This window comes from Salvelinus fontinalis, chromosome 13, assembly GCF_029448725.1.
Source record: "Salvelinus fontinalis isolate EN_2023a chromosome 13, ASM2944872v1, whole genome shotgun sequence".
Classification (NCBI taxonomy): domain Eukaryota; kingdom Metazoa; phylum Chordata; class Actinopteri; order Salmoniformes; family Salmonidae; genus Salvelinus; species Salvelinus fontinalis.
In genome coordinates, this window is record NC_074677.1 from 44307434 (window position 1) to 44451612 (window position 144179).

At 42.7% G+C, this 144179-nt stretch overlaps 3 protein-coding genes and 1 long non-coding RNA gene across 8 annotated transcripts in view; 2 read left to right on the forward strand and 2 right to left on the reverse strand.

Annotated features, from left to right (window-relative positions):
• Window positions 1–14966: 14966 nt before the first annotated feature.
• Window positions 14967–35036, reverse strand: LOC129868767 (transmembrane protein 272-like). The gene is made up of 5 exons (XM_055942985.1): window positions 34785–35036; window positions 21145–21228; window positions 20660–20710; window positions 20326–20535; window positions 14967–16169 (listed from the first exon to the last, which is right to left on the reverse strand). The coding sequence occupies exons 2-5, from the start codon at window positions 21206–21208 to the stop codon at window positions 15961–15963; spliced, it is 534 nt and encodes a 177-aa protein (XP_055798960.1). The 5' UTR covers window positions 21209–21228; window positions 34785–35036; the 3' UTR covers window positions 14967–15960.
• A 787-nt stretch (window positions 35037–35823) lies between these two features.
• LOC129868770 (uncharacterized) lies at window positions 35824–39543 on the forward strand. The gene is made up of 2 exons (XR_008761813.1): window positions 35824–38369; window positions 38596–39543. It is a non-coding gene; the product is annotated as an uncharacterized LOC129868770 (long non-coding RNA).
• A 7613-nt stretch (window positions 39544–47156) lies between these two features.
• Window positions 47157–94585, reverse strand: LOC129868768 (transcription initiation factor TFIID subunit 6-like). Of its 4 annotated transcripts, none has more exons than XM_055942988.1 (16): window positions 94378–94585; window positions 87890–88721; window positions 80705–80865; window positions 80415–80501; window positions 76791–76944; window positions 76473–76529; window positions 74695–74811; window positions 71948–72069; window positions 69052–69129; window positions 54895–54996; window positions 54429–54611; window positions 54180–54254; window positions 52123–52248; window positions 51643–51816; window positions 51183–51374; window positions 47157–49463 (listed from the first exon to the last, which is right to left on the reverse strand). In XM_055942988.1, the coding sequence occupies exons 3-16, from the start codon at window positions 80858–80860 to the stop codon at window positions 49188–49190; spliced, it is 1899 nt and encodes a 632-aa protein (XP_055798963.1). In that variant the 5' UTR covers window positions 80861–80865; window positions 87890–88721; window positions 94378–94585; the 3' UTR covers window positions 47157–49187. The 4 variants fall into 4 exon arrangements, 3 of the variants coding, with proteins under 3 accessions (XP_055798963.1, XP_055798962.1, XP_055798961.1); XR_008761812.1 differs by lacking the exon at window positions 87890–88721 and adding an exon at window positions 49809–50026 and having other exon boundaries at window positions 49376–49463; window positions 80705–80914; XM_055942987.1 differs by lacking the exon at window positions 87890–88721.
• Window positions 94586–117861: 23276 nt separating this feature from the next.
• Window positions 117862–144179, forward strand: part of LOC129868771 (segment polarity protein dishevelled homolog DVL-2-like) — a 38150-nt gene continuing 11832 nt past the window's right edge. Inside the window, exons 1-11 of one of the 2 annotated variants that reach the window (XM_055942990.1) lie at window positions 117862–118431; window positions 133059–133128; window positions 133427–133572; window positions 133883–133992; window positions 134734–134860; window positions 135145–135235; window positions 137208–137277; window positions 137485–137624; window positions 137709–137785; window positions 143517–143584; window positions 143824–144015. In XM_055942990.1, coding sequence (XP_055798965.1) covers window positions 118271–118431; window positions 133059–133128; window positions 133427–133572; window positions 133883–133992; window positions 134734–134860; window positions 135145–135235; window positions 137208–137277; window positions 137485–137624; window positions 137709–137785; window positions 143517–143584; window positions 143824–144015 — 1252 coding nt within the window. In that variant the 5' untranslated portion in view covers window positions 117862–118270. The remainder of the gene's footprint in view (window positions 118432–133058; window positions 133129–133426; window positions 133573–133882; window positions 133993–134733; window positions 134861–135144; window positions 135236–137207; window positions 137278–137484; window positions 137625–137708; window positions 137786–143516; window positions 143585–143823; window positions 144016–144179) is intronic. The other variant, XM_055942991.1, reaches the window with a different exon arrangement.

Genomic DNA, 144179 nt, shown 5'->3' on the forward strand with positions numbered 1-144179 from the left:
ACTTGAGCGTGCATAACAATTCGCCTACCACAAAGTCAATACTTTGTAGAGTCACCTTTTGCAGCAATTACAGCTGCAAGTCTCTTGGGGTATGTCTCTATAAACTTGGCACATCTAGCCACTGGGATTTTTGCCCATTCTTCAAGGCAAAACTGCTCCAGCTCCTTCAAGTTGGATGAGTTCCGCTGGTGTACAGCAATCTTTAAGTCATACCACAGATTCTCAATTGGATTGAGGTCTGAGCTTTGACTAGGTCATTCCAAGACATTTAAATGTTTACCCTTATACCACTCGAGTGTTGCTTTAGCAGTATGCTTCGGGTCATTGTCCAGCTGGAAGGTGAACCTCCATCCCATTCTCAAATCTCTGGAAGACTGAAACAGGTTTCCCTCAAGAATTTCCCTGTATTTAGCGCCATCCATCATTCCCTCAATTCTGACCAGTTTCCCAGTCCCTGTCGATGAAAAACATCCCCACAGCATGATGCTGCCACCACCATGCTTCACTGTGGGGATGGTATTCTTGGGGTGATGAGTGGTGTTGGATTTGCGCCAGACATAGCGCTTTCCTTGATTACCAAAAAGCTAAATTTTAGCCTCATCTGACCAGAGTACCTTCTTCCATATGTTTGGGGAGTCTCCCACATGCCTTTTGGCGAACATAAAACATGTTTGCTTATTTCTTTCTTTAACCTCTACTTCCTCACAAACCCGGATCCGGGAGCACCCCCCCATCAGTAAAAAAGCTGACTAGCATAGCATCACAAGTAAACACCAGCATCTAAATATCATTAAATCACAAGTCCAAGACACCAGATGAAAGATACACATCTTGTGAATCCAGCCATCATTTCTGATTTTTTAAATGTTTTACAGGGAAGACACAATATGTAAATCTATTAGCTAACCACGATAGCAAAAGACACAACTTTTTTTTCTTCACCATTTTTTTCCTGCATAGGTAGCTAACAATTTCGACCAAATAAAGATATAAATAGCCACTAACCAAGAAACAACTTCATCAGATGACAGTCTGATAACATATTTATTGTATAGCATATGTTTTGTTAGAAAAATGTGCATATTTCAGGTATAAATCATAGTTTACCATTGCAGTCACCATCACAACTCTCACCAAAGCAACTAGAATAACTACAGAGACCATCGTGTATTACCTAAATACTCATCATAAAACATTTCTGAAAAATACACAGCGTACAGCAAATGAAAGACAAAGATCTTGTGAATCCAGCCAATATTTCAGATTTTTTAAGTGTTTTACAGCGAAAACACAATATAGCATTATATTAGCTTACTACAATAGCCAACCACACAGCAGCATTGATTCATGCACGTTAGCGATAGCGAATAAACCAGCAAAAGATATTACATTTTTGACTAACCTTCTCAAAACTTCATCAGATGACAGTCCTATAACATCATATTACACAATACATATAGAGTTTGTTCGAAAATGTGCATATTTAGCGGCACAAATCGTGGTTATACAATGAGAAAAGTAGCCAGGCTGCCAACAATATGTCGGGAGAAATCTTGGGAGAGGCACCTAGTCTAATCAGTAACTAATCATAAACTTGACTAAAAAATACAGGTTGGACAGCAAATGAAGGATACATTAGTTCTTAATGCAATCGCTGTTAGATTTTTTAAATTAACGTTACTACAACATACAGCGTGCGTTAAAGCGAGACCGCACCTAGATTGTGTAGGGTGCCGTCTTTCGGATGGGACGTTAAACGGGTCCTGACTCTCTGAGGTCATTAAAGATCCCATGGCACTTATCGTAAGAGTAGGGGTGTTAACCCCGGTGTCCTGGCTAAATTCCCAATCTGACCCTCAAACCATCATGGTCACCTAATAATCCCCAGTTTGCAATTGGCTCATTCATCCCCCTCCTCTCCCCTGTAACTATTCCCCAGGTCGTTGCTGCAAATGAGAACGTGTTCTCAGTCAACTTACCTGGTAAAATAACGGTAAATAAATAAATAAATAAATGGCAGAATATGAGTTATTTTTCAACAGAACAACGAATTAACATCATATATAGTTCTTACTTTTTGATGAACTCCCATCAGAATCTTGGGCAAGGTGTCCTTAGTCCAAAAGAATCGTTGCTTGGTTGTAGATTGTCCTCTTCAACGTTCGAATTAGCAGTAAACATTAGCCATGTGGCAAAGACGTGTCCAACTCACTAAAACGCAGGACAAATAAATATACGAAAATCGCAATATACCGATATAAACTGATATAACTCGGTTTAATTTAACAACATTATGATGTCTTTAACACCTATATCTAATAAAAACAGAGCCGGATATATCTAAGGGCTATAACGGGAGCATTCTAGAACGACAGCCAGAGATCCTTTCTGCGTCAGAGCGAAGTGAACAAAGGACGGACCCTACGTTGCCAGACCATTTATAAGCTCTCAGATCTGCCTAGAAACACCATTTCAATTCTCACTATTCGCTGACATCCAGGGGAAGGCGTATGCAGTGCATCTCAACCAATAGAAGACAGGCAGATTTATAAACGGATCTCAGAACAGCCGGCAGATTTCAGCATTCTCACATCCTCATAGGAAAATTGCTCTAGCTTCAGTTCTGTTTTACTCACAGATATAATTCAAACGGTTTTAGAAACTAGAGAGTGTTTTCTATCCAATAGTAATAATAATATGCATATTGTACGAGCAAGAATTGAGTACGAGGCAGTTTAATTTGGGAACGAAATTATTACAAAGTGCAAACAGCACCCCCTATTGAGAAGAAGTTTTAAGCAATGGATTTTTTTCTGGCCACTCTTCCATAAAGCTCAGCTTTGTGGAGTGTACAGCTTAAACTGGTCCTTTGGACAGATACTCCAATCTCTGCTGTGGAGCTTAGCTGGTCCTTCAGGGTTATCTTTGGTTTCTTTGTTGCCTCTCTGTGTCACATCTGCTCCTGCTATGCCCTCTGGTGTTCATGCAGTGTCTTCTTGACCTGCAGTTACTTCCCCTGTACACTCTCGCTCTCTCCCTCTCCCTCTCTGTGTCATTGTGTGGTTGGAGACAGGTGTGCTGGAGTCAGAGCAGATCCCTACCAGCTGAAACTCGTTCCATAATCAAGACCTCTACAAATACTCAGTCCCGCCGCTTCCACTCTGCCAGCTCGTAATCTCTGCTCAGTCAGTTCATGATTCTAGCCATTTATGACTATTCAAGATCATGTTACTCTGCTGTGCCTGTTTCCCTGCCTCACACCGTTTATCATCTCATTGCAGTTACCGCTCTGTCTCTGGCTCCTGTCTCCTGTTCCACATCTCACCACCCAACTACCTTGCTCTAGATTATACGCACCACCACTACCTTGGATTCCCCTCAGGACATGTTACCCTGTTCAACTCAGCTAACTCCAACCTCAGTCTCCACATCTGGTTTTTCTGCAAATCATCCGAGCTTCCCCGGATCTGCACTCCATATCTCCCTGTGTAACAATAAATATTTTGCAGACTCCACTACTCTTCACCAAATTCTTGTTGGTCAAGGAGCCCTTCTTGAGCAACATGACCAAGCCCTGAAAGCCCTGCTGGAGAACATCAAGGAGTTTTCACGGAGCCTGTCTGACCTACAGGTCCGAACCTCCCCTCAGAGTTCACAACCAGTCTCAAGTCCCTCTTCTCCGCCCTGGGAGCCTTTTGTTAACCGACTCCTGAGCGTTATGATGGTAATCTTGGCACTTGCAGAGCCTTTCTTGTGCAATGTTCACTAGTATTTGAGCAACAGCCCTACTCTTATGCTAGTGAACGAGCCAAGATTTATTTTTTGATTGGCTGCCTTCGTGGAGCAGCGCTTTCCTGGGCCACTGCGGTGTGGGTGAGACAGTCACTTATCTGCTTCTGAGGAAGGTCTTCGACCACCCGGTCTGTGGAAAGGATTCCGCTAAACGACTTCGGTCCCTTCGTCAAGGCTCCCAGAGTGTGGCTGAAATGGCATGTGAGTTCCGCACCCTCGCCGCAGAGAGCGGCTGGAATGACGAGGCCCTTCAGGGAGCATTCCGGAACGCACTCACTGAGACCTTCAAAGACGAGTTGGTGTCCAGAGAGGAGCCTGATGGACTTGACGGACTCATTTCTCTCACTATCCGCATTGACAACCGTCTCCGTGAGCGTTGGAGGGAGAGGGGAGGTAGGGTTGCATGTCCCATAACATCTACTTCAGTGCCTTGCTCTCCTTCTCCGACTGCATCACATCTCCAGGCAGGTTCTAATCCTAAACCCATGCAGCTCGGCCGGACCCGTCTATCTCCAGAGGAGAGGCAGCGGCATATCAGTACTAAGAGCTGTCTATGTTGTGGCCAGGTTGGTCACTTGGTCTCCACTTGTTCCCTGTGTCCAGCAAAAGAAGTTGTAGGGGATATACTGTTGAGCCAAATCACCTGCCCATCATCTCCCAGACCCCTGCTTGAGGCCAACCTGGTGTGGCAGAGCCAGGCTTTTCCTCTGCCTGCTCTCATCGATTCAGGCGCCGATGAGAGCTTTCTGGACCGAGGGGTCGTTAATCAGTTGGGTCTAGACACTGTTTCACTTGATTCACCTCTGGATGCCAACGCTCTCAATGGAAAACTACTCTTCCGTGTTTTGGAGAGAACTGTTCCTGTTATCCTGCATCTCTCTGGAAATCACCAGGAAAAGATCAGTTTCCACATAATCGACTGTTCTCACTCACCTCTGGTTCTGGGTCATCCATGGTTAAAGCTATACAACCCACAGATTGACTGGACCACCGGAAGGGTAACTACTTGGAGTACATTTTGTCATTCTAATTGTCTACATTCTGCCCTTCCTCCTGCCCTGTCTGCACCCCAGTCCATTCTAGAACCCCCCGACCTGTCTTCTGTTCCTCCAGAATATTACAGTCTAGCTCCTGTATTCAGTAAGCACCACACGCCATCTCTGCCGCCTCATCGGCCGTATGACTGTGCTACAGAGCTTCAGCCTGGAGCTCCTCTCCCTAGTAGCAGGTTGTATAACCTCTCTCGCCCCGAGCAAGAGGCCATGGAAGAATACATCCAGAACTCCCTGGCTGCAGGACATGTCAGGCCTTCTTCCTCTCCGGCAGGAGCTGGTATTTTCTTTGTAAAGAAAAAGGATGGGTCACTGAGGCCGTGCATAGACTTCCGTGGAATGAATAATATCACTGTGAAGAACAAGTATCACTTGCCACTCATCAGTTCTGCTTTTGCCCCCCTCCATTGTGCCACGGTGTTCACTAAACTCAACCTCCGGAATGCCTACCACCTTGTCCGCATGAGAGAGGGAGAAGAGTGGAAAACGACGTTCAACACACCACTTGGACACTTTGAGTATTTGGTCATGCCTTTTGGTCTCACTAACGCTCCTGCTGTTGTCCAGAGCCTGGTTAATGACTTTCTGAGTGATGTGATTGGACGCTTCGTTTTGTGTATGTAGAAGACATTCACATTTTTTCTAAGGACCCTGAGGCTCACCAGCAACACATTCGTCAAGTTCTCCAAAGGCTGTTGGAGAATAAGCTTTTTGTTAACCTGTTTGGGCTGCAGGGGCAGTATTGAGTAGCCAGATAAAAGGTGCCCATTTCAAACGGCCTCGTACTCAATTCTTGCTCGTACAATATGCATATTATTATTGGATAGAAAACACTCTCTAGTTTCTAAAACCGTTTGAATTATATCTGTGAGTCAAACAGAACTCATTTGGCACAAACTTCCTGACCAGGAAGTGGAAAGTCTGAAATCGAGGCTCTGTTCTACTTCCTGCCTATAAATGGGCCTGATACGTATTAGTATACATGCACTTCATAGACCTTCCCCTGGATGTCAAGAGGCGGTGAGAGAAGAAATTTTGTGTTTATCTTGGTCTGAAGTGGAATACAAGCTCTTTGTATGACGTGTCCCCCATTTCTGGTTTTCTGGAGAGCGCGAGGTGGTACCTGGATTTGCCTTCTGTTTAGCTGCCGTTATAGGCGACTACTATCTCCGGCTTTGATTTTATTTGATACATGTGACCATATCATCGTAAAGTATGTTTTTTCAATATAGTTTAATCAGATTATTGAAATTTTTTCGGGAGTTTTGCCGTGTTCCGTTCTCTGACTTTGTGACGATGGAGAGATTCGTGCCACTTGGCTAGTGTGCTTGCTAAATTGAGAGGGAAAGTGGCCGTTCTAAATCCAAACAACGATTGTTCCCGACAAAGGACCCCTTGTCCAACATTCTGATGAAAGATCAGCAAAAGTAAGAAACATTTTATGATGCTATTTCATATATCTGTCGTACATGTGAATTAGTCGTCGGCGCCCAACTTTTGGGTACTCTAGCTATACCGAAGCTGGATGTCGTAATGAAGTTATTTTTTAGAATTCTAACACTGCGATTTCTTTAAGAACTAATGGATCTATCATTTCATATACAACATGTATTTTTTAGTTATGTTTATGAATAGCTATTTGGTCAGAATATGTGTGTCAGAAAAAGTGTCAGAAAAATATCCGGACGTTGTGGGAAATAGTAGCTACGTTAGCACAATGTGTAACCACTGATTTCAGCTCTAAATATGCACATTTTCGAACAAAACATAAGTGTATGTATAACCTGATGTTATAGGACTGTCATCTGATGAAGAATATCAAGGTTAGTCAAAAATTATATATATTTTACTGGTTTGTCACGATCGCTAACTTTTACTACTGGGGAAGGGCTTGTGTTTCTGGCTATTGTGGTAAGCTAATATAACGCTATATTGTGTTTTCGCTGTAAAACACTTAATAAATCGGAAATATTGGCTGGAATCACAAGATGCCTGTCTTTCATTTGCTGTACACTATGTATTTTTCAGAAATGTTTTATGATGAGTAATTAGGTATTTGACGTTGGTGTCTGTAATTATTCTGGCTGCTTTCGGGGCAATTTCTGATTGTAGCTGCAATGTAAACTATGATTTATACCTGAAATATGCACATTTTTCGAACAAAACATAGATTTATTGAATAACATGTTATAAGACTGTCATCTGATGAAGTTGTTTGTTGGTTAGTTTGGTTGGTTCTTGGTTAGTTAGGTTGGCTTTGTGCATGCTACCTGTGCTGTGAAAAATGTCTGTCCTTTTTTGTATTTGGTGGTGAGCTAACATAAATATACGTGGTGTTTTCGCTGTAAAACATTTTAAAAATCGGACATGTTGGCTGGATTCACAAGATGTGTACCTTTCATATGCTGTATTGGACTTGTTAATGTGTGAAAGTTAAATATTTAAAAAAAATATCTTTTGAATTTCGCGCCCTGCACTTGAGCTGGCTGTTGTCATAAGTGTACCGACGCCGGGCTGCAGCCATAAGAAGTTAAAGCTGAGAAATGTGAGTTTCATGCTTCCTCTGTGTCCTTCCCGGATGGACCCTTGGCAGGTTTAATAATGTATTATTACACAGGGACAGTTACGGATGGACCCTGCCAAGGTCAGGGCAGTCACAGAGTGGCATGCGCCCTCGAATGCACCCTTTCCTGGAGTTTGCCATTTTCTACAGATGTTTCCTCCATAACTACAGCCATTTGGCAGCACTTCTCACCACTCTCACCTCCACCTCCACTCCGTTCCACTGGACCCCTGAGGCAGAGGTAGCGTTCTGGGAACTCAAGCACCGCTTCACTTCCGCTCCGATCGTCACCCAGCCAGACCCAGAACTCCAGTTCATTGTCGAGGTGGACGCCTCCAACACCGGGGTAGGTGATGTTCAGTCTCAACGTTCCCCCTCTGATCAAAGGGGGAACCTATGTGCATTCTTTTCTCGCACGCTCTAACCTGCAGAAAGACATTTTGGCATCGGTAACCGGGAACTCCTGGCAGTGAAGATACCTTGAGGAATGTCGTCACTGGCTGGAGGGCTCGGTTCTCCCCTTCATTGTGTGGACGGATCACAAAACCTGTCCTACATCCAGATTGACAAACGTCTGAACTCCCAGCAAGCCAGGTGGGCATTGCTCTTTGGGAGATTCAACTATACACTCACTTTTCGCCCCGGATCTAGGAATATCAAGCCTGACGCCCTCTCCCGTCAATTCACCGCCGACAACACAAGTTCCGAGCCAGAGAGCATTGTGCCATCCATCTGCATCGTTGCCACCGTTTCCTGGGAGATCGAGTCCTGTTTTTGCCAGGCTCAGCAGAACCAACATGACCCAGGTAACGGTCCTAGAAAGGCTCTGTTTGTTCCAGATTCTATTCACTCTGAAGTTCTTCAGTGGGCCCATTCTACTCACCTCACCTGTCACCCTGACTCTCACCTTCCTGCGTCAGCGCTCTTGGTGGCCCACTATGGAGAGAGATGTCCGGCAGTTTGTCTCAGCCTGTTCGGTTTGTGCCTGGAACAAAACCTCCACTAAACGCACTTCCGGTCTGCTTCACCCTCCTCCCATACCCAGTCGCCTCTGGTCACATGTAGCTCTGGACTTCGTCACTGTCCTTCCCCCATCTAATGGTAACTCATACTCACCATTATCGACAGATTCTCCAAAGCGGCTCACTTCATTCCCCTCTACAAGCGTCCGTCCTCCAGGGAGACTGCAGACCTGCTGGTATCACATGTGTTTTGGATGCATGACATTCCCACTGACAACGTTTCTGACAGGGGACACCATTTTACATCCCAGGTATGGGGATCCTTCTGTTCAGCTCTTGGTATCGATGTTGTCAGTCTTTCTTCTGGATATCACCGCCAGACCAACGGCCAGACCGAACGGGCCAACCAGGAGATGGAGACTGCCCTACGCTCTGTGACTTCGGCTAACCGTTCCTCTTGGAGTGCTCAGCTACCCTGGATGGAATATTCCCACAAAACCCTCACCAACGCCTCGTCAGGTATGTCACCCTTCGAGTGTGCTCTGGGTTATCAACCCCTCTTGTTCCCCACCCAAGAGGTCGAGGTGGCGGTTCTCTCAGTCCATGAACACACGCCAAGACCCAGTCTCAAGCCAACCGTTGCCGTGCCTCAGCTCCAGTCTACACTCCGGGCCAAAAGGTATGGCTCTCGTCGAAGTACTTGCCTTTGAGGTGGCTTCCAGGAAACTTTCCCCCCGATTCATTGGTCCCTTTGAGATTGATCGTGTCATTAACCCCTCTGCTGTGCACCTGAAACTCCCAGTCGCTCTCAAGATCCACCCTACCTTACATGTATCCCTTATTAGCCTATCTTGGGTAGGGGACAGTATTTTCAATTCCTGGTGAAAAGCGTGCCCAAAGTAAACTGCCTGTTACTCAGGCCCAGAAGCTAAGATATGCATATAATTTATAGATTTGGATGGACAATCTAAAGCTTCTAAAATTGTTAAAATTATGTCTGTGAGTATAACAGAACAGGCGAAATCCCGAGGACAAACCATCCCCCCCAAAACAATTCGGCATTCCACTGTTTTCAATGGCTGTCACTTTTATTGTAAGGTGAAATCCTCCCATTTTGCAGTTCCTAGGGCTTCCACTAGATGTCACCAGTCTTTAGAAAGAGTTTCATGCTGGTTTTTGGAAAAATGAGGCAGAAATTTTAGTTTTTCTAGGTGGCTCCCATTTTGGCTGTAGTGTTTCCAAGCGCGTGGAAGAGAGCATATTCTTTGGTATTTCTCTCCGGTAAAGACAATAACGATTCTCCGTCTTGAATTGAATCATTTATTTACGTATTAGGGTACCTAAGGTTTGATTATAAATGTTGTTTGACTTGTTTGGAAAAGTTTATTAGTAACGTTTGGGATTCATTTTGTATGCATTTTGATGGAGGGAAACTGGGTGGATTATTGAATGAAGCGCGCCAGCTAAACTGAGTTTTATGGATATAAAGAAGGACATTATCGAACAAAAGGACCATTTGTGATGTATCTGGGACCTTTTGGAGTGCCAACAGAAGATCATCAAAGGTAAGGCATTTATTATATCGAAATTTCTGACTTTTGTGGTGCACCTGCCTGGTAGAAATATATGTTTCATGCTTTTGTGTGCGGGGCGCTGTCCACAGATAATCGCATGGTGTGTTTTCGCCGTAAAGCCATTTTGAAATCTGAAACAGCGGCTGGATTAACAAGAAGTTAAGCTTTATTTTGATGTTTATAATTCTGTATTTTGAATTTCGCGCTCTGCAATTTCACCGGATGTTGACCACCTCCCATAAGAAGTTTTAAACCTGTCAGCTCCAGTCCCCTGTCTCCTCCTGCAGCAGCTCCTCCACCCCCTTGGATCATCGATGACCATCCTGCCTATACTGTCTGGCGTCTTCTGGACGTGCGCCGTTGGGGTCGCGGCTGGACTAGAAAGGATACAGGCTTGAGAAGCGCTGCTGGGTGCTGGGTGACAGGTGGTGTACTGTTACATCCCTCTACTGCCATGCCCTCTACTGCTCATCCTGTGTCTCCTTGACCTGTCACCACTCCCCCAATGCTCTCTTCCTCTGTGTGTGTGTGTGTGTGTGTGTGTGTGTGTGTGTGTGTGTGTGTGTGTGTGTGTGTGTGTGTGTGTGTGTGTGTGTGTGTGTGTGTGTGTGTGTGTGTGTGTGTGGAGAGACAGGTGTGATGGAGTCAGAGCAGATCCCCACCAGCTGCAACCTGTTCCATAATCAAGACCAACAAATACTCAGCCCGGCCCAGCCCTGTCTCCACTCCCACGTCTCGTCAGTCCTGCTACTTTGTCCTGGATCCCCCACTCTACTGCTCCCTTGGATTCCCCTTCGGACCTGCTTACCCTGTCCCAACACCTCTCGCTCCAGCCTCAGCCTCCGCACCTGCTTCTCTGCAACCCGCCCGAGCTTCCGCTGAGCTGCACTCCATCTTTCCCCTGTGTTTCAATAAATACCTTGGTTACCTCATCCCAGTCTCTTCGTCTGAGTCTGCTCTTGGGTTCACCTGTTCCGCTCCTTGTAACACCGTAAGGCAATCAAACAGGCAAAACGTCAGTATAGAGAAAAAGTGGAGTCGCAATTCAACGGCTCAGACACGATACGTATGTGGCAGGGTCTACAGACAATCACGGACTGCAAAAGGAAAACCAGCCACATCATGGACATCGACGTCTTGCTTCCGGACAAGCTAAACACCTTTTTCGCCCGCTTTGAGGATAACACAGTGCCACCGACGCGGCCCGCTACCAAGGACTGTGGGCTCTCCTTCTTCGTAGCTGAAGTGAGTAAGACATAAGTGTGTTAACCTTTCTCGCCCAGGGGTTCCGCTGGCGGAACACCCACAACATTCCGCTGAAAAGGCAGCGCGCGAAATTCAAAAATATTTTGGGGAAATATTTAACTTTCACACATTAACAAGTCCAATACAGCAAATGAAAGATAAACATCTCGTGAATCCAGCCAACGTGTCCGATTTTTTAAATGTTTTACAGCGAAAACACAACATATATTTATGTTAGCTCACCACCAAATCCAAAAAAGCACAGAAATTTTTTCACAGCAAAGATAGCTTTCACAAAACCCACAAATAGAGATAAAATTAATCACTAACCTTTGAACATCTTCATCAGATGAGTCATGTGACATCATGTTACACAATACATTTATGTTTTGTTCGATAATGTGCATATATATATATATATATATATATATTTAAAAAAATCTCAGTTTACATTGGCGCGTTACGTGCAGTAATGTTTTGATTCCAAAACATCCGGTGATTTTGCAGAAATACTCATAATAAACATTGATAAAAGATGCAAGTGTCATTCACAAAATTAAAGATAAACTTATCCTCTATGCAACCGCTGTGTCAGATTTCAAAATAAACTTTACGGAAAAAGAATAATCTGAGAACGGTGCTCAGAGCAAAATCCAGCCAAAGAAATAGTCGCCATTTTGGCGTCAACAGAAGCTACAAAAACACTATAAATATGCACTTACCTTCGAATAACTTCATCAGAAGGCACTCCCAGGATTCCCAGTTCGACAATAAATGACTGAAAAGTTCCATAAAGCCCATCATTTAGCCACTTGTTGTTAGCATGTTCAGCCCACGAATCCATTTTCATGACACACGAGCAATCCCTCCAGACAAAAACTCAAAAAGTTCCGTTACAGGTCGTAGAAACAAGTCAAATGATGTATGCAATCCATATTTAGGATGTGTTTAACATTAATCATCTGTGGCAAACCTCTTCAAGGTTATGAGCGTTTGTCACAAATTATGTTGGAAACTGTCACCAAATTACCCCAGAATGAGAGTTCTTTCGAACAGGACAGTACCTGTGTGTTTGTTTCTCCGTCATGGTCCACCCAGGTCGTAGGCAAGGTCAAGGATAGCAGGGTTCGGTACACAAATCGGGTTCTCGGTATGTCCAGGTCCAAACGCCAAGTCCAAAACAGTCCAGCTCATACACGGTAAATCCAGCCAATATCTATTGTCTCTTTCTCTACGGTTCATAGATCCTTCCACCCCTCAATCCCTCTTCCTGGTTTTTCTTGACCCTTTATCTGTGTGTCGGCTCCACCTTCTGAGGGTTCCCCTTGCTTCTGGGACTTGTAGTTTTGGCAGTCGGACATTTTGTGATCTGTAGTTCTGATCGGGGTGGCCATTTTAGTGATCGGGCAGAGCCCGTTTATTAGTTCTGCTCTCACATATCTGCCATTTATCACTCAACCCCCTTCTTTGCCACACATCATAAGGATCCAACCGGAGAATTTCATTGTCTGAAGAAAGAGCATTGGAACGAGAGCACTCTCTCTCGCTTGCGCGCAAAATGAGACTGAGAATTTCTGAAGACCATTCAGTAAAATAGCTCCTATGAGCCCCTCCTTTATAGTAGAATCATATAACAAAATCTAAAGACGGTGACATCTAGTGGAAGCCCTAGGAAATGTTTGCTTATCCATAACTATATAGGGTCTCATTTGGCACTGTTTTGAAAATCGAGTTCTCACTTCCTGTTTGGAAGTCTTCTCAGGTTTTTGTCTGCCAAATGAGTTATGTTATACTTACAGACATAATTCAAACAGTTTTAGAAACATCAGAGTGTTTTCTATACAATAGTAATAATAACATGCATGTATTACCTTCTGGGGCAGAGTAGGAGGAAATTCCGTTTGGGTACGCAATTCGTTCAAAGTGGAAATGCTGCCCCCTGTCCATAACTGGTTTTAAGCAGCCCAGATGGCATCCCTAGCCGTGTCCTCAGAGCATCCGCAGACCAGCTGGCTGGTGTGTTTACGGACATATTCAATATCTCCCTATCCCAGTCTGCTGTCCCCGCATGCTTCAAGATGGCCACCGTTGTTCCTGTACCCAAGAAAGCAAAGGTAACTGAACTAAATGACTATCGCCCTGTAGCACTCACTTATGTCATCATGAAGTGCTTTGAGAGACTAGTCAACGATCATATCACCTCTACCTTACCTGACACCCTAGACCCATTTCAATTTGCTTACCGCCCCAATAGATCTACAGACGATGCCATCGCACTGCACACTGCCCTATCCCATCTGGACAAGAGGAATACTTATGTAAGAATGCTGTTCATTGAATATAGTTCAGCATTCAACACCATAGTACTCTCCAAGCTCATCATTAAGCTTGAGGCCCTGGGTCTGTACAACTGGGTCCTGGACTTCCTGATGGGCCGCCCCCAGGTGGTGAAGGTAGGAAACAACACCTCCACTTCGCTGATCCTCAACACTGGGGCCCCACAAGGGTGTATGCTCAGCCCCCTCCTGTACTCCTTGCTCACCCATGACTGGGTGGCCACGTACGCCTCCAACTCAATCATCAAGTTTTCAGATGACACAACAGTAGTAGGCCTGATTACCAACATTGACGAGACAGCCTACAGGGTGAGGGCTCTGGGAGTGTGGTGCCAGGAAAATAACCTCTCACTCAACATCAACAAAGCAGATGATTGTTGACTTCAGGAAACAGCAGAGGGAGCATCCCCCTATCCACATCGACGAGACCGCAGTGGAGGTGGAAAGCTTCAAGTTCCTCGGCGTATACATCACTGACAAAACTGAAATGGTCAACCCACATGGTGAAGAAGGCGCAACAGCTCATCTTCAACCTCAGGAGGCTGAAGAAATTTGGCTTGGCACCTAAAACCCTCACAAACTTTTACAGATGCACAATTAAGAGCATCCTGTTCGGGCTATATCACCGCCTGGTATGGCAACTGCACCGCCCACATACGCAGGGTTCTCCAACGCATCACTGAGGCCAAACTAACTACCCACCCGAACCACTGCCTGTTCTTCCCGCTATCATCCAGAAGGCAAGGTCAGTACAGGTGCATCAAAGCTAGGGAAGAAAAACAGTTTAATCCGACTGTTAAATAGCCATCACTAAATAGCCATCACTACCTCTCACATTAGAGGCGGCTGCCTATATACGTAGACTTGAAATCACTGGCCACTTTAATAAGTGGAACACTAGTCACTTTAATAATGTTTACATATTTTGCATTACTAATCTCATATGTATATACTGTGTTCTATTCTACTGTATCTTAGTCTATGCCGCTCCGACATTGCTCGTTCATATATTTATATATTCTTAATTCCATTCCTTTACTTAGATTTGTGTGTGTATTGTTGTGAAATGGTTAGATATAACTTCTTAGATATTGCTGCACTGTTGGAGCTAGAAACACAAGCATTTGGCTACATCCGTAATAATATCTGCTAAACACGTGCGTGTGACCAATAAAATGTGATTTGAAGAGTGTGCAAAGCTGTCATCAAGGCAAAGGGTGGTTACTTTGAAGAATTTCATATCTATTTTGATTTGTTTAACAGTTTTTTGGTTACTACATGATTCCATATGTGATATTTCATAGTTTTGATGTCTTCCCTATTATTCTACAATGTAGAAAATAGTAAAAATAAAGATAAACCCTTGGATGAGTAGGTGTGTCCAATCTTTTGACTGGTACTATACATCTAATATGCTAAAGTAAGCTGTGTATGACCGGCAATTACTAGAGAGGTTGAATATGTTTATTTGCTAAAAGTGTGATTTTGTATTGTTGAACAAATGACATGCATGACATATTAAATCTACTACTCAGTCAACGACTGTTAATCAACACACAAAAATCATTACGTTACACAGGAAAACAACTTGCATCACAAACATTTCTTTCAAATAGACTATTTTTCCTCCGAATGAAAAGGCAGAGGCACATCCAGACACATCTTATTTTAGCACACTGAGAAAGACAACTGGCACTTTATTCTCAGTACATTATGCCTACGGGGTGAAATTCTCATCTAGACAGTCATATTCATGTGGAGGCGCCATTACATATGGATTACATTTATTTATGCTGGAATATACAGAGTAAAGAATAGACCAGAAAGAGATTACAGACAGATGAGTGTTTAACAATGTACATTTGGAAATAGAAAGCTGATTATTTGGCACACATACAGACAGGTTGTGAGTACAAAAGGTTAGAAGGCATGGTAATATGGATAATCATTTTTCACAATGCTAATGCAATGTGCTGTGTGTGTTGAACCCTCCTTGGACCTGGATAGGACCACACCCCTCCCACACTCCCCACCCAACAGAGGTGTATTCAGTGACATTTAAAATGTTCAAAACAGTGCATATAGAATTTTAAGGAATAAAACAAACGATTCCGTGTCAAACATGACACACAAGCCAACTGTCTCCGTTCTACAAAACATATCTGAATATTCTGCAACACAACTTCCTCCTGAACAGAGCCCTGATCCCCATGCCCTCCCCACCCAATAGACCTGGGTTCAAATATGACGTGTTTCTTCAAATACTTTTCAGTGTTTGATTTAGCCTGACTGGAGTGACAGATGGGTAGGGGTTGTACTTTTGGGACCATGCCATTGGTTCCAATTTGTCAGGCAAGCTCAATTAAGCGCAGCTAAAGCATTTGCAAGGGGGAAAAAATCACATTTGAACCCAGATAAGCACCCTTCGCCTCCCCCTCAGACGTCGGCACTGTTCGAGCCCATCCCCCTTCCACCACACAGACACATGCAGACAAGCACACAGCAGCCCCCAACCATGAGCACGCCCAGGAAGATGTATACCAGAGTGGTGGTCCAGAAGGCAAACAGATACAGGGTTTTGTTGCAGTGGAGAGGGTCTCCTTCATTATAGTTTGCAGGGAATATAGAGTAGATCCACACGTTGCCTGGAGATGGAGAGATAGAAGGGAGGGTGAAGAAATAGAAGGGAAGGCTGATAACCCTTTTGAAGACATTACGGGCTGGTTTTGTGGGTTCCTGGGCACAAATAAAGTTAAGTCCTTGACTAAAAAAACATACTTAAAAAGAGAGTCTTCATTGAGAGTGCTTCTTAATCCAGGGAGGAGACTGGCCCTATATGTTCAGATTTTGTCAAACAACAACATACTCCGATCTCTGCTAGTTTAATCCTCCCAAAATCTTGATGTACCTGTCACAGGTGTGACGAATACCCTTAATTACTGTGCATGCTTCTACCCATGTGCTATTGCTTGAATCATTGCGTAATGCGATTAGCTCCCCATTTGTCCCTGCTCCCTGCCTTTATAACATTTGTTTGGGGTGCGGCTGCCCTGGGGAAGGCGCAGGTGAGAGGGAAGTTACGTTTGTTTGGAGGCTGTGGCAGAGCTCCTTTGAATCCTTGGCTAAGATAAGTATTACTTGGAGGAGATTATGATTTACATTAAGGATACGAATAAAGTTCATGTGCTTTCCTTGCACTGAAACCTGTTTTTGTTTGATTTAATTATTTGATTGTGTGACTTATGTTATATCCTCCATTTTGTTTGCTAAGCAAAAGATAACTTGGTTAATGGAAGCCGAAATTGGAAGATAAATTAACTTGTGAACCGATCCCGGCTTCTGATTTTCCTGTCTTGTATTTCCACATTTGTGTGTATTAGGTAGTTGTTGTGGAGTTGTTAGATTACATGTTAGATATTGCTGCACTATTGGAACTAGAAGCACAATCATTTTGCTATACTCGCAATAACATATGCTAACCATGTATATGTGACCAATAATTTTTTGGGGGGAGTATTAGTGAGGTTGGTCACTGATGTGCAACGCGACGAGGCCTGGCTCGCAGTCAGCATTCCAAATGTGTTCGATGGGGTTGAGGTCAGGGCTCTGTGTAGGCCATACAAGTTTGTCCACACTGATCTCGACAAACCCTTTCTGTATTGACGCCGCTTTGTGCATGGGGGCATTGTCATGCTGAAACTGTTGCCACAAAGTTGGAAGCACAGATTTGTGAAAAACAGCCCCAGACCATTATTCCTCCTCCACCAAACTTTACAATTGGCACTGCATTCGGGCCTGTAGCGTTCTCCTGGCATCTGCCAAACCCAGATTCGTCCGTCGGACTGCCATCACTCCAGAGAACGGATTTCAACTTCTCTAGAGTCCAATGGCGGCGAGTTTTTCACCACTCCAGCTGACGCTTGGCATTGCGCATGGTGATCTTAAGCTTGTGTGCGGCTGCTCGGCCATGGAAACCCATTTCATTGAGCTCCTGACAAAGTTATTGTGCTGACATTGCTTCCAGAGGTAGTTTGGAACTCGGTAGTGAGTGTTGCAACTGAGGACAGACAATCTTTACGTGCTTTAGCACTCGGCGGTCCCGTTCTGTGAGCTTGTGGGCATAGCACTTTGCGGTTGTGCCATTGTTGCTCCTAGACGTTTCCACTTCACAATAACAACACTTACAGTTGACCGAGGCAGCTCTAGCAGGGCAGAATTTTGACAAACTGACTTGTTGGAAAAGTGGCATCCTATGATGGTGCCAAGTTGAAAGTCACTGAGCTCTTCAGTAAGATCATTCAACTGTCTTTTTATGGAGATTGCATGGTTGTGTGCTTCGATTTTATACACCTGTCGGCAACGGGTGTGGCTGAAATAGCCCAATCCACTCATTTGAAGGGGTGTCCACATACTTTGTATATATAGTGTATATAATAAAAGACATGTAGGCTAATTAAATCATTATGGAGCAGAGCACAGACTAAGCCGTAAAAGTTTGAACCCGTCGCATGCCGCAATACTTGGCTGTCATCACAGTTCCATAGTTAGTGCAGGCAATAGACAAGGGTTGAGTCTACTATCGTACACTATTCTTCCTATTATAATTCTATGTACACTAATCTTCCAACATTACCATGGGTTAAAGAACTAAACGTGGCAATTTTCATTCATGTGTAAAGGCTCTCAACCTGTTTTATTATTCATAAATACATTCCTAACTCTAAATAATGACAAGATCAGAGTATTTTTAACTCTACCAGGTGGTGTTAAAACGGAGACCAATATGCATATATTTAGATGGCTTTCTTTCATTGATCCCTAATATTCTGAACCCGTTCTCTCGATATATTCTATTGAGTCTGTCGACAAAATAGGGAGGGGGAGGGTGGCCAATTCTAATGAAAGGTACACTGTATTTAAAGGGATGGCTTAAGATAAATGTACCGAAAATGAAAACTCCACCAGAAAATATGTTGGCCAGCAAGTGGGAGGGTTTTCAGCAGTTGAATGAAATGTATTCAGAGTGAGCAAGGTAGCCACACATGCAGAGTGCGTTACGTGACTAAATAAGGTAAGACCACCTAAAGCGAGATCGATTCAAGACCAAGAACGGAGCAAATCGAGTCAAGACCAGAGAGGGGGGCGAGACCAAGTCAACTGTACAAAGCCACCCTTTGCCTTGATGATGGATATTTGAAGAATCTAAAATCTATTTTGATTTAACACTTTTTTTGTTTACTACATGATTCCATATGTGTTGCTTCATAGTTTTGAGGTCTTCACTATTATTCCACAATGTAGAAAATAGTAAAAATAAAGGAAAACCTTTGAATGAGTCTGTGTTCTAAAACTTTGGACCGGTAGAGTATGTCCGAGTGAATGGACTGCTTTTCCTTTAACATTACGCTGTGTGTGGCTGCTGTCTTTCCATCGGCCCTATGCAGTTGTGTAGTGGTGCATACTAAAAGTTTGCCAAAAAAATCCCAAACGGCCTGCCCAGCGACGGAAAGGCCCCATGGGTGAAAATTCAATGTTTTACCATGGTTTTTATTCGTTTTCCACACTTTCTTTATAGAAAAACAAACATGTGATGTTTTAAGTCCACAACAATGCTTAAAACATATTAGGAGCCCATTAAGGAGGTCTGAGATATATAAATGAATATATTTTTGGGGGGAGATGGGGTACTGTGGACTATTTTTGTAGTAATATATTTTTCTGTTTTTGCTCAATCTGATTGGGTGAGTCTGGCTCCCTAGTGGGTGGGCTTGTCCACACAGGCCCACCCATGCCTACGCCCCTAATGCAAACAGGGCATGATGACTGAATTGCGGATAAAAAAGAGCCTACTAACCAAGACTTTCAGATCAAACTTTTTCAATACCTGGTTTGCATACCCATTGTTGCCTTAGTTCGCATTTACTGGTAGATATCATACGTCGAAACGTTTTTCCTACCGACCGGCTACCAATGTCCTTCTGTGAGCTGCTCCATGCCAAAACCAGTTGAGAGCTGCGCACTCTTGCTGCCTGCATTTGATATTCCGCTGCAACTAGGTTGTGTGCAGCGCACATGTGAATATATTTCACGTTCTTTGCGATTTTGTAGGCTACATCCAACCTGACAGCTTGAGAGGATCTGTAGAGAAAAATGGGGGAAACTCCCCAAATACAGGTGTGCACTTCAACAAAGTACTGAGTAAAAGGTCTGAATATTTATGTAAATGTGATATTCCAGTTTTTCTTAATCTGTTTTTGCTTTGGAAAGGAAAGGGCTTATCTCAAATGGACAGATTTTAGGCGGAGTAATCCCACCTCAAACCACACCCCGAAACCAACTCTTGTTTGAATTCAGTCAGAGAGGAAGAGGCAAAGCGAGAGGATTTACTCCGCCTAAAATCTGTCTGTGAGATGAGACCTTTTTTTTGTATGGAGGTCTAGTGTCAAATTACGTCAGGCTTATTTGATCAGATAGAAGTTTCATAATGTTTAGACTGTTACCAATGTACTGATATAAGTGGATGCACCTAGCATCCCGGGCAACTATCTGCCCCCTCATTGGCTAGAATGGTCCCACCTGATCTCGCCTGCCTTCAATCATTGAGGACATGTATTTTCATTGTTAGAGCGGTCACTCTGCTCTCTTGTCAATATAATAGTTCCTTTTTTTTTACTCAGTCATGGCTGCTAGCATTTCTTAATTAACCAAATCTAAAACAACGCCAAATCAGTAACTGCAATAGCCCTTTTTACTTCTCACTGTTTTTCACACCGTTTACAACCACTCATTATCTTTCCTCACCTGCTATGAACCAGCAGAAGAGGAATAGTGACACTAGAGAGTTCCAGGTGGTACAAAGGGTGCTGAGAGGGCTCTGCTGCTCCCCCTCTTCCTGCTCTCTGGTGCAGGGTAGGCAGGACAGGACAGCCAGTGCCAGGGCAAACACCCCCGTCACAACCAGGTAGATGGGGATATAGCGCTGCTGGGGGCAGTTCTCCAGGAACATACCACCTAGTAGGGAGAAGGTGTATGGGTGTCAGAAAGTAGGCTAAACAAAGGTAATTAACATTACATCTGCGTGTGTGTATGCGTGGGATTATAAAAATACTTTTAATTAGTAGTATATGATACATACCTATTGCGATCTGGGCGACTGGCAAGGCAGTCATGATGAGTTTGGATATGACTGAAGGCACAGAGGAACAAGGCAAACAATCGCAACAGTTATCTTTCGATGTTTCTGCATTCATAATGTGGCAATTAGCTTTTTGAAAGTCCTATATCTTAAACTTGAATCCTGACATGCAAAACATTTTGGAACTGTATCTACTGTCGATTTAATGAAAAAAAAAATTTCCAAAACGATCGTTTTTTTGTGTATTATTCCTTTCAGTGGTGTACAGTGGCTAGCCACTTATCAACAAGCTGCCTGAAAACACCAGGCAGAGAAAATAAGACTACAGTTGCATCAGATAAAACATGTGGTTACATATAATGGCACATAGCAGTTTTTTTTCATAGTCCCTAACACCCACACACATACACGCATACATTCACACATAAGACAACACAAAAACACAGTTTAAAAACACAGCTTAAACTGTATGTAGGGTAGCATACCAAGCACAGGAGTACTTGGTTTGGGCGCTTGGCGCATGTTCTGCAGTAGAGTCCCGTCCTCCATTTCTGCTGATACTCACTGATCTGCAGAGTGAGGCACACAGTGAGCTGTTAGTCTAGAGTTCATCATAATCATCATCATTTAACTGTGCAACTGTGGATGGATACATGTCAACCGGGTTGTGTTCATTAGGCACCAAACAGAAGAAAACTGAATGAAACCCAGGGGTGTATTCATTAGTTGGATAGTGTTGGAAAAACGTTTTGCAACAAATGATTTACTCCAGACGCTCTTCAACATGACGTTAAAAGCTGCTGGGTTCACAAACAGAAGTTGTAGTGTATTTTAATTTTATGGTTTCCACGCGTTGCCATTCCAATCTGAATAGTATGCTAAGTATTTGACATGAGCTGCACATCTATGAATGACAAATTCTTCCATGCTCTAAAGTGGAGTGAAGTCCACATGGTTCCTTCCAACTTCTTGCAGACACTATTTTTTTAAAGAGTCATGACTGAACTACATCTTCCATTTAAGAACAAAATGGAACTCAACAACGTTTGGAGCAGTGGAGTCTGCTGAGGGGAAGAAGGCTCATAATAATGGCTGGAACGGAGCAAATGGAATGCCATCAAAAACCTGGAAACCATGTGTTTAATGTATTTGATACCATTCCACCTATTCCGTTCCAGCCATTACCTCAAACCCGTCCACCCAAATTAAGGTGCCACCAACCTCCTTTGGTTTGGAGTAAAAGGTTTCATTTGCAAAACGTTTTGCAACAGAATCCGACTAAATACACCCCTGGACTCATTCAAAAAGAAACACTTGTTTTCGTTTCCATTGCAAAACATTTTGTTACGGCGTGCCCTAATGAACAAGACCTAGGTCACCAAACAAGTAAACCTCAGGTGCAGTTCAGAAATTACAGAAAGTAGCATACAAAAGCTTAAATTTAATGAACATGAAATGTATTCCAATATCATTGAAATGTATAGGTCTATTAAGCCTATACTGTATTTATCTTTTAATAGGCTTTAAAGTGTGACCAATTTGGTCGCATATACTGACCAAATATTTTGCCATGTGACTTGCAGTTTATTTTGGGAGGACGATATGAACCCCCCAAAAAAATCCTGTAAAAATGTCAATGTGTTACAATATTTCGCCGCAACACTCTTCTCTACACTGCTCAAACAAGACAGGCTGCAGCCCCGCTGCCAGTCACTCAACAGGCAAGCAGCAGACAGACAGTGCTTCCACACTGTGCATGTTTCTCTCAGCATGCACTCAATAGATTTTTCCAAAACAACGATACTGCTCTCCACGTTGCTTTGAAATATGAATCCACATGTTTTCTCTATAATATTAGTTTGTATCGTACTCAAAAAAAAATGTGTAAAATGGCATGTGCCTAATCGCTAATGCTAATTGCTAACTAGCTAGCTGGCGAGCTAAATTCCCTTTAGCTAAATGCACTAGGGCAAAGAACATTAGCTCTAATACAGGTTGCTACCATTGGTGGTGTATATCAGCATGTTGTTTGTGCAACGGCAAGTTCTGAATCTGATAGCCTGTTCTAAAATCTTTGTCTAAATGTAACATCTATGCATCTATTCAAATGCTATTAGGGTCCCCTGAGAAACACTGACCAGCACTTTGGTTCCTAACCTGTCAATGTTTTTAATTTGATGTTTTTGATTTTTGTTATACTCTTGTGAATTCTATGGTTTTTACTAGATTACTTGTAGTTGTTCATGTTGTTTGTCTGTAATTTTTGCAATATCTTGGCCAGGACGCTCTTGAAAAAGAGATTTTAAATCTCAGTGAGCCCTTCCTGGTTAAATAAATGAAATCTCCGCGTTGATCCCAAAAAACATTTATATTAATGTTGCACTTGAAAACGCTCGTAATCTAACACCTGCCTTAGACCACTCATAGAACAGCTAAGTGTGTCGTTAGATGCTTTTTGTACCCTTACGCGTCACTTTATACACTCTGCTAAACTTAGAATCACATGGTTTATCTGTCTCTAGCGGCGGATTGGTCATCTGGCAATTCTGGAAAATGCCAGATGGGCTGGACCATTTTTTAGTTTGGTGTGCTGGTCGAAATTGACACCCAAAAATATTTGTTTATATACAAATCGGTCTGTTAAGTTTCTCATTTTAGATTTTTGTGCAATTTCTCTGATATACTAATCTATAATGATTATTTGGCTGATTTTTGATAGGCTAAGGTGAGATCATGTAAACTCACATTCAAATGCGGCATCCGCAAAGATTCCTGCTTCGACTCATCAATTACAGCCAAGTTCATGGATCGTACATTTTTTTTTAAATGTGCCTATAAATGTAGAAAGAGTACATTCTACATTGTCACCTCACTTAAAACGTGCAATTTTTTTGGCGGCTAAAACCCCGATTTGGTCAAACAGTAAAGTGCATTAACTTCATGATTCCTGTAACAAGTGTCTGCCCTGCCCCGTGACTGTTTCACTGGGGCCGGATGCTGTAATAGGCAAGCCCCCCCTAATTTTTGTAAGAAAATTGGAGATAAAATGTAAGATTAATCTCTTGTGAAGTTTAATGACTTTACTTACAAATGTTTTTTTATAAGATAGATAAATATTGGATCAAATATGTGAAAAGTCCAGACTGCACTTAATGGTTACTAAATTAGCCTACCTCTTAAAAATATTTATTTGTATTCATTTTCAAATGTTCATAACTTACAAATTGACATTTCTTATGTAAAATTGGAACAGTGATTTATGGTGAAAGACAGAATAGCATAGTCTTCTCATACAATATTTGGAAACCAATGGTCAGGAAATATACATATACTGTACACTATAGACTATAATATTATGCAAAGTTAGTATTGATAATAATTGAACAATATTTATTTATTGCCATTTGCATTCTGTATAGATATGGCACAGGGTTTCACATGTGTTAAAATCCATTTAATCAGTTTCATTTAAAAATTATTTAGTAAGTAATACTTAAAAGCTAAGTCTACCTGTCTAATTTTAATAATGATTTAAATAAAATATGGGGGGGAGTGGTGTTGCACATGTCAGCATTAATATCCGCACTATGAAGAGATTTGATGTAAAGTCCCTCTTTTTAACTCACCTGCACATCTATTTTTTTTCTGTATTTGTTGTTCCTTTCCCATATGTAACAGTTTAACTTTAGACTGTCCCCTCACCCCGACCCGGGCGCGAACCAGGGACCCTCTGCACACATCAACAACAGTCGCCCACGAAGCATCGCTACCCAACCACTACTTCTAGGTTTCAGAGCAAGTGACGTAACCGACTGAAAGGCTGCTAGCGCGCACCACCGCTAACTAGCTAGCCATTTCACATCGGTTACACATACGTACAAGATGTTTTTAATTCATTAAAAAAAATATATAATATTGGAGTGGAATATAAATAACATTGGAATATAACAAATGAACTAACTCAGTGTAACATTGATGCGGCAACTCTCTCTGCTATTGCACAATTCTAATTTGTACCTGTAAATCCCAAATCTAGCGATCCCCAGTAAAATTGGAGCACAACTAATGAGCCCACCTCCTGCACTGCTCACACCTAATCCAGTCCCCACCTGTGACTAAAAACAGGGGGAGAGATGCCAATTGAAAATAACTCTTTAAAAACGTAGATATCTAGCTATATAACATAAAATGCTGTGTAAAATAGCTAAAAGACTATAAAGTTACATTAACTGTAAAGATATCAGTCATCAGTGGAAACATTTACAACTGAAATTAAGTTATCTTTTTAAAAGTATTTTACCTCAGACGATCCTGTATTAAGGTTGCTAGCTAGTACACCTAGCAGCTTAATCTAACTAACTAGCTGACTAGCATTTACTGCTAGTGAAGTTACTAGCTAGCAAGTTAGCATGAAGTAGCACTAACTGGGCTAGTCATTGTCTAAATGACAGGTAGAAATAAATTCATAACTATAAAGGGGTAACTAGCCCCCAGGGGCCAGTTACCCCCTAGTAGGGGGAGGGGCGAGTTGCCCCCAACACACTCATCCAACATAATACTACTTTATTAAAAACATTATCAAAATGTTTCTCTTTAAACAAGTGGGTTATTTATCATAAGGCTTTCCTACTTGTATATTTTAAAAATATATATAGATCTAACTTCATTGGAATATATCTACAACTTTTTCCAAATGTAAAAAAATGTGATCAAGTTACCACAATCGTTTTGTTGAAATATCTCAGTTGTGATGACACAGAGGACATTTATTGTTACCCCAGGGGTGTAGTTACCCCCTACTACCCTAATTAACACTTGGGGTAGTTGTTGATTCAAAAGAACAAATATGACAGGCACTAATTTGCAATATAACCTAAATTGTTAGTTTGGCTTTTATAATCTATAAGGCTTAAGCATACAGACAGACAGAACAAGAAGAAGCACAGAGTAACAGCAGAGAAGATGCAGAGACAGACAGCATAACAGGGAGACAAACACAATGGCTAGAGTAGAGGCACAGTTATAGTGGTGAGTTTAATCTGCAGTGGTATTTTTACACATTGTATTTGTTTTAAGCATGACCTGGTAAAAAAAAGAAGAGGAGGACCATGTCTCACCAGTACAGGGACAAAAATGGTTGAGAAATGATGTACTGTACTGCAAATGTTGTGTCAACAGTATTGCCTGCGTCTTAGTAGTGTGTGTGTGTGTGGAAATGGGGTGTGTGTATGTTTGGGGGATGCCGATAACTTCAGAACAAAGTTGCCAATGTCTTTGCAGTTGATTAAAAACAAACCGAGATGACTGAATTAAAATATAAACAGTAGGCTATAGGCCAATTTCAATCAAGTTAGTTATATTTTGCTACTGTCTGTAATTTGTCTCAATGTTCACTGAACAAAAATATAAACGCAAAAATGTCAAAGATTTAACTGAGTTACAGTTCATAAAAGGAAATCAGTCAATTTTAAATAAATACATTTGGCCATAATCTATGAATTTCACGACTGGGAATACAGATATGCATATGTTGGACACAGATACCTTTAAAAATAAAGGTAGGGGCGTGGATCAGAACCAGTCAGTATCTGGTGTGACCACCATTTGCCTCAAGCAGCGCGACACATCTCCTTCGCATAGAGTTGATTAGGCTGTTGATTGTGGTCTGTGGAATGTTGTCCCACTCTTAATTTCTTTTAATTTCACCTTACCAGGTAGGCTAGTTGAGAACAAGTTCTCATTTGCAACTGCGACCTGGCCAAAATAAAGCATAGCAATTCGACACATACAACAACACAGAGTTACACATGGAATAAACAAAACATAGTCAAATTTATAGTAGAACAAAATGTCTATACAGTGAGTGCAAACGAGGTAAGGGAGTTAAAGCAATAAATAGGCCATGGTGGCGAAGTAACTACAATATAGCAATTACACACTGGAATGATAGATGTGCAGAAGATGAATGTGCAAGTAGAGATACTGGGGTGCAAAGGAGCAAGATAAATAAATAGAGTATGGGGATGAGGTAGGTAGATAGCCCATCTATGTGCAGTGATCTGTGAGCTGCTCTGACAGCTGGCACTTAAAGCTAGTGAGGGAGATATGAGTCTCCAGCTTCAGAGATTTTTGCAGTTCGTTCCAGTCATTGGCAGCAGAGAACTGGAAGGAAAGACGACCAAAGGATGAATTGGCTTTGGGGATGACCAGTGAGATATACCTGCTGGAGCGCGTGCGACGAGTGGGTGCTGCTATGGTAACGAGTGAGCTGAGATAAGGCGGGGCTTTACCTAGCAGAGACTTATAGATAACCTGTAGCCAGTGGGTTTGGCGACGAGTATGAAGCAAGGGCCAACCAACGAGAGCGTACAGGTTGCAATGGTGGGTAGTGTATGGGGCTTTGGTGACAAAACGGATGGCACTGTGATAAACTGCATCCAGTTTGTTGAGTAGAGTGTTGGAGGCTATAGATGACATCACCGTAGTCGAGGATCGGTAGAATGGTCAGTTTCACGAAGGTATGTTTGGCAGCATGAGTGAAGGATGCTTTGTTGCGATATAGGAAGCCGATTTATAGATTTCAATTTGGATTGGAGATGCTTAATGTGAGTCTGGAAGGAGAGTTTAGTCTAACCAGACACTTAGGTATTTGTAGTTGTCCACGTATTCTAAGTCCGAGCCATCCAGAGTAGTGATGCTGGACAGGTGAGCAGGTGCAGGCAGTGATCGATTGAATAGCATGCATTTAGTTTTACTTGCATTTTAAGAGCAGTTGGAGGACACGGAAGGAGAGTTGTATATTCATTGAAGCTCGTCTGGAGGTTAGTTAACAGTGTCCAAAGAGGGGCCAGAAGTATACAGAATGATGTCGTCTGCGTAGAGGTGTATCAGAGAATCACCAGCAGCAAGAGCAACATCATTGATGTATCCAGAGAAGAGAGTCGGCCCAAGGATTGAACCCTGTGGCACCCCCAGAGACTGTCAGAGGTTCGGACAACAGGCCCTCCGATTTGACACACTGAACTCTGTCTGAGAAGTAGTTGGTAAAGCAGGCGAGGCAATCATTTGAGAAACCAAGGCTGTCGAGTCTGCCAATAAGAATGTGGTGATTGACAGAGTCGAAAGCCTTGGCCAGGTCGATGAATACGGCTGCGCAGTAATGTCTCTTATCGATGGCAGTTATGATGTCGTTTAGAACCTTGAGTGTGGCTGAGGTGCACCCATGACCAGCTCTGAAACCAGATTGCATAGCGGAGAAGGTACGGTGGGATTCGAAATGGTCGGTAATCTGTTTGTTAACTTGGCTTTCGAAGACCTTAGAAAGACAGGGTAGGATAGATATAGGTCTGTAGCAGGTTGGGTCTAGAGTGTCACCCCCTTTGAAGAGGGGGATGACCGCGGCAGCTTTCCAATCTTTGGGAATCTCAGACGATACGAAAGAGAGGTTGAACAGGCTAGTAATGGGAGTTGCAACAATTTCGGCAGATAATTTTAAAAAGAGAGGGTCCAGATTGTCTAGCCCGGCTGAATTGTAGGGGTCCAGATTTTGCAGCTCTTTCAGAACATCAGCTATCTGGATTTGGGTGAAGGAGAAATGGTGGGGGCTTTGACAGATTGCTATGGAGGGTGCCAGGCAGTTGACCGGGGTAGGGGTAGCCAGGTGGAAAGCATGGTCAGCCGTAAAGAAATGCTTATTGAAATTCTCAATTATAGTGGATTTATCAGTGGTGACAGTGCTTCCTAGCCTCAGAGCAGTGGACAGCTGGGAGGAGGTGCTCTTATTCTCCATGGAGTTGCATATCACTGGGGCTATTCGATGCTAATGCAGAACGCCACAGGATGTTTTTGTGCTGGTCAAGGGGAGACAGGTCTGGAGTGAACCAAGGACTATATCTATTCCTAGTTCCATTTTTTTTTTATGGGGCCTGCTTATTTAAGATGGTGAGGAAGGCACTTTTAAACAATAGCCAGGCATCATCTACTGACGGGATGAGGTCAATGTCATTCCAGGATATCCCGGCCAGGTCGATTAGAAAGGCCTGCTCGCAGAAGTGTTTTAGGGAGAGTTTGACAGTGATGAGGGGTGGTCGTTTGGTCGCAGACCCATTACGGATGCAGGCAATGAGGCAGTGATCGCTGAGATCTTGATTGAAAACATCAGAGGTGTATTTGGAGGGCAAGTTAGTTAGGATGACATCTATGAGGGTGCCCGTGTTTACGGATTTGGAGTTGTACCTGGTAGGTTAATTGATAATTTGTGTGAGATTGAGGGCATCAAGCTTGGATTGTAGGACGGCCGGGGTGTGAAGCATGTCCAAGTTTAGGTCACCTAGTAGCACGAGCTCAGAAGATAGATGGGGGGCAATTCACATATGGTATCGAGGGCACAGCTGACTTCAATGGCTGTGCGAAGTTCCTTGATATTGGTGGGAACTGGAACACGCTGTTGTACACGTCAATCCAGAGCATCCCTAACCTGCTCAATGGGTGACATGTCTGGTGAGTATGCAGGCCATGGAAGAACTGGGACATTTTCAGTTTGCGACATGGGGCCGTGCATTATCATGCTGAAACATGAGGTGATGGCAGCGAATGAATGGCATGACAATGGGCCTCAGGATCTCATCATGGTATCTCTGTGCATTCAAATTGCAATCGATAAAATACAATTGTGTTAGTTGTCTGTAGCCTATGCCTGCCCATACCATAACCCCACCATGGGGCACTCTGTTTTACAATATTGACATCAGCAAACTGCTAGCCCACATGACACCATACACGCTACGCTGTCTGCCATCTGCTCGGTACAGTTGAAACTGGGATTCATCTGCGAAGAGCACACTTATCCAGCATGCCAGTGGCCATCGAAGGTGATTATTTTCCCACTGAAGTCGGCTACGACAGCGAACTGCAGTTAGGTTAAGATCCTGGTGAGGATGACGAGCATGCAGATGAGCTTCCCTGAGATGGTTTCTGACAGTTTGTGCAGAAATTCTTTGATTGTGCAAACCCACAGTTTCATCAGCTGTCCGGGTGCCTAGTCTCAGACGATCCCGCAGGTGAAGAAGCCGGATGTGGAGGTCCTGGGCTGGCGTGGTTACACGAGGTATGCGGTTGTGTGGCCGTACTGCCAAGTTTTCTAAAACAACGTTGGAGGCGGCTTATGGTAGAGAAAATAACATTATCTGCCAAAAGCTCTGGTGGACATTCCTGCAGTCAACATGCCAATTGCACGCTCCCTCAACTTGAGGAGAATTGTGTTTGACAAAACTGCACATTTCAGAGTGGGATTTTATTGCCCCCAGCACAAGGTGCAGTTTAATAAACTTCTTGATATACTATACCCGTCAGATGGCTGTATTATCTTAGCAAAGGAGAAATGCTCACTAACAGGGATGTAAGCAAATTTGTGCACAACATTATAGAGAAATAAGCTTTTTGTGCATATGGAACATTTTTGGGATCTTTTATTTGAGCTCATGAAATATGGGAACAACGCTTTACATTTTGGGTTTATATTTTTGTTCAGAATATAGTACCAGTCAAAATGTCAGATACACCTGTTCATTCATGGGTTTTTCTTTATTTGGACTATTTTCTACATTTTAAAATAAGACATCAAAAATATGAAATAACACATATGGAATCATGTAGTAACCAACAAAGTGTTAAACAAATATTTCAGATTCTTCAAAGTAGCCACCCTTTGCTTTGATGACAGCTTTGCACACTCTTGGCATTCTCTCAACCAGCTTCATGAGGTAGTCGCCTGGGATGTATTTCAATTAACAGGTGTGCCTTATTAAAAGTTCATTTGTGGAATTTCTTTCCTTCATAATGCATTTGAGCCACTCAGTTGTGTTGTGACAAGGTAGGGGTGGTATACAGAAGTCAGTCCTATTTGGTAAAAGACCAAGTCCATATTATGGCAAGAACAGCTCAAATAAGCACAGGGGAATGGTAGTCCATCATTACTTTAAGACATGAAGGTCAGCCAATCCGGAAAATTTCAAGAACTTTGAAAGTTTCTTCTAGTGCAGTCGCAAAATCCAAGCGCTATGATGAATCTGGCTCTCATGAGGACCGCACCAGGAAAGGAAGACCCAGAGCTACCTCTGCTGCAGAGGATAAGTTCATTAGTTACCAACCTCAGAAATTGCAGCCCAAATAAATGCTTCACAGTGTTCAAGTAACAAACGCATCTCAACATCAACTGTTGAGAGGAGACTGCGTGAATCTGGCCATCATTGTTGAATTGCTGCAAAGAAACCACTACTAAAGGTCACCAATAAGAACAAGCAATGGACATTAGACCAGTGTAAATCTGTCCTTTGGTCTGATGAGTCCAAATGTGAGATTTAAAAAAATAAAATTGGTTCAAATCGTACGTGAACGGATGTTCTCCGCATGTGTGGTTCCCACCGTGAAGCATGGAGGAGGAGGTGTGATGGTGTAGGGTGCTTTGCTGGTGAAACTGTCAGTGATTTATTTAAAATTCAAGGCACACTTAACCAGCATGGCTACCACAGCATTCTGCAGCGATACGCTATCCCATCTGGTTTGCGCTTAGTGGGACAATCGTTTGTTTTTCAACAGGACAATGACCCAACACACCTCCAGGCTGTGTAAGGGCTATTTGACCAAGAAGGAGAGTGATGGAGTACTGCATCAGATGACCTGGCCTCCACAATCACCCGACCTCAACCCAATTGAGATGGTTTGGGATGAGTTGGACCGCAGAGGGACGGAAAAGCAGCCAACAAGGGCTCAGCATATGTGGAAATGCCTTCAAGACTTTTGGTTGAGAGAATGCCAAGAGTGTGCACAGCTGTCATCAAGGCGAAGGGTAGTGTAAATGTATTATCTTTAAGTGCAAAATTGAAGAAAATCATGTGACAATGAAGTGTAAAAATGATTACTGTAACCAGAGAGACGATAAGACAAGAGCAAATGATGAAAGAAGTGATTAATACGAGTTTAAGTGTTGTAACTACTAAGATCATTCTTCTTTGAAGAATCTCTAATATAAAATATATCTTTACCCTGTTTTCTCCCCAATTTCGTGGTATCCAATTGGTAGTTACAGTCTTGTCTCATTGCTGCAACTCCCGTACGGACTCAGGGGAGGTGAAGGTCGAGAGCTGTGTGTCCTTCGAGACACAACCCAACCAAGCCAAGCCGCACTGCTTCTTGACACAATGCCCACTTAACCCAAAAGCCAGCCGCACCAATGTGTCGGAGGAAACACCGTGCACCTGGCGACGACCGTGTCAGCATTCACTGCGCCTGGCCCGCTACAGGAGTCACTAGTGCGCAATGGGAGGTGAGATGGGACAAGAACATCCCTGCCGGCCAAACTCTCCCCTAACTCGGACAACGCTAGGCCAATTGTGCGCCGCCCCATGGGTCTCCCGGCTACCGCCGGCTGCGACAGAGCCTGGACTCGAACCCAGAGTCTCTAGTGGCATAGCTAGCACTGCGATGCAGTGCCTTAGACCACTGCGCCACTCGGGAGGCCATTTAAAATATATTTTGATTTGTTTAACACTTTTTTGCTTACTACATGATTCCATATGTGTTATTTCATAGTTTTGTCATCCTCCAATGTAGAAAATAGTCAAAATAAAGAAAACCCCTTGAATGAGCAGGTGTGTCCAATCTTTTGATTGGTACTGCATTTCATGATGTGTAGCCTGATACGAAAGCAGCTCTCCCTTACTTTCGATCCTATCAGAATCAGCAACGCAATTAGCAACCGTTCTCTCTGCTTGGTGTATTGTTACATCTTCGAATGTTGTAGGTAAGATGCATCGTTAACTCTTGTAAGCATTAATTCCATCACTATCGGGAAACAGGTGTGGTGATACTGATGATTTGTCGGCACAGATGGTTTGTTTAGGATACATAACAGGTGAGGATAATTAACTTGGCAGGTTAGTAGAACTAACGCAGCATGCTAGGTGAATTAATGGAGCAGGTTAGGAGAATGTGGTTAAGGTTAGGGTTTAGCTAAAAGATATTTCCTGCTTGATTCGAAAATGTTGTCGGAGGCGACACGTGGATGGTGCGACGCAATTGCGTAGTCAAATTGAGTTCTGTACTACAACGCTGTGCACCTCCTCAAATTTTGAAACAATGCAGAGGGCTCCGTAAAGCTTTTAAATTTTTTTTAAAACCTTTATTCAACTAGGCAAGTCAGTTATTAAGAACACATTCTTATTTATGATTGGTTGACGGTAGGTGAGGGTGGGGGGTCCTGTATAAACTCGCTTCCTTCGCAACAGCTCTCTGATGCACCGCAAAGTATGTATGCCCTGACTTCTGCAAAGGCCATATCACCATTAATGCTGCACGGCCATGGCAGACATTGGCTTGACCATGCAGCGCCTTTTAGCTTCAATGCTACAGTTGTCAACAACTGTTGTCCCCGACGCAACCACTATATGTAACTGTAGACCTACTCCATCTAGCCAGAGTGGCAGAAACTTAAGCAAAGCATCTGGGGTGACAAATCATCGGTATCATAACACCGGGCCCTGTTCTGTTTGACCACAAGGGAAAACTCTGGGAACAAATGGCCTAACACATGCTGCATGGACAGAACCCCTGGTAACCCAGAGTAACCCAATTACCTAGTAAATCTGAACAGGCATGACTCCACATCTGAGGCTAACAATGCAGCAGTCAGCCTCATAGTAAAAGCCAAGGATATCTGGTTTAAGCCTTCACGAGTTCAGTGGCTGAGCCTTGTGCTGCTCTAAGAGGGTAAGAATGTCTCTGAGTAAAGAGCAGTAGAATAAGTACTAGAACAGGGTAGTATAACATAATTAATTTGATTTATTTCACTAGGCAAGTCTTATTTACAATGACGGCCTAGGAACAGTGGGTTAGCTGCCTTGTTCAGGGGCAGAACGACAGATTTTTACCTTGTCAGCTCGGGGATTCGATCTACCAACCTTTCAGGTTACTTGCCCAACGCTCTAACCACTATACTACTTGCCGCCCCAAAGAGGAGAATGTATGGAGAAACTTCTTAGAATGGCCCTGAAATTATAATTTTCTGACGAAGGCTTCAGTTTAAGATTTCAACCACATTCCATAATCCAACATTATGTTACCTACTACACCCTGAGCCTCCAAGGCCATAGTCCAATGGTCATTGCTTACAGTATTCTCTGCATGGGCCTCTTTCCATTGTGTACAGAATTGTCCAGGTAAAAATGTGTTTATATATATATATTTCAGCTGGTGTGTGAGATAATATCATAGCTGTGGTTGGTTGATTCTCCAAACGAAGCTACAAGTAGTGTTAACTCCAGATCAAGCTCTGGATCAACTATTACACAGAACCCAGATCTGCTGTGAAATTGGCTCTCCTCCAGCAGAGGATTACAATCTCACATCACCAATCACATGCTTTCTGCATTTCCTTTGGTCTTGTGAAATAGAGCAACCACTCACTCACCATTTGACTAATATTTTGTAGTTATGGCTACAGAATTATGGATATGGTGATGGCCTAAATTGGCCATGTATTTGTTAAGCATTGATATTATTTACAAGATTTATCAAATCTCGTTAATTGTCGGTAAACTATCCGTGAACAATATAACACATTTCTCACTTGCTTTTACAACATTAGCCCCCTACGAACCATCCTGATATCGCAAGCTTACATTCTGTTTCGCTACAGGAATGTGTAGCGAAACAGAAACAGTAAACTCGCGAGAACAGGGTGGTTCCTACGAGGCTAACAGGTGAGGTACACCTGGAAAAAAACTGTATTTATCGGGTGTTAAGAATGGGGACTTTCGATGTATTTTACAAACGCTATATTGTTGCTTGACATTCCAAGCAAATAAAGTTGCGCTTTTCTGCAGCAATTATTAAACAGAGTAGGCCTACCAGTTGCTGACCATAATATGGGGTGTATTCATTCTGAGAAACCGTTGCAAAACTTTTTGCAACTAAAACAAATACGTTTATATTAGACAAATGCATGTAGGTACTCCCCGTTCCGTTCGCTTCCATTTAAGAACCGTTTTGGAACAGAATTGGCGGAATGAATACACCCATCGTATCTTAGTTCGCAAAGAGTTTACAGTATCCGAAAATAATATTTTACCTGTCGGTCGTAGTTGTGACAGTGTACAAATCACCAGTTACTGCGATGGCGTCATAAAAGTAGAGACGGATGAATGTAGATTAGAGGCTAAATGAAAGTATAGACACAAAGTAGACTGAAGATTCAGCAAATTCAATTCTGTAAACTTTCTCCCTCTTTCTCCGTTGCTCCGGTGGGGTGGAGTGACGGAGGGAGGGAGGGACCATCCTAGCAGATCACGCTGTTGCTGAACATCCCGAAACCCCGCACAGTGATATGAACAAGCTAGAGGATCAAAACAGCAATGTATCATGGGCAAATTGTGACCAACTGATCTATAAATATTAATGAGTAATTATTTATTATGAAAGATGATTTGTAGATCAGTCAGTTGGCTATTCCCTGCAGTCGTTTTGATGTTCTCGAACACGGCCAACGGGCGTGTTTGAGTGGTAAACCGAAAGTTGTTAACTGTAGACGGAAGTCGAAGGGAGAGGTAGGTCTACACGAACAGCAAGTCTGACAACTTCTGCTGTTTCGAGGAAATGTGAAAGTAGCTAGGTTTTCATCCAATTGGCGACTGATTTTCATGCAAATATTCTAAAATACTCATAAAGAAAATATGCGCATTTTACCACCAGTGGTGTGTTTCTACCAGACGGACCAAAACGGAGTTTTCATGGCCTAACGAATACAAATCTAAAGTCCAATGTGTTTCCATATAATTTTCATAGTAGTAGTAGTTTTGTCACAAAAACTGTTGCATTAAATAGCAAATGTGTCTACTCTAGCCAACAGCTCACAGATACAAGGCTAGTTAAAGATTAGATAAATAGTTTTAAGTCGAGGTTAAATAAAATAGTCTACATTGAGTATATTATGGATAAGAGCAATAACACTTTTATTTGTCAAATGGCATCGATCATGTCACCAGAATAAGACCCTCAATATTTATTGAAAGGAGCATCAAGCTCATCAACTTGCATTGCTCCTTTCCAATAAATATCAAGGGTCTTATTCTGGTGACATGATCGATGCCATTTGACAAATATAAGTGTTATTGCTCTTATCCATAATAATCTCGATAATGTAGACAATGTTTTACGACCCTGTGAGAATTATGTATTTCTTGCAGTGAAAGTATACAACAAATGTTAATTTTGTCTCAGGAACAGAAGTGGAAAATATCTAATATTTATTTTTGTCAGCATCTCTTGAGAAAATGTGAATGAGTATCATTGACACTTATGTAAGTAGACAGTATTTTTGAACCACATAAAATATGCACCCAAGACCAACTGAAATCTTTTTCAGAATCATGTTTCTTCATTTTCTCAGCTTTTAATTTCCTTAAAACCCGTCAAACTGATGACATTTGGACATTTTGCACAGGACCAATCGTTTCACTGTTTTGGAGTTAATGCCTTTTCTCCCCTGTCCCTAAACGAAACCTGTGTTAGATTACTAAGGCATTAATTATATCAATGTATTTAGTCTTCTGGTGCAACAAATTATGACAGAAGAGAAGCTGCATGTATCAAGCTATAGTTGACAAACAAATGATCCACCAAATGTCAAATTATAATATGGCCTACCAAATGTTGGAAATCAGGGGTGAAAGTAGCCAGTAGGGAATTATAGTAGGCTAAATTATTTAGGTGGATTGAACAGGTAGTCTACTTTATGAAGTGATTTGTTTGACAATCAGATGAAAACATCATCACACAACATCCATGATATGTGAAACTGAGCCTGCACAGACCGCAAAAACATCCGCAAAAAACAACATTAAAATGGGATAAGATGTTTACATGCCATAAGATCAGCATATCCCAAGCCTCTTATCCGGGTTTGTCATAACCAAGATACAAGATGTTTTTTTCCTGGTTATTGTAAACGGGATATGATGTTTAAATGCATTAACTCAAAAACAGAATACTTGAGTAGCCTATCCCCAATCATAAGGGGATATTGGTGTGCATGTGGTCACTGTGGGAGGACCACATAACAAATCATCGTGTGACTCCAAGTTCACTTCTATGTGGTGGTTATTATATCAATATTTGCACATCGAGGCGTTTTCACAACCATTTCTCGCAGAATTGACAAGGTGAGATCTTTTTTTGTCGGTAGAAACGCTTTTATGCACAAATATTGAGATATATAACCATCATGCGCTGGTCATCCCCAAAGCCAACACTTACTTTGGTCTCCTTTCCTACCAGTTCTCTGCTGACAATGACAGGAACGAATTGCAAAAATCTCTGAAGCTGGAGTCTTATCTCTTTCTAACTTTAAGCATCAGCTGTCAGAGCAGCTTACCGATCACTGTACCTGTTGTGGCGTACAGCATGTCAGCCACCAGGGGGAGACTCGTCGAGGCCTGGTGACAGACCTGCTGTACGCCACAACAGATACAGTGAAAAAAGAGCGGGGGGAGAAAGGACTCCAGTATAGTTGGGGACGATTGCAGAGGTATGAGGGAGTTCAGTTTTTGTGCCGACAGGCATAGGCGGAAATCCCAGGGGGGACGGGGGGGACACGACCCCCCCATCCTGGGGAAAATATGATTTGTCCCCCCCACTATATCACTGTAAACATAACTATGTAATTTCAATAATATTAATAATACGCAATGAAAGCACTTGTACTGATTATAGACACTTAATAGCGCGTTTTTAAATTTCACAAGATTGCGACCCCCCCGCCCTTTGCCTCACAATGGTTTGATCCACTGCCAGTTCTTTAGCTGGCAAGGTAATAGAGGGCTCGTATCTACTGTCCGAAAGGCACTCAATGTACGTAACTGACGTGAGGTAATCCAGTCAATCGCGCCTTAGCAATGTATATATTTTTTTCATGTTGCAGGGTTCACACACTAGCTGAATTTGCAGAGCTAGCGCGCAAACTAAAGCAAACATTAACTATCAAGCTAGCTAGTACCTATTCCATTTATGTGGCGTCGTCAAAGATGGAATATTTGCTATCGTCAGTTTATTCCAAGATTAGCATGCAGCTGTAGTGCTTCAAAGTCCGTGTGATAAGGTTAGCGATAAACTGAAGTCCAAACTGAACAAAACTACACTCTCTTATACCATTGTCTTAAATATATTTAATGGTCTCGTTGCAAAAGCTAAATTGTCGCTAGTGAATTTTTTATTTTTTTCACCTTTAACCAGGTAGCAAAGATTATAGCAAACACCACAGAAACGGAATTGGTGCTCGCTAGCTTTGCAAATTCAGCTATTGTTAGTTTGTTTCATATTGGCAGGCTTCTATGTTAAAATTTCAAAACGTTGCAGCATGTGTTGTGTAAATGTGTGTGCAGCTAGACCGGTCAGCCAGCCAGCCAGGTAGAAAAATGTCAGAAAAAAGTAAAAAGACGGACATCAGAGTATTTTTCAGTACACCAAAACGCAAAGTAAGAACTCTAGTAGCCTAATATCTCAAAGACCAGTTGATAAAATGTTCATAAGAAAGAAGTGAAATGCTAATGGAAATATTTCACAATGATGTCATTAGGCAGAGCAGGCAACAGATGGCACACAGACAGCAGAGCTGGGGACAGATATGCAGGGACAGACTGGCAGAGACAGGGAGTCTCAGGTAAGTTTGTTGAGTCTTTGTTTGGCAACATCATGAAAGGTTCTCAATTTTTTTGATTTGTAAAATAGGGACATAATTGGAAAATGCCATGAATACCCCCACTCTCAATTTAAACTGGTGACTGAACCAAGATTTGTTTAAGGCAATGGTATTGCTGTTGTGATTAATTGTGTAGTTTTGGGTACCGGTAGTTAGGAGTACAGCAAACACCTTATTTCTTTTCTAGGAGACAGACTGTGAGTCAGTGAGGGTGGTGAAAGGGAAAGAGCCAAGGAGAGAGACTTGAGGACATTGTCACAGCCACGGCAGGACCAGGTGTCACCCTTGTTGCCAGCAGCACCAGTATAGGGGACAGTGGCACAGCATCGTCCAGTTACCTCAGTGATGACACAAAACCATATCAGCCACACCCACAATTTATAGAACCGCAAACTCTTGCAAACGTTTCAAGAGAGAGGAACACTGCACTGATAAGGAACATTGCTATAACTATTATTAGTAGTAGTATTATAATGATTTAAACAAGTTGGGACAACCCTTCAGTTAACTACTGTACCTAACAATTATCCAGTAGTAGTGATTATGGTCCCTCAATATACATTTAACATATTACAACATAGTCTATGTGTTACAGCACTACTTTTGGTGTCCCCCTCAGGAATTGCTCCTGAGAAAATTTCATGTAATTGTCCCCTCCAAGGTTGATATCAGATTTTCGCCCCTGCCGACAGGATACAGCAAGACCCGGAGCCCAGAAGACGTTATCCCGGAGAGGTCTCCCCTATTAGACCCTATCCTTTTCTTTTTGATTGATTATTTAAACACCCTTGAAACCGAGCTAAGTGTACTCTGTCCGTGTCTGATCTGTGTAAACGTCTTGACCAAACCCCCTGGTCTGCCACACTGTACACAGCCAATCTGTAAATAGCACACCCGACTACCTCATCCCCATATTATTACTTAACCTCTTGCTCTTTTGCTCCCTACTCTTCTACATTTGCATACACTGTACATAGATCTTTCTATTTTTATTTTGTGTTATTGACTATGTTTATGTGTAACTCTGTTGTTTGTGTCACACTGCTATGCTTCATCTTGGCCAGGTCACAGTTGTAAATGAGAACTTGTTCTCAACTGGCTTGCCTGGTTAAATAAAGGTGAAATAAAAAAATCATATTGGAGAACTTGGAGTCACGCGATAACATGTTGTGTGGTCCTCCCACTGTGACTCATCTGTAAAGCATACAATTTGAGGCTACAGATGAAATAAATGATGAACTTCACAAGGTGGTGAGCTTGATGCTCCTTTCCAATAAATATTGAGTCTTATTCTGGTGACATGACCATAGATGATTGGCTGCAGTTTGACAAAGAAAAATAAATGAGCTCTTTTGTCAAGAATCTCATAATGTAGGCTATAAATTGTGCGCTCTAGCCAACAGCGTGCAGGTAGCCTATCTGCTGTCGCTGTTGGCTAGAGCGCATGTGCCAATATCAGAGTGGGCAGACTCGCTATATAACACAAAAAAATGTGAGAAAAATATTAGTAAAGTAGAAAATCCAATTCAAACCCATTTAACTTGGATTTTTTATTCGGTACACGGGAATGTGACGCAAAAGGTATTTTTATGCACAGCCTTTTGTGTGCAATAAGTCAATTTGATGGAAAGCTATCTCTAACCACGATTCCATCCACAGTTTTTATGCAAGTAAAGTCTAACTATATAAAAAATGAATGGCACCTGTGATGGAAACAGGATGTTTTGGTACAATTGTAAAAATACTGACAGATAATTAGTTTGTTTTACATGGTGGGATCCTTTTGTGTAAATAAAATGAATTATGTGAGAAATGGGGTGGTAAGGCTTGATAAAATAACCAGAATATCAAAGTAAACTGGTCAAGCGATCATATGGTGTGTGATCCTCCCCATATAACGCAGGAAGCCATGCAGTTTATTATGCAACTCACTGCCTTCCTGAAGACAAACAATGTATACGAAACGCTTCAGTCTGGTTTTAGACCCGATCATAGCACTGGGACTGCACTTGGGAAGGTGGTAAATTACCTTTTAATGGCGTCAGACCGAGGCTCTGCATCTGTCCTCGTGCTCCTAGACCTTAGTGCTGCTTTTGATACCATCGATCACCACATTCTTTTGGAGAGATTGGAAACCCAAATTGGTCTACACGGACAAGTTCTGGCCAGGTTTAGATCTTATCTGTCAGAGTTTGTCTCTGTGAATGGTTTGTCCTCTGACAAATCAACTGTTAATTTCGATGCTCCTCAAGGTTCTGTTTTAGTACCACTATTGTTTTTTTGTTTTTTTTATCCCCTTTTCTCCCCAATTTTCGTGGTATCCAATCGCTAATAATTACTATCTTGTCTCATCGCTACAACTCCCGTACGGGCTCGGGAGAGACGAAGGTCGAAAGCCATGCGTCCCCCGAAGCACAACCCAACCAAGCCGCACTGCTTCTTAACACAGCGCGCCTCCAACCCGGAAGCCAGCCGCACCAATGTGAGGAAACACCGTGCACCCGCCCCCCTCGGTTAGCGCGCACTGCGCCCGGCCCGCCACAGGAGTCGCTGGAGCGCGATGAGACAAGGATATCCCTACCGACGCTAAGCCAATTGTGCATCGCCCCACGGACCTCCCGGTCGCGGCCGGCGCGAACCCAGAGACTCTGGTGGCGCAGCTAGCACTGCGATGCCACTATTGTTTTCACTATATATTTTACCTCTTGGTGATGTCATTCGAAAACATAATGTTAACTGTCACTGCTATTCGGATGACACACAGCTGAACATTCTGCTGAAACATGAAGCCCCAAAATTGCCCTCGCTAGAAGCCTGTGTTTCAGACATAAGGAAGTGGATGGCTGCAAATGTTCTACTTTTAAACTTGGACAAAACAGAGATGCTTGTTCTAGGTCCCAAGAAACAAAGATCTTCTGTTGAATCTGACAATTAATCTTGATGGTTGTAAAGTCGTCTCAAATCAAACTGAAGGACCTCGGCGTTCCTCTGGACCATGATCTCTCTTTTGATGAAAATATGAAGACTGTTTCAAGGACAGCTTTTTTCCATCTACGTAACATTGCAAAGATCAGAAACTTTCTGTCCAAAAATGATGCAGAAAAATGTATCTATGCCTTTGTCACTTCTAGGTTAGACTACTGCAATGCTCTACTTTCCGGCTACCCGGATGAAGCACTAAATAAACTTCCATTAGTGCTAAACATGGCTGCTAGAATCTTGACTAGAACCAAAAAAAGTATCATATTACTCCAGTGCTAGCCTCCCTACACTGGCTTCCTGTTAAGGCAGGGCTGATTTCAAGGTTTTACTGCTAAACTACAAAGCATTACATGGGCTTGCTCCTACCTATCTTTCCGATTTGGTCCTGCTGTACATACCTACAAGTACGCTACGGTCACAAGATGCAGGCCTCCTAACTGTCCCTAGAATTTCTAAGCAAACAGCTGGAGGCAGGGCTTTCTCCTATAGAGCTCCATTTTTATGGAATGGTCTGCCTACCTATGTGAGAAAACGCAGACTCGGACTCAACCTTTAAGTCTTTATTGAAGACTCATCTCTTCAGTAGGTCTTATGATTGAGGTTAGTCTGGCCCAGGAGTGTGAAGGTGAACGGAAAGGCACTGGAGCAACGAACCGCTGTTGCTGTCTCTGCCTGGCCGGTTCCCTTCTCTCCACTGGGATTCTCTGCCTCTAACCCTATTACAGGGGCTGAGTCACTGGCTTACTGGTGCTCTTCCATGCCGTCCCTAGGAGGGGTGCGTCACTTGAGTGGGTTGGGTCACTGACGTGATCTTCCTGTCTTGGTTGGCGCCCCCCCTTGGGTTGTGCCATGGCCGAGATCTTTGTGGGCTATACTCGGCCTTGTCTCAGGATGGCAAGTTGGTGGTTGAAGATATCCCTCTAGTGGTGTGGGGGCTGTGCTTTGGCAAAATGGGTGGGGTTATATCCTGCCTGTTTGGCCGTGTCCTGGGGTATTGTCGGATTGGGCCACAGTGTCTCAGCCTCCAGTATTTATGCTGCAGTAGTTTGTGTCGGGGGGCTAGGGTCAGTCTGTTATATCAGGAGTATTTCTCCTGTCTTATCCGGTGTCCTGTGTAAATTTAAGTATGCTCTCTCTAATTCTCTCTTTCTCTCTCTCTCGGAGGACCTGAGCCCTAAGTCCTGAGGCATGGTCCATCTGGCCTGATGACTCCTTGCTGTCCCCAGTCCACCTGGCCGTGCTGCTGCTCCAGTTTCAACTGTTCTGCCTGCGGCTATGGAACCCTGACCTGTTCACCGGACGTGCTACCTGACCCAGACCTGCTGTTTTCAACTCTAGAGACAGCAGAAGCGGTAGAGATACTCTAAATGATCGGCTATGAAAAGCCAACTGACATTTACTCCTGAGGTGCTGACCTGATGCACCCTCGACAACCACTGTGATTATTATTATCTGACCCTGCTGGTCATCTATGAACATTTGAACATCTTGGCCATGTTCTGTTATAATCTCCACCCGCCACAGCCAGAAGAGGACTGGCCACCCCTCATAGCCTGGTTCCTCTCCAGTTTTCTTCTTAGGTTCTGGTCTTTCCAGGGAGTTTTTCCTAGCCACATTTACAATTTAGCATTAACACTGGAGTGGTAGATGTGCAGATGATGATGTGCAAGTAGAGATATTGGGGTGCAAAAAATAAATACATAAATAACAATATGGGGATGAGGTAGTTGGGTGTGCTATTTACAGATGGGCTGTGTACAGGTACAGTGATCGGTAAGCTGCTCTGACAGGTGATGCTTAAAATTAGAGAGGGAGATATGTCTCCAGCTTCAGTGATTTTTGCAATTCGTTCCAGTCATTGCCAACAGAGAACTGGAAGGAAAGGCGGCCAAAGGAGGTGTTGGCTTTGGGGATGACCAGTGAAATATACCTGCTGGAGCGCGTGCTACGGGTGGGTGTTGCTATGGTGACCAGTGAGTTGAGATAAGGCGGAGCTTTACCTAGCAAAGACTTATAGATGACGTGGAGCCAGTGGGTTTGGCGACAAATATGTAGCCAGGGCCAGCCAACGAAAGCATACAGGTCGTAGTGGTGGGTAGTATATGTAGTCACAAGTCGGACAATTTTATACCCATAATGCAACACACTTTGAAAGGCGGTGACCAACGTCAATGTCTTGACAAAATTGATCAACTCGAACGCGCCAATTGTGTATTGTATTGACAAGATAGTCAGTGATCGCTCAGACAAAGTTTCCACTAGTTACCACAGCCACAAAGAATTGGCTATATCATAAAAATTAATGAAAAAAAAAATGTGCTTTTTGTTCTAAATTTAAGTTTAGGGTTAAGGTTAAAGTTAGGGTTAAGGTTAGGTTTAAAATCACATTCTAAGAAGATAAATTATAGAAATAGGTGGTGTTCCTCAAAACGGGAATCCTGGAAGTTCCATGGCAGAAATCAGCTAAAGAGGGGTTGGAACCCAGTGTAAATCAGTGATGCCTCGCAACACGTCAAACCAATCAAATGCCTTGCTTGGGCGGAGCTCCAAAGGTGCTCACCAGATTAGTGCCGTAGGAGCAAACAATGCGTGAGGACTAAACATGCCAACAAAACAAGCACTGGTGACAAAACATTTTAAAACATTTGCAGCACACTGGTCTTCGCTACATTTCTCTGTTATTTCGAGATGAGCTGAAGCTGCAGCAAGAGGGGAGAAATTCTACAATGCTGGCCATATCAATATTTCTATTTCGATGTTTCTGAAGTGATTTTTGTCTGTAAAGGCTAGCATGAGGGACAATAAGTAAATAGCCACAATGAGGTTTGTTTTGAGAAAAGTCAGCTAACCTTGTAAACTACCTAGGTATAACTAACTAGCTAGTTACTAGCTAGTTACATTTCTCTCACGATTATAAAGCCAACAAAATGTTAATAAAAACAGCTTATTATTGATCTTAAAGGTTAGCTGTGTTACCCCAGTTGCTAGCTTATCCAGGGTCAGTGATACACAGAGCAACGTCCGCTGCTAACAATCGGCCTGGGAGAGGACGTGTGTCTATATTGACCCCACGCATAGTGAGGAGGATGGTTAGAGTGGGCATGCAGAAAAGTACCTCATCCCCACTGTGAAGTATGGTGGTGAATCTCTAATATTGTGGGGCTGTTTTTGTGGTGAATCTTTAATATTTTGGGGCTGTTTTTCCTGGACAACTTGTTAGGATACATAGTATCATGGACTCCAAGTACCAGCAGATATTAAATCAAATAAACTGGGCCTTGGTTGGATCTTCCAGCAGGACAATGAACTTAAGCACACCTCAAATTCAACACAAAAATGGTTCACTGACCACAGAATCAAGGTTTTGCCATGGCCATTCCAGTCCCCTGGCCTAAACCCCATAGAAACCTGTGGGATGAGCTGAAGAGGAGAGCCCACAAGCGTGGACATCGGAATCTGAAGGATCTGGAGAGATTCTGTATGGAGGAATGGTCTCAGATCCCTTGCCATGTTTTATCCAACCTCATTACACATTATAGGGGAAGACTCAGAGCTGATGTCCTGGCAAAGGGAGATTGCACAAAGTATAGAATGAAGGGGTGCCAATAATTGTGACACATATATTTGAGAAAAATATTTGTTTTATGTTAACAACGTATTTTTTATTTAAATTATTTTACTTTAATTAAAAGTTAGATTTTTGTGAATATTTTGAATGAAAGACCAAGAGAATAAACAATACATACACATACAAGGGTGCCAATATTAGTGGAGGGCACTTTATATACAAAGTATGTAGATACCGCTTCAACTTAGTGGATTTGGCTATTTCAGTCACACCTGTTGCTGACAGGTGTATAAAATCCAGCACACAGCCATGCAATCTCCATAGACAAAGATTAGTAGTAGAATGGGCTTACTTAAGAGCGCAGTGACTTTCAACGTGGCACCGTCATAGGATGCCAACTTTCCAACAAGTCAGTTCGTCAAAGTTCTGCCCTGATAGAGCTGTCACAATCAACTGTTATTGTGAAGTGGAAACTTCTAGAAGCAAAAACGACAAAGTGGTAGGCCACACAAGCTCACAGAACGGGACCGCCGAGTGCTCAAACACACAGCGCGTAAAAGTCGTCTGTCCACGGTTGAAACACTACCGAGTACCACACTGCATCTGGAAGCAACTTCAGCACAACTGTTCGTCGGGAGCTTCATTAAATGGGTTTCCATGGCCGAGCAGCTGCACACAAGCCTAAGATTACCATGCGCAATGCCAAGTGTCGGCTGGAGTAGTGGCACAGAGGTCTAAGGCACTGCATCTCAGTGCAAGAGGCGTCACTGCACTCCCTGGTTTGAATCCAGGCTGCATAACATCCGGCCGTGATTGGGAGTCCCATAGGGCGGCGCACAATTGGCCCAGCGTCGTCCGGGTTTGGCAGGGGTAGGCCATCATTGTAAATAAAAATGTGTTCTTAACTGAGTAGCCTAATTAAATAAAGGTTAAATAAAATAAAAATAAAAAAAAGCTTGCAGCCATTGGACTCTGGAGCAGTGGAAAAATGTTCTCTGGAGTGATGAATCACGTTTCACCATCCGGTAGTCCAATGGACGAGTCTGGATTTGGTGGATGCCAGGAGAACGCTACCTGCCTGAATGCATAGTGCCAACTGTGCACTAGTCAAGTATTGACATAGTGTAACAAGCGGTCAATGGTGATTTTGAATAGGCAAACAGTAAATGTGTCAGTTTTCAATCGTAATTAAAGGGTTTATGTAGGAAATGAAAAGGGATCAGGACCAATTCAGTAGTGACAACACTACCCACACAAATGGCAGTATAAATTCAATAGAGATTGAGTAGGCATACAGCAGTAAGGTGTAGGCTGGCTCAGTTGGTAAGGTGTGGCTCAGTTGGTAGAGCATGGCGCTTGCAACGCCAGGGTTGTGGGTTCGATTCCCACGGGGGGCCAGTACAAAAAAGTATGAATGTATGTACTTGTAAGTCGCTCTGGATAAGAGCGTCTGCTAAATGACTTAAATGTAAATGTAGGCATTACGTAGTAATTCAATAGTGAACATGTAGGAATTTTGTTGGTATGTGAAGGTTTTAAGTCAGGCCTGGGCAACTCCAGTCCTCAGGGGCTTGATTGGTGACTTTTTCCCCAGCCCCAGCCAACACACCTGTCTCCAATAATCATCTAATCATGATCTTCAGTTAAAAATGCAATTAGTTTAAATCACCAGTAGGTTTGTATAGATCTTGTGTAGTAGTGATTAAGTAGTACTCTTTCATGAGGGAGGGCGTTAGGAATAAATAACATTAGTGAAGGAACTCGCACTAATGCCCTGGATCAGAGCTAGGGCAGGCACAGCTTGTGCACTTTACTGCATGCAACCATCCATTCCTCCCTCCATCCCTCACTATCAATCATATTTTCACATACAGTGGCAAGAAAAAGTATGTGAATAGAAGTGATGCTGCATGACTGACATGTTACGTCTTCCAACATCAACTCAAGACAACGGCTCCTTGTCCAGAATGAGAAAGTAACTGAAGTAGTTCAACAGAACTTATGTACGGCAAATGTGTTTGGCACCATTCCTTTCCCAACTCTTCCATTTGAGTGTCAGCAAAATAACCTGCTACTGAATTCTTTCCCACGAATGCAAGAATGTAGGCCTTTAGGCTACCAGTGTTTGTGCTACTGCGATCATCAGCCGTCAACCGTATCATTGTCCTCTTATAATGGAAAAAACAAAGCAGTCGCCATAGAATCATTACAAAATCAGTTTTATTATAGGGTGTAAAAAAGGAACATGAAATCAATTAGAATGTTGGTTGAACCATTATAAATGCCCACACAGCTTCAGGCGAGTGTGACTATATGTACAATAAGAAAAAGAGATGCAATTTGTGCACTTTACTGCATGCAACCATCCATTCCTCCCTCCAACCCTTCCTCCCTCCAACCCCATTATCAATCATATTTTCACATACAGTGGCAAGAAAAAGTATGTGAACCCTTTGGAATGACCTGGATTTCTGCAAAATTGGTCATCAAATTGGATCTGATCTTCATCTAAGTCACAACAATAGACAAACACAATCTGCTTAAATGAATAACACACAAATGATTGTATTTTTCTTGTCTATATTGAATACATAATTTAAACATTCACAGTGTAGGTTGGAAAAAGTATGTGAGCCCCTAGGCTAATGACTTCTCCAAAAGCTAATTGGAGTCAGGTGTCAGCTAACCTGGAGTCCAATCAATATGACGAGATTGGAGATGTTGGTTAGAGCTGCCTTGCCCTATAAAAAAACGCACAAAATTTGAGTTTGTTATTCACAAGAAGCATTGCCTGTGAACCATGCCTCGAACAAAAGAGATCTCAGAAGACCTACGATTAAGAATTGTTCACTTGCATAAAGCTGGAAAGGGTTACAAAAGTATCTCTAAAAGACTTGATCTTCATCAGTCAGTAAGACATTGTTGAAAAAAGTTCAACACTTTTGTTACTCTCCCTAGGAGTTGCCGTCCAGCAAAGAGCACAGCGCAGAATGCTCAATGAGGTTAAGAAGAATCGTAGTGTCAGCTAAAGACTTACAGAATACCACTTAAAAACACCACGGAAGAAGCCATTACTGTCCTAAAAAACCATTGCTGCACGTCTGAAGTTTGCAAAAGTGCACCTGTATGTTCCACAGCACTACTGGCAAAATATTCTGTGGACAGATTAAACTACAGTTGAGTTGTTTGGAAGGAATGCACAACACTATGTGCGGAGAAAAAAAAGGCACAGCACAGCACACCAACATCAAAACCTCATCCCAACTGTAAAGAATGGTGGAGGGAGCATCATGGTTTGGAGCTGCTTTGCTGCCTCAGGGCCTGGACAGCTTGCTATCATTGACGGAAAAATGAATTCCCAAGTTTAGCCTAACATTCTTCTGCAAAATGTCTTGATATCTGTCCGCCAATTGAAGCTCAGCAGAAGTTGGGTGATGCAACAGGACAACGACCCAAAACACAGAAGTAAATCAACAACAGAATGGCTTCTGGGGTGGCCCAGTCATTGTCCTGACCTCAACCCGATTTAGATGCTGTGGCATGACCTCAAGAGAGCAGTTCACACCAGACATCCCAAGAATATTGCTGAACTGAAACAGTTTTGTGAAGAGGAATGGTCCAAAACTCCTCCTGACCGTTGTGCAGGTCTGATCCGCAACTACAGTAAACGTTTGGTTGAGGTTATTGTTGCCAAAGGAGGGTCAACCAGTTATTAACCAAGGGTTCACATACTTTTTACACGCTGGTCTGTGAATGTTTACACGGTGTGTTCAATAAATACATGAAAATGCATAATTGTTTTTGTGTTATTAGTTTAAGCACACTGTATTTGTCTATTGTTGTGACATAGAAGAAGATCAGATCAAATTTTATGACCAATTCATGCAGAAATCCAGGTATTTCCAAAGGGTTCACCTACTTTTTCTTGCGACTGTAATATCCCCCGTTTTCTGACAATTCCTTTGCTACTCCAGAAGCTAGTTTCCACACCTGCACCAAAAGTCCTCGCTCCCAGGCACCTAGTCTCTGTCCAATCAGAAGTAGAGGTCTCTGTTATTACCATCAGATGGCTGTCTTACCCCACTCAGCCAATATCAAGCCAGTGTCTGTGTCAAACGGCACCCTATTCCTTATATAGCACACTACTTTTGACCAGAGCCCTATGGGCCCTGGTCAACAGTAGTGCACTATAAAGGGAATTGTTTGCCATTTGGGACACACCCAGAGTCTCAGTGCGGGGACTGTGTGCTGGCGCCGGGGGAGTCTGAGCAATCCATCTTCACCTCGGCTTCCAGCAAGATGGGGGAGGTGGAAGAGGGAAGGAGCACGCCACTCTTACTTTCCAGAGAGGAGGACGAGGGGAGGGACACCACAATGTACTTCTGGAGGGATCGCGACCCCCCCAGGCCACCGGCCCCTCCAGACTCCAGCTTGACCAGAGGCTGCAGCGTGGAGGTAGCGCTGGCGACCGTGCTGGTCACTGAGGAGGAAGTCCGAGTGATCACCTGAAGTAAAGGAGAGGGGAATATTACATTACACATCACCACTACTAGGGCATCTGGATAATGACTTTTTTTTGAGAAACTTAAATGTTTATTTACGACCACACCTTATACAGCACCAGTCAAAAGTTTTGGACACACCTCATTCCAGGATTTTTTTATATAAAAAAAAACTTTCTACATTGTAGAATAATAGTGAACACATCAAAACTATGAAATAGCATGGAATCATGTAGCAACCAAAAAAAGTGTTAAACAAATCAAAATAGATTTTAGATTCTTCAAAGTAGCCACCCTTCCCTTGATGACAGCTTGGTATTCTCTCCACCAGCTTCATGAGGTAGTCACCTGGAATGCTTTTCCAACAGTCTTGAAGGACTTCCCACATATGCTGAGCACTTGTTGGCTGCTTTTCCTTCACTCTGCGGTCCAACTCATCCCAAACCATCTCAATTCAGTTGAGGTCGAGTGACTGTGTAGGCCAGGTCATCTGATGCAGCACTTCATCACACTCCTTCTTGGTCAAATAGCCTTTACACAGCCTGGAGGTATGTTGGGTCATTGTCCTGTTGAAAAACAAATGATAGTGGGACTAAGCGCAAACCAGATGGGATAGCGTATCGCTGCAGAATGCTGTAAATCACAGACAGTGTCACCAGCAAAGCACCATCCCACCTCCTCCTCCATGCTTCACGGTGGGAACAACACATGCTGAGATAAACCGTTCCCCTACTCCGCATCTCACAAAGACACGGCAGTTGAAACCAAAAATCTCAAATTTGGACTCATCAGACCAAAGGACAGATTTCCACCGGTCTAATGTCCATTGCTCATGTTTCTTGGCCCAAGCAAGTATCTTCTTATTACTGGTGTCCTTTAGTAGTGGTTTCTTTGCAGCAATTCAACCATAATGGCCTGATTCACACAGTCTCCTATGAACAGTTGAAGCTAAGATGTGCCTGTTACTTGAACTCTGTTTAAGCATTTATTTGGGCTGTAATTTCTGAGGCTGATAACTCTAATAAACGTATCTGCAGCAGAGGTAACTCTGTGTCTCCCTTTCCTGTGGCGGTCCTCGTGAGAGCCAGTTTCATCATAGCGACTGCGCTTGAAGAAAGTTTCAAAGTTCTTGAAATTTTCCGGATTGACTGACCTTCATGTCTTATAGTAATGACGGACTGTAATTTCTCTTTGTTTATTTGAGTTGTTCTTGCCATAATATGGACTTGGTCTTTTACCAAATAGGGCTATCTTCTGTATACCACCCCTACCTTGTCATAACACAATTGATTGGCTCAAACTCAATAAGAAGGAAAGAAATTAACTTAACAAAGCACACCTGTTAATTTAAATGCATTCCAGGTGACTACCTCATGAAGCTGGTTGAGAGAATGCCATTAGTGTGCTAACCTGTCATCAAGGCAAAGGGTGGCTACTTTGAAGAATCTCAAATATAAAATATGTTGATTTGTTTAACACTTTTTTGGTTACTACATGATTCCATATGTGTTAGTTCATAGGTTTGATGTCTTCACTATTATTCTACAATATAGAACATTTTAAAAATAAAAAGCCTTGAATGAGTAGGTGTGTCCAAACTTTTGACTGGTACTATATGTGAATCTAGGAGGACAGAGTGAATACTATTTATGCTCTTAAATACAATAGTCTTTGTTACTATTTCAAAGAAAACAAAAACAACAAAACTGCCGTCCACAGTACCTGCTGGGTGGAAGATGCCCCTGAGCTGGTTGCCATGACGATGTACTTGGTTGCCGGGGGCGATGGCTGCGTTGGGGTGCCTGGTCGGGTGGACATGAGGGTGAGGGAGCTGGGTACCTTGATGATGCTGGGGGTACGGGACCCCCCTGACCCTCCTATTCCGCTCTGAGACACAGTTAGGGTGGTCCGAGGCTGCAACACAGAAACAGATACAGTAGAACTTCAGATTGGGTTTTGTTATGTTACTTTACACTAACAGGATGAAGTTGCTGATATTGCCAGTCAATATCAGCATTGAAGTCCATTCCAACTTTGTTTTTCAATGAAGAGAATTGGAATTTAAGTTTACTTCTTGAACTGACTGAATTTACATATTTTTTTATACCGACATTTACATAAAATGTCATGTTTACCTAACACTAAGCCGGGTCAATAGATGTTTGACGTCCATGTGCCCTACCTGTGTGATGGTAAGTGTGGTTCTGTTGACCTGCTGGGCCTGTAGTGCTGCCTGGGCCCTGGCCTTGACCACATGAGAACACAGCATGGGCCCAAGGTAACCGTAGTCTGCCCGGTACTGCTCCACGTTGTCAGGCAGGGGACGGGTTTTAGCGATGACGCTGGCACAGTGTTTCTGAGAGAGAAGAGGATATTAGTCAAGTATCTCTCACAGATGGGTATGTGACTTTAAAAAAGGCCAGTTTCCCGGACGCAGATTAAGAAGCATGTCCAGAACTAGGTTTCCTCTGTGTCTGGGAAACTGGCCTAAATGTACTGTATGAAGAAGTGTCTATAATACTGTATGTGGTCTATGGTCTTATTTGTGTTAACAATCAGGTACATGGAGAATAAAACAAACATGTTCAATCATAAAGAGGCATTGAGTATTACAATTTGAGTTATCAATAATGAGTAGAGAACAATACGTTTGGCTCCTCACCAGTAAAAGGCTTTGGACGTGGTCTGCTCCTATCTTATCAATGTTGGAGACAACAGGTCCATCAGACACTGCTTTGATACGAGCTCCTTCTACAGTGAGCCTGGGCAGGATCAACGTCTTGATCACCTGGAGAGAGTGAGAAGAGGGAGGTAGATAGAAAGAGAGGGGCACATAAAATTTGACATACTATTTTGTGAATTATTGGTTGGTGAGCGGATCACAGACCTCACAACCATAAAGGGCAATGGGTTCTATAACTGATTAGGATCTGGCTAAAAATACTTGAATCAGTTGTAGAACCCATTGCCTTTTATGGTTGTGAGGTCTGGGATCCGCACACCAACCAAGAATTCACAAAATGGGACAAACACCAAATTGAGACTTTGCATGCCGAATTCTGTAAAAATATCCTCTGTGTACAATGTAAAACACCAAATAATGCATGCAGAGCAGAATTAGGCAGATACCCGCTAATTATCAAAATCCAGAAAAGAGCCGTTAAATTCTATAACCACCTAAAAGGACGCGATTCCCAAACCTTACATAACAAAGCCATCACCTACAGAGATGAACCCGGAGAAGAGTCCCCTAAGCAAGCTGGTCCTGCGGCTCTGTTCACAAACACAAACAGACGCCACAGAGTCCCAGGACAGCAACACAATTAGACCTAACCAAATCATGAGAAAACAAAAAGATAATTACTTGACACATTGGAAAGAATTTACCAAAAAACAGAGCAAACTGGAATGCTATTGGGTTCTAAATAGAGAGTACACATTGGCAGGATACCTGACCGCTGTGACTGACCCAAACTTAAGGAAAGCTTTGACTATGTACAGACTCAGCGAGCATAGCCTTGCTATTGAGAGAGGCCGCCGTAGGCAGACCTGGCTCTCAAGAGAAGCCAGGCTGTGTGCACACTGCCCAAAAAATGAGGTGGAAACTGAGCTGCACTTCCTAACCTTTGCCAAATGTATGACCATATTCGAGAAACATATTTCCCTCAGATTACAAAGACCCACAAAGAATTAAAAAATAAATCCAATTTGGGTGAAATATGGGGCGGTAGGGTAGCCTAGTGGTTCGAGCGTTGGGCCAGTAACCGAAAGGTTGTCAGCTCGGGATTCGATCTAGCAAGGTAAAAATCTGTTGTTCTGCCCCTGAACAAGGCAGTTAACCCACTCTTCCTCGGCCATCATTGTAAATAAGAATTTGTTCGTAACTGACTTGCCTAGTTAAATGAAGGTTAAATAAAAAAATACCACAACAGCAAGATTTCTGACCTGTTGCCACAAGAAAAGGGCAACCAGTGAAGAACATGTTTATTTATTTACTTTAACTATTTGCACATCGTTACAACAGTGTATGTAGCCCCAATATGACATTTGTAATGTTTACTGTCCAATGGCGGCGAGCTTTACACCACTCCAGCCGACGCTTGTCATTGCGCATGGTGGTCTTAGGCTTGTGTGTGGCTGCTTGGCCATGGAAACCCATTTCAGGAAGCTCCCGACTAACAGTTCTTGTTAACGCATCCCGTTGCTTCCAGAGGTAGTTTGGAACTCGGTAGTGAGTGTTGCAACCGAGGAAAGACGATTTTATCGTGTTACACACTTCAGCATTCGGTGGTCCCGTTCTGTGAGCTTGTGTGGCCTACCACTTCGCGACTGAGCCATTGTTTCTCCTAGATGTTTCCACTTCACAATAACAGCACTTACAGTTGACCAGGGCAGCTCTAGCAGGGCAGAAATTTGACAAGCTGACTTGTTGGAAAGGTGGCCTCCTATGACGGTGCCACGTTGAAAGTCACTGAGCTCTTAAGTAATGCCATTCAACTGCCAATGTCTATCTATGGAGATTGCATGGCTGTGGGCTCGATTTTATTCACCCGTCAAGCTGAAATAGACAAATCCAGTAATTTGAAAGGGTGTCTACATACTTTTGCATGTTTCCCATGCCAATAAGGCACTTTGAATTGAAGAGAGAGAAAGAGAGAGAACACACTATGGGGTGAGAACATTTCTTCAAGTGTGCAAGAGACAAAAGGCACAACTCACGTCAGGTCCTAGTTCAGACAGTCCAGCGATACAGCCGTAGCGTGTCGTCCACTGAGTCTTGTCATCCAACCAGCTCTGAGAGAAAGAGATGGAAGGTGATGTTCATGGCTAATAATAATACCACCACTTATTGTCTCAATCCCAGTATTATATGTTTAATGAATGGTGTTCATTTTTTTTTTTTTTCAAAAGTCACACACACACACCCTTATAAGTAGAAGTTGATCAATCGAATGCACCTCCACATACCTTGGTGAAGGTCTTGGTGATGCGTGACTGGATGTTGTTGGTGGTGGTGCTGAAGGTCTTACAGCTCTGGGCCATCAGACGGGCAGCGAAGTCCCTCAGAGCCCAGTGGTTGTCCACGTCAGGCCGCAAACACAGCTGCTTACTCACTATACACGTCACCACCGCTGGGATCAACTCGTGCAGCTAGACCACGACCAGGGAACCAAGAGAGGGACACATTAATGTGTTATGATCATCACTGAGTTGAGAACTGTCTGTATTGAAATACTCTATAAAGTGTATTATGATTATATGATTATATATGATTAATTAGGATGATATTAGGATTTGGTTTTCAGTTTGTGTGTAATATTGATCTGCGTCATAGTTCGGTTTAATGCGTTTTGATTTCATTTTCAGTTGACTTTGTATGATTTTTAGCTGTGTTAGAATTTGACAATATCGGAGTCATGGCGGCAGCTCTCACATATTTCTCTAGGTAGAGCGTGGGGTTGTCCATGAGGGCCTTGACCATCCTCATCAGGTAGATGAGCAGGGCCAGGTTGTTCTGCACCACGTTCACACGGACCTACGGGACAAGAGAAAGACGTAAGAGGAAAAACTAGTTAGAGGTAACGGGGTCATGATCCCGACTGCACCGAGACACCTCAGCATCACCAGGATTGTATTCATTAGATACCAAGCAGAATAAAGACGTATTGAAACAAGGAGTTGGTAACAATATTTGAGGTTTTTGTTGAAAAGAATGTATTGAATGTAATGTAACCTTTTATATTGCGTGCCCTAATGAACACAACCCAGCAGAACAGGATATAGGAGGGTAGATGGCAGGTGAGAGCAGGGCTAAATAAAACATTCTCACTGAAATGTTTTTTTGACTGAGATAAAGCCTATATAAATTCCAGCTACTTTTGAAGCACATGTTGTGCTCTAGAAACTAATATGTAACACTTAAGACACGTTTATTATAAATAAATAAAGTCATTTGTGAAATATTAGGTTTCTACATTTTCCTATTGGGATGCATTACATTGAAAATTGTACACTGTCTCTTTAAAAATGTCAGGTTTGTGATGATGAAATGCAAGAGATCGGTCATTCATGGCTACGATCATTATTGATGCAATCCCCTCTGGACTTATTGTACTTTTTAAGGATGTGGCCAGATCTACGCCCGCTTCTTTACCATCTCTTGATCCAGCTGACTCACCAGTGGGCAAGATATGTTTCTCTCCTACTGTTTTTAACAACAATTATTTAAATATGTTTCAGTCCCATATGTCAAAGTATCTTTCTGGAATGGCCTTTTAAAGAAATATTAAATCAGAAGTTTAAGAACTAATAAGATTATAGAGGTTTCATATAAATTAAGTGCTACTCAACTAAACATGATCTTCATTTATTTTTTTAAAGACTGATGTTTTACCTTCTGTAATGAACGACTAGAGAAGGTTTACTTTGAAATGGCTTTTTACTCGGAAGTCGTGGCAAAATATCTGTGGATATGTTTAAGATCATATACAATGAGTTCCAAAAGTATTGGGTCAGTGACACATTTTTGGGGGTTTTTGGCTCTGTTCTCCAGCACTTTGGATTTGAAATTATACAATGACTATGAGGTTAAAGTACAGACCGTCAAGCTTTAATGTGAGATTATTTTCATCCATATTTGGCGAGCCGTTTAGAAATTACAGCACTGTTGCACATAGTCCCCCAATTTTAGGGGACCAAAAGTATTGTGACAAATTAACTTACAAACATTTCGCTACACCCGCAATAACATCTGCTAAACACGTGTATGTGATCAATAAAATTTGATGTAGTCAAACGTTTTGTATTTGGTCCCATATTTCTAGCACGCAATGACTACATCAAGCTTGTGACTACAAACTTGTTGGCTGCATTTGCGGTTTGTTTTGGTTGCGTTTCAGATGACTTTGTGCCCAATAGAAATTCATGGCAAATAATAGTGTCATTTTGAAGTCACCTTTATTGTAAATAAGAATAGAATATGTTTCTAAACACTTCTGCATTAATGTGGATGCTACCATTATTACGGATACCGCTGAATGAATCCTGAACAATGATGAGTGAGAAAATTAAATGCACAAATATCATACCCCCAAGACATGCTAATATCTCACCATTACAATAACAGGGGAGGTTAGCATTTTTTATCATACCCCCGAGACATGCTAACCTCTCACCATTAAAATAACAGGGGAGGTTAGCATTTTATACCATACCCCCAAGACATGCTAACATCTCACCATTACAATAACAGGGGAGGTTAGCATTTTTTATCATACCCCCAAGACATGCTAACATCTCACCATTACAATAACAGGGGAGGTTAGCATTTTTTATCATACCCCCAAGACATGCTAACATCTCACCATTACAATAACAGGGGAGGTTAGCATTTTTTATCATATCCCCAAGACATGCTAACCTCTCACCATTACAATAACAGGGGAGGTTAGCATTTTTTATCATACCCCCAAGACATGCTAACCTCTCACCATTACAATAACAGGGGAGGTTAGAATTTTTTAATCATACCCCCAAGACATGCTAACATCTCACCATTACAATAACAGGGGAGGTTAGCATTTTTTATCATACCCCCAAGACATGCTAACATCTCACCATTACAATAACAGGGGAGGTTAGCATTTTTTATCATATCCCCAAGACATGCTAACCTCTCACCATTACATTAACAGGGGAGGTTAGCATTTTGTATCATATCCCCAAGACATGGCATTTTTTTCTGGGGAGGTATGATAGATTCAAACATATATTTTATCTTCTAGTTAACTGTTGAGCTATTATTAGCATGTAGGCTATTAATGTTTGTCATCTCATGTCCCAAAAAATACATCACCGACACTCGCAAACAAGGCCATAAAGTTAATTTACATTTTTCAAACGATTCATATAATTAAACTATTATTTTCAACGAAACAAACTATTTACTTTGCCATTGTATTAGTTGGTATTTGGTTCAATTGTGATGAATCGAATCATGTGAATCAAAATAGTGAATTGTGAACATTCATTTTAGTAAAAAAGATTATAGGTAGCCTTTCTTTTGGATTATGTGGCTTCAAAACTTGTTTTGTAGATACTTACAGTTGATTTGGGCATCCAATGTATGGGACATTGCAACTCAATAGATGCCTATCAGCTTGCAAAGTAAACACCTATAAGGTAGCTGAGATAAATATGACTAAACTAGAAAAGGTACATTTTCATGAACAACATTTGTGGGCTTGCTTCAGCTGAATAAAATGACTTGTAGCCTACCATAGTCGTTTGATATATTGAATGAGTGAATTATTTCAAAAGGCATAAAACGTATTTGTTTGTAATGTTGCAGTGTTTTACCTCAAGGTTGGTCAACCATCCCTCATGAGATCTAATGGGTGTGCAGACTAATTGCTGTCCCCCTCAAACAAACCACATTTGTGACTCACTGAATTCGGTCTTCTGTAGCAAAATATGAAGTTTTTTTTTTTTTTTTTTTACATTGGTAAAAAGTAGAGACTCAGAGCTACAAAATGGTATATTATACACTGCACTTTTGAGGAACAATGGGAAAGTATTTCTGCTTTGGAAGTTGATAAACTTGTAAACTCACTTGAGAAAAGCTCCTTTGAATAATTTGGTACCTACTGTAGAGCTCTCCTTTGTCTACACCCATTCAGCATTGTTCACACCCTCTTAAGCCAGCCCCACCCATCTCTTTAAGGATTCACATGTGAGGTCATGTGCTAAACAGTGAGTAGTGTAGTAAAGATTAAGACTAAAAGTGGTAAAAGTAGTAGCCTACAATAAGGAAAAATTCCAGGTAAACAAAGTGTCCAGATAAAAATATTTCATAAATATTAGATGACGCTTACCCAGACACACTGGTCTAAATTGATGGGTCATGTGAAAGAAATGCTATAACCCCCAGCCACATCCAGTGGTGGAAAAAGTACTAAATTTCCATACTTGAGTAAATGTAAAGATGCCTTAGTAGAAAACGACTGGAGTAAAAGTAAGTCACCCAGTAAAATACTACTTGAGTAAAAGTATTTGGTTTAAAAAAAAATACTTAAATAACAAAAGTAAATGGAATTGCTAAAATGTACTTAAGTATCAAAAGTAAAAATATAAATCATTTCAAATTCCTTATATTTTAAACCAGACGGCCCGATATTTTTTTTATTGACGGATAGCCAGGGGCACAATCCAACACTCAGACATAATTTACAAATGAAGCATTTGTGTTTAGTGAGTCTGCCAGATCAAATGCAGTAGGGATGACCAGGGATGTTCTCTTGATAAGTGTGTGAATTGGACAACAAGTACTTTTGGGTTTCAGGGAAAATTGGAGTGGAGTAAAAAGTACATTCTTTTAATTCAGAATGTAGTGAAGTAAAAGTTGCCAAAACTATAAATAGTAAAGTAATGTACAGATACCCCCCCCCCCAAAAAAATACTTAACTAGTACTATTAAGTATTTTTACTTAAGTACTTTACACCACTAGCCAAATACCTTCACACCAGTACATTAGCATACTTTATATACTGTTACACACTTATCACATAGTATTCCATACACAAGTTAAGGCCATGCAACCTGAGTTGAAACCTGAGTGAGGTGCACATGTACAGTACATAAACAGATGCATGCGCAATATATTTATGTGGTGGACACTTGATATTGTGGTATGTCACAAAATCATGTTATGACCACACATATCAATATTAATTGTATATGTCAATGTCTTGCTAAGTGGATGGGTCTCTGCAGAAGCTGTAAACGGTACAGCCAAATGGTTACTTGCATAGTAGCAATATCAGAAATAGAAAGTGTCAATATAAATAACATTATACAGTATGTACAAGAACAATATCAGTGATAGATGAGGTAGTTATATGCATACAATCAGGGGAAAAGTGGCTGAGCAGCAGGATAAAAAAGAAAATTAGTAACAGCAACGTGGTGTGTATGTTAGGGGAGAGTCATTTGAATAGAGGCACTGCAGATAGTGCTGATGACTGGTCCGTCAGAACCACGCATGAACAAGGGAACGTTTTAGGCCTTTTCGGAGAGCCTGTTTCTGTCCTGCCCTTGACTTTGGTGCAGGGCATGTGATGTCCATAGCCTCTTCGTCGCAAAACTCCCTGATCTTCTCAAAAAGTACAGAGTCAGGTGTTGTTGCCAGTCATAGCTTTCCACCAGCACCGTATCATCATCCAGTCCAACATCACTAACGTTACACACAGTTCATACACGCATGTTTAATGTTAGCTAGCAAGCCAACTATCTAACCTCAGCTAACGTTAGCTAGCTAACAGCAAGCTTTAACTTGGGGTCTTTCCTTTAACAGTATACATGTAATGTTAATGTTAGCTAGCTAAACATTGAACCATCATCCCAAACAATAGAGTAATAGCAATACAAACCGATTTTCATAGCTAGCCAAATAGGTTCACTGTTAGCTAGCAAGCCAGCCATCGAACTTCAGCTAGCTAGGTAACAGCAAGCTTTAACTTGCAATGAAAACAACTTTGACAAAATTAGACATGTATAATATCAAACTGTAACTAGACTCTTACCCGTATACATGGATGAAAGCTTCACGGCAGACTGCAACCCCTTTCATTAAATAAGACGTCCTGTGTCATTTCTGTTTTGTACGTACAGCTTGCTTGGCCCACTGTTTTTGTGTCAAGTCACTCTGGTTCACACTGACCGTGTGCAATGCCATAAGACGCATCTTAAGCTTTAGCCCCCACCCAAACTCTGACCATTTTACTCGCCCTAACAGAGCTGGCTAGGCCGTTTATGTTATCCAGAGCGTTGGTGACTGTAACTGTGCTCCTGGCAACAATTTAATTACGCTATTTTGACGACTTTACTGACATATTCAACCGGTGTTGACATATTCAACCATATTCAACCGGTGTTGAGCATTCGTAAATTCATCAGTTATTCTGCACTCTGGTACACTTAGAGGGGAGTGATCTGAAACAGTTGTTGCAGTGATGTTCTATTGAAATAGATACTTGCATACTGGAGATTTTTGTTAAGTTTTAATACGCAACACATTTAAAAAATGTTGTGACTTGCGACATACGCCTAGTTTTCTGAAACGGGTCACATTTTAGAAATTAGCTGCTCATCGGATCTTGATAAAGTGTCTCTGATGTGTTGAGCATTGCTTGATCAAAAGCTTGCGCACCCAGTAGGTCTCCAGACTGAGGGTTGATCACGTTTCATACAGTTGCCTAAGAGGTATTCTACTTTGGGTGGGTGTCTTACTCTATGACAGGACATGGGATCCGAGAGCAGCATCCCAGTGTCAATATTACGCTTGCTTTTTTAAAAGTACAGTAACAGTCGTGGCCAAAAGATTTGAGAATGACACAAATATTAATTTTCACAAAGTCTGCTGCCTCAGTTTGTATGATGGCAATTTGCATATACTCCAGAATGTTATGAAGAGTGATCAGATAAATTGCAAAGTCCCTCTTTGCCATGCAAATGAACTGAATCCCCAAAAACATTTTGACTGCATTTCAGCCCTGCCACAAAAGGACCAGCTGACATGTCAGTGATTCTCTTGTTAACACAGGTGTGAGTGTTGACGAGGACAAGGCTGGAGATCACTCTGTCATGCTGATTGAGTTCGAATAACAGACTGGAAGCTCCAAAAGGAGGGTGGTGCTTGGAATCATTGTTCTTCCTCTGTCAAACATGGTTATCTGCAAGGAAACACGTGCCGTCATTGCTTTGCACAAAAAGGGCTTCACAGGCAAGGATATTGCTGCCAGTAAGATTGCACCTAAATCAACCATTTATCGCATCATCAAGAACTTCAAAAAGAGCGGTTCAATTGTTGTGAAGAAGGCTTCAGGGCGCCCAAGAAAGTCCAGCAAGCGCCAGGACCGTCTCCTAAAGTTGATTCAGCTGCGGGATTGGGGCACCACCAGAGCTTGCTCAGGAATGGCAGCAGGCAGGTGTGACTGCATCTGCACGCACAGTGAGGTGAAGACTTTTGGAGGATGGCCTGGTGTCAAGAAGGGCAGCAAGAAGCCACTTCTCTCCAGGAAAAACATAATGGACAGACTGATATTCTGCAAAAGGTATAAGGATTGGACTGCTGAGGACTGGGGTAAAGTCATTTTCTCTGATGAATCCTCTTTCTGATTGTTTGGGGCATCCGGAAAAAAAGCTTGTCCGGAGAAGACAAGGTGAGCGCTACCATCAGTCCTGTGTCATGCCAACAGTAAAGCATCCTGAGACCATTCATGTGTGGAGTTGCTTCTCAGCCAAGGGAGTGGGGGCTCACTCACAATTTTGCCTAAGAACACAGCCATGAATAAAGAATGGTATAACACATCCTCCGAGAGCAACTTCTCCCAACCATCCAGGAACAGTTTGGTGACGAACAATGCCTTTTCCAGCATGATGGAGCACCTTGTCATAAGGCAAAAGTGATAACTAAGTGTCTCGGGGAACAAAACATCGATATTTTGGGTCCATGGCCAGGAAACTCCCCAGACCTTAATCCCATTGAGAACTTGTGGTTAATCTTCAAGAGGCGGGTGGACAAACAAAAACCCACAAATTCTGACAAACTCCAAGCATTGATATTGCAAGAATGGGCTGCCTTCAGTCAGGATGTGGCCGAGAAGTTAATTGACAGCATGCCAGGGCGGATTGCAGAGGTCTTGAAAAAGAAGGGTCAACACTGCAAATATTGACTCTTTGCATCAACTTCATGTAATTGTCAATAAAAGCCTTTGACACTTATGAAATGCTTGTAATTATACTTCAGTATTCCATAGTAATATCTGACAAAAATATCTAAAAACACTGAAGCAGCAAACTTTGTGGAAATTAATGTGTCATTCTCAAAACTTTTGGCCACGACTGTACACATTCCAGGGTTTTTATTTTTATTTTTTTTACGTTGTAGAAAAATAGTGAAGACATTAAAACTATGAAATAACACATATGGAATCATGTAGTAACCAAAAAAAGTGTTAAACAAATAAAAAAAGATTTTTCTTCAAAGTAGCCACATTTTGCCGTGATGACAGCTTTGCACACTTGGCATTCTCTCAACCAGCTTCATGAGGTAATCATCTGGAATGAATTTCAATTAATAGGTGTGCCTAAGTTATTTTTTTTAATGCCTTTGAGCCGATCAGTTGTGTTGTGATAAGATATGGATGGTATACAGAATATAGCCCTATTTGATAAAAGACCAAGTCCATATTATGGCAAGAACAGTCCATTACTTCAAGACATGAAGGTCAGTCAATCCGGAACATTTCAGGTGCAGTCGCAAAAACCATCAGGCTCTATGATGAAACTCTCTCATGAGGAACGCCACAGGAAAGGAAAACCGAGAGTTACCACTGCTGAGGATACGTTCATTAGAGTTACCAGCCTCAGACATTGCAGCCCAAATAAATACTTCACAGAATTCAAGTAACAGACACACCTCAACATCAACTGTTCAGAAGTCCTTCATGGTCGAATTGCTGCAAAGAAACCACTACTAAAGGATACCAACAGAAAGAAGGGACTTGCTTGGCCCAAGAAACACGAGGAATGGACATTAGAACGGTGGAAATCTGTCCTTTGATCTGATGAGTCCAAATTTGAGATTTCTGGTTCCAACCGCCGTGTCTATGTGGTTCCCACCGTGAAGCATGGAGGAGGTGGTGTGATGGTGCTTTGCTGGTGACACTGTCTGTTATTTATTTAGAATTTAAGGCACACAACCAGCATGGTTACTACAGCATTCTGCAGCGATACACCATCCCATCTGGTTTGCGCTTAGTGGGACTATCGTTTGTTTTTAACAGGACAATGACCCAAAACACACCTCCAGGTTGTGTAAGGGCTATTTGACCAAGGAGAGTGATGGAGTGCTGCATCAGATGACCTGGCCTCCACAATCACCCCATCTCAACCAAATTGAGATGGTTTGGGATGAGTTGGACTGCAGAGTGAAGAAAAAGCAGCTCAGCATATGTGGGAACTCCTTCAAGAACGCTGGGAAAGCATTCCAGGTGAAGCTGGTTGAGAGAATGCCAAGAGTGTGTAAAGCTGTCATCAACGTAAAGGGTGGCTACTTTGAAGAATCTCAAATCTAAAATATATTTTGATTTGTTTAACACTTTTTTGGTTACTACATGATTCAATGTGTTATTTCATAGCTTTGATGTCTTCACTACTATTCTACATGACTCATTCAAGACTATCTGTAATCATGGTAGCATCCACATTAATGTACAGTGGTTGCTCAACGAAAACAATTGAGATTATGCAGCGGGATTCAGAGGTCATTTGTGGTTTAGTATGGTACCCTGTGTCACTGCTTCAATGGGCGATATAAACCAAATAGAAACTGATAATTGTGCACGACTTCAAATTGGAATTTCGATGAGCTGAATAATGAGGATGAAGAAGGTGATTGAATTTAGAACAATAGTGTAAGAATTGCTATTCCTCTGTCCTGCACGCACATGATTTTATGAATTCATGAATTAGATCACTTTAGCTGACATGTTGCGGTTCATCTGATGAAGATGCGCATGGGCCTATTTATATGAATTCGGAGGGCAGAAATGATTAAATATTAAAGCGTTAGACCTTCTCACTAAAGGCGTTAGTCATACAAAAGATCCCAGAATGCCTTTTCCGATCGCTCATCTTCAACCATCAGGGAGTCGATGGCTTGAATAGTCTCGCTGGAAATGGAATTCCACTGTAGATGCTGTGTTTTTGGTTGATTGCCAGGCGGCATTGGTGGAGAGTCAGGTGGAGAGCGACCTGTTTAAAAGATATGAGGAAAAAATATTCAATTTGATTTGGAATGGCAAGCCAGCCAAAATTAAAAAGGGCCTATTGTCTCACCCCATGTTCAAGAATGGCCTTCATCCCTTTATTCAGATTACAACCTCTCACTTTTGTTTTTTTGGAAAACGAAATAATCTCAAAAAGATAGTTATTTTTTAAACAAGGACTTGAAAATGAGATCGTGAACTCTGCAAACAACGTTTCCAGTCAGAGAATAAATAAATAAATCATCCATCCACCCATAATGGACTATTAGCAGGACAAAAGACTCTTGCCAAGGAGGGTAGGGGGAGAATTGTATCATTACGGAGTTATGTTTTCAGTTGATGCCAAACAAGTTCGATTGGGCTTAAATCAGGAGACCTACATGAAGAGATGAAAAATATATGTTTTAGATATATTGTAGGTCTATCGTAGGTGTTGTAGGTCTTTTTATTTATTTTACTACATAAAGGTCTACTTATTCTGCTGGCGTCTTGACCCAGTTTATGCCCTCATTTGCAATGCAAACATGGGCGGCAGTGTGTTAGGACTGTAACCACCAGACTTGAAACTGAACCGAGATGGATCCCGAGGCAAATGTTGCTTCTTCATCAACATCTTTATGTTGTAAATAAGAATTTGTTCTTAACTGACTTGCCTAGTTAAATAAAGGTTAAATAATAAATAAATATATAAATGCAGCAAAAAAAGAAACGTCCCCTTTTCAGGATCCTGTCTTTCAAAGATCATTTGTAAAAATCCAAATAACTTCACAGATCTTCATTGTAAAGGGTTTAAACACTGGTTCCCATCCTTGTCCAATGAACCATAAACAATTAATGACATGCACCTGTGGAACGGTCGTTAAGACACTAACAGCTTACAGACGGTAGGCAATTAAGGTCACAGTTATGAAAACTTAGGACACTAAAGAGGCCTTTCTACTGACTCTGAAAAACACCAAAAGAAAGAAGCCCAGGGTCCCTGCTCATCTGCGTGAACATGCCTTAGGCATGCTGCAAGGAGGCATGAGGACTAGATGTGGCCAGGGCAATAAATTGCAATGTCCGTACTGTGAGATGCCTAAGACAGCGCTACAGGGAAACAGGACGGACAGCTGATCGCCCTCGCAGTGGCAGACCACGTGTAACAACACCTGCACAGGATCGGTACATCCGAACATCACACCTGCGGGACAGGTACAGGATGGCAACAACTGCCCGAGTTACACCAGGAACCCACAATCCCTCCATCAGTACTCGGACTGTCCCCAATAGGTTGAGAGAGGCTGGACTGAGGGTTTGTATCCCTGTTGTTAGGCAGGTCCTCACCAGACATCACTGGCAACAACGTCGCCTATGGGCACAAACCCACCGTCGCTGGACCAGACAGGACTGGCAAAAAGTGCTCTTCACTGACGAGTTGCGGTTTTGTCTCACCAGGGGTGATGGTCGGATTCGCGTTTATCGTTGAAGGAATGAACGTTACACGGAGGCCTGTGCTCTGGAGCGGGATCGATTTGGAGGTGGAGGGTCCGTCATGTTCTGGGGCGGTGTATCACAGCATCATCGGATTGAGCTTGTTGTCATTGCAGGCAATCTCAACGCTGTGCGTTACAGGGAAGACATCCTCCTCCCTCATGTGGTACCCTTCCTGCAGGCTCATCCTGACATGACCCTCCAGCATGACAATGCCATACTGCTCGTTCTGTGCGTGATTTCCTGCAAGACAGGAATGTCAGTGTTCTGCCATGGCCAGCGAAGAGCCTGGATCTCAATCCCTTTGAGCTCGTCTGGGACCTGTTGGATCAGAGTGTGAGGGCTAGGGCCATTCCCCCCAGAAATGTCTGGAAACTTGCAGGTGCCTTGGTGGAAGAGTGGGGTAACATCTCACAGCAAGAACTGGCAAATCTAGTGCAGTCCATGAGGAGGAGCTGCATTGGAGTACTTAATGCAGCTGGTGGCCACACCAGATACGGACTGTTACTTTTGATTTTGACCCCTCCTTTGTTCAGGGACACATTATTCAATTTCTGTTAGTCACATGTTTGTGGAACTTGTTCAGTTTATGCCTCAGTTGTTTAATCTTGTTATGTTCATACAAATATTTACACAAGTTAAAAATGCTGAAAATAAACTCAGTTGACAGTGAGAGGATGTTTCTTTTTTTGCTGAGTTTATATAAAATATGTCTTACAGAGCCTTTCCATAAGTCCACTCAAGTTCCTTCAACTGTCTTCTGACTGTGATTAGAGCGATGTTGATGTTGTTCCGTGATGCCAGCAGATTCCAGATGGCCTTTGCCGATCGCCCATCATCTTCAACTATCAGTGAGTCGATAGCTTGAATAGTCTTGCTGGAAATTGTAATGAAAGGCACTATACAAAGTAAATGTTGTATTTATTATGGTCTGACATGTCTGCAGAAATGGTGAAATTTTGTAATGCGTTTTGTTTGGTAAATATTAATTCACATTTGTGGTGCAACTAAATAAACAATGAATTATTTAAATCAATAATTGTCAATATTGTTATTATTATTATTAAGGGAGGGTGGACTGTAACGGCTGTCGCTCTCCTCATCCTCGGACGAGGTGAGGAGAGAAGGATCTTCAGACCAAAATGCAGCTTGAGGGAAATAAGCCATCTTTTTATTTATAACGCTGATGGCAACACGAAAAACAAAACACTTTCAAAAAATACAAAACAAGAAAACGACGTAGACGAAACCTGAACATAAACTTACATAACTAACACGTAACACTTACGGACAGGAAACATACTACATCGAAACGAAACGAAACGAACAACCGAAACAATCCCGTATGGTGTAAGACATAACACAGACACAGGAGACAATCACCCACAAACAAACAGTGAGAAAGCCCTACCTAAATATGACTCTTAATTAGAGGAAAACGCAAACCACCTGCCTCTAATCAAGAGCCATACCAGGCAACCCAAAACCAACATAGAAACAGATAACATAGACTGCCCACCCAAAACTAACGCCCTGACCAATTACACATACAAAAACAACATAAAACTGGTCAGGACCGTTACATGGACAGGGAGTTAAAAAAAAATAACCCCAAAAAGGTTCTTCAAGGAACCATTATAAGTGGTTCTTTGAATAACCTTTTTTCAAGGGTTCATCGAAGAACTTATAGGAGTTCCCCCACAGTTTCAATTTGAAGATCCCCTATAGGATACTCCAGGAACCTTTTCTTTTTAGAGTGTAGGAGCAAATGTCAGTTGGCTTTTCATAGCCGAGCATTCAGAGGTCAAGACAGCAAGTGCGTGAGAGAGAGAGCGAGAGAATATCGAAACACATACAGTAACGCATGTTAAGGAGTTCTGATCTGTTATGCAACAATTAGTTTAATAGCCTGGCTACCGTGTGAAAATCCCCCCCAACAAGCAATAGACTACCCGCGTGTGGTCAACTATTTCAGCACCGTTTCGCGCTGCTGAGACAAGCAAGACTACTTAGTAAACAGAAACCTTTTAAAACATTTTTTTTTTTTAACCCTGCATTATAATTGTATAAAAGCACCTTAGATATGAGTTTAGAATCCTCTAAATGTAATTAGATCTACTACTGTCAAAGGACATTTTATGAATCTGCCAGTATTTCCATTTAGAGATTCCGGTAAAGAAATGTGCATGTAGAGGGGTAACTTTCTTCACCAGTTCTCTTACCATTTTGTACAATTGTGTGATTAACCTACCAGTTGGTGTAACTGTAATGTTAATTCTCTTGAGAGGAATTTTGCTCTTCACTATCACAATATTAAAAACTTTCAAATGCATTAATTAATTAAATCCCTTTAGCCGACATATTGCGGTTCATCTGATGAAGGATTGACTCGATCTATAAGCCCAAATAAGATACACTTCAAGAAAGGGAGCACATAACTGTAGAAAACGGTTGCAGGTCGGAGGGCCATCTAACAAGTGCAGATTGGAGGGCCATCAAGCAAAACAGACCAATAAAACACGGGTAAACGGCGGGAGTATCTATGACTGAGGACTGGGTAGGGTAGGGGGCCCACGCCCTCCACTTCTCCCTTCCCTCGGCAAGGGGTTCTGGGCCAGGAGGTTTGGGAGGGTGGCTTTGGCTCTAGCCCGATCTCAGATCCCCGCATCTCCATGTCGCCTGGGTTGCGCCCGACCGGCTCCATCCCCCCGTTTCATCGTTAGGCACGGCCGCATGGTGCACCCCCTTTCCCCATTAGGCACGGCCGCATGGCGCACCCTCAATATCAGGGTGCACATGGACCTATTTATATAGGTTATGGAGGATTCATGGTTTAGGCTGGGTTCGTGCAGATAACCAAGAATTCTACAACGTTTGAAATAAGACTGACGTAATGTAAAGAATAATTAATTAATAGAAGACTAATTGATCAGATATTAAAATATCTGAAGAGTTATATTCAGAAAATTATAACTTTGGAATCTGAAGATTTTCCGTGGTGCCCCGACATCCTAGTTAATTAAATTTACACGATTAGTTTAATCACGTAATAATAATTACAGAGAATTGATTTGATAAAATAACAGTCTTCACCTTTAATGATGACAAAGACACGACAGTGGCCTTATCATTAAAACCACTTTTATCTGGGAGATTCTTCTCCTAGTCACAAAAGTGCTCCCAAAATAAAACTCCTGGTTGCACAGCTAAATACTTTGTTTCATATGCGACCAAATTGGTTGCACCTTAGAGCCCTGGGTGAGAGTAATTGACAGGAAAAACAGCTCACCCCTTCAGAAATAAAAGTGCTGAATCTGGGAAGCATCTGGTAGAGCCCGGGGTCTGTGGCGATACTCTGTAGAGCCTCCTGAAGGAGAGAAGAGACGCATACTGGGTCAGAGAGATGACGTGATGCGAAAATAAGAAAACCACACACGCACGCACACATACACTACCGTTCCAAAAGTTTGGGTTAGAGTGTCTAGTTTGAGAAACAGACGCCTCACAAGTCCTCAACTGGCAGCTTGATAGTACCCTCCAAACTCTGACCCTGGTTCTCGACCCCGCCCTGTGCAACTGGGTCCTGGACTTCCTGACGGGCCGCCCCCCAGGTGGTGAGGGTAGGAAATAACATCTCCACACCGCTGATCCTCAACACTGGGGCCCCACAAGGGTGCGTTCTCAGCCCTCTCCTGTACTCCCTTGTTCACCCATGACTGCGTGGCCATGCACGCCTCCAACTCAATCATCAAGTTTGCAGACGACACAACAGTGGTAGGAATTATTACCAACAACGACGAGACGACCTACAGGGAGGAGGTGAGGGCCCTCGGAGTGTGGTGTCAGGAAAATAACCTCACACTCAATGTCAACAAAACAAAGGAGATGATCGTGGACTTCAGGAAACAGCAGAGGGAGCAGCCCCCTATCTACATCGACGGGACAGTAGTGAAGGTGGAAAGTTAAGTTCCTCGGTGTACACATCATGGACAAAATGAAATGATCCACCCACACGGACAGCGTGGTGACCACCCGATGTCACAGGAAGGCCAAAAAGATCATCAAGGACAACAACCACCTTAGCCACTGCCTGTTCAACCCGCTATCATCCAGAAGGCGAGGTCAGTACAGGTGTATCAATGCTGGGACCGAGAGACTGAAAAACAGCTTCTATCTCAAGGCCATCAGACTGTTAAACAGCCATCACTAACATTAAGTGGCTGCTGCCAACATACTGACTCAAATCTCTAGCCACTTTAATAATTAAAAATTGGATGTAATAAATGTATCACTAGTCACTTTAAACAATGACACTTTATATAATGTTTACATACCCTACTTTGCTCATCTCATATGTATATACTGTACTCTATACCATCTACTGCATCTGCCTATGCCGTTCGGCCATCGCTCATCCATATATTTATATGTACATATTCTTCTTCAATCCTTTACACTTGTGTGTATAAGGCAGTTGTTGTGAAATTGTTAGATATTACTGCATGGTCGGAACTGGAAGCACAAGCATTTCCCTACACTCGCATTAACATCTGCTAACCATCTGTATGTGACCAAAAATTTGATTTTGACTTGATTTGAATGGTGAACCATCATATTTTTGGACTGAAGATCTACTAATGAAAGAGAAGGATTGCCGTTTTGAATTTGGTCTAGTTTGTGTGGAAGAAGCGGAAAAACGGTTGTTATCCATCAATAATGATAAGCCACCAGGTATAGAAAACCTGGTTGGGAGACTATTGAGAATGGTAGCAGACTGTATTGCAAAGTTGTGAAGATGGGGAGAGGTACACTGCATGCCCAAAAGTATGTAGACACAGTCCAACATGGGTGCTCAAACATCTCATTCCAAAAGCATGGGCATTAAAATGGAGTTGGTCCCCCCTTTGCTGCTATAACAGCCTCCACTCTTCTGGATGTTGAAACATCTAGTGGAAAGCCTTCTCAGAAGAGTGGAGGCACTTTGAACCAAACACATTGCTTTTGTTTTTTTTCATTCTGACACTGCGGGGACTTGCTTCCATTCAGCCACAAGAGCATAAGTAAGGTTGGGCACGGATGTTGGGCGATTAGGCCTGATTCGCAGTCCGCGTTCCAATTCATTCCAAAGGTGTTCGATGGAGTTGAGGTCAGGGCCAGTCAAGTTCTTCCACACCAATTTCGACAAATCATTTCTGCATGGACCTCGCTTCGTGCACGGGGGCATTGTCATTCTGAAACTGGAAAGGTCCTTCCCTTAACTGTTGCCACAAAGTTGGAAGCACAGAATCGTCTAGAATGTTATTGTATGCTGTAGTGTTAAGATTTCCCTTCACTGGAACTAAGGGGCCTAGCCCGAACCATGAAAAACAGCCACAGATCATTATTCCTCCTACACCAAACTTTACAGTTGGCACTAAGCATTCGGGCAGGTAGCGTTCTCCTGGCATCCGCCAATCCCAGATTCATCCGTCAGACTGCCAGATGGTAAAGCGTGATTCAACATTCCAGTGAAAGTGTTTCCACTGCTCCAGAGTCCAGTGGCGTCAACCGACGCTTGGCATTGCGCATGGTGATCTTAGGCTTGTGTGCGGCTGCTCGGCCATGGAAACCCATTTCATGAAGCTCCTGACGAACAGTTCTTGTGCTGAAGTTGCTTCCAGAGAGAGTTTGGAACTCTGTAGTGAGTGTTGCAACCGAGGACAGAATATTTACACGCTACTCGCTTCAGCACTTGGCAGTCCAGTTCTGTGAGCTTGTGTGGCCTACCAATTCGCGGCTGAGCCGTTGTTGCTCCTAGACCTGTCCACTTCACAATAACAGCACTTACAGTTGACCAGGGAACCTCTAGTCTAGCAGGGCGGAAATTTGACCAATTGACTTGTTGGAAAGGTGGCGTCCTATGAATGTGGCACGTTGAAAGTGACCGAGCTCTTCAATATGGGCCATTCTACTGCCAATGTTTTCCTATGGAGATTGCAATGGCTGTGTGCTCAATTTTATACACCTGTCAGCAACAAGTGTGTCTGAAATAGCCAAATCCACTAATTAAGCCATGTGGTGTAGCTATTCTATTTGTATTGGTTTTTTTCACAGTCTTTTGCTCATCTTTATCAAGTGTGCCAATCACTTTGGAGGCGACACATGCGCACATACACAAATGCACACTCAATAAACAGTTGACTCACAGCTCTCTTGGCCTCACAGGACCCGACGCAGGCCTCCGTGATCTCCTTGTAGTAGAGCTGCTGTTCCACTGAGAGCTCGTGAGTACTGCGAGGCTTCATCCTCATCAGACCATCCTTCTTACCTGGGAAGAGGGGGGGGGGGGTAGAAAAACACACAGGGAAAGAGAGAGAGATGCAAACAAACGTTTATTAAATAGGAATTGCTTTTCCTTAAAAATGGGGCTGTCTGCAGCTGCTACATCAATTGTTGGACTTATAAGTTAATGATATATATTCTTCAAGAATCAATGGGTACAACTTAGAAATGCCTCATGAGCTTAGTTCAACTGTTGTACCCCATCAGAACCCTGTTACGTTCCCCAACAAGAAACCCAAGTCGCTCAAACAGATAGGGGAACTAACAAAGAGTCACTGACCAACATCCAAAACAGGTGGGGTATTAGGAGGGGTTCTGAAAGACACTCATGGCAGTGTTGTCGTGGAAATATTCGGTCAATCATATTTCACAAATACCGGAGCCTGTGAGTTCAAATAGACTTTTCATTACTTCATAACAAAAGCCGAGCTGGTTCATGAATACAACTGCCTTCCAGTCTTGGCACAGACTACTTATACATTTGTCCTCCTTATGTCACACTCATAGTAACTCCTCTTAATGGCTCATCACCTCTGGCATTTAGCCACCGTTATCATATTGCCTTCATATTAGGACATGGAACCCGTAGAGCCACAGAAATAGACACAAATAGACCTGCACTCACCTTAAGCCAGGTTCATGCATGTAGGACAATAGTAACAGACCTTGGCACTCTACAGGAATAACCATACATGTCATCCTGCTAACTCCTCTGAAAGGGACACCCTTGTTCTGGAAAAGACCCAAGATGTGTAACCACAGCAACAGTACATAGTAGGCCATAACACAGTTACAGGAATAACCAGTCGTGTCCAACCCCCAGACAGGTGCATGTCTAATGGTGTCTAATGATCCAGAGCACATATAGAATGCGCTAGTTTTGCTGGCTCCTTCTGAAATAAATAATTGCCACATATGTACTGAAAAATTCACAATAGTGTCCACTGAAAGTTGACTACCAACAGCAACTTAATAGACACCCACCATGAGCGCACACTAAATTTGCCCAAGAAAAGGCAAACAAAAGAAAAACCTACACCAGGAAGCAAACCACAAAGGTGGAGCAAAATGAAATCGGGGAAATCAGTTCAAGGATTGTTGGTCTAGAAATCAAAATAGGGAGAGCCAACTAAAGGTATTAACCCTCTGCATCTATTAAAACCACTGGAGCACTTGGCCAGCCACTCTTAAATAGCACCTGGGCCAGCACAGGTGAAACACCTTCCCACTAACGAGATGGCAACCAGCACAGATGTAACGCATACTGACTATCGGTGCGCCCTTTGTGCTAACAAGCTATACGTGCTAAAGTCCAATCTCAAAACAAATGTAAAAACCAAAGCCTATAACAACCCAACATATAAGCTTGTTTTACGCCAAAGTAAATGTAAAAAATAAAACACTGTATAATAGCCTCAAAACATGGTTAAAATGTTGATATCTTAGATGGTCATACATCCATATCAAATCAAATTTCATTTGTCACATGCACCAAATACAACAGGTGTAGGTAGACCTTACAGTGAAATGCTTACTTACAAGCCCTTCATTTTCCTTAATTGCATTGTTGGTTAAGTAAATAATAACAGTAAGAAATAATTAAAGAAAAGCAGTAAAATAACAATAGCGAGGCTATATACAGGGAGTACCGGTACAGAATCAATGTGCGGGGGCACCGGTTAGTAGAGGTAATATGTACATGTAGGTAGAGTTAGTGACTATGCATAGATAATAAAGAGAGAATAGCAGCAGCATAAAAGAAGGGGGGGGGCGGAAATGCAAATAGTCTGGGTAGCCATTTGATTAGCTGTTCAGGAGTCTTATGGCTTGGGGGTAGAAGCTGTTAAGAAGTCTTTTGGACCTAGACTTGGCGCTCCGGTACCGCTTGCCGTGCGGTAGCAGAGAGAACAGTCTGTGGCTAGGGTGGCTGGAGTCCATCTCAAAAAGTTGTTTGAATAGCCTAAAAACGTAAGGTAGCCAGGGGACTAATAACGAGAGAGAACAAACAACATCAATGGCGTACAGAACAATCTAGTTTAAGCTTATAAAAAAATGTATGATCCGTGCGAGGCGGACAAATCTCTCCATTTGAGGTTGAAAACCAAATGGCCAATAACCTATCCTCCTACTAGGTCTATCATACAAGCTTTAAGACAAATCCAAGTTGTGAATAGTAGCCTATTTCCCAAATATTCTAATACGGTTGCCCTAAAGTTGCCGCTTTCAAAAAGAACGAGAATGAAAGTCGAAGTCTATAGGCTATTCTCAAATCACAGTTTTATTAGAGACAAAACAAACAGCCTATTAAGAGAGTAGGATGAGACAAAGCAATTATTATCCAGTTCTGAAGACGGTAGACTTTGCTTCTATCCAGTCCATGATTTATAAATGAATTCACTTACGGTAAGACAGCCCGTTCCTCATCAGTTGCGACACACACACGTGGTTTGCTTTGTCCCACACATAAAATTAAATAAATCTCTATTTCATATTTTAGAGCAAATAATCCAACTCTACTTGTGCATGTACAATTTTAAGATGGCATACAGTACCGACACACAGACAGACGGATAGCGAGACAGTAGACATTACAAACAGAGAATACACTGACCTTTAGCCTCTGCAGATGTAGCTCCCTGGCCCTTCTGGATGGAGCCCTCCTCCTCCTGACCAGGCTTGACCGCTTTGAGAGGCTCTGTAGATTCAGTCTTCTGCTGCTCTTTGGGGGCTGAGGGAAAGAGAAGGGGACAGAAGGGTGATGGTATACAGTGCATTCGGAAAGCATTCAGACCCCTTCACTTTTTCCATATTTTGTTACGTTACAGTCTTATTCTAAAATGGATAAAATTGTTTTTTTCCCTCATCAATCTTAACACAATACCCCATAATGACAAAGTATTCAGACTCTTTACTCAGTCCTTTGTTCAAGCACCTTTGGCAGCGATTACAGCCTCGAGTCTTCTTGGGTATGACGCTACAAGCTTGGCACACCAGTATTTGGGGATTCTTTCCCATTATTCTCTGCAGATCCTCTCAAGCTCTGTCTGGTTGGATGGGGAGCGTCGCTGCACAGCTATTTTCAGGTCTCTCCAGAGATGTTCGATCGAGTTCAAGTCCGGGCTCTGGCTGGGCCACTCAAGAACATTTAGCCATTCCTGTGTTGTCTTGGCTGTGTGCTTAGGGTCGTTGTCCTGTTGGAAAGTGACCCTTCACCCCGGTCTGAGGTCCTGAGTGCTCTGGAGCAGGTTTTCATCAAGGATCTCTCTGTACTTTGCTCCGTTCATCTTTGCCTTGATCCTGACTAGTCTCCCAGTCCCTGAAAAACATCTCCACAGCATGATGCTGCCACCACCATGCTTCCCCGTAGCCCGTAGGGATGATGCAAGGTTTCCTCCAGACGTGAAACTTGGCATTCAGGCCAAAAAAGTGACATCTTGGTTTCATCAGACCAGATAATCTTGTTTCGCATGGTCTGAGTCCTTTAGGTGCCTTTTGGCAAACTCCAAGCGGGCTGTCATGTGCCTTTTACTGAGGAGTGGCTTCCGTCTTGCCAAACTACCATGAAGACCTGATTGGTGGAGTGCTGCAGAGATGGTTGTTCTTCTCCCATCTCCACAGAGGAACTCTAGAGCTCTGTCAGAGTGACCATTGGGTTCTTTGTCACCTCCCTGAACAAGGCCCTTCTCCCCTGATTGCTCAGTCAGGCCGGGCAGCCAGCTCTAGGTAGTCTTGGTGGTTCCAAACTTTTTCCATTTAAGAATGATGGAGACCACTGTGTTCTTGGGGACCTTCAATGCTGAAGACATTTTTTGGTACCCTTCCCCAGATCTGTGCTTCGACACAATCCGGTCTCGGAGCTCTACAGACAATTCCTTCGACCTCATGGCTTGGTTTTTGCTGACATGCACTATCGACTGTGGGACCATATAAAGACGTGTGTGCCTTTCCAAAGCATGTTCCATCCATTGAATGTACTACAGGTGGACTCCAAGTTGTAGAAACATCTCAAGGATGATCAATGAAAACAGGATGCACCTGAGCTCAATTTCAAATGGGTCTGAATACTTATGTAAATAAGGTATTTCTGATTTTTTATTGGTAATACATTTGCAAAAAAAATATATATGTTTTCACTTTTCATTATGGAGTATTGTGTGTAGATTGCCGAGGATTTTTTAAATTATTTAATCCATTTTAGAATAAGGCTGTACCTTAACAAAATGTGGAAAAAGTCAAGGGGTCTGAATACTTTCCGAAGGCACTGTATACATAGTGTAAATATACACATACTGCAAATGTGGTTGTTTGAAGAATTATGCTGCTTTTCTCAAGTAGATGATAGAGAAAAACGGACATAGACAAACACAGACAGACAAACAGACGTCTCACCTGGGGGTGGGTTCTCTGGTATAGCAGGCTGGACACCTTCAATACTTAACCAGTGAGCTGAGGAACAGAAAACAAGAGAGAGGAGAGTTACAAGAGCTTGTATGATCAACAAAATCAAAAACTGTCATAGGACGTGTAGATAACACAGTACACGTGAATCTTCTTACTCAATGTAATCAACATCAGTAAAGGTATACCTTTGAAATAGTTTAAGATAGAGATATATATATATCTCTATCTCTCTCTCTATATATCTATATTAGTTGTGTTTTTATAAACCCCCCCCCCCCCCCCCCCCAAAAAACACAATAATAATACCTTTGAGAGAAACGTCAAGGGGGACTCTAGGGAGGGGTGTGTTGATGATGTCACTGAGGTCCACCTCATTCTCCTCGTAGAAGTGAAGCTCTCTCCCTCCTCCACTGGCGAAGCGGAACGGGATGAATTCCTGCGACTGGAAGCCATAGAGAGGCTGTGAAGGAGAGAGGACAGAGAGGCGGCCGCTATGAACCCAAGCACTGGGATGACTAATATTGTGATGGCTGTATAGATACAGACAAACTGAAATGGTGCAGGGACCAGTGTAGTGACTTCCATCAATAACTACAATGCCTTCGGAAAGTATTCAGACCCCTTGACTTTTTCCACATTTTGTTAGGTAAAAAATGTATTCTAAAATGTATTTAATCGTTTCCCCTCCCCTCAATCGACACACAATACCCCATAATGACAAAGCAAAAACAGGTTTTTAGAAATGTAAGCAAATGTATAAAAAAAAAAATATATATATATATACACTGCTCAAAAAAATAAAGGGAACACTTAAACAACACAATGTAACTCCAAGTCAATCACACTTCTGTGAAATCAAACTGTACACTTAGGAAGCAACACTGATTGACAATAAATATCACATGCTGTTGTGCAAATGGAATAGACAAAAGGTGGAAATTGTAGGCAATTAGCAAGACATCCCCAAAAAAGGAGTGATTCTGCAGGTGGTGACCACAGACCACTTCTCAGTTCCTATGCTTCCTGGCTGATGTTTTGGTCACTTTTGAATGCTGGCGGTGCTCTCACTCTAGTGGTAGCATGAGACGGAGTCTACAACCCACACAAGTGGCTCAGGTAGTGCAGTTCATCCAGGATGGCACATCAATGCGAGCTGTGGCAAAAAGGTTTGCTGTGTCTGTCAGCATAGTGTCCAGAGCATGGAGGCGCTACCAGGAGACAGGCCAGTACATCAGGAGACGTGGAGGAGGCCGTAGGAGGGCAACAACCCAGCAGCAGGACCGCTACCTCCGCCTTTGTGCAAGGAGGTGCACTGCCAGAGCCCTGCAAAATGACCTCCAGCAGGCCACAAATGTGCATGTGTCAGCATATGGTCTCACAAGGGGTCTGAGGATCTCATCTCGGTACCTAATGGCAGTCAGGCTACCTCTGGCGAGCACATGGAGGGCTGTGCGGCCCCACAAAGAAATGCGACCCCACACCATGACTGACCCATCGCCAAACCGGTCATGCTGGAGGATGTTGCAGGCAGCAGAACGTTCTCCACGGCGTCTCCAGACTCTGTCACATGTGCTCAGTGTGAACCTGCTTTCATCTGTGAAGAGCACAGGGCGCCAGTGGCGAATTTGCCAATCTTGGTGTTCTCTGGCAAATGCCAAATGTCCTGCACGGTGTTGGGCTGTGAGCACAACCCCCACCTGTGGACGTCGGGCCCTCATACCACCCTCATGGAGTCTGTTTCTGACCGTTTGAGCAGACACATGCACATTTGTGGCCTGCTAGAGGTCATTTTGCAGGGCTCTGGCAGTGCACCTCCTTGCACAAAGGCGGAGGTAGGGGTCCTGCTGCTGGGTTGTTGCCCTCCTACGGCCTCCTCCACGTCTCCTGATGTACTGGCCTGTCTCCTGGTAGCGCCTCCATGCTCTGGACACTACGCTGACAGACACAGCAAACCTTTTTGCCACAGCTCGCATTGATGTGCCATCCTGGATGAACTGCACTACCTGAGCCACTTGTGTGGGTTGTAGACTCCGTCTCATGCTACCACTAGAGTGAGAGCACCGCCAGCATTCAAAAGTGACCAAAACATCAGCCAGGAAGCATAGGAACTGAGAAGTGGTCTGTGGTCACCACCTGCAGAATCACTCCTTTTTTGGGGGTGTCTTGCTAATTGCCTATAATTTCCACCTTTTGTCTATTCCATTTGCACAACAGCATGTGAAATTTATTGTCAATCAGTGTTGCTTCCTAAGTGGACAGTTTGTTTTCACAGAAGTGTGATTGACTTGGAGTTACATTGTGTTGTTTAAGTGTTCCCTTTATTTTTTTGAGCAGTGTATATATATATATATATATATATATATATATATATATATATATATATATATATATATATATATATATATATATGAAATATCACATTTACGTAAGAATTCAAACTCTTTACTCAGTACTTTGTTGAAGCACCTTTGGCAGCAATTACAGCCTTGAGTCTTCTTGGGTAGGATGCTACAAGCTTGGCACACATGTATTTGGGGATTTTCATCCATTCTTCTCTGCAGATCCTATCAAGCTCTGTCAGGTTGGATGGGGAGCGATGCTGCACAGGTATTTTCAGGTCTCTCCAGAGATGTTTGATCGGGTTCAAGTCCGGGCTCTGGCTGGGCCACTCAAGGATATTCAGAGACTTGTCCCGAAGCCACTCCTGCGTTGTCTTGGCTGTGTGCTTAAGGTCATTGTCCTGTTGGAAGGCGAACCTTCACCCCAGTCTGAGGTCCTGAGCGCTCTGGAGCAGGTTTTCATCAAGGATCTCTCTGTACTTTGCTCCGTTCATCTTTGCCTTGATCCTGACTAATCTCCCAGTCCCTGAAAAACATCTCCACAGCATGATGCTGCCACCACCATGCTTCACCGAAGGGATGGTGCCGCGTTCCCCCCAGACGTGACACTTGGCATTCAGGACAAAAAGTTCAATCTTGGTTTCATCAGACTAAAGAATCTTGTTTCTCATGGTCTGAGGGTCTTTAATTCCTTTTGGCAAACTCCAAGTGGGCTGTCATGTGCCTTTTACTGAGGAGTGGCTTCTGTCTGGCCACTCTACCATAAAGGCCTGATTGGTGGAGTGCTGCAGAGATGGTTGTCCTTCTAGAAGATTGTCCCATCTCCACAGAGACACTCTAGAGCTCTGTCAGAGTGACAATCGCTGACCAAGGCCCTTTTCCTCAGATTGCTCAGTTTGGCCGGGCAGCCAGCTCTAGGAAGAGTCTTGGTGGTTCCAAACTTTTTCCATTTAAGAATGATGGAGGCCACTGTGTTCTTGGGGACCCAGATCTGTGCTTCTACACAATCCTGTCTCGGAGCTCTACAGACAATTCCTTCGACCTCATGGCTTGGTTTTTGCTTTGACATACACTGTCAACTGTGGGACCTTATATAGACAGGTGTGTGCCTTTCCAAATCATGTCCAATCAATTGAATTTGCCACAGGGGGACTACAATCAAGTTGTATAAACAGCTCAAGGATGATCAATGGAAACAAGATGCACTTGACCTCAATTACGTGTCTCATAGCAAAGTGTCTGAATACTGATGTAAATATGTTATCTGTTGTTTTTTGCAAAAACGTTTAAAAAACAGTTTTCGCATTATGGGGTATTGTGTGTAGATTGCTGACCATTTTTTTTATCCATTTTAGAATAAGGCTGTAACGTAACAAAATGTGGAAAAAGTCAAGGGGGTCTGAATGTTTTCCAAAGGCACAGTATACCACCAATTGATTGATATCATTAAATTGACAAGTCTGCTTATGCAAATTAAACCTGAAATGCTCCTTTCAATATAGCCTATATACTGTACTTCATTGAGGTCCTGCAAAAAGTTCTCCAAAGAAAGAACCATTTCTCCATGATGGCGTAGTATAGTCCCCCTCACCTCTACATTCTTCAGTTTAAGAGCGTGATCTATGTCGCTGGTCGTCAGTTTACATCTCTTTCCGTGGTGCATAAACTTCAACGCGTCCTGGAAGACAAAGGGAGGGGGAAAACAGAAGATATGAGCAAAGGATCACATTTCATAACACAATTACCCTGTGTTCATTGGTATTGATATGAACTGAGGTGCGACATGTCAGAATGAGTCGTCCAATAAGATCACCGTTTATCATTCTCTGTTGCAAATCATTTTGCTACTGTGTGCCCTACGGAACACGGCCCTGTTCTTACCTGGGCGATCTCCTTTATTCTGTAGCTGACCTCCTCGCTCAGGGTGGCACAGCTCTCCTCCTGTAGCTGCCCCACTCCTATGGACTCTGCCATGGCCTTCATTGACTCCGTGGGCAGAACCACAGTGCACTGCTTCGGCCTCCGCTCCTCAGCCATGGTGGCTTTTGGATAAGAGAGATAGCGCAGAGGTCAACGAGGAGGCATGTCAAGCTGAAAGAAAACGTACAGTTACTTATGACTATAACTACTGTTTCCTGAAGAAAGGAAACGAGGTAAAACACAGTTATGGGGAGTTGGCATGATTGCGCCTTCTGCTGAAGACAATTAGAATCACGCCTGATAAGGCCGCCTTCCACAGGTGATAACCCGAAGCCCGGATTAATTCCTTCAATTCAGTACCGAGCTTCACCGAGTCCAGAACTGGGCGGTGTGGGCCGAACAGTGGTTGTACGTTGTTTCCCTCCTTCAGTAAACAGTAGTTTTGGTCATCTGTACGTTCCCTTTTAGTCGATCAACTCGGTTCAACACAGCTACGGGGATACAAAATCACGCCCAAGACGACCCCAGTGGACACCAAATGAAATGGTCCACGGCAGTCTACCCAGAGTTACAACCCAACAGGAAAATGTGCGGTACCCAGGTATTGCACAATCTACACACTGCCAAATGACCCTCTCCCTCTCCAGCCGTAAGCACAGTGTAAACCGTTAGGTAATTCCTGCCTCCTGCTGTCATATGCCAGAGAAATAGACTCCACAATCCAGTGGGAGAGATGCTGTTTAGAAATGCTCAATGTACATACGTAACGCTCGTACCGGACATGTAACACCCGCTGCTCCTCAGAAGCAAACAGAGGCGGCAAAAAGGGAAAAAGCTCAAAAGCTAGAGGCCTGTAGGACATTCATGACCTTAAGGGCATCCTTAGAGTCTACTTTTTTCTTTTACAATGAGAACGTGTGTGCCTAATTTGACAAATGTAGATGCACACAAAGACATTTAGGAGCCCAATGAAACATTTTGAGGTACTAAAGCTTTTTTTTCTTCTAGGTTCACTGGTGCTCCTAAATCAAAATTCCAGGTCAGGTCACACAGCAAAATATTTAGGCGCATATGCTAGTAACAGGGTTCATACACATTTTGACAGATGGAATCTCATGATTTTCCCATCACTTTTAACCAAATTTCTATGACCAACAATTGGTTGCGTTTCTCTATACAAAAGTAAGTGTAATGTGGTATCAACACTGGGAGGCTGCTCTCTCGTCCCATGTACCATCTCCTGTCATTGCGCAAGGCACTTCATTCTACAAAGTAGAATGAATACCTGTTAGGCAACTGTATAAAACGCATGTGGTAAACCCTCAGTCTGGAGAGCTACTGGGTGTGCAGGCTTTTCATCAAGCCCTGCTCAAACACATCAGAGACAGTTTTATCAAGATCCGGTTGAGCAGCTCATTTCTAAAACGTGGGTTGCTAAGGCATCCACATGCTTCCCAGCCTAAACAGTTCGACAGAGTTGGTGCATATATTAGCATGACATTATGTGACGCTTTTGTTCGTTTTGGACTTCGGTGAGTGCACGCAACATTTTTTCTGGGGGCAAGCTGAATTCGGAGTCGAAGTCTATGATCCTGGTCAACAGTAGGGATTCTTCAATAAAGTCTTTGTTGTCATTCAACAAGAGACGACTCATTTTCATGCACATTTTTTCATGGAGAAATACAGCACCAAATATCTTAGTTAGATGTAAAATTGCACGACTAAGATCTCCTTGGCAAAATTAATGACAGATTTTGTCTTTGATTCATTCGGACTATTTTGAGGTAATGTATACTGGCTATGCGTTTCAAAATGGACAAACGGTCATATTGACGCTTTTTTCTCGTTTTTCAAGCTAAGGTCATTTAAGGGAGTATGCAAGTACACGTGTTCGGTTCGGCTAGCCGAGTTCAGCTAGGCACCAGCTGAACTGAAGCATGCTGACACCTTTAGAGGTGGACAGGAATAAAAGCCTGCACACCTATTAGCCCTCCTAAAAGATGGTTGACCCGCCTTGACGTAAAACATTACAACCAAATATGACATGTTCCGGGTAGCCTCCGACAACAACATCGACGAAAACACTGATACGGTGACTGAGTTTATCAGGAATTGTATTGGAGATGATGTACCCACTGTGACTATCAAAACGTACCCTAACCAGAAACAGTGGATTGTTGAAATACCGAAAGCGCGAACTACAGTATTTAACTATGGCAAGGTGACTGGTAATATGGCCGAATACAAACAGTGTAGTTACTCCCTCCGTAAGGCAATCAGGCAAAATGTCAGTATAGAGACAATATTGAGTCACAATTCAACGGCTCAGACACGAGATGTATGTGGCAGGGTCTACAGACAATTAATCCACACATAAAACGGTCAACCGAATCGTTTCTAGTCATCTCTCCTCCTTCCAGGCCTTTTCATCTTTGAACTTATATGGTGATTGGCATCTAAACTTTCATAGTATTACCATGACGACCGGCAACACAGTTCGTCTTTCAATCACCCACGTGGGTATAACCAATGAGGAAATGGCACGAGGGTACCTGCTTCTATAAAACAATGATGAGATGGGAGAGGCAGGACTTGCAGTGCGATCTGCCTCAGAAATAGAAAGTACTTCTATTTTAGCCCTTGGCAACGCACACACTCGTTGATACGCGCGAGCAGTGTGGGTGCCATAATTGAATAACATGGATTTCAAAATGTATTTTGCAATGCTCGCACATGCGACGCGGGCGGTGTAGTCAAGGTATAAGGCGTGGAGATCTCCAACGCGTTTAGCCGAGGCCAAAGCCACAAGCAGGGTGGTCTTGTAGGAGAGGATCTTCAGATCCACAGAATCCATCAGTTTAAAAGGGTCCTCACACAGCACATCCGAAGCCCAAGTGGGCGCAATAGGTTTACAAACCGGCCTGAGATGGGGCACACCTTTTAAAAGACAGTGTAACACCTATTTCTCAATGCCAGAAACTCATATAATAGTAACTTACAGCACCTCAAGAAAACATTCTCAAATTACAAACTCTTAAATCAATTGTTATAATAGTATAATGTTGTTCTAAAAGTTGGGTTTGAGGTAATCCAAATCAGCTCTAACTTCGGTGGGGCACATTTCATCCAAGAACTTCCACAGCTATCAACAATGGTTGGAGGGATTCAGCAAGAAGTTGCTTCTCAAAGTGGATGCTATCACAACCATTAACGTGGCTTCTAAAGCATCTAAAAACAGACAACAGTACCAGCAGAGACCGCAAGCATTATCAATGGCATGGAAATGAATCGGGTAAGTGAAAGAAATAGCTTGCTTGCTACCTCTATGCTAATGTTAGCTAGCTATAGAGCGACCACATTTAGCTGACTTCTTCCATCTTAAAGCACTTATAAAACGAACAAAACGTAAACATGTCTGCCAGCTGTTGGTAGCTAACTGCTGATGCTGTCATAGATAGTACAAGCCTTTGGGAAAGAGATGTTTTCAAGGCAGGCTTGCCGAGTGCGGGCTAAACTGAACTGCAACACTTTGGCCATGGATTTCGCAGAAGCCCCTACAGGCTGACTACACCGCTCGCGTCGCGTGTGTGAGCGTTGTAAAATAAAAGTTGAAATCTATGTTATTCAATTATTGCGCGCGCCAACGAGCATCTGCGTTGCCAAGGGCCAAAATAGAAATCAGTTCTATTTTTGACACAGATCGCGCTGCAAGTCCTGCCTCTCCCATCTCCTCATTGGTTTATAGAAGCAGGTACCAACGTGCCATCTCCTCATTAGTTATACCCACGTAGGTGACTGAAAGACGAATGAGGTCAGTGGCGGTAATGCATCTAATTTATGAAAGTTGCCAATCGCAATATAAAGTCAAGAGAAGAAAAGACCTGGAAGGAAGAGAGATGACTAGAAACGATTCGAGTGACCATTTTAGGTGTGGATTAATTGGCGGGGTAGAGGACCTTGTGCATTTCAGGTAAAATAACAACTCCATGTTTATATCCCAGAACAAATTAGCTAGCAACAGCAAGCTAGCTAAATAGGACAAATTAGCTAGCAAGTGCAAGCTTGGACAAAATAAATGTATGCACGATGGCGCACACGGGCAGCCGGTTTGGGTTCCGTGTTAGCCATGCTTTTTTTGGAGTGTTGGAATGTAGATATTGGTCCATAGAAAAGTTTATTTTTGGATCTTAGGATCAAGTAGGGCTGTCCCCGGCTAAAAAAAAAAAATGTTGGTCAACCGAAAGTCGTCTGTTCTTTTGACCAATCGACTGTAAAAAGAAATGTATATGCATTGAGCTTGTTTGATGCTTTAAGCTCACTGAATGATGAAATAAGACAAATTACTCAAAAAGGAACAAGATCAAAATAACCAGAAGAAAAAAACCTTAACCTGTTAGGGGTGCAGCCCGACGCCGGTACACCTATGACAACATCCACCTCAAGTGCAGGGCGCGAAATTCAAAATCTATTTTTTTTTAATATTTAACTTTCACACATTAACAAGTCCAATACAGCATTTGAAAGATAAACATCTTGTCAATCCAGCCAACATGTCCGATTTTTTTAATGTTTTACAGAGAAAACACCACATATTTATGTTAGCTCACCACCAAATAAAAAAGAGGACAGACATTTTTCACAGCACAAGTAGGATGCAAGTAGCATGCACAAGCCAACCTAACTAACCTAGAACCAACCTAAATAACCTAGAAAAAACTACCTCAGATGACAGTCCTATAACATGTTACACAATAAATCTATGTTTTGTTCAAAAAATGTGCATATTTTAGCTATAAATCAGTTTTACATTACTGCTCCCATCATAGCTAGTCAGAAATCGCACGGGAGTAGCCAGAGAAAATACAGACACCAACGTCAACTACTAATTACACATCATAAAACATTTCAGAAAAATATATGGTGGATAGCTAATGAAAGACAAAGATCGTGTGAATAGAGCCAATATTTCAGATTTTTGAAGTGTTTTACAGCGAAAACACAATATATCGTTATATTAGCTACTACATTAGCTAGCACACAGCAGCATTGATTCTAGTCAAACGGTAGCATAGCACAGTTCGACAGATATATGAAAAAGCATCCCAAATTTGGTCCTTATCTTTGTTGATCTTCCATCAGAATGTTCTCCAAGGGGTCCTTTGTTCAGAAACGTCTTTATTTCGATCCAGAACGAACGATTTCCCTCTTGAATTAGCAAGCACACTGGCAGTGCGACGCTAACCTCTCCATCTTGACAAAATTCTTGCGTCGCATCACGTCTAAAGTCCAGAATAAATTTCAATAATATAATTAAACTAAATTGAAAAAACATACTTTAGGATGATATTGTGACATGTATCAAATCAAATCGAAGCCGGAGATCATATTCACCTTTAACGAGCGTTTTCCAGGAGCCGAGTCCAGGTTCTACTTCGCGCCCAGAAAAAAAAATAAAGTGCGCAAGTCTCACTCCAAGAGGTTGTGTTCAACCCCAGGACGAGATATTCAAGTCCTTTCTGCTCTCACTTCCGCATGACACCCAGAGGAAGGCGTATGACGTGTTTCTACAGTCCTAAGTGACATGCCCTTTTATAGACAAGGTCTTGAAGAGAGACATCGATTTTGGAAATCTCAATTCCGGATAGGAAATGGGCTGTAAAAATAGTTCTGTTCCACTTAGAGAAATAATTCAAACGTTTTTAGAAACTAGAGACTGTTTTCTATCCAATAGTAGTAATAATATATATGCATATTGTAAGAGCAAAAATTGATTAAGAGGCCGTTTGAAAATGGGCACATATTTTCCAGTTTTTCAATACGCCCCCCTGCAGCCATAAGAAGTTTTAAGGAGCGCTCCGAGCACACACTGTACACTCTGGACGAGGAGTAGGGTTGATCCGATCGTTCTGTCCTAACAACAGCAGTCAAGCACCCAAGCTAACTGGCTAAAGTTGGCTAGCTTGCTAGCTATTTCCAGACAAATGAGAGAACAGCTCACTCTGACCATTGAATTCGCCCTAGCAGAGCTGGTTAAGCAGTTTTGTTATCCAGAGCGTTGGTGACTGCAACTGTGCTGCTGGCAACAATTGAATTACGCTTTTTGGCCAACGCTCTGTTTACTGACAAGGGACATATTCAATGGGTGTTGAGCGTTCGTAAATTCGTCAGTTATTCTGTGCTCTGGCACACAGACCAGAGTGCTCTGAAATTGGAGTAGATAGCCAGAGCGAATTTACCAGCTACATCTATCAACAGTTGTTGCAGTGAAATCATGAACATATTATTGAAATGGTTGCTCGCATTGTGGAGTCTTTTGTTAAGACATGTAGCTAGCTAACTAGCTAAACAATGAACCATAATCCCAACTCATGACATTACTACCCTGCATGAATCTGCAGGTAGCTAACCAAATGGCTCTGAGATACGAGTAATATTACTACACAGATCATACACGTAACGTTAGCTAGCTAACAGCACACTAACTTGAAATGAAAATGACTGACTAAATTATAAACGTGCAATATCTGAAAATATAGCTAGCTAGTAGGGGTGGGCGATATGAACAAAAATGTATATCACGATATTTTCCACTGTCCAGACGATAACGATATAATATCACAATATACTGTTATTTATTTATTTTATATTTTAAGCCCTTCAAAGTTAATATATTACAAAATATTGCTTTTAAACTTAAGAGAAACAGAAAGGGGGCATTGCACATTTTTCTTTTTTACTTCTGTGGTAAACCTGTGCCAACATGAAACATAAACAAAGCTATATGAGTTAAATAAATATGCAGTAAAATGTAACTTTAAATAAAAAAGTTAAACCTTTTTTATTTATTTTTTTACTTTTTCCTGACAAATATAAGAAGTGCTGTCTTTTTTCAGCATAACACTGGTCATTATGAATTCAAGTTGTAAACCTTTTCAAACGAACTTCTTCAAGCAATAAGCAATAACATGTAACAATTCACTGCCTCCCTCTTCACAAGTTCCGTGCCAGGAACACCAGCCTATTGACAGTTTCTGGCTTCAAAGTTGCCCTGTGGCATGTGACCACATTGCCCCCACTGCCTAATGCCATCTCAAAGGGCGAGCTTGTGTCAGGGATGTATAAGTATTTCTTTGCCAGACAACTCACTTGTGGGAAGTGTGAACTCGCCACCACTCCAAAGGATCAGCCTGACTGTCTGCTGCCATCATCAGAGTGTAGCTGTCCAGCTCTCGCTCCATGACCTGTCTCTGGGTTCTTAAGGCAGGTGTACTACTGCTTTTCTTAAAGAAGCTCCCAAGGCTCTTCTTGGACTTCTTTGCGAATTGTGGAGCAGTGGCAGCTTGCTTCTCTCTCTCACTCTAGTCCTTTTCAAGAGAGAAGTCTCCCACGGCTGATTTCCCATACCAGGAGGGCTTCTGTCTCGGAGGCAGCTCTCACCTTCACCAGCTTCTCAGTGGTCATGTAGGTGGTCTTGAACCTTGAGTCCAGAAAGGTAGCCATGGTGAGCAGCTCATCTGTTTCAGGGTCGGTGTATTTGTCATTCAGGTAATTGAGGACACTCATCTTAATCTCTCGGGTCAGGTTGGCTTCGCCACCATTTAATTTCAGAACCTCCATCTTGAACAAATGGAGGACCGGCTTCAGATAGGACACACCTCACGTATGTCTCTCCTGGAGGGGCTTAAGTGCTGCCGTGATAGATTCAAAGACCTCAATGTCTTGCCAGGAGGGTGCAAGGTGCCGTGTTTTTTTGTCTGCTGCCAGGACTTGTGTGATGGCCTTTTCCTGCTCCAGGACTCTTTCCATCATCTGCAGTCGAGATCCCCACCTTGTCGGGGATTCCGTGATGAGCTTGTGGAGGGGCAGACTCAGTTTATCCTGTGCACTTATCAGGGCCTTCTGCTTCCAACTATAGGAAAATGTGCTGACCACTTTCTTGCATACTGGGAAACCAGAGGTTCGTTTTGGACACTCTTCTCTGAAAAATAAAAAGGTGAAAAATAATTACATATGAATCACAATTATTCAATAGAAATAACATTGCATCTGCTGTAATTACATCAATTTACAGCATGGACACTGGACATGATTACAAATGTAATCCATCTATAGATGTACGTACAACTGTCGTGATTAAGAGAGCTATGTTGCTTTCAAAAACGGGATCATTTATTGAGTAGGCTATTTATTATTAAAAGAGAGAAGATAGATTCATATCTTGAAACCACAGGCTAATGTATCAATTAGAAATAAAAGCAATGTAATGTTTGGATATTGCACACATTTACAAATATGATAGATTTGCGTAGCTGTATATATTCGGCTTAAAGTATAAGAAGGATCAGGCGGTGTAGTCAGCCATAACTTTAAACAGAGGAGATAAAATGTAGAAAGATATTGTATTCCTTAAGTTGTTGTTTTTAAGTTAGGTTATTTTTCTACCTAGCTCTGTGTGTTTTGGACGTGGAAACTTACCAATAGCAATGTGTAGCCTGTGTCCGAAAAAACCTAGTCTTGTGCATTTGTTCAGCTTCAACGCTGTGACCATGTTCGATTCGCTGTCGGTAGTCATACATACTTGACGCGACTCTTTCAAACCCCAGGATGAAAGTGCCTCCCTCAGCCCAGCTGCAATTATTTCTCTGATGTGTCGGTCTGGGAAATAAGAGGTCTGAAGGCATTTGCTTTGCAGCTTCCAGTTGTCGTCAATGTAATGAATTGTGAGGCTAATGTATGGATCTGTGGTCCGGCATGACCATAATTCGGCAGTGGTAGAGAAGAATGCAGCGTTACGAATTTAATTGGCAACTCTGTCCCGACATTCTGTGTAGCATTCTGGCAGACATGTTTTGCTGAAGTATTTACGGCTCGGGATCTCGTATCTTGGGTTTAGAGTTCGAATCAACTTTCTGAAACCGTCTTTCTCCACAGTTTGAATTGGTTCCATGTCTATCGCTATGTGATACATAATTGCACTCGTTATCTCATTCCACTTCTTGCTCTTCTTGTCATAGGGAGTACCACTAACGAATGATGCCTTGAGTGATAGCTGAGTGTGGGTCTGGCTTGAAGATGTCTTGGGACTTGCTCCGGGGGTTTGTTGCACGCATTCTGGCAGATTCTTCATATTCGTGCACATGCAGGGTTTTCAGGTGGTGAAAAAGATTGCTGGTGTTTCCACCTTTGCCTAGCACAATGCTCTGACAACTTACACAGTACTGTTTGTTGGTCGAGGTCGGATAACTTAAAGCCAAACCAGTTCCAAACTAACCAATTCTTCGTTGTCCTGCAAATCAACCTCAATAGCGTTATTTTCCTTGTCTTCAGTCATCCTCAATGCTTGCTTACACTTTTGCGCTTGATTTTTGGACACTTTTGCTAACGAAAGGAGTTTACTTCACTAAATGTTTGCTTACTCTGCAGTTGCGCATGCTTGTTTGTTGACTTTGATTGGCAGGCAGATTGTGTGTAACGTCCATGCTTCTAGTTTCTTTTATTTGCTAAAAAAGGCTATGTTCTTAGTGAAAGATAAACAATTTGAACTAGCCCACTAGGCTAGGTTTCGACTGAAAATTTGAACGAAACAAAAAACGTCTTACTTCAAACATTTATTAATTTATTATGATATGCACGATATGGCAAAATCCATATCATGGCACAACGTCATACCGGTATTCACGTTCATACCGATATACCACCCACCCCTACTAGCTAGACTATCGTACATGACTGGATGCTTCTCCCTCTGCCCCAGATGCCATGGTTGCCCTTAGTTTGAAGACGTAATCTGGAGACAGGTTTACTCCATCTCCTTAGCTATCATACTCTATTTCCATTGATTTCAAAACTCAGTCCTCCAGAAAGTGGTGAGCAACACTTATGCAGTTTTAATACGTGATATATTTTTTTTAAAGCCACGTTAGAGAGGATTACCTACTACACATACTGACCAGCTCAAATAGACAGAAGCGGGCTACATGGCAGACAAATCCGAACTCATCTCTCGGCATGTCCAGCCTACTCATTATCTCAACCAATCATGGCTAGCGGGAAGGTTCCTTCCTTTTTCTGTGGCTAAACCAACTAGGCTCGTAATTTAACAATTGTATTTGTATTTACAGATGGCATACAAGTTTTATAGTAAGGCACATGAAAGTTCACATGTTCCAGAAGGCATTTCTGCCAAAAAACACATGTAGATTTTTAGTGACACACAACATAAGCCTAGTTTCCTGAAATAGGTAAAATATTACCTCAATCACACCAACTACCTCGTACCCGAGTACACTGACTTGGTACCGGCATTCCTTGTATATAGCCTCATTGTTATTTTATTGTGTTACTATTTTTTTGTTAATTTTCTTACTTTTCAATTGTATTGTTGGGAAAAGGCTCGTAAGTAAGCATTTCATGGTAAAGTCTACACTTGTACTCCGCACATGTGACAAATAAGTCAATTGTGCACCAGCAAGAGATCGTTGTGTTTGGTAGCACTGTTTCTGTAGCGGTGTTTCATAGGATGGGAGAGTTTGCAAAACAAATGCCCACATGATTGATACAAATCATCATGATATCATTCTGCCAGGTAGGTCTACTTTGCAATCAACATTTAATTGGTAAGGTTTTTGGGAAAAGCCTTTAGAAATGACTGTTTAGGCATGCTAACTGGCTACACAACCACACACAAGAAGAAGAGCACAAGAAGAGGCATTACTTGTTCTGATAGTTGCCGGAATACGATTTACTGATGCATTCTGTTCAGGAATTGAGAAACGAGTGCAAAGAACTACTTTTCTAATAAGTTAGTTCAATACATTTAACTTTCTGTGCTCAGTCCAGAGGCTCAACCAATTATTCGGCGGGTCTATTCCTACGTCAGCGACGTCAGTCCTGCCGAACATTTCGAATATCTGGGAGCATTTTACATTTATTTTCCTCGTTCGAGTAGTCACATGATTTTTTTTGTTGTACTTGAATGGTAAAAAATATTTTTAGAACACAAGGCCAGCACTGGAAAAAAATGCACACCTTTATCTATATGCCAACAAATTGCAACAATGCCTAATTTATAACCATTGCAGATAAATCCTAATTGCTACATTTCCCCATATTGAGCGCATATATTCAGTCAATGAAAAAGCAAGTGCCATTTAAGATTAATTTATTGAAACCGGAATATCAATTTGTTCTATTATATTATGGAACACAGTATTCAATTTCTATTATTCTACCTGTTCTTTAGAATTGTATAAACGGATGAACAATTCCACATTGAACACGGCATGGTGATGCACGGACACAACATCTGTTTGGTAAGAAGGAATGTGCTTAATGATTCTGATGTTTAGGGGGATTATAGCTTAGGCTAACAATTTCTAAATTGCACTAGCAGATAGCAAACTAGTGCAAAATGGGTTGGGGTTAGCCATCCTTTCGTTAGCCAAAGGGGCTAAGTAGCCAGCTAGCTTCCCACCGACCACAGCCATGTGGACAAGCCCCACCCCCTCCATATTCATAAAGTGGGACTACCCATTTAACATCAGCATGGCTGAATGCGGCTGGGCCCAGGTCATCTTAAGCTCATCGACGATGTCTGGAAAAAGAAGCAAGCAGTGTTAGACCGATAGCAGATATATATGGGGGGGGGGCGGCCACTCCACTGACAAGCGTGCAGCCGCTTGGTGACATAGCTCCATGAGCGGCGCTCTAGAAGCCAGGGATTCCCCTATTACATCCGTATCAAGGATGTGTGGCTGCCCCAAAACCAAACCGTCCATCACAGTCTCAGAAAAAAAAGTTAACCAGCCAGAGAAACCACGTCGTCATCCTACACGAGTCCTATGTGACACCGACATTTCAGCCAGCACTATATCGCCATGCTGGGAGTACAGCTACATGTGATTCGATTATGAACCCAGATCCACCCTCGTATCCTGCAACTCAGGGTACAAGCACCCACGGGAGGAAAGTGAACTTCTTTCTCACCAAACCTTCTAAGGAAAGTTACACGGAGAGAGAGAGAGAGAGAGAGAGAGAGAGAGAGAGAGAGAGAGAGAGAGAGAGAGAGAGAGAGAGAGAAGTTGAGGGACAGTGTCTGACAGACCAATCAACCTGCACATGTACTCTACTGTATGTTTATTGTTATTGTTGAATGTAAGGTTATTTTGACCCTTGGTTATTGTTGTTACTGTTGTCCCGTTGACCATTTTGATTCTCATTTTTATATTGTAAATAAGCTTTGGCAATATGTACATTGTTACGTCATGCCAATAAAGCAAATTGAATTGAATTGAGAGAGAGAGAGAGAGAGAGCTTAGACGCAGCCAGTGACAGTCATCGCATGAGCTGGTTCAATCCAGAGCAGCCTGAGCATGCAAGTTTCAATTAATCAATCAAATGTATTTATAAAGCCCTTTATACATCAGCCGATGTCAAAGTGCTATACAGAAGTTACACTTACCATAATATATATAATTGAATCACATCAGGTGTCATTCTAATGTTACTCAGTAGAGGGCGCTAGCGTGCAATCGCCCTATAGCTATGTTGTACAGAGGACCAACAAAGGGAACTGTCTGTTTTCCTATTTGAGTTCTAATGTCTATGTTATAAATAACTTACAAATGCATCTTAGAAAGAAAGCATACTGTTCTAATTCATTCAAAAACGACTCATCTTGTTTTGAACACAATGCCTCTGAATCCAGGCCATGTCCCAGTATCTAATGTTAGGTTTCTGGCCATTCACGAATGGATAGTGGAGAAATGTAAGATTACATGCATCAAGGGGAAAACATGACGTCCACGATAGGAGAGAGTTTAGGAGATCTTATACGGTTTGTGCTATGGTCATTTTCATGAGATAAATGCTTACATTTACAAAAAGTGACTATGTAATCAGAAAAAGTACACAGGCTTCATAATTCATAAAGGTCATGTTAACTGACTGCTATTATCTCAGAACATAACGTGTACGATCTCCTAAACCTGTGTAAACCTATTTTCGGCGTTTATCTCAAAACCCGATTCTTTCTCCCCATGAATGGCTGAACGAACAAGCAAGTAAGATGGGGCGTATTCATTATGCCGATTGTTGCCAAACGTTTTGCAACAGAAACCGTTTACTTCAAACGGAAACCCTTTTGCAACGGAAAGGAGAGTTTCAATTGGACAAATTCCGGTAGGTCCCTCCGTTTGGTTCTTGAACGGTGAACTGTTTCCGTTGCAAGAGGTAATGAATGCACCCCGATGTTCCCTCATTCTGTCTGAATGGACAAAAGCTATACACGTATGTGTTTTCTACTTTCCATAGCATAGGATCAACAGCCTAGTAATAACATATGCGTTTCTTATTTTAAACTCAGAGCAAACGGTAGTCATCCAAATGTAAACTTGCTGGCTAGTTAGTAGTTACCAGCAGTTTATACGGTCTGATCATTAGCTAGCGAACTACTAATCAGAACCAAAAGCAACACATACCGCAAACTCTCCAAAGTGTGTTATTTTAACAATTTCTATACAGCGTGCAAGCCAGACAACTTGGTGCATTTTGTTGATTTACTAGCTGGATAACAGTTAGCTGACGTTCGCTAATGCTAGAAAGCCAAGTTGATTAGCCTAGCATAGCGGTCTTACCTTTGTAAAACTACAAATACGGCCCTTAAACACCAACAGGAGAAAGTTAAACGAATTAAAAAGAAACAAATACTATTAAAATGTGCGATAATGGCTTCTTTGCAAATCTAGATCATTGCAGTATATATTCATTTGTAGGTTTATTTTAACTGCTTTATGATCTGCAGCTCTGACCCCGTTTTCTGAAAATCCGCCATTTTGTTTTACCTTTCCAGGTCCTCAAACATGTTTACGTGAATGAAGTGACATCCTCTATTTTCAAGCGTTTTACATTTGTATCTATGGTGGTATACAGTTTTATGAAGCTGGTCTTATTGTAAAATATAGTATACATAAGGATTTTGTAACACTTTAATGTAACTTTTTTTGTTGTTGAATATTTCACACTACACATCTGTAAGGATTAGTTGGATGTTTTTATCAATCGGCTAGTTCTGACTGGCAGCAATTGTTCCATATTTACTATATTATATATATATATATATATATATATATATATATATATATATATATCCTAGTTCCTACAATGCAAACCTATCTTAAGCCACAGGTGTGTTACAGGTTGTCTTTATTGCAGTCGCGCTGCACAGCTCAGAAGATTCCTATATCATATGGATGTGGTTCCTGAGAACACTTATCCAAGCGCAAACACGATTCCAAAAAAGACAACCTGGAACGTCACCGATAACTTGCCTAACGATGAAAGATATTGACCAATCAGATGCAAGGTCCAGAAAACATGGTCGGTAACAAGCTGTTTATTTGGCACACCTGTACTGTGACTGGGGTTGGCATGGCGGATAGGTCAGATGGTAGCATTAGGGCAATTGATAATGATGATAAAACTATTGATGATCAGCTATTTACACCTGTTGTAAATCGGAGGAACTGGAGTAAGAACCGCAATGAGGGTGATGGAGGGATGAATACTGCTGGGTAAACAATGAGTAGTGCTGAGAGTAGACCTGTAAAGCACAAGACCACTCTAGACAAAGAGTTGGAGTAGAAAGTTCCACAGTTATGGTAGTGTTCCCAGAAACAGCAAGTAAGTACTTTCAGCCATTGCATTTTACAAAAGCAATTAGGGAAGAGATTGGGGTGATCAAGGATGCCAAACCACTGGGTTATGGGAAGGTCGTGATCATTGCAAACATTGAAATTCAGCAGGAGAAAGTTTTGAGATTGAACTCACCAAATGGGAGTTAGCACCGGGAATGTGACATTTCACCTATGTCTAAAATGAGAGGAGTAATTGCTGGGATGTCATTGGAAATGATCATGGAAGAAGTTAAGGCTTCCCTGAAAGGAATAAAAGTTATTGATGTGAAAAGCAAAAAGAGTGCAGTCGAGTAGACACTGCAACTGTATTGTTACAATTTGAAGGGAACCTGCAGAATAGGGTGCAGCTAGGATCACTCAGTAATCCAGTCAGAGAGTGTGTGCCGCCACCACTTCGGTGCTTTAAGTGCCAAGGGATGGGTCATTTTGCTAATGTGTGCAAAGTTAAAATGAGATGTGCAAAGTGTGGTAGGGATCACAAGCAGTGGTGATTTTAGCATGTAAATCTTGGTATGGCAACAAAAAAAAAATGAGATGCATGCCAGCAAAGCCACTACACAACACAACACTAAACAATACATTAATTGCACTATAATGGTGGCAAACGGTGGCCACAATCTGTTAGGGCCTACATAAAGCTGAATCCTTACCACTGCTACACCTGGCTATCAGCGGAGCCTTGTCTGGCAGCGAAACAGTTCATTCAGCCTCATATACTGCCATTTTAGAAAACATAGCTGATATGGATGACTTGCCAATGTATTCAAACTTTTCTGGTCCATGGCCTTATCCCCTTTTTCGTGATAGACAATTGGTAGTTACGATCTTGTCTCATTGCTGCAACTCCCCTACGGACTCGGCGAAGGTCGAGAGCCAAGCCGCAATGCTTCTTGACACACTGCTCACTTAACCCGGGAACCCAGCTGCACCAATGTGTCGGAGGAAACACTTTCGAACTGATGACCGAAGTCAGCTTGCCGGCGTCTGGCCGCCACAAGGAGTTGCTAGAGCACAATGAGACAAGGACATCCCGGCCGGCCAAACCCTCCCCTAATCCGGACGATGCTGGGCCAATTCTGAGCCGCCTCATGGGTCTCTCGGTCATAGCCGGCTGTGACACAGTCAGGGATCGAACCCGGGGCTTTAGTGGCGCCTTAGCACTCATTGTTGGATTTGTGATTTCCAACTTGGAATGTTTATGGCCGATGAGCACCAATATGTTTTAATCTATAATTTATCTTCATATGACAAGGATTGAAAAGGATGGAAAATTATTTGGCAGCAGATTGCTGACTTGATGCATGATGATGACTGCTTTTCTAGCTTGCTAGCTAAGATTTTGAAAGTATGATCTTGACATGATCAGTCCAATCAAAGCTACAGTAGATATAATGTGATTTGACATAATTTTATCTGTGGCCAATGACCTCGAGCCTTCTTCGATGGGCACTTCTAATGTAAGTCTATGGCACCCCCCAAGGGGCTTGAATTTTCTAGCTCTACCTGTAGATTTTGCGGCAACGTAGTGTCCTCATGAGTGACAGAACACTGAGCCAATCACGGCGCAACTAGAGAAAATGACCAACCCCTATGCACCATATCTTCCGCTGGCTGCCCCACCACAACAGCAAGCACTGAGCTAGACTGAAACAGCTACATTTTGGAGCTGCCTTATTCAAGAAAGCTAAAAAAGATACCATGTCTGTATGCAGCTTTATTAGCTCAATTATTTTTTACATTGTTTGCAAAGTGATATGTGACATGTATTAATGCCAAAATAATATGCAAGCTAAACAGGTGGGGCTCTGCATGAATGCATCATCTGCCACTGATCTCAAGTATGGGAAATGTGAGCCTGATGCTAAAGTTAAATGTTGTAACTATGACGGAGAACAGTGCAGCATATGGAGGATGTGAAGTACAACGGAAAGCCATGGAAGCGCAGAGGTACAACACTACAAACAATGTATCCTATGCTGAGGCCGTTCGGAAAGTGAATAACAAACCAAGTGTTCGAAATACTACAGATGCAACATGGATAGTGGTCGCTCCGAGGACGCCAGTGGAACCTCAGCTGATTGTTAATGTGATATGCAAGCATAAATGATCGATTACAGAGAACCATGGTAGTAGATCGTGTAGACTTCTTGGCCTTTATGTGTAGGGCAATCAATATGACTGCAACACATAAGAGCAGGACTGCACAAATAAAATAAGTAGTGAAGGCAGCCAAAGACTTTCTGGGGATTTCTGAAGTTACGGTAGAAGTGATACATCGGATGCTGAACCAAATAGCAAATGATGATCAGGATAATACATAGTATTATGGTGTTCCTTGTTGCACAATGGAACGCTAGGAGTGTGATAGCCAATGGAAAGGAATTTAAGAAGTTTATACATGATTTAGATGTTTCATCTGACGTGGTGTGTGTATACAAGAAACATTTCTTAAACCTCAATTGGATTATATTATACCTGGGTTTATCTCTGTGAGAAGTGATACAATAGAAGGTTCAGGTGGTGGGTGTGCTACATTTATCAAATAAGTTGTAGCACATAAAGCAATTCATGGTTTCAAAGAACATGAATGTGTGGCAGTGGAGATTTGTAGAGATGGGAGTATTATCACATTGTTTAATTACAATAATCCTTTTATGCCCATTTCTGTATGTATATATATATATATATGTATTTATTTTTTAAATATATTTTTTAACCTTTATTTAACTAGGCAAGTCAGATTAGAACAAATTCTTATTTTCAATGACGGCATAGGAACAGTGGGTTAAAGGCGGAGGTAGCGGTCCTGCTGCTGGGTTGTTGCCCTCCTACGGTCTCCTCCACGTCTCCTGATGTACTGGCCTGTCTCCTGGTAGCGCCTCCATGCTCTGGACACTACGCTGACAGACACAGCAAACCTTTTTGCCACAGCTCGCATTGATGTGCCATCCTGGATGAACTGCACTACCTGAGCCACTTGTGTGGGTTGTAGACTCCGTCTCATGCTACCACTAGAGTGAGAGCACCGCCAGCATTCAAAAGTGACCAAAACATCAGCCAGGAAGCATAGGAACTGAGAAGTGGTCTGTGGTCACCACCTGCAGAATCACTCCTTTTTTGGGGGTGTCTTGCTAATTGCCTATAATTTCCACCTTTTGTCTATTCCATTTGCACAACAGCATGTTACATTTATTGTCAATCAGTGTTGCTTCCTAAGTGGACAGTTTGATTTCACATAAGTGTGATTGACTTGGAGTTACATTGTGTTGTTTAATTGTTCCCTTTATTTTTTTGAGCAGTGTATATATATTTATTTTTTGAAATCTTTATTTAACTAGGCAAATAAGATTAGAACAAATTCTTATTTTCAATGACGGCCTAGGAACAGTGGGTTAACTGCCTTGTCCAGGGGCAGATTTTCACCTTGTCAGCTCGGGGTTTGATCTTGCAACCTTTCAGTTACTAGTCCAACGCTCTAACCACTAGGATACCTGCCACCCCAATGAATTAAACATAGTTGTGAAATCCAGTTCAGGTGATAAAGAGATAAAGTGTGGAGATGTAAATGTGCATAACCGCTTTTGAGGCAGCAATATCACAGATGACAATAGTTTAGTGGTTAAAACTTTTTATGGCTGTAATTCCGTTAACGGGATCGATATGACAACAGCCACTGAAAGTGCAGGTCGCCAAATTCAAACAACAGAAATCTCATATTTAAAATTCCTCAAACATACATGTATTTTATACCATTTTAAAGGTAATCTTGTTGTTAATCCCACCAAAGTGTCCAATTTCAAATAGGCTTTTCAGCGAAAGCACCATAAATGATTATGTTAGGTCACCGCAAAATCACAAACACAGTCATTTTTCCAGCCAAAGACAGGAGTCACAAAAAGCAGAAATAGAGATAAAATAAATCACTAATCTTTGATCTTCATCAGATGACACTCATAGGACTTCATGTTACACAATACATATAGGTTTGTTCGATAAAGTTAATATTTAAATACAAAAACCTCAGTTTACATTGGCGCCATGTTCAGAAATGCCTCCAAGATATCCAGAGAAATTGCAGAGAGCCACGTCAAATAACATAAATACTCATCATAAACTTTGATGAAAGATACATGTTTTACATAGAATTAAAGATACACTTGTTCTTAATGCAACCGCTGTGTCAGATTTCAAAAAGCTTTACGGCAAAACACAATATTCAATCATCTGAAAACAGCGTTCAGCCACAAAAGCAAGCCATACAGTTACCCGCCAAATTGTGCAGTCAACAAAACTCATAAAAAGCATTATAAATCTTCACTTACCTTTGCTGATCTTCTTCGGAATGCACTCCCAGGACTCCCACTTCCACAAGAAATGTTAGTTTTGTTCGGTAATGTCCATCATTTATGTCCAAATAGCTATTTTTGTTAGCGTGTTTGGTAAACAAATCCAACGTCAGGAAGCGCTTTCACTAAAAGCTGACGAAATGTCCAACAGTTCCGTAACAGTCAGTAGAAACATGTCAAACGATGTATTGAATCAATCTTTAGAATGTTTTTAACATAAATCATGAATAACGTTCCAACTGGAGAATTACATTGACTTCAGATGAGCGATGGAACAGAGCTCCCTCTCATGTGAACGTGCATGGTCAGGTCATGGCAGACCTGACTAATTCCCCTCTCATTCGGCCCCCCTTCACAGTAGAGGCATCAGACAAGGTTATACAGACTGCTTACACCTAGTGGAAGCCGTAGGAAGTGCAAACTCATCCATATCTCGCTGTGATTTCAATAGGATCTTGGTTGAAAATCGACCAGCCTCATAATTCCCACTTCCTGTTTGGATTTTTTCTCAGGTTTTTGCCTGCCATATGAGTTCTGTTATACTCACAGACATCATTCAAACAGTTTCAGAAACTTCAGAGTGTTTTATATCCAATGGTAATAATAATATGCATATATTAGCATCTGGGACTGAGGAGCAGGCAGTTTACTATGGGCACCTCTGTGCACCTTTCATCCAAGCTACTCAATACTGCCCCTGCAGCCATAAGAAGTTAAAGATTTTATGGAGCGCAGGGGACTAGTTTGTATAAATGATGGTTGGGGTACACGGGTAAATGTGAGTTAATAAAGCTGCATACAAACATGAACTCTTTTTTTGCTTTCGTAAGACAGCTCCAAAATGCAGGTGTTTCGGGCTAGCTCAGCGCTTTCTGTGGTGATGGGACAGCCAGAGGAAAATATGCCGCATAGGGGTTTGATAATGTTCTCTAGTTGCACCTTGATTGGCTCACGGGGACACTACGTCACCGCAAAGTCTACAGTGAGACCTCGAAAATTCAAGCCCCTTGGGTGCTGCCATAGATTTACATAAGAATTACCCATCCAAGAAGGTTCAAGGTCATTGGCCACAGATAAAACTATGTAAAATCACGTTATAGCTTTGATTGTACTGATCATGTCAACATCATACTTTCAAAATCGTAGCTAGAAAAGCTGTCATCATCATGCATCAAGTCGGCAATCTACTGGCAAATCCTTTTCCATCCTTGTCATATGAAGAGAAATTATATATAAAACATATCGGTGCTCATCGGCCATTGGACATAAACATTACGCAACAAGTTGGAAATCGCAAATTCAACATTGAGTGGTTTGGAACGAATCAGTAGCTAACTCCAAGCATTGATAAGCAATCACTAACCTGCTATTCAGTGGAGAGGGTGTGTGGTCCAAGTCTGCTATTTTAAGGGTCTCTTTTCCAAGCTTTAAAGGATAAACATTCCCATGCTACACCATGGGCCAGAAAAGGTTGAATATATTGGCCATGCTGTCAATCCAGCATGACTTCTGCCACGTTAAAAACAACTGGAAACTCGGAACTGGGAAATCTCAGATTTCAGCAAGTTCAAGACAACTGGGAACTCTGTGGAAAAAAACTAACACAAACTGGAAAAATATGTTTTGAACAGTCCTCCAACTCTTAATTCCAAGATGAGAACTCAGGTCTCTTTCTAGAGCTCTGACCTGAAGATCACTAACGTCATGATTCGACGTTGTTTTTTTCAGAGTTCCCAGTTGTCTTTGAAAGCATCATAAATCCAGAGGATGCCAGACTTTGATGACGAAGTTAGATTTTTTTAAATGTTATTTAATTTCACCTTTATTTAACCAGGTAGGCTAGTTGAGAACAAGTTCTCATTTGCAACTGCGACCTGGCCAAGATAAAGCATAGCAATTCGACAGTTACACATGGAATAAACAGAACATACAGTCAATAATACAGTAGAAAAATAAGTCTATATAAAATGTGAGCAAATGAGGTGAGATAAGGGAGGTAAAGGGAAAAAAAGGCCATGGTGGCGAGGTAAATACAATATAGCAAGTAAAACACTGGAGTGGTAGATTTGCAGTGGAAGAATGTGCAAAGTAGAAATAGAAATAATGGGGTGCAAAGGAGCAAAATAAATAAATAAATACAGTAGGGGAAGAGGTAGTTGTTTGGGCTAAATTATAGATGGGCTATGTACAGGTGCAGTGATCTGTGAGCTGCTCTGACAGCTGGTGCTTAAAGCTAGTGAAGAAGATAAGTGTTTCCAGCTTCAGAGATTTTTGCAGTTCGTTCCAGTCATTGGCAGCAGAGAACTGGAAGGAAAGACGACCAAAGGAGGAATTGGCTTTGGGGGTGACCATTGAGATATACCTGCTGGAGCGCGTGCTACGAGTGGGTGCTGCTATGGTAACGAGTGAGCTGAGATAAGGCGGGGCTTTACCTAGCAGAGACTTGTAGATAACCTGTAGCCAGTGGGTTTGGCGACGAGTATGAAGCAAGGGCCAACCAACGAGAGCGTACAGGTCGCAATGATGGGTAGTGTATGGGGCTTTGGTGACAAAACGGATGGCACTGTGTTAGACTGCATCCAGTTTGTTGAGTAGAGTGTTGGAGGCTATTTTATAGATGACATCACCGAAGTCGAGGATCGGTAGGATGGTCAGTTTCACGAGAGTATGTTTGGCAGCATGAGTGAAGGATGCTTTGTTGCGTTATAGGAAGCCGATTCTAGATTTCATTTTGGATTGGAGATGCTTAATATGAGTCTGGAAGGAGAGTTTACAGTCGAACCAGACACCTAGGTATTTGTAGTTGTCCACGTATTCTAAGTCAGAGCCGTCCAGAGTAGTGATGCTGGACGGGCGAGCAGGTGTGGGCAGTGATCGAATGATTGAATAGCATGCATTTAGTTTTACTTGCGTTTAAGAGCAGTTGGAGGCCACGGAAGGAGAGTTGTATGGCATTGAAGCTCGTCTGGAGGTTAGTTAACACAGTGTCCAAAGAGGGGCCAGAAGTATACAGAATTGTGTCGTCTGTGTAGAGGTGTATCAGAGAATCACCAGCAGCAAGAGCAACATCATTGATGTATACAGAGAAGAGAGTCGGCCCAAGGATTGAACCCTGTGGCACCCCCATAGAGACTGCCAGAGGTTCGGACAACAGGCCCTCCGATTTGACACACTGAACTCTGTCTGAGAAGTAGTTGGTAAAGCAGGCGAGGCAATCATTTGAGAAACCAAGGCGGTCGAGTCTGCCAATAAGAATGTGGTGATTGACAGAGTCGAAAGCCTTTGCCACGTCGATGAATACGATGGCGGTTATGATGTCGTTTAGGACCTTGCGCGTGGCTGAGGTGCACCCATGACCAGCTCTGAAACCAGATTGCATAGAGGCAAAAGCCTTGGCCAGGTCGATGAATACGGTGGGATTCGAAATGGTCTGTTTGTTAACTTGGCTTTCGAAGACCTTAGAAAGACAGGGTAGGATAGATATCGGTCTGTAGCAGTTTGGGTCTAGAGTGTCACCCCGTTTTGAAGAGGGGGATGACCGCGGCGGCTTTCCAATCTTTGGGAATCTCAGACGATATGAAAGAGAGGTTGAACAGGCTAGTAATAGGGGTTACAACAATTTCAGCAGATAATTTTAGAAAGAGAGGGTCCTGATTGTCTGGCCCGGCTGATTTGAAGGGGTCCAGATTTTGTAGCTCTTTCAGAACATCAGCTATCTGGATATGGGTGAAGGAGAAATGGTGGGGGCTTTGGCGGGTTGCTGTGGAGGGTGCCGTGCAGTTGACCGGGGTAGGGGTAGCCAGGTGGAAAGCATGGTCAGCCGTAGAGAAATGCTTTTTGAAATTCTCAATTATAGTAGATTTATCGGTGGTGACAGTTTTTCCTAGTCTCAGAGCAGTGGGTAGCTGGGAGGAGGTGCTCTTATTCTCCATGGACTTTACAGTGTCCCAGAAGCTTTTTGAGTTAGTACTACAGGATGCAAATTTCTGTTTGAAAAAGCTAGCCTTAGCTTTCCTGACTGCCTGTGTATATTTGTTCCTATCTTCCCTGAAAAGTTGCATATCACGGGGGCTAATCGATGCTAATGCAGAACGCCACCGGATGTTTTTGTGCTGGTCCAGGGCAGACAGGTCTGGAGTGAACCAAGGACTATATCTATTCCTAGTTCTACATTTTTTGAATGGGGCATGCTTATTTAAGATGGTGAGGAAGGCACTTTTAAAGAATAGCCAGGCATCATCTACTGATGGGATGAGGTCAATGTCAATCCAGGATACCCCGGCCAGGTCGATTAGAAAGGCCTGCTCGCAGAAGTGTTTTAGGGAGAGTTTGACAGTGATGAGGCGTGGTCGTTTAGTCGCAGACCCATTACGGATGCAGGCAATGAGGTAGTGATCGCTGAGATCTTGATTGAAAACAGCAGAGGTGTATTTGGAGGGCAAGTTAGTTAGGATGACATCTATGAGGGTGCCCGTGTTTACGGATTTGGAGTTGTACCTGGTAGGTTCATTGATAATTTGTGTGAGATTGAGGGCATCAAGCTTAGATTGTCGGATGGCCGGGGTGTTAAGCATGTTCCAGTTTAGGTCACCTAGTAGCACGAGCTCAGAAGATAGATGGGGAGCAATCAATTCACATATGGTATCCAGGGCACAGCTGGGGGCAGAGGGAGGTCTATAGCAAGCGGCAACAGTGATAGACTTGTTTCTGGAAAGGTGAATTTTTAGAAGTAGAAGCTCGAATTGTTTGGGTACAGACTTGCATAGTAATACAGAACTCTGCAGGCTATCTTGGCAGTAGATTGCAACACCGCCCCCTTTGGCGGAAAATGATATAGTTAGCAATGAAGATTTCAGTTTTTTTTGTGGTTTTCCTAAGCCAGGATTCAGACATGGCTAAGACATCCGGGTTGGCAGAGTGTGCTAAAGCAGTGAGTAAAACAAACTTGGGCAGTAGGCTTCTAATGTTAACAATGTTTACAAACCAAGGCTTTTACAGTTACAGAAGTCAACAAATGAGAGCACCTGGGGAGTGGGAGTGGGGCTAGGCACTGCAGGACCTGGATTAACCTCTACATCACCAGAGGAACAGAGGAGAAGTAGGATAAGGGTATGGCTAAATGCTATACGAACTGGCCGTCTAGCACATTCGGAACAGAGAGTAAAAGGAGCAGGTTTCTGGGCTCAATAGCATAGATTCAAGGCATAGTGTACAGACAAATGTATGGTAGGATGTGAGTACATTGGAGGTAAACCTAGGCATTGAGTAATGATGAGAGAGATATAGTCTCTAGAGGCGTTTAAACCAAGTGATGTCATTGCATATGTAGGAGGTGGAACAACATGGTTGGTTAAGGCATATTTATTTATTTATTTTATTTTTATTTTACCGTTATTTTACCAGGTAAGTTGACTGAGAACACGTTCTCATTTGCAGCAACGACCTGGGGAATAGTTACAGGGGAGAGGAGGGGGATGAATGAGCCAATTGTAAACTGGGGATTATTAGGTGACCATGATGGTTTGAGGGCCATATTGAGCAGGGCTAGAGGCTCTACAGTGAAATAAGACAGTAATCACTAACCAGGACAGTAATGGACGAGGCATATTGATATTAGAGAGAGGCATGCGTAGCCAAGTGAACATATGGGTACAGTGAGTGGTTGGTCTGACTGGGGACACGGTGATTCAGACAGTTAGCAGGCCGATGCTAACACGCTAACAGTTAGTAGGCCGAGGCTAAACAAGCTAGCAGTTAGCAGACCAGGGCAGGCAAGCTAGCAGTTAGCAGACCGGGGCAGGCAAGCTAGCAATTAGCAGACCGGGGCTAGCAAGTTAGCCTTTGGGGGACGTCGCGATGGGGGTAAGTCTGTTTTTGCCTCTTCTTGCGGTGATGTCGATAGACCAGTCGTGGAATTAGTAGGGTTCCAGGTAGCTCTAGGTAGTTAGCATGCCTAGCAGGTTAGCAGAATGGACCTTCAGCGGGCGTCGCGCCTGAGGGGCCTGTTGGAGTCCTCGGGCAGATTATGTCGGTATTCCAGTCGTAGAGGATGCACGGGGTTCCGTGCCCCGTACCGGCAGTAGAAGGGGTCCGGATATTGTAGCCCAGGAGTGGGCTTCGGTGGTAGCACAGGAGCCCTGGCCGGGCTAGCTTCAGGCTAATTGGTGCTTGCTCTGGGATGGAAACACTAGCCAGGAGTGGTCACCCGGGATTGCGGTTAGCTAGTTGCGAAGATCCAGATGAAAATGTTCAGAGTTTGCGGTAGGAATCCGGGGATATGGAGAGAAATAGGTCCGTTATGCTCTGGTTTGAGTCACGTTGTTCGATCTGGCGAGAGCTTTCCGAGCTAAAGGTTAGCTGATGACCGCTAGCAATGGTTTGCTAACTGATAGCTGGTATGTAGTTAGCAGCCTAGCTTCAGTTGAGGGATTCCAGATCCGAAGTAAATAGAAATACTTTAGAAAAAAGCAGATCCACGCCACATTGGGTGAGGTGGGTTGCAGGAGAGTATTTAGAAGTTTAAGTTTAGGAAAATATTTTTAAAAGATATGTGAAGAAAAAGATGTAAAAAGAAATATACAAGGGACACAACAGGACAAAGACAAAGACGTCTGACTGCTACGCCATCTTGGATAACAGAACTTGCACACAAGAAGGCCACTTTCCTGTTCAAGTGAACACAGCACAACAAGGTGAGTCCAATAATGTATTGTATGCTGCTGCATAAATGATGTCATATGCAAGGGAGATATGTATACTGTAGCTAAGAAAGTAATACTAAGCGTATGTTGTGTACTAAGCTGTTAGTAGCCTATGTGCCTCACCCTACTGTTTTAGAGAAATGTCATCATCGAATATTGTAAGAGCTTTCATTGTCTGTTTATATGCCCCCTTCATTTATCCTACGGTTCTGACTTGGTGTACAGGGAGAATACTGTAAGAAAGGCCCATGTTCTGAATTCTGTCGCTGTACATTTCAAAAGTGCTGAACAAATAGTTATATTGACTACGTCTTTCTTAGCTCGCTCATTAATGTCTTTATCTAAATTACGGATTCCCTCTTATCCGCTTGTCGTCCCCATGTGCCACAGCTTGTACATCTCAATTGTCAGTAGAAACCACATTTGTTTAAGCAAGTCAGCTATGTTTTTTTTAAAGGAAGTAAATGAGGCTGAATGAACTGTTTTGCTGCCAGACAAGGCTCTGCTGATAGCCAGGTGTAGCAGTGGTGAGGATTCACTCCATGGTGCTGAAGAGAAAGCTCTGCTGTTGGGACAGCTTTATGTAGGCCCTAACTGTTTGTCACTGTTATAGTGCAATTCATGTATTGTTTAGTGGCTTTGCTGGCATGCAAATATAAACATATATATTTTTTTACTTTGCCCCACCAAGATTTACATGCTAAAATTGCCATTGGGCAGTGATCATTTCCCAGTCATGTGCAACATAGATCTTCACATACTGTAGCAGTCAAATGTTTGGACACACCTACTCAATCAAGGGTTTTTCTTTATTTTTACTATTTTCTACATTGTAGAATAATAGTGAAGACATCAAAACTATGAAATAACACATACGGAATCATGTAGTAAGCAAAGAAGTGTTAGGGAGACGTGTCCTTGAGTGGCCCTACTCAACCGTAGCATTGATTGTTAAGAGGTTCCTTTGTCTTCTTCAAACTCGTGTTGCGTTTTGGGGTCGTGACTAATCGTAGACCTCGGCAGCATCGCGTGGTCATCCTCGTCTGGTATGTTAATTCTTAACTCAAATGCTTGTTCTAGAGTTTTCCCTATTAACGTTTCACTTTACCGTGGCAATTGTGATCGAATCAATGCAATATTAGCCACTTTTAATGCAACATACAGACACAAAACGAACTGCAATAATTGTATTTTTTGTTATTTACGGACTCGGGAGAGGACGCATGCCTCTCATGAGTCCTCTCCCGAGTCCGTAAATAACAAAAAATACAATTATTGCAGTTCGTTTTGGCCCTGCCAAGCCGCACTGCTTCTTGACACACTGCTCGCTTATCCCAGACAATGCTGGGCCAATTGTGCGCCGCCTCATGGGTCTCCCGTTGCAGCTGGCTGCAACACAGCCTGGGATCGACCCTGGGTCTGTAGTGACGCTTCTAGCACTGCAATGCTGTGACTTAGACAGCTGCGCCACTCTGGAGGTGACTATGCAGGAGATTTTGTTGTAAGCCGATCTCTTCGAAGTAGGACTCTATTGCATTGACACGCACTACTCAGCCCATACTCTACACAGACCGGTGTGGCATAAACAATCAGAGCTGCAGTAGGCCTATATGCAAATAGAACATTGCCATGGATCTGTGCCATTTTACTTTTAACTGGATTGTGTTTACAGCATGAGCAGTCGTGAGTAAAGCTGCATGTTGCCATGTGTGCACATTTTGTTCATATCCTTTACTAGTTAGCGAGTTCACTGTGCACTGTGATTACTATTATTTAACCATGCAGGTCATTTATGAACATTTGAACATCTTGGCCATGTTCTGTTATAATCTCCACAGGGCACAGCCAGAAGAGGACTTGCCACCCCTCATAGCCTGGTTCCTCTCTAGGTTTCTTCCTAGGTTTTGGTCTTTCTAGGGAGTTTTTCCTAGCCACCGTGCTTCTACACCTGCATTGCTTGCTGTTTGGGGTTTTAGGCTGGGTTTCTGTACAGCACTTTGATATATCAGCTGATGTAAGAAGGGCTATATGAATACATTTTATTTGATTTGATTATTAGCCCAGTTACAGATCATTTGTAGTCAGCAATAGGGGAGTGATTGCTTCCTACAAGAGCACAAAACATGTACATTTCTATACATATTTGAAAAGTGAGTCAGCTTTTTTTTGTCTTAAAGCGGTAGTGTTATATTTTGAGACTGGCTTGAATAAACTAAGTAGCCAATAGGCAGAGGGTAGCAGAGGCTAATTGAAAGAGCCATGGTGTCTTGACTGCAAATGCATTAGTGAGACGTTGACCCTGCATGCATTTAATGAAAATGTTGTCCTTTTAGTATGGGACAGGATACCACTTTGGGCCCCATGATGGTCTTCCCAACCAAACAGAAGAGTGCACCTTTAACTCCACGGGGAGGGATGGTATCCATATCCCTGGCGTCCCCTTCAGTACATGGGACAGGAGGCCCAGTCGACTGGAATGGACTTGAAGAGGTACTTTGACTGTCTGAAATGACTTTATGTTGTTATACCTTATGTAAGCGGTGGTCAAAAGTAGTGCACTCTAAAGGGGGCCATTAGGCACACTTTTCATATCCATATATGCTACCAATTCTGGCAACACTAGCTATTACATTTCTTTCCTGGACCTTATTATGCCCAATCCCAAAATGCTGGTACTTCCTTGGGCCCGATGGTCGGACCCGACAACAAGCAAGGTTTCGTTAGCTCTACAACATATGATGGCCTTTTCAGGCAGAAAGGACTAATCGGTCCCAAGGAGGTAATGACCTTTCTGGTTTGGATGTGTGGTTATTGAATGTAGGCTCTGTGCTAACTATAGTCTGTTCTCAGAGCTGGAGCCCATCCCAGACCCTGAGTTAATTCCTGAGCCCATTGGAGACTTTGGAGCAGAGTTTACCACAGAGAAAGAGGGTCTGATTGAAGATCTAGGTAAAGAGAAGGATGAAGCCAAGCCTTTGGTTGACAAGGATCATTCTAAGATTGGAACTCATGGTAAGGGAATGTATTGTATCATGGTGGGTATTTGAATTTCAAGAATGACTCCCCCTAAAAAGTAACTAATCCCTTTGATAACTGCATATGTGGCATCGATATGAGCCAAACATTTATTCTAGTGTCAAAATTGACTACAAAGTGTAAATAGGATCATTTTGGTCATAGTTAGTCTAAAACGGAGTTTAGAACCGCAGTGCTTCACAACGAGTAAATTAAGTTTGGATAACCATTGTCAACAAATCATGCCCCCTTTTTTGAAAAGCTCCATGTGCAAATCTAGGTAGCTAGCTAAAATAGATAATGGATGCAGATATGGTGGTAGCTAATTCATGTCTGAGTCTGACTAATACAGTGAACTAGGTGCAACAAACCGTAACGGTGTCACTTGCCTGAATCAATCCAATCTGGAGCTAGTCAGTCTAGATCTTGTAAAGCATAGAATTTGGGTTACCACAGCCACAAAGTCAAAATTGGCTATATCGTAAAAATTCATGAAAACAAAAATATTTTGGTCTTAAAGGATAGGCATGAGGTTAGCAGTCTGATTAGGTTTAAAATCAAATGAATCATTTTTTGAAATGGGTGGGGTTTATGACTTTGTGGCTGTGGTAACTAGTGATGACCTAGAATTGGCTTGACCAGAGTTACTGCAATGTGTGTTATGTGAAAAGTTGTATTAAAAAATAACTGGTTTGATAAACGGTTAATGACCCAGCCAAGCAGATAGTCATTTTGGTTGTGAAGTGCATTTTCAAAAATCTTTGTCCATTATAACAAAATGCAATTTACCACGTGGCTGCCTATTGTGTCACAGGCCCTCCCAGTCAACACAACCTCATAAGATGAGGAAATACATTGTTTATGAGGATTGCTGCTGCTGCAGTTCGAGATGTCCAGTTTGCAGCCAAACATGGAGAAGACCAGTAAGAGGACCCTCAGCATCACACAGACATTTCTTCGCTGTGAGCATTCCTAGAAATGGAACAGGGAGGACACTTGAATCAGGTTGGTGACATGTTACCAGGTCAAAGGTTAAAACAGTTCTGTGTTTTGTCTGAATTCACCTTCATCAGCCTGATCGCTTCGTTTACCATTCTATTTCACTGTACACATCATGATATCTGAAGTGAAATAGAAAGGTAAATGCAGCGATCGGGTTGGTTCCACCATGCTAATCATAACCACTATTGATAATACAGATATGCATCTGATGGTCACAGATGCCTTACGAAAAATGGTAGGAGCGTTAATCAGAAAACCAGTCGGTATCTGGTGTGACCACCATTTGCCTTGACACATCTCCTTTGCGTAGAGTTGATCAGGCTGTTGATTGTGGCCTGTGGGATGTTGTTCCACTCCTCTTCAATGGCTGTGCAAAGTTGCTGGATATTGGCGGGAATTGGAACACGCTGTCATACACGTCGATCCAGAGCATCCCAAACATGCTCAATGGGTAACATGTCTGGTGAGTATGCAGGCCATGGAAGAACTGGGACTATTTTAGCATCGAGGAATTGTGTACAGATCCTTGCGACATGGGGCCATGCATTATGATACTGAAACATGAGGTGATGGCATTGGATGAATGGCACAACAATGGGCGTAGCTTATGCCTGCCCATACCATAACCCCACCACCACCATGGGGCACTCTGTTCACAACATTGACATCAGCAAACCGCTCGCCCACAAGACGTCATACCATCTGCCCAGTACAGTTGAAACCGTGATTCATCCGTGAAGAGCACACTTCTCCAGCGTGCCAGTGGCCATCGAAGGTGAGGATTTGCAAACTGCAGTTGGTTACGACACCAGACTACAGTCAGGTCAAGACCTTGGTGAGGACGACGATCACACAGATTAGTTTCCCTGAGACGGTTTCTGACAGTTTGTGTAGAAATGTTTTGGTTGTGCAAATCCTGGACCGGCATGGTCCTGGGCCAGCATGGTTACATGTGGTCTGCGGTTGTGAGGCTGGTTGGACGTACTACCAAATTCTCTAAAATGACAATGGAGGCAGCTTATGGTAGAGAAAAAAACATAATTCTCTGGCAACAGCTCTGGTGGGCATTCCTGCAGTCAACATGCCAATTGCACCCTCCCTCAAACTAGAGACAGCTGTGGAATTGTGTTGTCAGAGTGGCCCTTCATTGTCCCCAGCACAATGTGCACCTGTGTAATGATCATGCTGTTTATTCAGCCTCTTGATATGCCACACCTGTGAGGCGGGTGGATTATCTTGGCAAAGAAGAAATGCTCACTAACAGGGATGTAAACAAATGGGTGCACAACATTTGAGAGAAATAAGCTCTTTGTGCGTATGGAAAATGTCTGGTATCTTTTATTTCAGATTATGATACACGGGACCAACACTTTACATGTTGCGTTTATATATTTTTTTCAGTATAGTTTGACAATGCGTTTCTATCTTTATCATTATGCACTGCATACTAGCTAGAGCAGGGGTGGGAAAACTTTTTGGCTCAAGGGCCACATCGGGATTTTTAAATTCAACAGAGCGTCATGTTTTTTGGGGGACCTCCCAGGTGGAGCAGCGGTCTAAGGCACTGTATCGCAGTGCTTGAGGTGTCACTACAGACACGGGTTCGATCCCAGGCTGTGTCACAGCTGGCCATGACTGGGAGAACCATGAGGCTGTGCACAATTGGCCCAGCGTCGTCTGGGTTAGGAGAGGGTTTGGCAGGCCGAGATTTCCTTGTCCCATCGTGCTCTAGCAACTCCTGTGGCGGGCCGGCCGCATGCTGACATGGCCGCCAGGTGTACGGTGTTTCCTCTGACGCGTTGGTGCGGCTGGCTTCCGGTATTCCTCCCCTTGAGCAATCAGAAATATTGCCTTATTTGTTAAGGATGCCGACTTAAGAGCTTTAGGATAATATCCTTTGCAGTGTTTTACGGGGGTTTCTAATGAGTTCAAGATGGTCAGGGCAGTTATGTCATTCTTTTTCATTATAATTGAGTGCAGATTCAGTCCAACTCTAGCCCTACTCAAGATGTACAAATTATCAGAGGGCATATTTCGTAGACTCGACCAACAAGAATGTTGCACATAGAAAGTCTGGCCACTCTTTTCACATGTTTCTGCAAATCCTAGATTTCTTTGGCCTTGGTTTCCTGAGTTTGCAAAGCCAGACCAATCGCTAGTCTTGGCTTAATGTGAATCAGGTTATCACAAGTCCCAAGGTTCCTGATTAATCAAGTTACAGGGCATTCCTAGGAAAATTGGGCTTGCAATGTTGGGCTTGTTATAAAGGGTCTTATGAGGAACAGGGTCTTGGGTCTAGTTAATATATCAGCTAAACACATATGATATGTTTGTCTGATGACGTGGCACGCAACCATTGGTTGATGCAATGCCTACGCATCTAGTCGGGCAGGAACTCTACCTTTGCTACTGTCAGAAATGCACACGAGACTGCCACAGTAACTGTTCTTCAGATTTGAACAAGCCAGATATGCAAAATTATCAGGTGGCGATTCACACTGTGGCTGCGTTTTAGACAAGCGGCCCAATTGTTCCCCCCACTAATTGGTATTTTGACCAATTTAGATCAGCCCTAAAAAAAGATCTGATGTGAAGATCTGTGATTGGTCAAAATACAAATTAGTGGGAAAAATATCAGAATTGGGCTGCCTGTGAGTACGGTCCCTGAACCCTAGGGACAGTGTAGGCATATGAAGGCCAATCGGCAACACACCTGATTCTTCCAATCATAGTCTTAATTATTATTATTTGTTTTTTTAAGGCATCATGCGATGAATCTGGGCAGGAAACCTTGGGGAGTAATGGCGGCAGGTAGAGGGTTAGGATGAATTATCTGCGGTGGCAGGTGCGTTGAAGACTGACGACTTCGGGCCTCGTCCCGATGATTACAAGGATGATTCTGACCCAGTGGGAGCAAGATTTTTGGGGAGAATGGATCCTTGCCTTCTGGCTGATCCATATATGGTGTCAGGATTGGTGGAGAAGTGGTTGGCCTGTTGAATCGTTGAAAGTAACTCTAAGTGGATTTATGATGATTTTCATCCAGAGGGAGCCGACACTCCGCGCCAAGAACTGTGACTTCCTTTGCTCTCCGCAGCAGGGCGCCATTGAAAGGAGTGATAACTGGAGTGACGCTAAGTGTTGAGGAGGACCAACAGAAATGGAGGATTCCCGGTGTTTGTGACTCAGGCCGCTTGGTGCGACACAGACCCGGTGGAGAGCGTGGTGAAACGGATGCTGTCTGTCCTGATGAGTTTTGACGCAGAGTCTTTACCCAACAAAGTCAAGTTAGGATGTGTCAGTTATCCCGTGAGAGTTTTTGTCCCGAATCCATTATGGTGTTTTATGTGCCAAGCTTATGGCTATGTGTAGGAGGGAGATTCCTAGATGTGAGAAGTGTGCATTAGGGCATGAGACAAAGGAACGTGTAGTATCTTTGGAAAAAGCTGAGTGTGTTAACTGTAGTGGTACCCATGGTTCTGGAGATCAGAAGTGTCCGGTGATAGAAAGGCAGATTGAGGTTGCCAGGATCAGAGTAGTACAGAAGGTGTCGTATGCTGAAGCAATGAAAAGTAGTAGACGAAGATGGGTCCAGGGCGAGGGATCTTAAGAGGCTCTCTATGAGTAGGCCGAGGCCAATAGTGATCGGAAATAACACGTTTCAGTAATGTTGGCTTCTTAGCATTCATAGCCATGGTTATTAACTGTACTGCAGAAATGGAATGTAAATCACGGAAAATATATGTTGTGGTGGCAGCTGCAGAGAAGTACATGGGTGTACGACATTTTACTACAGAGGAGTTACAAGGTCTGTTCAACGGTCTTGTCAGGCTGCGGGCCTGGTGTACGATCAGATGTAGAATGGTGGTGAGGTTTTAATGATTGTAGGGTTAGAAGGTAGGGCAATTTGTATAATCTTTTCCTGTCCTTTACCCCTTCCATTTTGTGTCACAGAGTTTAAGGAATTCACACTCCAGAATAGTAGGTGGAAACACAGGGCTAAAATAAGATAAATAGATTAATAGGGTGGCCGTGACCAGCCTTACAATCCAGTACAGTAGGTGGCGTTTATGCACCTTTCAGTTGCTTGCTATCAGGGCAGGATTACCGAATGGGTACGCAGGGCATGTTCCGGGGCCCATAAATAGCATATGATAGCAAAATGTGTAGCATTGCAGGAAATTTGCTATAAAACTGACAAAATGTGTAGAATAGCATGATTCTTTTGGGGTGGGGGGGGCAAATGCAGTAGTCCAGCCCTAATCCAACAATGCAAATTTAAAGAAGGTGTTTATTGGGTTCGGTAACATGGCAGAAGCGGGTCTTCTGTTTGAAACTGATGGCGTGTTGAGTGGAGACGAGTGAGAAGGAATGGACTACTGGTAGAGTAAGTTCAAATGTATTATTATTATTCGACATTCTGGCTTGTAAGGAAACGTTCCACATTTTTGCACTGTTTAGTTTCAGACTGTACCAGAAGCTGGTATCACAGTCTGATTCATCAGCCTAGTCACTGACCAAGACATTGTGGCCTCTATGCCTTTTCACACTGCATTATCTTAGCACAGGGCTCATCTTAACCCTGGGTTCAAATTATCCCAGGGCTACTTTGACAACCTTTCACACAAGAATTTGTTAGACCTGGACTTATTGCAATGTGAATGTGGCTTTTGCTACAATTTGTCTTTGGCATGCTGTGATCACCAGGGGCCGGTTTATCAAAACCTTTTGTGGGTGATCAGACGGATCCGGATTCTGTAATCCAGTTTTTTTGCTATCCAGGATCAGATCGATCTAACTGTTTTTGAGACGGTTTTTGAGACTTATCGGATGGGATCGTTCTGATCCAGATACCACAATATCAAGATCAAAGAATGCAGATTCAGATTTTTGGATAGGTCTCTATATTGCCATCTACTGGGTGAGTTATGTTGATCCAGATACAAAGTTCAGAAAAACTTTACTGTCTTTTTGGCTAAAGAAAATTTTGCTTAAGTTTTAAATATTAAGTGTTAAATATTTCAAAATGTATTTCATTACTTTTAATATAACACTTAATAAGTGTTCAATATTTTTAGAAAATGTACCATCTCACCAGATAACTCAACAATTCTAAACACAAATCCATATTGTTCAGAAGTCTTCATCTGAAAATGTAATCCTGGCATCTTTCAAGCGTGCTTGAAGGAAGCGAAGGTACAGTTTTCTCTTTTTGTTGGAGCATTGTCAACTTGATCTTCTCTTCAGCAAGACAAGTCAGATTTTCTGCCCTCTGTTTCCTTCTGAATAAGATTTCATCACTGGTGTCTTTTTCAAGACTACCTTTCTTTGATTTAAAGGTGACATTGGATGGCCAAATTCTTTATCCAATCAGGAGGAACTGAATATCATTTTTCAGTTTTGAAAAACCCAATTTCAAACATTATATCCTATCCGGTTGGGGAAATCCTAGCAGATAACATTTGAAGAACTGGGCCCTGTAACCAGTATAATCATAATTATATATTTTTTAAATTGGGGGGGGGGGGGGTGAAATCACATTATGTGGCCCCCGAGTCACACAACGGTCTAAATCAAATGAAATCAGTTTATTTGTCACGTGCGCCGAATACAACAGGTGTAGACCTTAGTGAAATGCTTACTTACAAGTGTGTGTGTGTGTGTGTGTGTGTGTGTGTGTGTGTGTGTGTGTGTGTGTGTGTGTGCGTGTGTGTGTAAGTAAAGAAATAAAACAACAGTAAAAAGACATTTGAAAAATAACAGTAGCAAGGCTTATACAGACATCGGTTAGTCAGACTGATTGAGGTAGTATGTACATGTAGGTATGGTTAAAGTTACTATGCATATATGATGAACAGAGAGTAGCAGTAGCGTAAAAGGAGGGGTTGGCGGGTGGTGGGACACAATGCAGATAGCCCGGTTAGCCAATATGCAGGAGCACTGGTTGGTCGGGCCAATTGAGGTAGTATGTACATGAATGTATAGTTAAAGTGACTATGCACATAAGATAAACAGAGTAGCAGCAGTGTAAAAGGGGGGATGGGTGGGGGAACACAATGCAAATATTCTGGGTAACCATTTGGTTACCTGTTCAGGAGTCTTATGGCTTGGTGGTAAAAATTGTTGAGAAGCCTTTTTGTCCTAGACTTGGCACTCCGGTACCGCTTGCCATGCGGTAGTAGAGAGAACAGTCTATGACTGGGGTGGCTGGGGTCTTTGACAATTTTTAGGGTCTTCCTCTGACACCGCCTGGTGTAGAGGTCCTGGATGGCAGGCAGCTTTGCCCCAGTGATGTACTGGGCCGTACGCACTTCCCTCTGAAGTGCCTTGCGGTCGGAGGCCGAGCAATTGCCGTACCAGGCAGTGATGCAACCGGTCAGGATGCTCTCGATGTTGCAGCTGTAGAACCTTTTGAGGATCTCAGGACCCATGCCAAATCTTTTTAGTTTCCTGAGGGGGAATAGGCTTTGTCATGCCCTCTTCACGACTGTCTTGGTGTGTTTGGACCATTCTAGTTTGTTGTTGATGTGGACACCAAGAAACTTGAAGCTCTCAACCTGCTCCACTACAGCCCAGTCGATGAGAATGGGGGCGTGCTCAGTGCTCTTTTTCCTGTAGTCCACAATCATATCCTTAGTCTTGGTTACGTTGAGGGATAGGTTGTTATTCTGGCTCTGCATCTCAGCGCAAGAGGCGTCACTACAGTCCCTGGTTTGAATCCAGACTGTTTCACATCCGGCCATGATTGGGAGTCCCATTGGGCGGCTCACAATGGTTCAGCGTCATCCCGGTTTGGATGGGGTAGGCCGTCATTGTAAATAAGAATTTGTTCTTAACTGACATGCCTAGTTAAATAAAGGTTACATGTAAAAAATTACAAAATACAATCTGTTGCTAGGACACATCCGAGTCCTTCAGTTTGTAATCGTTCGTCGACACAAGGTTTTAGGTTTCCAAGATCATTCCGTTTGAAGCAATGGATCACTCGTCTAAAGCAAACCTGTTAACATTGTGCATCCTGTATTCCATTTCAGGCTGTGGTTTGAGACAGCGTGACTCTGGGTCCTGTGATTATTTTGCCTAAAAAATATATATTTCTTATTACACAAAGAGTTAATGTGATATGTTCTGTGATTTGTCTTTGATTGGCATCTGTCAATTAGGTCTATCAGTCTTAAAACATTCTGTTTTGTCTGATTGTATGCATCTGTGAAAGCAGGCTGGGTCAAATCCTATATCAGAGCATTGGATAAGCTTTAATATGGAATATTTTTATTTTTTATTTTTTTACATCGGGTACAAGACAATTTTATTGTACCATGTGAAAGTCCTATCATGAGTAGGCCTATATACTACTAGACTATCTGTTGGGATTTCAATTGGATGTCCCGAGCAGGGAAGGGGATGTAGGGGCGTAAAGATACGCCTATGTAGCCTATAACGTCACACGCCGCGTTGGCTACTAGCAGTGCAGGGATAGCTTTGTGCCCCCTCTTTCCCTACCCAGTTGATGAGTAAAAAGTTTTAGGAAACTGTACGAATTTCAGCGTACCTGAGGGAATTAAACTATCTAACACAAACTGGAAAGCTACCGAATAATTAATGTATGCAAGGACAGCTGCAAGTAACCAACCAACCGAAGCATTTAAATGGTCGCGATTTCAGAAGTAGAATAGTTCGCTTAGAGGGTAACTTTACGGTCAGACCTCGTCCACTCGTACTGTTCTACTCGGTGTGTAAAGTTCTGAGGGGTCGAAGAAGGCTGGTGAAATGGCGGAAACCAAAATAATCTACCACATAGACGAGGAGGAGACGCCGTATCTGGTGAAGATCCCTATTCCTTCTGAAGACATAACACTTTTGGATTTCAAACAAGTTTTGAACAAGCCGAATTATAAATTTTTCTTCAAATCTATGGATCAGGATTTCGGGTAAGGACGGTTGTTAATGTGATGATGCTTTGAAGCTGGTTTGCTACGCCAGCTATGTTTTGCCTTAAATGGCCTAGGCTAATTGATGTTGGACAGAACACATTTCTGTCACGAGGCATGAATTGAATTGAATTATTCGACAAGGAAATGGCACTGGTATTCAGATATTGCTTCTTAACGTAGGTCTGTCCCATGTCAGTTGACCAGGAACTATTGCTGGAGATGTTGTTTTTACTGAGATAAACTGCTGCCTTTGTGCACAAGGTCGTTTTTTAGTCTCTAATAATTCCAGGGCCAGCATCATCCTACGGAATGTAATCGAGCATTCTGAAAAGGCACCACTGAGTAGCGGTCAACTCCACGTGAACAATTAGTGTTGGCGGATTGGAGCACCGTTTTTGTAAAAAATAACGAGGAATTTCAGCACTCAATGAACAGCCTGCATTAATGCTAAATACACATCAGTGTCCTGTGTAAATGCAGGCTATTCTCTGGGTGCTGAAAACCGTCGTTTTTAATACTTGTATTTCATGTGGCTTCAGAACCCCAGTCTGCCCACACTAGTGGCGGCTCAACTTCATCTTAAATCGTTGAGTTTAGTTGGTTATGACTGACTTGCAACAATGCTGCAAACTTTTGGCAACAATGTAACAGGTTTGGCTCTCTTAGTGAGACACAAAGTAACTGATCGTAAAGTATTGTATTCACACATGATGTAGCTATTCAACAGCCTCCTTTATTCACCCCTGAATCCTTATTTCTGTCCTTGAAAGTATACTCATATATTAATACGTAGGCCTAATTATATAGTAATAACCAATAGTTAGACTGGAGGCATATCATGATCTGCTAATGGAACATGGGCCTTGCTAATGGAACATGGGCCTATATTTAGATATGTGTTTTTACTGTCCCAATATGCAGGCAGTTCCTAAACTAATATATTTTCTTGTGAGAGGCAAATTAAACAAATGCACAACTCCCTAATCAACAGCACTGTTTAAACGGAGGATGTTCTATAGCATATACATCTCTGGGGGTCTTCAGGCTTTCTATCCCTCTGTGTTTGAATACGTCCCAAATGGCACCCTATTCCCTATATAGTGCACTACTTTTGACCAGTGCCCTATGGGTAGTGCAAAGAAAGTAGTGCACTATAGCAAATATGGTGCCATTTGGGAATACAATCTCAGTGTTTGGGCTAAGTGCCAGAACTCTCCCCTCTTCACAGCAGCTGCACTTCCTCCTCACCTAAACCCCATTCCTTCTCGACCCTTAAGTAGAGTCAGGAGAAAACACTCTGCCACTGCCACAGACTGTCGACTTTTCTCTTTAACAAATGAGCCTTTCCTGCTCTGCCTGAGGTTAGATTTACACATTCACAGTTCCAGCGATTTTAAAAGCATGACCGCCATGATTTAGCAACTTCAACCATTGAAAACACACACACACACACACAGGCGCCTGAGCAATGGACCAGCTGCATCCTCACTTTCAAAAATCAGGGTGCAAACATGTTTTAGCACCCCCACTTTATCAGAAAAGTATCATGATCAATTGGGTAATTTTTCAATGATAAGTAATGTTTTGCGCTAGTCTGTATTAAAATAGATGTCCATTTTTTTTTGTACATGTATATAATATTTACCAGATGCCTCAAGATGAACGGTTTTTGCACACTGGAAAAAGTTTTCCTTCCCTCCAGGGTGACACTTTTGGTTCAGTGCAGTTAGAAAGCACTTGTTGTACCATATGAAAAGGCACCTGTGAAAGAAAATGTTATGTATTTTGTTGTCCTGTTTATATTTGTTTCATGTCCAATGCACTCGGGGCGTTACATTTAATTTGAGCTGAATGCACCAGGGGCACATTTTATCAACTTTTTTCACTTTTCCTGTAAGGACCATGATGAGAACAGGCATGTGACTGTATGTCTCATATAACGTGATTGAATCTGAGAAAAAATTCCCCAAGCTGTTTACAGGAATTTTAAAAGCTGCAACATGTGTCTTTTTTGGGATACCTAACCAAATTCACATAGAACAGCTCTATAACTCACATTTCTATGTGTACTATTTCTGTACTTCTCATTTTTGTGTCTTTTGGTTTTGCACACCAGGTGAAAATACAATATGTTTGGTTATGGGAAAGATATTTCACAGCGGTTTAGATGGTACAATGATTCTCTACAGTATACTTGCTTGTTTTGTCACAAACAAAAGTAGGTGAACTATTAGAAGTTTAGCAATTAGGAAATGTCAGTGACGTCTGCGTAGTGTACCTTTAACGCCATTATGTATTTTTGCCATCTATTTTCCCAACGTCAATTAGTTAAATCACATTGTTCAATGTTTTCATTCTGTTACAAAAGTAAGTCCTAGCCGAGCCCCATATTCAACTTGTGGCCGCTTCGCGCTTACAATGTAGCCAAACTGTGTCTGTGCATAAGTGCAATATCTTAAAAGCACAGGATATGTGTACCTTGATTAAACGGCTCTGCTAAGTAATATTGACCAAATAAGACAATTTTCTACCCTAGTTGCATCAAATATTTATGCTACTGAGACAGTTTTTATACATTTTCTTGGCGGCACTATAGCAGCGCTTCGAGGGGGGAAAAAGGTAATGTCGGGGGTAGGAAGTACAATTTATTTATTTATTTTTAGCCAGAGATGACAAACTTTCAAATACTGTAAAACTATTTTGTTGAATGTGCTTTGGGAAAAAATTGACGTTTTGTCTTGAAGACAATGTTCATTTGCTTTGACTCTAATGTTCCATAGGCCTACGTGTGCATTTGTGGGGCACAACAGAAAATAAAGCAAGCCAAGCATCACACAATCAATTGCCTTCTGATTATTTTCTGCTTAAGACATCCGCATGCTTCCCATCCTGAAGAGTTAATGGATGTATTATGAACACATTTGGTAATGTTTTTGTTGTTCGTTTTGGCCTTTTGGCAGGGTTTTTCGGGGGGATTGTTCACGCACAGCAAATGTTCTCGAAGCAAGCTGAAGTTCGGAAGCCTAAGTCTTCGCCCCTTTGTCTGTGATTGGTCAACAGTAGGGATTCGTCAATTAAGTGTCATTCAACAATAGATGACTCGTTTTCATGCACATTTTTCACTTGAGAGATATTGCAACCAACATCTTAGTTAAATGTATTACTGAGCAAAAACTCAAGAATTTGTCATTAATTGAATTTGTCATTAATTGACTTATCTTAGATTCATTCTTACTATTTTGAGGAAAGTGGCTATGGCGTCTCAAGATGGACAAGCAAAGGTTTTGAAAAGCAAAGGTATTTTCAAGCCAAGGTCGAAGGTATGCGAGCACATGCGCCAGCCAAAACAAAGCATTAGGAAGAATTGGTTAGCCTAGGGCTACGCTTTAAGCCCCCTAAACATAAACGAGTTCCACACACAAAATATGCAAGAACATAAGTTCGATAAATACACAGAGCATATACTTTTTATCAGAATCATTAAGCCTAGGCCTACTCACCAAACAGATGTTGTCCATAATTCATCACCATGCCGTGTTCAATTCTGAAGAACGGGCATAGTATACGAAATCGAACGTCTGCATATCGAAAAAACATTTTGGTTTGTAACCCTGCATTGTTTTTCTTTCAACCCGCCAAATTGAGCCACGTTTCAAATGACAACTCTGGGAATAACTGTTCCAGGCGCAAGACGTGAATAATTTCGCACTGCAAACTTTTTTTTAATTGGAAAAATATTCTGTCCTGTTTTATTTTATTTATTGTTTTATTTACTATAAATAGGTGTATTGACTGTGATAAGGGCTCTGGGAAATAAGAGTGTCTTGCCTGCTAAATGAACAAAACAAGGCTATGCCATTGCATATCCATAGCCTTCTACAAGAAAGCACCACTGCTGAAGTTACTGCCTTCTTAAAGATTGTGTTCAACGATATAATAAACCAGTCGATCCACTACATGGACAAAAGTATCAATCCAAAATCATGGGAATTAATATGGAGTTGGTCCCCCTTTGCTGCTATAACAGCCTCCACTCTTCTGGGAAGGCTTTCCACTAGATGTTGTAACATTGCTGCGGGGACTTGCTTCCATTCAGCCACGAGCATTAGTGAGGTCGGTCACTGACCTCACTGATTAGGCCTGGCTCACAGTCAGCGTTCCAATTCATCCCAAAGGTGTTTGTGGTTGTGGTCAGGGCTCTGTGCAGGCCATACGAGTTCTTCCACAACGATTATGACCAACCATTTCTGTATGGACCTCGCTTTGTGCACGGGGGCATTGGCATGCTGAAACTGGAAAGGGCCTTCCCTAAACTGTTGCCACAAGTTGGAAGCACAGAATCGTCTAGAATGTAATTGTATGCTGTAGTGTTAAGATTTCCCTTCACTGGAACTAAGGGACCACAGAACCATGAAAAACAGCCCCAGACCATTATTCCTCCTCCACCAAACTTCACAGGTGGCACTATGCATTTTGGCCGATAGTGTTCTCTTGGCATCCGCCAAACCTAGATTGATCTGTCGGACTGCCAGATGGTGAAGCGTGAATCATCACTCCAGAGAACCTGTTTCCACTGCTCCAGAGTTTAATGGCAGCGAGTTTTACCCCACTCCAGCCGACGCTTAGCATTGCATATTTTGATCTTAGGCTTTTGTGCGGCTGCTCAGCCATAGAAACCCATTTCATGAAGCTCCCGATTTAACAGTTCTTGTGCTGACGTTGCTTCCAGAGGTAGTTTGGAAATCTGTAGTGAGTGTCGCAACCGTGGACAGACTATTTTTACGTGCTTCAGCCCTCGACGGTCCCATTCTGTGAGCTTGTGTGGCCTACCATTTCGCGGCTGAGCCCTTGTTGCGGCCTAGCCCCTAGACGTTTCTGCTTCACAATAACAGCACTTACTTTTGACCGGGCCAGCACTAGCAGGGCAGAAATTTGACGAGCTGACTTGTTGGAAAGGTGGAATCCTATGATGGTGCCACGTTGAAAGTCACTGTGCTCTTCAGTAAGGCCATTCTCCTGCCAATGTTTGTCTATGGAGATTGCATGGCTGTGTGCTCAAATGTTATACACCTGTCGGCAACGGGTGTGGCTGAGATAGCCAAATCCACTAATTTGAAGAGGTGTCCAATAAATCAGTCTTAAATGGCACTTTGTTTGACTGAATATATGGGGCAATTTAGCAATTAACGATTTATCTGTAATGGCTATGATACATAAGGCACTGTTGGCGTGTAGTCCTAGATAAATGTGCACGTATTTGTCTCGCCGTGTGTTCTAAAAATAGATTTACTCGAGTTCTTATTTGTGGCAGAACCGAAGAAATTTTTTTTTTGTGAAGAAAGTGTAGAATTGTAGGAAAAAAAATATATAATAATAATAATTAGAAAATTATTATGCAAATGGAAATTTGTGTTAGTCATCATGAGGTACATCTTATTTATCCAACACAACTATCACACTCTCACATCATAGAGCCTATTCTGAGCGGGATGTTTGCTGGTTGCTTCTGACATAAAACATTTCTGAAGTAAAACACAAGTCAATATATTGTGCAACAATTCTAAATGCAATTGCATGTTAACCGTTTTGGTGCATGACTAGAAAGAGCTAGGCCTATTACGATTTTCTCAACTCAACTGGTAACCTAATTGGAGCGCGCCTCCCATTCATCATAAAAAATCATCCGTTTCCAGCTACAATAGTCATTTACAACATGAACAATGTCTGCACTGTATTTCTGATCAATTTGGTGTTATTTTAATGGACAATTTTTTTTATTTTCTTTCAAAAACAAGGACATTTCTAAGTGACCCCAAACTTTTGAACGGTTGTGTAAGTGTACATTTATTTTGCAACGCTCGCACACGCAACACGTCTGGTTTGGTCAGCATGTTCCCGATATGCCATTTTTCTCCTGTTCTATTGGTTTTCATATCAACTTTCTTCCTTTGTCCAGAAGCCAAAGGCATTATCCTAGTCATATTAGCAACCCATCCTAGTTGTTGCATCTTTAGATTCCCCCTTTAAGTTTCTAACAGAGATTTAAATTTGTCACATATGGAACCACTCAAGTGTGCTGTTTAGGGTTTTCTGCAAATTGCTTTTTGGCAAATGTTTGAAAATGCTTCATTACAGGATTGCATGTTCTGTTAAGAAATTACCATAATCTATATGTGATTTCTGTCATGCTGAGCACCTTGAGTGGATGCCCTAATGGGTTACGCACCCAATGCATATGGGTCCGTTAAATTTGTCCGGCGCCACATTTTCCTAAAGGAAACCCTGATACACAACATACAAAAGCTATTTTCTACCTCAGACAAATCTTATTATGCCATTAGTTTGAGTGCTGGCCTCCCTGGTAAGTTAAAGTCCCTCCCATCTACAACAGGCTAATTATCTCCTGGATAATACAGCTATACTGGAGGCCCCCTGACTGTACATTTAACTTATGGACTGCTGACATTCATTAGGATATGAGACAAATGGGGGGAAGACCGTAATGGAGAGAATGTAGGCTTTCAATATCTGTCCGCTCTACAACGCCTGTTACCGTGTACAACTACACAACTTTCTATTGTCTCGAAGGCTGCATTTACACAGGCGTCTCTATTCTGATCTTATCCCCAATTATTTGTTTTTTTGAACGATCAAGTCTTTTACAAATAATTAGGCTGCCTGTGTAAACACAGCCTAAGAAAAGCGTCGTTGCTCACCACCATATTAGTGGTTCCTCCTTTAAAACTTGCACGCTTAACGCCGTCGGACTTAGAGGTACCCAGCGTCACAGCTTCATTGCTTCAGACCACCACAAGGGGGTGTGAGAGCACTCGTTATGCATTAGGGTCCCAAGGTTTTGAAATGACCAATCATATCGAGTGGTTCCAAAGACGAATTTAACATTATGCCACCTGTCCCTGGTGACTTTCTTCAGCAAAGATGTCTGACAACTTGTTCAGTTTGTCTGTTGAATCTTATGTTCATACAAATATTTACACATGTTAAGTTTGCTGAAAATAAACACAGTTGACAGTGAGGACGTTTCTCTTTTTTTTTCTGAGTTTATAAGCCTTCCACAACCATAAGACCCACTAATCATTTTATCAAAATAATTTAACCCGCTTTTCTTTTTTCTTAATCACTGATCTGGCTTTCAAGTCTATGAAAATGCCCGTTTTTGTTACAAATTTAAGTAAAACAATGCACATTCACTAATATTGACTCACTTCTTGTAGTAGGCATCAAGCTATAGAAAATTAACACAGGTCTCAACAATCTGTCTCCAACTGTTTGAAAAGCATCTTAGCCTGTCCACTTTGTTCAGATGTCGAAATCAAGTGGCCTACCTTATTTCTCAGAATTTGAGTTTCCATTTCCATATATAATTGTTTTATGCTTATTGCACATTTAAAAATATACTAGACAACTAGCATAAGTCTTTGGCTAAAATGCTGCTAGCAGTACCCCAATGCTGTGCGTGACAAATTGAGCATTCATTTTCCAGATTGAATATTCATTTATACTCTCGTTTTAGTTGTCTGCTCTGCACGCAATTTGAGTAGTTGAGACACAAAAAGGGTTTTGTTAGAAAAGTTAACTTGTCTATTACAGTAAAATAATTTCTCAATGTGTTTGTCCATATGACCGATCCTGTTGGACCGAACATCAAATGCAGACGGCGAGTTGAAACTGCTTGTCAGAGAGGAAATTGTAATCTCTCAATTTTGTTGGCATGAGAGTCAGGGGGAGGGGCTTGATGTGTGTAAACCATAGAGGAAAAGACGAAGCGAGAGGTCTGCCTCAAGTTAAAATCTGTCCAAAATAAGCCCATGTGTTTCTATGGGCTTATTTTGGACCTAAACTTGTCGCCTGCCTACCCGGCTTTGGGACAACTCCCTTTGTTAGGGCGGAGATGTGCATCTCTTCTTTATATATAGATCTCTGGTGTAAATGTGGAGGTGCACAGAAGGAGCTAAAGATATGAGACTAAAAATACAACACGAGAACAAGCGGCCGTAAATACTCATACAAATAATAAAACCATCATTGTTTTGGAACATTGAGCAAAAACATTAATTCAAATTAATCTACTAAATTAGATATCGCCCAGCCCTACGTGATTCCCTTCAAAAGTTTGTCAAAGCCATTCAGTATAGTTGCAGAACATAATGCATGGTATTTTTCTTTACCTCAATATCATTTAGAGGCCAGTGAAGTTGACCATGCAGTTGGATTTCAAGTGAGATAACAGCAGATCTTGATTTTTTTTTTTCTTGACCAGGGTGAGGCGTTTTATTTGCAAGTGAAGATAATAGCCTGTGACTGCACAATATAAATACTAACACGCTTTAAAGCAAGGGTTTTTAAACGTTATTGGCCAGGGTCCCTCTCCCATCATATGTTACCAAAAAACAACAAACGTTGTCTTATATTCAGGCAGAGCCGCCGGAAAACATGTGGCGAGACAGCATTTGCCCCAGTAGGCCTACTTTTCAATCTGCACACCATTTTGGCCGTTCATTCAAGCACCAATATGCTCCAGCACATCACAACTTCTCGAGCAGAGCTACGTTCACACAGCGCATGCACACGAGCTGTCCTGAGCAAAAAATAAGTCCCCATCAATCTACTCGCTGAGCATATTTATTTTAGGGAAAGTGACTTTACGAAAGTAAACTTACAATAGTGAACATTCTATCAATATGCTGGTGACTGTTGAGTCTGCAAAAAGAAACCTACAAAAATGCACCAGCATTTGTCTTGGTTAGCCTGCTGTAATCAGGTAGATGTCATTTCGAACGCAATTGTCTTAAAGGGGCAGCGTGATATTTTGAGAATTGAAAAAAATTCTCAATGACATACTTTAGAAACAAAAATAAATGAAATTAATACAATGCAATTGTAAAGAATAGAGTAACGACTTAATGGCTAAATTATATTAAATAGCTTTTTAATGCATATAATAACCAAATATTGCCTATTACTAGCTGCATATGGAGAGAAAGCAGGCATCCTATAGGCTCTGCATGACCCCAATGCATTTAAAAACTACACCATGTCCAGGCCAGTGAGGGGTAAAAAGTTACGTTGGACCCTGTTAAAGCTTACGATTAGGACTGAGTTTTACCTGACCAGGTCATGATTTTCAGGAAAAGCTCCAGGGTCCAGAAGATGCGGAAAAATTGACACACCACTTTGGAACCTGTGGTGCCGTCTCTGTCATCATGTGAATGATAATGGCTAGTAGAAGTAATCAGCATGTTTAAATTTAATAGGTTTGGTAGAATATTTCATTACTGTGACCTCCCCACAGTTCATTAAAAGAGGAAGTGTAAACTAACAGTCCATTAGTTAGAAAGGTATCTTGGCAGCGTAAAGAATTTTGCTGTTTTAAAGCAAATTTTATGCAATTCAACACTTTCATTAAGCTGAAAGTACATTTTGCTGTTTTGAAGAATTACTGGAAATGTTCTATGTATTTTGCCATGGCTAATGCTGTGTTCCTCTGTTCATAACACAATCAATGGCATGTGCTCTGAACCAATGCTGTCCTTATGACCGCACTCAACGAGCTGTATAATAATGATAAATAATTTATGATAATGGTGCCGAAAGAGATGGCCGCTGTTTTACGACCCAATAACTAATTGTGCTATTTTGTATATTTTTTTTGCGTTATTTAACTTGTCGATGTTTCTGCCACCGTGTCTTATGACCGAAAAGAGCTTCTTGATATCAGGGCAGCGATTACTCACCCCATACTGGAGGAATTCTTCTTCATCGAGTCGGACGGGAAGGATTTACTCCAGACACCCGACAAGGCCCTCATCCCCGTCATTCACAGGAGGAAAAGACAGAGGTATCGTGGACACAGGTCCGGGTGCCTTGTAAGGATCCGTCGCCGAGAGGGTAATCTACCTTTACCATCGGTCCTATTAGCCTATTTACAATCAATCGTTAATAAAATAGACGAACTACGAGCACGTATATCCTACCAATGGGACATTAACTGTAATATCTTATGATTCACCAAGTCGGCAGAACGACGACATGAGTAACATACAGCTGGCGGGTTTTAAGCTTTTTCGCCAGGATAGAACAGCGGCCTCTGTTAAGACAAGGGGCCTATGCATATTTGTAAAAAACAGCTGATGCTCGAAATCTAAGGAAGTCGAGGTTTTGCTCGCTTGAGAGTATCTCATGATAAGCTGTAGACCACACTATTTACCAAGAGAGTTTACATCAATAGTTTTCATAGCTGTCGATATACCACCGCAGACCGATGCTGGCACTAAGACCGCACTCAATGAGCTGTATACGGCCATAAGCAAACAGGAAAATGTTCATCCAGAGGTGGCGTTCCTAGTGGCCGGGGACTTTAATGCAGGGGAACTCAAATCAGTTTTACCTCATTTCTATCAGCATGTTAAATGTACAACCAGAGGGAAAAAAATCTCTAGACCACCTGTACTCCACAGACGCGTACAAAGCTCTCCCTCGCACTCCATTTGGCATATCTGACCATAATTCTATCCTGCTGATTCCTGCTTACAAGCAAAAACTAAAGCAGGAAGCACCAGTGACTCGGTCAATAAGAAAATGGTCATATGAAGCAGATGCTAAGCTACAGGACTGTTATGCTAGCACAGACTGGAATATGTTCTGGGATTATTCCAATGGCATTGAGGAGTACACCACATCAGTCACTGGCTTCATCTTTAAGCGCATCGATTAACGTCCTCCCCACAGTCATCGTACATGCATACCCCAACCAGAAGCCATGGATTACAAGCAACATCCACACTGAGCTAAAGGGTAGCACTCCCGCTTTCAAGGTGCGGGACTCACTCAATCACATTTATTTATAAAGCCCTTCTTACATCAGCTGATGTCACAAAGTGCTATACAGAACCCAGCCTAAAACCCCAAACACCAAGCAATGCAGATGTAGAAGCACGGTGGCTAGGAAAAACTCCCTAGGAAGGCAGGAATCTAGGTAGGAACCTAGAGAGGAACCAGGCTCTGAGGGGTGGCAGGTCCTCTTCTGGCTGTCCCGGGTGGAGATTGAACATCTTGGCCATGTACTGTTATAAATGTTCATAGATGACCAGCAGGGTCAAATAATAATCAGTGGTTGTAGAGGGTTCAACAGGTCAGCACCTCAGGAGTAAATGTCAGTTGGCTTCTCATAGCCGATCATTCAGAGTTAGAGACAGCAGGTGCGGTAGAGGGACAGAGTCGAAAACATCAGGTCCGGGACTAGGTAGCACGTCCGGTGAACAGGTCAGGGTTCCATAGCCGCAAGCAGAACAGTTGAAACTGGAGCAGCAGCACGACTAGGTGGACTGGGGACAGCAAGAAGTCATCAGGCCAGGTACTCTTGAGGCATGGTCCTAGGGCTCAGGTCCTCAGAGGGAGATAATTAGAGAGAGCGTACTTAAATTCACACAGGACACCGGATACGAAAGGAGAAATACTCCAGATATAACACTGACCATAGCCCCCCGACATACAAACTATTGCAGCATAAATACTGGAGGCTGAGACAGGAGGGGTCGGGAGTCACTGGCCCCGTCCGACAATACCCCCGGACAGTGCCAACCAGGCAGGATATAACCGCACCCACGTTGCCAAAGCACAGCCCCCACACCACTAGAGGGATATCTTCAACCATCAACTTACTACCCTGAGACAAGGTCGAGTATAGCCCACAAAGATCTCCCCCACGTCACAAACCCGAGGGGGGCACCAACCCAGACAGAAAGATCACGTTAGTGACTCAACCCACTCAAGTGACACACCCCTCCTAGGGATGGCATGGAAGAGCACCAGTAAGCCAGTGACTCAGACCCCATAATAGGGTTAGAGGCAGAGAATCCCAGTGGAGAGAGGGGAACCAGCCAGGCAGAGACCGCAAGGGCGGTTCGTCTCTCCATTGCCTTTCCGTTCACTTTCAGACTACACTCAATCATAAGACCTACTGAAGAGATGAGTCTTCAATAAAGACTTAAAGGTTGAGACCGAATCTGCGTCTCTCACATGGATAGGCAGACCATTCCATTAAAATGGAGCTCTATTAGAGGTCAACCAATTAATCGGCATGGACGATTTAATTAGGGCCGATTTTCAAGTTTTCATAACAATCGGTAAACGGCGTTTTTGGACACCGATTATGGCCGATTACATTGCATTCCACTAGGATACTGCGTGGCAGGCTGACCACCTGTTATGCGAGAGCAGCAAGGAGCCAAGGTAAGTTGCTAGCTAGCATATCTTATAAACAATCAATCTTCACATAATCACTAGTTAACTACATGTAGTTGATGATATTACTAGTTTTCTAGCTTGTCCTGCGTTGCATATAATCAATGCGGTGCCTGTTAATTTATCATCGAATCACAGCCTACTTCGCCAAACGGGTGTTGATTTAACAAAGGCGCATTTGCGAAAAAAGCACAATCGTTGCACGAATGTACCTAACCATAAACATCTTTTGCCTTTCTTAAATCAATACACATAAGTATATATTTTTTAAACCTAGATATTTAGTTAAAAGAAATTAATGTTAGCAGGTAATATTAACTAGGGAAATCGTGGCACTTCTCTGCGTTCTTTGCACACAGAGTCAGGGTATATGCAACAGTTTGGGCTGCCTGGCTCGTTGCGAACTAATATTTCCAGAATTTTACATAATGATGACATAACATTGAAGGTTGTGCAATGTAACAGCAATATTTAGATTTAGGGTTGCCACCCATTTGATAAAATACGTAACGGTTCCGTATTTCTCTGAAAGAATAAACGTTTTGTTTTCAAAATTATAGTTTCCGGATTTGACCATTTTAATGACAAAGGCTCGTATTTCTGTGATAATTATATTGTAATTAAGTCTATGATTTGATATTGGATAGAGCAGTCTGACTGCGCAGTGGTAGGCAGCAGCCGGCTCGTAAGCATTCATTCAAACTTTACTGCGTTTGCCAGCAGCTCTTAGCAATGCTTGATCACAGCCTATCAACTCCTGAGATTAGACTGGCAATAGTAAAGTGCCTATTAGAACATCCAATAGTCAAAGGTATCTAAAATACAAATGGTATAGAGAGAAATAGTCGACGCGTCATAATTCCTATAATAACTGCAACCTAATATTTCTTTACTGGGAATATTGAACCACCCGCTTTCATTTGTTCTCATGCAAGGAACTTAAACGTTAGCTTTTTTACATGGCACATTTTTTTGGTGACATGTGCATATAGTCCCCAGCCACTCGGAGCAGCGCTTCTGGATGAGCATTTATTTGTTTGCTTATGGCCTTTATACAGCTCGTTGAGTGCGGTCTAACGGCCAGCGTTGGTTCAGAGCACATGCCCATTGATTGCGTTATGAACAGAGGAACACTGCATTAGCCATGACAAAATACATAGAATTGCTTGAAGTTAGTTTGATATTCTAAAATATTTCACACAAAGACCCCAAAATATTTTCCATATTTCTCTTCCTCCCACTGCCTTCCATCTTTTGAGGACATGTATTTACATTGCAAGAGCAGTCACTCGACTATCTTAGTATAATAGATAATCTTTGGTTTCATCTAAACATTTTTATTATCTTCAACCTAGACTCGAACAGATCAAATCAAAGTTTATTTGTCACGTGCGCCGAATACAACAGGTGTAGTAGACCTTACAGTGAAATAATTACTTACAGGCTCTAACCAATCCTGCAAAAAAGATACCCGCTTCAATCAACGGGGAAATACAAGGTAATCATTTACATTTTTACAGCTTTGCCTTGACGTTTTGATCGTTAAATATTACCACATTGCACTTGTTACTTTCGATCAGTAAATACGCAAACATAAAGAGTTATAACATTGGGCGAAGCACAGCAAAAGCTTTCTGCGACGCACCAATTACCGGCGCTCTCAACTCGTACTCCTAATACACGTTCCTTCCTGTACAGGTGATCAGCAACAATCGAGGACATCTCTAACCCACATTTGTTATTAATAAATACACGTGCTTATCATAAACTGTAAATCCTCTTCAGTGTCATAATTATTCATAATATCTTTGGCTCAAGTGATGGAGGACATGGGACAAGGCCATACACAGAAAAATGCCTTCTCTCACACAGTGACAGGCATGGACAGGCACCCGGGCATTCCAACAAAGGAGAGATGGGTGGATAAAGCGCATACAGACCAAATAATACGCATCCACAACCCAGACAGGAGGGAAAGGAATATGTGATGAAGCACCAGAAGAGGGAGAAGGATTCTGTTTGTGTGTCTAGAGATGCTGTTGTGCGATAGTGGCATTTAGGTCTGGTTTCACAAACCCAAGTGTGTAAGGTAATAACTATGATACGAAAAGTACCTATTTGAAATAATAAGGAAAGTAGGCTCCATGTTTCATCAAAAATGTTTGCATTATAGACTTAGCGACGCACAATTCATCCATTTTTTTGTTTTTGAGATAATGTAGGACTGAGTGAGCATGACATCCACTCTGCCTGAAGCGAATGAACAATGGCATGTCTGAGATCTCTCGCTCTCTGTATGTGTGGTATGTCAATAGGGTGTGTGTATCCCTTATCTCTCTCTCTGTGTTGTATGTCCGTAGTGTGGTGAAAGAAGAGATTTCGGAGGACGCTGCCAAGCTACCTTGTTTCAATGGGAGAGTTGTGTCATGGGTAAGATGCTGGCGTTCACCCTTCTTCTACTGATTGTGTTGCATGGCACTTTGTCCACCCAGTCAGCAGTAACCTCGAGACTTCTCACTTGTGTCAATGATTTCAGACAGCCCTCAATACAGAATTTAGTTCTTTATCAATAATAATAACTTGGATCTTGTTTTCACTGATGTGGTCCTGCTGATGTTTGTTTTGACGGCATGCTAGTTTGGTGGTAGGTGAGCAAGCATGGCGTTCGCTTGTGTGAATAGGTCAGTTTTTCGACTTTGTTTCTGTTGCCTCCCCCCCTCCTTCTCAGCTGGTATCCTCAGACAGTCCCCTTGCGGAGCCCCCTCTTCCCCCGGTGGAGGTCTGTACGGAGTCCTCTCCCCCCCCTCCCCCTCTGCCTCCCCTACCGGTGGAGAGGACAGGGGGCATCGGAGACTCCAGACCCCCGTCGTTCCAGTAGGTTGAAGCCCTACAGCATAGCCTGATCCACACACACACACGGCTGGGAGTTAAGTAAATGCAATAAAAAGTGGCAGCTCCAGTGAATGATCTAATGATTGAACGGTACAGTGGATTGGGATTGTGAGAAGAACATTTCAGAGGGAGAACAGGAAAAATGCTGACTACATTCATCAGGATGCCTTTACAATATGTCAAAAAAGAGGAAACTGAGACACGGAGTTGTTTTTCCGTTAATGACAACGGCATTCTAAAACATCCTCCTCATTCTCATCCCCCTTGTTCTCCCCCCTCTTTCTTCCCCCAGTCCCAATGTGGCGGGTAGTGTTGAGAACCTGGATGAGCGTACTGAGACAGAGTCAGTGGTGTCATTCAGAAGGGAGAAGCCCAGACGGAGGGAAAGCATGGAGCAGCATGGTCAGTAACTGTTTGAGTGGTCCAGTTGGTAAGAAAATTGCGCGAAACGACAAGGTCGGGGGTTCAACTCCTGCAGGCATTACATACACATCCTAAAAATGTATGCGACTAAGTCTCTCTGGATAAAAGCGTCTGCTAAATGACTAAAAAGGTTAATTGTACGGCCTCCCGAGAGGCGCAGTGGTCTAAGGCACTGCATCGCTGTACCACTAAGAGATCCTGGTTCGAGTCCAGGCTCTGTCGCTGCCGGCTGCGACCTGGAGACCCATGGGGCTGCGCACAATTGGGCCAGCATCGTCCGAGTTAGGGGAGGGTTTGGCCGGCAGGGATGTTTTTGTCCCATCTCGTATTAGCGACTTTGGTGGCGGGCCGGACTTAATGCACGCTGACACGGTCACCAGGTGTACGGTGTTTCCTCCGACACACTGGTGCGGCTGGCTTCCGGGTTAAGCGGGCTTTGTGTCAAGAAGCAGTGCAGCTTGGCTGAGCTGTGTTTCGGAGAACGCACGGCTCTTGACCTTCACCTCTCCCGAGTCCGTACGGGAGTTGCAGCGATGGGATAAGCCTGTAACTACCAATTGGATGCCATGAAATTCGGGACAAAAAGGGGTAAAAAAAAAAATTGGGCAAAGTGGCATATACGTGATATGCTCTAGTCTAGGTACTAAAGGTGTAATGTTTGGACGATGCTCGTTTCCCCCATGATCGTCCTTATCTCTGTTGTCCCTCTGCTCTCCAAAGGGCCGCGGATGAATGGACAGAGCCGTCGGGAGCGCCACCTGGCAGGCTACGAGAGTGCCTCCACCATCATGAGCAGCGAGCTGGACACCACCAGCTTCTGTGACTCGGACGATGACACCATGAGCAGGTCAGACACACACACAGAGCATGGGCCGTCAACCACGACTGTTTAATAACTTGAACTTATTTGGCCCAGCATCACCACTTTGTCTATATCATTTATATAAATGGTTTACAAAACAAGCCCTAAAATAGAGCCTTGGGGAACCCCTTATGTGATATCCAGGAACCTAGATTTTTTTTACTGTTTCACATTGACACCGAGTTGTGTTTGAGATACAGTTGCTGAGCCAATTACAGGCTTCCTTAGGGAAAGGTTAACGCCTCCATTCTGGCTTTCTCCCCTCTCAGGTTCAGCAGCACCACAGAACAGAGCACAGCCTCTAGGCTACTGAAGCGCCACCGCAGACGCCGGAAGCAGCGTCCCACCAGGCTGGAGAGGGTACTGCAGCTACTGCTTTTAATATAATATTTATCAAGGAACATACAGTAATTCTGAGAACATAAGACTATACTATATTTGCATGTTATGGATATAAAATATGTAGGGGCCAGTTTGTGTGTCAGTATACAGTACCAGTCAAAGGTTTGGACACCTACTCATTCCATTGTTTTTCTTTATTTTGACATTTTTACATTGTAGAATTATAGTGAATACATCATTACTATGGAATAACACTTATGTAGTAACCAAAAAAAGTGTTAAACAAATCAAAACATATTTTAGATTTGTCAAAGTAGCCACCCTTTGCACACTCTTGGCATTCTCTCAACCAGCTTCACCTGGAATGCTTTCCCAACAGTCTTGAAGGAGTTCCCACATAAGCTGAGCACTTGTTGGCTGCTTTTCCTTTACTCTGCGGTCCAACTCATCCCAAACCATCTCAATTGGGTTGAGGTCGGGTGATTGTGGAGGCCAGGTCATCTGATGCAGCACTACATCACTCTCCTCGGTCAAATAGCCGTTACACAGCCTGGAGGTGTGTTTTGGGTCATTGTCCTATAAAAAATAAATCACAGACAGTGTCACCAGCAAAGCACCACCACAACATCACACCACCTCCTCCATGCTTCGCGGTGGGAAATACACATGCGAAGGTCATCCGTTCACCACCTCTGCGTCTCACAAAGACACGGCGGTTGGAACCAAAAACCTCAAATTTGGACTCGTCACACCAAAGGACAGATATCCACCGGTCTAATTGCTTGTGGTCTCTTCCTCTTAATGGTGTCCTTTAGTAGTGATTTCTTTGCAGCAATTCGACCACAAAGGCCTGATTCACGCAGTCTCCTCTGAACAGTTGATGTTGTGATGTGTCTGTTACTTGAACTCTGTGAAGCATTTATTTGGGCTGCAATTTCTGAGGCTGGTAACTCGTATCCTCTGCAGCAGAGGTAATTCTGGGTCTTCCTTTCCTGTGGCGGTCCTCATGAGAGCCAGTTTCATCATAGCGCTTGATGGTTTTTGCGACTGCACTTGAAGAAACTTTCAACATTATTGAAATGTTCCACATTGACTGACCTTCTTGTCTTAATGATGCACTGTCATTTCTCTTTGCTTATTTGAGCTGTTCTTGCCATAATATGGACTTGGTCTTTTACCAAATAGGGCTGCCTTCAGTATACCACCCCTACCTTGTCACAACACAACTGATCTTCACTATTATTCTACAGAAAATAGTCGAAATAAAGAAAAACCCTGGAATGAGTAGGTGTGTCAACTTTTGACTGGTACTGTACATTTTAAAAACATTACAATACATACCAGATTTCACAACATATTAGGTGTTGATGGTGTACAGGCTATTAAATGGATTTATTAGACTTTTGACTATTAAAATGTGGACCATTCATCAGCAGCTAGCATGTCTGGAACCCATTTATAATAATTACCGGTCAGTTACCGTGACACCAGCGGTTATTTGCATGACAATTACCAGCTGACAACTTGTGTCGACAGCTTTCCACAGTGATGCTGGCCCATGTTGGCTCCAATGCTTCCCTCAGTGTCAAGTTGACTGAATGGTCCACCACCCAAAGGACATTCTTCTCACGAGAAACTTGCGTGTGAAAAAAAACCCAGCAGCACTGCAGTTTGACATAAACCGGTGCGCCTAGCACCTACTACCATACCCTGTTCAAATGCATTTAAATTGTTTTATCTTGTCCATTCACCCTCTGACTCGCACACATACAAAAGCCATTTCTCAATTGTCTCAAGGCTTAAAAATGCTTCTTTAACCTCTCCTCCCGTTCATCGACACTGATTTGAGGTGGACTTAACAAGTGACATCAATAAGGGATCATAGCTTTCACCTGGTCAGTCTGTCATGGAACGAGCAGGTGTCCTTAAAATGTTGTATGCTCGGTGTATGTGATGTAGTAGTACGTGTTTTTGTTTTGCTGTGTTTCAGGCGTCTTCGTTCAGCAGTGTGACAGACTCCACCATGTCCCTTAACATCATCACTGTTACTCTCAACATGGGTGAGTGCCCCCTTCAATTGCTCCCCTCCTTTTCGCTTCTTTCTTCTCACGCCTCTATCACCTCACGCTCTTCCATTGCCTTATCTCTACATCAGGCTCACGTGCTAGCTTATCTGTAAGGTTTCGTTTTTCTTATCTGAAATGGAATAGGATAAACAGACTATCTGTTAGCTGCTGTACTGTATGTGTATGGTTTCCCCCGTGCAGATAAATACAACTTCTTGGGCATCAGTATCGTGGGTCAGAGCAACGAGAGGGGCGACGGGGGTATCTACATCGGTTCCATTATGAAGGGAGGTGCTGTGGCTGCTGATGGGCGGATCGAACCAGGAGACATGCTGCTGCAGGTGACACGCATACAATACGTTGTGTCTCTTAGAGCTGGAAAGCTCTTTGTTTAAGGTCTATCCTCTCATGTTGCTTCGTCTCAGGTGAACGACATCAACTTTGAGAACATGAGTAATGACGATGCTGTCCGTGTGCTGAGAGAGATTGTACATAAACCTGGGTAAGGCATCTCTTTCCTGTATGCACAAACTTTCAGTCTGTGTCTTGGTCTACAGTTGAAGTCGGAAGTTTACGTACACTTATTAATTAAAACTAGTTTTTCAACAACTCCACAAATTTCTTGTTAACAAACTATAATTTTGGCAAGTCGGTTAGGACATCTACTTTGTGCACGACACAAGTAATCTTTCCAACAATTGTTTACAGACAGATTATTTCACACTGTATCACAATTCCAGTGGGTCAGAAGTTTACATACACTAAGTTGACTGTGCCTTTTAAACAGCTTGAAAATTCCAGAAAATGATGTCTTGGCTTTAGAAGCTTCTGATAGGCTAATTGACCTAATTTGAGTCAATTGGAGGTGTACCTGTGGATGTATTTCAAGGCCTACCTTCAAACTCAGTGCCTCTTTGCATGCCATCATAGGAAAATTAAAAAGAAATCAGGCCATTTTTTTAATTTCACCTTTATTAACCAGGTAGGCCAGTTGAGAACAAGTTCTCATTTTCAACTGCGACCTGGCCAAGATAAAGCAAAGCAATGCGACACAAACAACAACACAGAGTTACACATGGAATAAACAAGCGTACAGTCAATAACACAATAGGTGTTATTAGAAAAAATAGAAAAAATAAATTCTATATACAGTGTGTGCAAATGGCGTGAGGAGGTAAGGCAATAAATAGGCCATAGTAGTGAAGTAATTTCAATTTAGCACATTAACACTGGAGTGATAGATGAGCAGATGATGTGCAAGTAGTGATACTGGTGTGCGAAAGAGCAGAAAAGTAAATAAAAGCAATATGGGAATGAGTTAGGTAGATTGGGTAGGCTATTTACAGATGGACTGTGTTCAGCTGCAGCGAGTGGTTAGCTGCTCTCCTTTTGGAAAAGCTGACCACGACTCCATTTTGTTGCTCCCAGCCTATAGACAGAAACTAAAACAGGAAGCATCCGTGCTCAGGTCTGTTCAACGCTGGTCTGACCAATCGGATTCCACGCTTCAAGATTGCTTCGATCACGTGGACTGGGATATGTTCCGCATAACGTCGAACAACAACATTGATGAATATGGTGATTCGGTGAGCGAGTTTTATTAGCGAGTGCATCGGTGTTGTTGTACCCACAGCGTCTATTAAAACCTTCCCAACCAGAAACCGTGGATTGATGGCAGCATTCGCGCAAAGCTGAAACCGCGAACCACTGCTTTTAATCAGGGCAAGGTGACCGGAAACATGACCGAATACAAACAGTGTAGCTATTCCCTCCAAGGCAATCAAACAAGCTAAGTGTCAGTATAGAGACAAGGTGGAGTTGCAATTCAACGGCTCAGACACGAGGTATGTGGCAGGGTCTACAGTCAATCACGGACAACAGAAAAACCAGCCCCGTCACGGACCATGATGTCGTGCTCCCAGAAAGACTAAACAACTTCTTTGCTCGCTTTGAGGACTATAGTGCCACTGACACGGCCCGCTACCAAAACCTGCGGGCTGTCCTTCACTGCAGCCAACGTGAGTAAAACATTTAAACGTGTTAACCCTCGCAAGGCTGCAGGCCCAGACGGCATCCCCGGCCTCGTCCTCAGAGCAAGCGCAGACCAGCTGGCTGGTGTGTTTACGGACATATTCAATCAATCGTTATCCCAGTCTGCTGTTCCCACATGCTTCAAGAGGGCCACCATTGTTCCTGTTCCCAAGAAAGCTAAGGTAACTGAGCTAAACGACTACTGCCCCGTAGCACTCACTTCCGTCATCATGAAGTCCTTTGAGAGACTAGTCAAGGACCATATCACCTCCACCCTACCTGACACCCTAGACCCACTCCAATAGGTCCACAGACCACGCAATCACACTGCACACTGCCCTAACCCATCTGGACAAGAGGAATACCTATGTAAGAATGCTGTTCATCGACTACAGCTCAGCATTTAGCACCATAGTACCTTCCAAACTCGTCATTAAGCTCGAGATCCTGGGTCTCGACCCCGCCCTGTGCAACTGGGTCCTGGACTTCCTGACGGGCAGCCCCCAGGTGGTGAAGGGTATGTAACCTCTCCACCCCGCTGATCCTCAACACTAGGGCCCCACAAGGGTGTGTTCTCAGCCCTCTCCTGTACTCCCTGTTCACCCACGACTGCGTGGCCATGCACGCCTCCAACTCAATCACCAAGTTTGCAGACGACGCTACAGTGGTAGGCTTGATTACCAAGAACGACGAAACGGCCTACAGGGAGGAGGTGAGGGCCCTCGGAGTGTGGTGTCAGGAAAATAACCTGTCACTCAACGTCAACAAAAGAAAAGAGATGATCGTGGTCTTCAGGAAACAGCAGAGAGCAGCCCCCTATCCACATTGACGGGACAGTAGTGAAGGTGGAAAGTTAAGTTCCTCGGCGTACACATCACGACAAACTGAAATGGTCCACCCACACAGACAGCGTGGTGAAGGCGGCGCAGCAGCACCTCTTCAACCTCAGGAGGCTGAAGAAATTCAGCTTATCACCAAAAACACTTACAAACTTTTACAGATGCACAATCGAGAGCATCCTGTCGGGCTGTATCACCGCCTGGTATGGCAACTGCTCCGCCCATAACCGTAAGGCTCTCCAGAGGGTAGTGAGGTCTGCACAACGCATCAGAGGGCAAACTACCTGCCCTCCAGGACACCTACACCAACCGATGTCACAGGAAAGCCAAAAAGGACAACAAACACCCGAGCCACTGCCTGTTCACCCCGCTATCATCCAGAAGGCGAGGTCAGTATAGGTGCATCAAAGCGGGGAGACAGAAGCTGTTTTTCAATCTCAAAGCCATCAGACTGTTAAACAGCCATCACTAACATTGAGTGGCTGCTGCCAACATACTGACTCAATTTTAGCCACTTTAATAATGAACAAAATGTATCACTAGCCATTTTAAACAATGCCACTAATGTTTACATACCCTACATTACTCATCTCATATGTATATACTGTACTCTACCATCTACTGCATCTTGCCTATGCCTTTCGGCCATCACTCATTCATATATTTTTATGTACATATTCTTATTCATTCCTTTACACTTGTGTGTAAAAGGCAGTTGTTGTGAGATTGTTAGATTACTCGTTAGATATTACTGCATGGTCGGAACTAGAAGCACAAGCATTTCGCTACACTCGCATTAACATCTGCTAACCATGTGTATGTGACAAATAAAATTTTATTTTATTTGCTCAGATAGCTGATGTTTAAAGTTAGTGAGGGAAATATAAGTCTCCAGCTTCAACGATTTTGTGCAATGTATTCCAGTCACTGACAGCAGAGAATTGGAAGGAAAGGTGGCCAAAGATGTGTTGGCTTTGGGGATGACCTGTGAGAGATACCTGCTTGAGCACGTGCTACGGTTGGGTGTTGTTATCGTGACCAGTGAGCTGAGAAGGTGGAGCTTTACCTAGCATAGACTTATAGATGTCCTGGAGCCAGTGGGTCTGGCAATGAATATGTAGCGAGGGCCAGCCGACTAGAGCATACAGATCGCAGTGGTGGGTGGTATAAGGGGCTTTGGTAACAAAACGGATGGCACTGATAGACTACATCCAGTTTGCTAGGTAGAGTATTGGAAGCTATTTTGTAGATGACATCGCTGAAGTCGAGGATCGGTAGGATGGTCAGTTTTACTAGGGTAAGTTTGGAGGTGTGAGTGAAGGAGGCCAAGACCTCAGAAAAGACCTCCAAGTCCGGTTCATCCTTGAGAGCATTTTCTAAACGCCTGAAGGTACAAAGAAGCCACTGCTCCAAAACCGCCATAAAAATGCCAGACTACGGTTTGGGGATAAAGATCGTACTTGGGGATAAAGATCGTACTTTTTCGAGAAATGTCCTCTGGTCTGATAAAACAAAAAATAGAACTCTTTGGCCATAATGACCATCGTTATGTTTGGAGGAAAGAGGGGGAGGCTTGCAAGCCGAAGAACACCATCCCAACTGTGAAGCACGGGGGTAGCAGCATCATGTTGTGGGGGTGCTTTGCTGCAGGAGGGACTATTGCACTTCACAAAATAGATAGCGTCATGAGGAGGAAAATTATGTGGATATATTGAAGCAACATCTCAAGACATCAGTAAGGAAGTTAAATCTTGGTTGCAAAGGGGTCTTCCAAATGGACAATGACCCCAAGAATACTTTCAAAGTTGTGGCAAAACAGCTTAAGGACAACAAAGTCAAGGTATTGGAGTGGCCATCACAAAGCCCTGACCTTAGAAAAACAGGCCAAATTTCACTCAACTTATTGTGGGAAGCTTGTGGAAGGCTGCCCAAAACGTTTTACCCAAGTTAAACAATTTAAAGGCAACACTAACAAATACTAATTGTGTGTATGTAAACTTCTGACCCACTGGGAATGTGATGAAAGAAATAAAAGCTGAAATAAATCATTCCCTACTATTATTCTGATATTTCACATCCTTTAAAATAAAGCGGTCATCCTAACTGACCTAAGACAGGGAATTCTTACTAGGATTAAATGTCAGGAATTGTGAAACTGAGTTTAATTGTATTTGGCTAAGGTATATGTAAACCTCCGATTTCAACTGTATGTGTGCATGCCTTCTGCTCCTTCTACAAAGATAATTATCAATAATACATTTAGCAAAAACATTTAAGTTAATCTGTTGAAACTGAGAATAGAAAGGTTCACAACTTTTGTGAAAGATCACAGCAAAGTTGAAAAATATGGCAAATAGGAATCCAATATGGATGGTGTTAACAGATCGATGGGAGAGGTTGAGTGGAGCTGAAGGGTGGCATTAAAAACAAGATAACTAATGGAAAATATACTTTCCAATAATGGAAAATGTATTTAATAGAGCTGTGTGTATACATACATACATAAGTATTCAGACCCTTTTCTATGCACTTAGGTGCATCTTGTTTCCATTGATCATCCTTGAGATGTTTCTACAACTTGATTGGAGTCCACCTGTGGTACATTCAATTGATTGGACATGATTTGGAAAGGCACACACCTGTCTATATAAGGTCCCACAGTTGACAGTCCATGTCAAAGCAAAAACCAAGCCATGAGGTCGAAGGAATTGTCCGTAGAGCTCCGAGACAGGATTGTGTCGAGGCACAGATCTGAGGAAGGGTACAAAAAATGCCTGCAGCATTGAAGGTCCCCAAGAACACAGTGGCCTCCATCATTCTTAAATGGAAGAAGTTTGGAACCACCAAGACTTCCCAGAGCTGGCTGCCCGGCCAAACTGAGCAATCGGAGAAGGGCCTGTTCAGGGAGGTGACCAAGAACCCTATGGTCACTCTGACAGAGCTCTAGAGTTCCTCTGTGGAGATGGTTGTCCTTCTGGAAGGTTCTCCCATCTCTGAAGCACTCCACCAATCAGGCCTTTAGGGTAAAGTGGCCAGACTGAAGCCATTCCTCAGTAAAAGGCACATGACAGCCCGCTTGGAGTTTGCCAAAAGGCACCTAAAGGACTCTGACCATGAGAAACAAGATTCTCTGGTCTGATGAAATCAAGATTGAACTCTTTGGTCTAAATGCCTAACTTTTTTGACTGGTACTGTATATATTATATACATTTACAAAAAAATATATATATGGGGGTTGAAAATGACGCAGACAATGACATTGATGGAAGCTACAATCCATCTGCAATATTAAAGCCGATCTACCCCCTAAAACAAGATTATCTCGATCTCTCTCTTTCTCTCTCCTTTTCTCTCTTCACCCAGACCTATTATCCTGACAGTAGCTAAATGCTGGGACCCGTCACCCCAGGGCTACTTCACCCTCCCACGCAGTGAGTAACCTGTTATATCTCCTAGGCTCTTTCTCAGTTCCTCTTTCCTTGATTCCTTGCATCCTCTTTCCTCACAACACACTCGAGGTCGAAGATCCAAAGTCCCTTCCCCTCTGACCTTCTTGTTTTGAGAACGAGGAGAGGGAGGACGCGGGAAATCGAGCAAAGACTAACTGCGAAAAGAGCCACGGCTGAGAAATCCACCCAATGGTAGAGGAGACTACAACCCCTCCTCATAGTGTACACCCCCATTGTTCTTCCAGATGAGCCGATCCGGCCCATAGACCCGGCTGTGTGGGTGAGCCATTCTGTGGCCATGACAGGGGCCTACCCTCCCTACCCCGGCAGCTCCTCTCTCAGCACCATCACCTCCAACTCCTCGGTGACCGAGACAGAGCGTGAGTCCCTCTGCCTGTCTCTGGCCCACAAAGGTAAGGTTTGCTTTTATTTACTACACTATGTTTGAGTCTTCTCGTGTCTCTTTCTCTTGCTTTCTCTCTTGTAGTCTCAAGTTTTGTCATTTTACTCATTGATCTCTGTTGAAGATTTCAGTCAGGGTTTCCCAAACTCGGTCCTGGGCCCCCAAGGGGTACAC

Bases quoted from the DNA above. Each gene is read 5' to 3' on its own strand.
- LOC129868767 (XM_055942985.1), bottom strand. From the start codon at position 21,208: ATGGAGGACGGGACTCTACTGCAGAACATGCGCCAAGCGCCCAAACCA. The intron at 20,711-21,144 runs GTATGCTACCCT...CTGTGCCTTCAG, and splicing joins ACCAAGTACTCCTGTGCTTG to TCATATCCAAACTCATCATG. The intron at 16,170-20,325 runs GTGAGGAAAGAT...CTCCATCTCCAG, and splicing joins CTTCTGCTGGTTCATAGCAG to GCAACGTGTGGATCTACTCT.
- LOC129868768 (XM_055942987.1), bottom strand. From the start codon at position 80,860: ATGGCTGAGGAGCGGAGGCCGAAGCAGTGCACTGTGGTTCTGCCCACG. The intron at 80,502-80,704 runs GTAAGAACAGGG...TTTGTCTTCCAG, and splicing joins GAATAAAGGAGATCGCCCAG to GACGCGTTGAAGTTTATGCA. The intron at 54,255-54,428 runs GTATGTGGAGGT...TCTTTCTCTCAG, and splicing joins TCACCAAGACCTTCACCAAG to AGCTGGTTGGATGACAAGAC.